At 35.8% G+C, this 122,306-nt stretch overlaps 8 protein-coding genes and 2 long non-coding RNA genes across 62 annotated transcripts; 5 read left to right on the forward strand and 5 right to left on the reverse strand.

Moving 5' to 3' along the window:
* Window positions 1–7,972: 7,972 nt before the first annotated feature.
* LOC123715808 (hyphally regulated cell wall protein 1-like) lies at window positions 7,973–13,098 on the reverse strand. Its single transcript, XM_045671126.1, has 3 exons — window positions 12,998–13,098; window positions 10,217–10,250; window positions 7,973–9,191 (listed from the first exon to the last, which is right to left on the reverse strand). The coding sequence occupies exons 1-3, from the start codon at window positions 13,028–13,030 to the stop codon at window positions 8,299–8,301; spliced, it is 960 nt and encodes a 319-aa protein (XP_045527082.1). The 5' UTR covers window positions 13,031–13,098; the 3' UTR covers window positions 7,973–8,298.
* A 10,480-nt stretch (window positions 13,099–23,578) lies between these two features.
* On the forward strand, window positions 23,579–46,324 carry LOC123715076 (pollen-specific leucine-rich repeat extensin-like protein 1). Its single transcript, XM_045669894.1, has 4 exons — window positions 23,579–23,623; window positions 32,967–33,577; window positions 33,695–33,707; window positions 45,716–46,324. Exons 1-4 carry the CDS (start codon window positions 23,579–23,581, stop codon window positions 46,322–46,324), a joined length of 1,278 nt encoding a protein of 425 aa, XP_045525850.1.
* An 18,951-nt stretch (window positions 46,325–65,275) lies between these two features.
* LOC123715545 (putative per-hexamer repeat protein 5) lies at window positions 65,276–76,305 on the forward strand. Of its 50 annotated transcripts, none has more exons than XM_045670622.1 (14): window positions 65,276–65,352; window positions 67,331–67,358; window positions 67,437–67,463; window positions 68,406–68,492; window positions 68,766–69,038; window positions 69,125–70,339; window positions 70,529–70,987; window positions 71,036–71,809; window positions 71,957–72,052; window positions 72,128–72,157; window positions 72,272–74,101; window positions 74,819–75,094; window positions 75,539–75,961; window positions 76,103–76,305. In XM_045670622.1, the coding sequence occupies exons 1-14, from the start codon at window positions 65,320–65,322 to the stop codon at window positions 76,222–76,224; spliced, it is 5,673 nt and encodes a 1,890-aa protein (XP_045526578.1). In that variant the 5' UTR covers window positions 65,276–65,319; the 3' UTR covers window positions 76,225–76,305. The 50 variants fall into 50 exon arrangements, with proteins under 50 accessions (XP_045526578.1, XP_045526586.1, XP_045526591.1 ...); XM_045670630.1 differs by having other exon boundaries at window positions 72,272–73,876; window positions 74,933–75,094; XM_045670635.1 differs by having other exon boundaries at window positions 72,272–73,498; window positions 75,020–75,094.
* A 1,506-nt stretch (window positions 76,306–77,811) lies between these two features.
* Window positions 77,812–79,376, reverse strand: LOC123715701. Its single transcript, XR_006754457.1, has 2 exons — window positions 79,336–79,376; window positions 77,812–78,414 (listed from the first exon to the last, which is right to left on the reverse strand). It is a non-coding gene; the product is annotated as an uncharacterized LOC123715701 (long non-coding RNA).
* A 6,505-nt stretch (window positions 79,377–85,881) lies between these two features.
* Window positions 85,882–89,839, forward strand: LOC123715577 (PBAN-type neuropeptides-like). Its single transcript, XM_045670715.1, has 6 exons — window positions 85,882–85,970; window positions 86,994–87,088; window positions 87,689–87,783; window positions 87,853–87,982; window positions 88,434–88,540; window positions 89,691–89,839. The coding sequence occupies exons 1-6, from the start codon at window positions 85,890–85,892 to the stop codon at window positions 89,744–89,746; spliced, it is 564 nt and encodes a 187-aa protein (XP_045526671.1). The 5' UTR covers window positions 85,882–85,889; the 3' UTR covers window positions 89,747–89,839.
* Window positions 89,840–91,307: 1,468 nt separating this feature from the next.
* LOC123715578 lies at window positions 91,308–94,449 on the forward strand. The gene is made up of 2 exons (XR_006754450.1): window positions 91,308–91,644; window positions 94,177–94,449. It is a non-coding gene; the product is annotated as an uncharacterized LOC123715578 (long non-coding RNA).
* On the forward strand, window positions 92,072–93,526 carry LOC123715575. Its single transcript, XM_045670714.1, has 2 exons — window positions 92,072–92,137; window positions 92,296–93,526. Exons 1-2 carry the CDS (start codon window positions 92,083–92,085, stop codon window positions 93,276–93,278), a joined length of 1,038 nt encoding a protein of 345 aa, XP_045526670.1. The 5' UTR covers window positions 92,072–92,082; the 3' UTR covers window positions 93,279–93,526.
* Window positions 94,450–95,657: 1,208 nt separating the features above from the next.
* Window positions 95,658–104,974, reverse strand: LOC123715091. Of its 2 annotated transcripts, none has more exons than XM_045669912.1 (5): window positions 104,859–104,974; window positions 103,067–103,577; window positions 100,662–100,807; window positions 98,599–98,742; window positions 95,658–95,759 (listed from the first exon to the last, which is right to left on the reverse strand). In XM_045669912.1, the coding sequence occupies exons 1-5, from the start codon at window positions 104,890–104,892 to the stop codon at window positions 95,668–95,670; spliced, it is 927 nt and encodes a 308-aa protein (XP_045525868.1). In that variant the 5' UTR covers window positions 104,893–104,974; the 3' UTR covers window positions 95,658–95,667. The 2 variants fall into 2 exon arrangements, with proteins under 2 accessions (XP_045525868.1, XP_045525869.1); XM_045669913.1 differs by lacking the exon at window positions 104,859–104,974 and adding an exon at window positions 103,997–104,144.
* Window positions 104,975–107,455: 2,481 nt separating this feature from the next.
* LOC123715093 lies at window positions 107,456–113,369 on the reverse strand. Its single transcript, XM_045669914.1, has 6 exons — window positions 113,283–113,369; window positions 112,937–112,961; window positions 111,421–111,470; window positions 109,854–110,069; window positions 108,384–108,569; window positions 107,456–107,510 (listed from the first exon to the last, which is right to left on the reverse strand). Exons 1-6 carry the CDS (start codon window positions 113,326–113,328, stop codon window positions 107,458–107,460), a joined length of 576 nt encoding a protein of 191 aa, XP_045525870.1. The 5' UTR covers window positions 113,329–113,369; the 3' UTR covers window positions 107,456–107,457.
* A 593-nt stretch (window positions 113,370–113,962) lies between these two features.
* LOC123715090 (protein artemis-like) lies at window positions 113,963–116,868 on the reverse strand. 3 transcript variants are annotated; one of them, XM_045669910.1, is made up of 4 exons: window positions 116,652–116,868; window positions 116,445–116,531; window positions 115,458–115,908; window positions 113,963–114,946 (listed from the first exon to the last, which is right to left on the reverse strand). In XM_045669910.1, exons 1-4 carry the CDS (start codon window positions 116,704–116,706, stop codon window positions 114,562–114,564), a joined length of 978 nt encoding a protein of 325 aa, XP_045525866.1. In that variant the 5' UTR covers window positions 116,707–116,868; the 3' UTR covers window positions 113,963–114,561. The 3 variants fall into 3 exon arrangements, with proteins under 3 accessions (XP_045525866.1, XP_045525867.1, XP_045525865.1); XM_045669909.1 differs by having other exon boundaries at window positions 113,964–114,946; window positions 116,307–116,531; XM_045669911.1 differs by lacking the exon at window positions 116,445–116,531.
* Window positions 116,869–122,306: the final 5,438 nt, after the last annotated feature.

Genomic DNA, 122,306 nt, shown 5'->3' on the forward strand with positions numbered 1-122,306 from the left:
ATAACTAATAACATTAACAGGCCTCGGTTCGTAGTAGCTAAGTTACGTAGCCCGCGTACACGTGACTCTGTTCTGGCTGCTGTGAGCAAATTTAATAAGAGGAATCCACAAGATAAACTGAATTCTTATTATCTTGATATCGGAGTAACAAATTAACCCGTTTTTGTATCCGAGCATTTAACGTCAGTGAACAATGCTCTTTACGCGGCCACACGTTTGGACGCGTTTTTACAAGAATAAACGAAAACTGCCAAGCCTTGCTTATAAAGAATAACGACACTATAAATCTTTTAACATAGTATAGTATATTACTGTTTTTTTTACGATGCTTAATATTTATTATGAAAACATTCAAGAGTTTGAAACTAAATCGGCAAACTTTCTCAAATGTTTGTCACCTTCTAATTATTTATTTATTAACACTTCCATACACTACAATATAAAAAAAATTAAACATAATTAAATCAAAAGGAAGGGAGGGCAACTGGCGGCCTTATCGCTTTCAAGCGATCTCTTCCAGGCAACCACTCTGAGTAAAGAGAAAAATAAATAAAAATGTATTAAATTACATAAGATCAAGTAGTGTAAAAATACATGTTATACACAGTTATTAAGACAAAACTAAACAGGAACAATAAAAAAAACAAAGTAAACTAAAAAGATGATACATTAAAAATTGAAAGTAAAAAGACACATAAATCACGATAATTTAAGATAAGTCTCACGTCAGTTAGTAGTTAGTAAGAAAGTTCGGGATACGATGTGGACAGGTAATGTTTGTACAGAAGAAATTTTAAGGAAGATAGAGAAGGAGCTAAGCGAATAGGGACGGGAAGTGAATTTCATAGCCTAACTGCAGAGACCTTAAAGGAATCGCCAAGAAAGGAGGAGTTATGAGATGGGATTTCAAGGGTATAGTTTTCGGAAGAGCGTAAGCTATAGTTATGGGCACCCAAAAATTTGAAATCATTTTTGAGATAGTTTTAGGGATAAGGAGTTTTAGGGTTGAACAGGAATATAGGAGATATAGGAATATAGGAGATGGAGAACATGAGCATCACGTCGCTGACGAATCGGTAACCGTTTACGGAACGCAGAGATATGGTTCTACTTACTTTAATTTTAAGATCGCTCTTACTGAAACTTGGCTGATATCTGGTATTTCAAACATGGAATTTTTTTGACAATAGATACACTGTTTGTCGTAGAGATCGTTCAAGTTCCACCAATATCAAATCGGATGGTGGAGGTGTCATATTGGGAGTCTCCAAAGACATGTCTTCTTTCAGAGTTGAGGCATGGGAATCGGATGTTGAGGACTTATGGGTCACCTTACATATAAATATTAATCAAATAATAAATATATGTGTAGTATATCTGACTCCTCCTGTAAAGATTGGGACTTTGACACATTTTTTAGACAGCATTGACAGAGGTTTGAACTTAAGCGATGATGTCATTATTCTTACGAGAACTTTATTTCTCATTCCAAAAAAAAATATTTTGAGTGAGATACACGTCCCAATTTTAGTTCACCACATTCACTTTGACATGCTTTTTAATGCCCCCTTGAATCTGTCAAACACGCCAATATTGCGAATTTTAGATGGCAACCGATTAAACAGTTGCACACCCTCATACCCAATCGACCTCTTCAAATAATTTGTGCGCGGCTTCGGGAAGATAAGAAAACTCGCTCGACGAGTGTTGCGTGTGGTTGTGTCTTGATTATCTTAAATGATAAGCCACTATGGAGAGAGCCATTTTTTTTTAAATTAGGATACAAGTGCTATAAACATACAGTTGTTTAACTGTCATAATTTTGGTGTCTTGGTAAATTTTCATAGTCTCCGTTAAAAAATTGTATCTAAATAGTTCCTTTATTAATTTATTTTGTAGTGTTTGTAAGTTTGAAATTATTATTTTTGCATGCTGTACCCCATATTTCAATTAAATATATGAAATGGGGCGTAACTAAACAATTATAAATCAAATGACGTACGGATTGCGGAATACATTTTGATATTGACAAAAATCTGCCTATAAGTGATTTCAGTTTGGCAATTATGTGTGAAACATGAATGTTCCACTTTAAATGTGTATCTATTCTAAGACCCTGATATTTCTCCCATTTTTTGTTAGTGATTTCAACGTCTTGAACTTTCAGCGGTTGAAAGATAGGTATGATTTTATTTTTTGCTCTGAATATTACATAAGATGTTTTTGAGATATTAATGGTTAAGAGATTCTGTTAAAACCAACAAGATAGAGCATTTGCATTCGATCTGATTGAGCTTGAGCAACCATAGTCTGGATATTTAAACCAAACTAAAATAAACAAGTGTCATCAGCGTAGAGAGTGATTCGACCATGTAAACCGAGCTCATGAATGTTGTTAATATAGATTAGAAATAACAAAGGACCTAATAATTTATATATATATATATAATATAATAAAATATAATTTTTTTAGCAATAGGTTGTGGCTTACGGTATCAAACGCTTTTTTTAAATCAATAAAGACACCCAGCGCCATTTTTTTAGAGTCAATATTTTGCTTTATTTCACTAATGAGATCGGCAGTAGCTGTTAAAGTGCTGCTTATTGATCTAAAACCGTATTGGTGTTTAAAAATAAAATTATTAGTTTGTAAGTAAGTATCAAGTCGTGAATAAATAATCTTCTCTAATATTTTTGATGTTGAAGGTAGAATGGATATTGGTCTGTAATTACCGGGGTCAGTTTTAGGGCCTGATTTATAGATAGGAGTAACTTTGGCTTTCTTAAGAGAATCCGGAAATTCACCTGTATGCAGCAGCTTAGTAAAGCAGATCGAGAGATATTCAGAGATATTTATTATAATACATTTTATGGTTTTAGTGTTGATTCCATTAATTTAGCGTTAAGACTTAGAGGAAGTACTTGGGTAAAATGAGTGTGAAATTGTGTTGGTATTTCATTCTTGGTGATTTCAATCTAGGGTTAATTAATTGGAGATCGCTAAATAGTGTTAGCTTCTAATATTTATTTAATTAAATTCTAAACATTTTTATGAAACATATTCTTAAGAATCTTGCTACAAGTGCGCATGTGCAATAGTTATTCATTTGACTCGTTCGGTTGTTTACGAATTGTTACGAATTGACTAGACCCGGAAGTGGGGTGGTACAGTCGGAGTAGGGAAGTTGTGATTATAAAAGAGGTTGGGACACATGCGCACGGGCTATTCCTTTGTACAAGTTTGAAGTTATACAGTTCAGGTAAAATCAGTGAAGTAAATTATAGTGAATTCATCATTGAAGTGTTTAATTTCCTACCCTAAGAACTAGATCAACTACCGCTAACAATAGTAAAGTTTTTATGACGCCTTGTAATTATAACAATACACTTTGCTTTGCCTTGATTGATTTTATGTCTATTAATAGCCTAAAGCAATTTAACAGTATAGGTAATAGCGATGATGGTTTTTTAGGTTTAGTATTAAGTAATATGTCTAGTATTAATGTATCAGCCCCCTCCAAATCGTTAAGTAAAATATACGCGAATCATCCAAGCTTATTGATAAGTATTGAATATTCTGAAATATCTTTTTTGCGAACGAGAGGTGACACAAAATTAAATTTTTATAAAGCTGACTATGTGTCTAGTATAGGGGATCTGAAAACCATCGACTGGAATGTTAGCCTATGCGACTCCTCGAGACGAAATAGTGTATCACATTATCAGACAACGTTGTCACGAACTTTATGATGATTATGATATGATTGCGAAATATTGAGACAAGCATTCCTAATAATCTTAAATGTCTTTGGAGTTTTTAAAAAAAATAAGAAAGGTGGTCACTCACCGCTTCTCTCTTGCATGAAATGCTGATGTCCTAATGTCCTCGAGCATTAGTGATAATGAAATATCTATGAAAATAAAAGGACTTGATACTAATAAAGGAGCTGGGCCAGACTCGATTCCCCCTATTTTTGTAAAACTATGTGGACTTGTCCCGTGTCTTTGCCCCTAACTATTATTTATAATAGATCTGTTAAAGATGGTGTTTTTCCTTCAGAATGGAAAAGGTCTCGTGTTGTACCTGTGTATAAAAAGGGAGATATTACCGTCCTATTTGTATTCTATCTTGTTTTTTCCAAGCTCTTTGAGTCTGTCCTGTATCCCATAATCTCTAAAAGTGTTGACGGCTGTATCATTGACGAGCAACATGGTTTTAGGAGAGGACGGTCAATTCAAACGAACCTCATATCCTTTGTGACTGAAACTATGCGAACTGAGCTACGTGAGCTAACTAAAATATGCGAAGCTAAGTTAGTTGTGTATGCCGATGCGCAGCTGCACGAGCTAAGCTAAGCCCCTCCCGCTACCTCCCACACCCTTTGCACATGCACAATTTATTGAAACCGTTAAACAATTTCCTATACTATGGAACATACAATCAAAGGACTATCACAACTTAATTAAAAAGAATGTTGTATGGAAAATAATAGTGGAGGAAATAAGTAATCCAGACATACGAGACGGTAAGTTTCTTTAAGATTATATTCATGGCGAGCGACGTCCGTCTAATTGAACTACGCAACACTGACTGAGCTTTGGCTTAGCTGTTGGTGTGCACGCTATTTATTTCTAGCTTAGCTTAGCCTACCTTGCTTGGCATAGCTTAGTTTAGCCTTGGCATAGCTCAGTTTTCGGTCTGCAACCGACTTAACACTTCTGTACAACGCTTTGGTGCGCAGTCATCTTGAATATGGCAGTATTATATGGAATCCACTATATGCTATCAATTTGCAACGCGTTGACAGCATTCAAAGCTCTTTTACGCGACACCTAGCTTTTTTAGAGCAGAGGATTTTCACATAGACACCCGTACCGTCAGCGACTAAAAAATGTAATATGATATCACTGTATGATCGGAGAACTTTAGCCGGTGTTACCTTCTTATATAAACTGCTATATAATCATATCAGAGCAGTGACCTCTTACATGATAATAAAATTATCGTCCCTTACTCATTCCCTAGGTCTAAAATATCTTCCAAATTCCTCCGACGAAAACGAACCTAGGAGTCCAAGCAGCTCTCTTTCGAATTCTTCGCGATTTTAACGGATTGAATAGTGCTTATCCGGAGCTGGATATATTCGGTAGTGGGCTGATCGGTTTTAGAGAAAGCATTGTTAGGTGCTTATCTCGAGCCTACTTCGCTATTTTGCTGATGATTTTTTTTTAATATAAGTTTTTATGTATTTGTTTTAATTGAATTTTTTAATTTTTAAAGTCTTTTTTGCAACACTCATGTTTACTTCAATTGTCATACATTTAAGATGAAAGATTTTGTAAAATATGCAGTAGATTGAGTACAATGTATGATGTGGTAAGCTTTAATAAATAAATATAAAACATAAATATAAATATACAAATTTACTAGCAGCGTATCATTATTCACTGAGTCACATGTAAAATTTCTAAGGAAGTCTTCTAATCTTATCCCTTTAAACTTGTAGTATACATATACCAAGTAGTACTCACCACACACCGCCGATAGATAATCCTGAACCATAACGCTATTGTACCTCCACATGCAACAATTCCTCCTTAAAAATTCTTCTATTGCTTCAATAGGTTTACGTCCAAATGAATCATAGTATTCCCCAACTCTTCCGACGTTTATATGAATAGCCAGCCATATGATAAGTACTGGCACCAGACCATACATCGGCAATCGATTTGAAGGATATACGTTGCTCTGGATGTATTCTACGAATACTGATTTGCACTTCTAGTGTGTTCGTACTTTAATACTACGCGTTTACTCCCTTTTTCTTTTACTGACTACATTTCCTACTATCTATTCATATTTGTACCAATTAATTCATTTCAACAGAATTAAACATACATTTGTGTTCTTATCTATTTCTACAATATTTGAAAACTCTCCGTAAACTACAAAGTTAGTTGTTTCAGTCAATGCGCTCTCGAATCTAACTTCCGTTGTTACACTACCATGGCGAACGAGATTCCAAGGAACATTAGAGTTATCCGATAAATCCGGTGTTAAATCAAAAGCTAGTAAACATATCCATTTGAATATTACTCTCTAGATATTCCATTAACTTCGTTAAAAAATGTATAACGGTGCCTGAGTACAGGCTCAGTACATACTACAGTATGCGCTATTTAATACATCGTTTGGAAATGATGGTTGTAACGATTTTAAGATTTTATCATATACGCAGTGCAATGACAATCGGTGGTAGGCAAACTTCACAAACAACAAAACTTGCAACTAATCAATAAACTGGATCCAAAATCGCAGGACACAGAATCAAGTTGTCAAATTGTGTTGTGCAGTATGTACAAAAATAATTTAATATCAACTACAAATTGCTTGATCAATCGCAGGATAAACCCGATGTTTTTTTATTTTTTTGAAATGGAATGTTCTCGCGAGAAAACCTTGAAATTAGTCGAGTTACTTCAAGTAAATGCAGCGCTTGGAATCCTAGCAATTGTGAATGAATTTTCAGTATTTGGTGAATACATTGCAAATTAACTACGTTCACTAAAATATATAATACCCACAAAGCAAGATATATTCTTTATGAGCAATGTGGACAAAATATAGCAAGACGAAATTATGCATAGGTAGTATTGAGTTAAGCGGACACTTAAAGATAGGTAATTTGTTATTAAGATGATTTTGGTATTTTTTTTGTAGTTTATGCCTTTCCATTCCTATAATAATTTTGTAGAAGTATACATTAAAAAAGTAAGAATATGCGAATAGAATATAAGTAGGTCATAGATGTTAAGTACCCTCAATATGCTATTTAATACAAATTCAACTAATGAACACGTACAGCGAAAGAGCAACCTTATGGTCAACGCAGTGAAGTAGTGATTATTAATTGTATGAAAGTATTTACATGCTGCAAACCAGTCGTAGTATGAACAGACGAGAGCTCCAACACGCACAATGGTTCTCAACCTTAACTGATTCGGTTTTATGATTATTAAAATAAATATGGTTAGATTAGCATACACAAATAGTAAGTATTTATCTTTATAAGTTAAGCAGTCAATTTCCTTTGGTAATTTTTTGAAGATCATTGTACGAGTTAAGTACAATGTAATGTACAGTATAAGTTCGTGTCTCGAGATGGAGTTCGGGCTACAAAGTTTAACTGTTGCTTTGTCATATGATAATTTACTTTCGAACCAATGTTTATAAGCAGGTCAAGCAGGTTCTCATTTGCTGTCTGTGGTATTCCTTTTACTTCTATATTGTTCCTTCGATGCCATTGTTCTGCGAGATCACTGTCTTTTTCAATTAACTCAACTCTGTTCTCTAGGTTTTTTATTGCCTCTTTGTCTATGTCAAGTAACCTATTTTCTATGTTTAATAGTCGGGATCCAAACTCCTTAATAGTATTGCTGGCTTCAATTACCGTGGATTTAAGGCCTGAGAATTCCTCTCTTATAAATTTTACCTCGGACACTAGTTCCTCAAAGGCTGACATTCTAGTGGTTGCAATATACTAGGTTATTGTTGGGTCTTTTTTACATTTGAATACTTCAAAAAATCAATAAATCTTTATATGTAGATTCGAGGTTAGATAGGGATCAGAACTTAATAATAAATTATTCAAAATATCTTGGTTCAAGGCTTGTCTGTTAAATTTTCTGGAATGATTTTCGCTACGCCGTCTAAAATTTTGTTCCGATGTTCCGCAGCTTCTTCAGTTAATGCACCTGTTACAGCTTCTGACATCCATCGTCAAAATTTGTAATTATCACGATAGTTACGGCTTTTTCTTAGCAATTATTTGTCTATTTACTTTAATTGTCTATAATTAGTTTGTCAACGTAACTCTTAATTTACGGGAAAACGTAGTGCATCTGTGTGAAAGCAATGCCAACAAATAAGTGAATTGGGTTAAACCAAGTGTAGTAAATTAAAAACAACACAATTGCTCTATTGATTTATTAATATTTTTGATTCAATACATAGATTGATTTTTAAAATGCTTGCTTACTTATAAATGTCGGGTTAGTAAAATCTAAATTGATTGCGAATGACTGCTGGCTGGAATCTGTAAGTAGTTACTGAAGCAAATGCACAGTTTGCCTTTTTATTGCGGGTATGGTTCGATAACTGAATTGAAAGCCTTATACGGATCTATAGATTGAAATCGTACAAAATTTAGTTTTTTCTAATCCAGAGCTAGTTCCCCTTGTACTGCTTCCTCTGAGATGAGCCTTAGCCTGAGCCTGAGCCAGAGCCAGAGCTAGTTCCTAATATTTTTCCACCAGAGCTAGTGAACCTGGTCCTGAGCATGATCCTGCGACTGAGCATGATCCTTTACCTGAGCCTGATCTTGAGCCTGAGCATGATGCTGCGCCTGAGCATGATTCTGCGCCTGAGCCTGATTCTGAGCCTGAGCATGATCCCGCACCTGAGCATGAGTTTGAGCCGGAGCCTGATCTTAAGCCTGAGCATGATCCTGGGCCTGAGCATGAACCTGGCCCTTTGCCTGAGTCTTTGCCCGAACATGATCCTGCGCCTAAGCATGCTCCTGAGCCTGAGCGTGATCCTGAACCAGAGCCAGAGCTAGTTCCTCCTGTGTTTCCTCCAGTGTTTGTGCCAGATCCTAATCCTGGGCCAGATCCTGAAGTCCATCCAGCTGTGTTTCCACCAGAGCTAGTTGCTAACTTGTTTCCACTAGCTGAAGCGGAGCCATAGCCAGATATGTAAATGTAACTATAACTGTTAGACCCACTTTTAGGCGCTCTGCGTCTAAAAATTCGTCTGGACGCATTGCTACTGTAGGTTGTTGCCTGAGCTGTATTTATTGGTATTAGAACATTTGGTACAGTGGGCTGAGGTAAGAGTGGAAGTGGGGTTGCTATTGGAACACTTTGTGTTATAGGTACTTGAACTGGAACAGGTTGTACTGGTTGAGATAATGGGGCTTTTGGGGCGGGATTGTTAGGAATCGGATGAACGGGGTAGTTGAGATTTTTGAAGCTAGAGTAGAACGGGGGACTTCGAGGTGTATTCCCGGGGTAGAAGTTGGGTGGATACCCTTGGTACGCAAATGGTGCGTCAGCTGTTGCTGCTGAAGGAGGGTGTGAAGTTGGAGGTACGTCCGGTGGTGGATTATAATAATTCTGAGGAATTAGTTCATCTGCAAAAAGAAACACGTAACTGAATTCGCTAATACGATAAACAATATTTTTTTACAGGTTTAAAACTCCTGTTAACGTTTAAAATCGGAGAATGTATACTAACACGAGGACTATCAATGTTCTGGCAAATAGCTATTTATTATTATTACATTAAAAAATTAAGTGGAAAGGCTGGCCCAAACAGGATAATAAGAAACGGAAAAGAAAGAGAGGACGCCTTCTTGGGCTGACGAGCTTAAAGAAGTTGGTTGAGATTGGGAGAAAAATGCTCAAGATAGAGAAAGATGGAGCCAGTTGGAGGACGCCTATACTCTAAAATTTAGTGTATCTTTTGTAAATATGGAAGCATGTTTCAAAGAATAAAGCAGGCTTAATTATTATTATTATATTCGTACGGACTACACCTCTGACACGTCTCATCGTGATGATGAAATTAATATCTGATGCGCATCTCCCTCATCAAGGGTCTGCTAAACGGTAGTGTATATTTGTTTGAGGATGATTCCCTGGATTAGTTAAACTATTGCGTATTCTCTTACATACGGGATTCGAAGTTCACGCTAAGTCTCGACTTTTACTAAGGCCTAATGAATATTGTAGAAAGCACTCAACGATAGACGATTGTTGTCCAAGCATTTTATATTACATATTTAGAATTATTTATAATTTTAAAACTATTGATTGTCCAAAAGCTCTATATATTTGTGAATGTGATTTTTACTTGAATATTAACAAATTGTCATTGTAAAAATTATTTAAGTTGCCTATGACATTACTTATGGGTTAATGTCTGATACTTCAAGTATATAAGTACTTCAAGTAAGAAGTAAGTACTTCAAATAAATTAAAATATTTAAAATATCACTGGTGTTAGACACCAATCGGTGATCGTTGAGGTGGATAATTGACAATTGACATACCTGGTACATTGAAATCATTGAATTATTTAATTTAAATAATTAAATTGTCAATTTGTTTCCTAACTGGTAAAAATTATTTAAAAACAATATTAAATTTTAATTACCTTGAGGAGCAGCATGAGCATGCATCTCTGCTATCTGAAATAAATAACAATAACAATCGTAAAATTTTTCACCATAATACTATAGCATCGAAGTACAACATTGCTAGGTTTGATTCCTAGAAAAACTATATCTTTTTCACAGTAAAGACAAAAAGGTTAATCAGCTTGTCATATTAACAAAGAATTCCTATATTTCAATTATCTTCTAGAAGACTTTGAACAAAAATATTGCCAACGCGATTATGCAATGGTCAATATCCAGTAACCAAATATCATCATTATCCCCATGGGGCCGGTGAAAGAACATTTTATGGTACCGGTATTGCTTAGAGGTAAAGCATGCGTTTTGATTATCCACAAAACATCTTATTCGATTACCAGGAAAACAATAAGTATTGATTTGGAAAGCACAGACTAGATAAAACAGGGAAACAGATAAATGCATCATCCCGTATACTTTGAATCAAATTAAATTAATTGAAAGTAAGCCTTTTTATTTCTTTTGTAGCTACATACATCGCTAGAATTAAACGTATCTATTTTATATAATTCTAAAATAACACCCGAAAATTGCAAAACAAATCCTTTAAAGGTATTTTTTTGCCAACTTGGGACATGATTGCCATACATTTAAGATAGAAGTATTAGAACTTGGGCAATTCTGTCGCATAACGTCTTGTGCAGTATACGCAGATTTTTATTTATTTATATTATGATAAGCACGTATACAGAGTGTAAACATTGTGAATATAGATATACATACAAGTGATCATATACTGTACATGATCATCCATTGGGGCTTTTACCTTAGTTATCATTAATTTACAAAGAAGTTTCACTTCTGACATGTGTACTTTCTACGCACGCACTTTTTTTGTCTCTGCTTGTTTGTACTGTGGCGTAGACCTGCAGGCAGGAAGGTGTAGTTTTTGGTTTTTCCTTTACTTTTAGTTTATATATAAATAAATAATAAATAAAAATATATGACATCGAACATACTTATTGACTAAAATGAGAAATGAGGTCATAAATATACGATAATATACAATTGTTTTAACTCAATAAGTGTAATTTTACGCATAAATTCGCTAGAATTCTATTTTTATTTAACGAAACTTATAATATAATGGCAATGGGTCTTAGATTACTGCATATGTTCCGTGATCATTTCTAATAGGCATTTAGATGATCAAGCTTCTGTGCTTGACACACACCGTCGCTTTTTAGTTCTAAGGCATGTCGGTTTCCTCACAAGTTTTTCTTTCACCGTACGAGTGTGTGTTAAATACACACATAGATATAAAGTCCCTTGGTGCACATCCGGTATCGAACCTATAACCTCAGGAATGAGAGTCGCACGTTGAAACCTTGACCTTCTTGGAATTGACAGTTCGTAATGGACATGACCGGTAATATATAAAATTCTCGTGTCGCAATGTTGGTTCCCATACTCCTACGAAACGCCTTGACTGATTCTTATGCATATTCAGTAAGTCTGAGTATATTTTAAACCCCTAAGTGATAAGGGGTGTCCACCCCAAATTTTATTTTAATGATACATCATACAAAAATATAAACAATCCAATGTTCACTCTTCTATCACCAACTCCTGCTTTTTAATAGTCATTTTAATAATTTTAAATTTTTGTATCCCGCTCGATAATAAAATTATTATTATCACTTGGTAAGTTATCACTGGTCACCGGTGTCACTTCTCACCCAGTAGATAGCACGGAGTAGGGACAACGGAGATGGTCTCCTATTTCTCTCAAACAATAAGCCTTCTTTCACTCTCTCGACAGTTTTCGGCTATTTTAAGTGTTTATGCGTCAAGCGTAGTAGTGGAAAAGTTGTACTTTCTATTTATTAATTTGGGAAACAAAACAGATAAAAAAATAAAAAATAAAACATGAAATTAACACATTAGATATATCCACAAAAAGTTTCACTGATAAAAAATAAGATACAAAACAAAACAAAACATGAGCAGCACGAGCGTTATCTCAGTATAACTCTCATATCAAATATATTCTCAAGTAACTTTATTTTTTTTAATAACTAATATAATTAATTATTGATAGCTAATAAAATTATTCATTGTGAGTGTAATTCCCACGATCAGTTAATTAAGTGATTTACATAACCTCTAAAATACTCAACACGCGTTACGAGTTCCCGCAAACAACGGCTATTGAGTTGTAAGTATAAATTATTTTTATACGTATATTATAAAGAAAAAGATGCCACCATTTTAAATGGAAAGTTTTAAGGTGAAAATATATTAACACACATATTATACCCACAGATGTGCGAATTCAATTTCTGATTAGATTAGCATTTGCCATTGACTATTAATAAATCCCAAGGCCAAACAATGTCTGTTTGTGGGTTAGTTCTCCTTTGAAAATTGTTGAAAACACCATGTTTTTCACACGGACGTTGCGTGCTCTCGAGTGGGTAAATCATCAAGTTTATTACCATTAGATAATGAATTAATAATATGAATAATTATTCCTTATGATAAATAAAAAAGAAATGGTGTTTTGTTTTTTTTTATATTTCCTCATCGTTCACGGCCCTCCACACCTTTCAATCAATTCAATACCACATCCTTGCACACTTCCAATAAGTTAGCTATTTTTTTCTACACTAAAATTCTCTAGAAATTATTTACATGGCAAAACAACGTTTGCTGGGTCAGCTAGTATATTATAAAAATATCGTTTCACGTGTCGTAATTTAAATATTACGAGATGAATTAATAAATATAAAATAACTTACGCTTAAAACGAAGAGCACGAAAGTAGGAATCATTTTGGTCTTAGGACCTTAGTATTCGTTAGAGACCGTAACCGAAACTGATTTGATCGCAATTATGTCGAGCTTTTATACGGATTTTGAGACAGAACAAACAAATAAAATTTTAATATGCGATAAGCTATCAATTGCTTGATAGCTGAAGTATCAGGTCCGATCACTTTTTTCTTATTTAAAAATGTTGAATTAAGTATCCACACAAATATATGTAGCTGATACGAAGTTCACCGGGTCATCTAGTTAAACAACAAAAAAATGGTCTGCATATTTTGTAAGAGACTTGTTAAGAAAAATTGGATAAAAAGCCTTTTGGAGCCTCAATACGTCCAGTATTGAGGCTCCAAAAGAACCATTTTGACATAAAATAAAAAGTATATAGATAAACTAATAATTTAAAAAAAGGTAAAAAGCTTAGTCGACAGTAGTAGGGATTTCCGGGTTCTGGCTCACTTCAAAGTTCCCGATGTGTGGGCGACACATGGCTGGCCGAACCTGAAAAAAAAGTTTGGACTCTTTCCCGACTAAACATGCCGTGCGCAGTCGATAGAACTCACTACCGAAGCGACATCTCTAACAGTTTAGCAGAGATAGCCTTCATAAAACCCTAGCTTATTACTCATCACCACCTTATCTGCTACTTATGAACTTCACCAAATTTCCACTCCTTATCTAATTACTGACTCAGTACGAATGCATCGTAATAGTTATCTACTTTCACTAGCCTAATGTATGGCTCTAAGTGAAAAATAAAAAATAAACTATACCTAACTTCCAACCTAATCTACAAAAAAAACAAACAACAATAAATATACCTAACCTACATTAACACCAATATCTATAATATAATTAGATGTAAGGGTTACATCGTTAAATAAAACATTTTTAATTCAGGTATTATTCTTTTATCCATTACATTTCTATAGAAATTTAGCAAATTCCCTTCGCAACTACCAGAACTAGAACCAAATGTCACTGAAGATAAATTGCGAGATATTTTGCAAAAGGAGTTATCTTCAATCCTCACTGTGACAATTAAGCGATTGGTGACATCGGAACTTAATAATCTCACTGAAAAGGTTCCAGGACACAATCTGCTTCCTGAATCGACAATTTGAGGATATAAAGTCTTCTCTTGAGGAGAACGATATCGCAATAGTAAATTTAAAAAAAGATAACGAGAGGTTAAAGTCTAATGTGACTGACCTAACGAACCGGCTAACTTCTGTTGCACTTCACGTCCGGGAGAATAACATTTTTTTTATATAATAGGAGGCAAACGGGCAAGAGGCTCACCCGATGTTAAGCTATACCGCCGCCCATAGACACTCACATGAGCTCCCGCCCAGACGTGAGAACAGTATTCCATGTGGAGTCAAATTTGCGCTTTATAGAGTTGCAAGCGGTGGCCCGGAGTGAAGTACCGTCTCGCCTTGCTGAGCACACCAAGGTTTTTGGAGGCTAATTTAGCCTTCCCTTCCAAATGACCGCGAAACTGAACGTCATTCGATATGTCAACGCCCAATATTCCAATGTTATCTGAGGCTTTAACATATTGATTAATGGGATCCCTGAGAATAGGTCAGAAAATTTATTTGAAACTGTCCTTCGTATAGCCAAGACGGTGGACTGTACCCTCACTCAAGATGATATTCAGCACGTAACAAGGGTTGCTAAAATAACTAATAACATTAACAGGCCTCGGTTCGTAGTAGCTAAGTTACGTAGCCCGCGTACACGTGACTCTGTTCTGGCTGCTGTGAGCAAATTTAATAAGAGGAATCCACAAGATAAACTGAATTCTTATTATCTTGATATCGGAGTAACAAATTAACCCGTTTTTGTATCCGAGCATTTAACGTCAGTGAACAATGCTCTTTACGCGGCCACACGTTTGGACGCGTTTTTACAAGAATAAACGAAAACTGCCAAGCCTTGCTTATAAAGAATAACGACACTATAAATCTTTTAACATAGTATAGTATATTACTGTTTTTTTTACGATGCTTAATATTTATTATGAAAACATTCAAGAGTTTGAAACTAAATCGGCAAACTTTCTCAAATGTTTGTCACCTTCTAATTATTTATTTATTAACACTTCCATACACTACAATATAAAAAAAATTAAACATAATTAAATCAAAAGGAAGGGAGGGCAACTGGCGGCCTTATCGCTTTCAAGCGATCTCTTCCAGGCAACCACTCTGAGTAAAGAGAAAAATAAATAAAAATGTATTAAATTACATAAGATCAAGTAGTGTAAAAATACATGTTATACACAGTTATTAAGACAAAACTAAACAGGAACAATAAAAAAAACAAAGTAAACTAAAAAGATGATACATTAAAAATTGAAAGTAAAAAGACACATAAATCACGATAATTTAAGATAAGTCTCACGTCAGTTAGTAGTTAGTAAGAAAGTTCGGGATACGATGTGGACAGGTAATGTTTGTACAGAAGAAATTTTAAGGAAGATAGAGAAGGAGCTAAGCGAATAGGGACGGGAAGTGAATTTCATAGCCTAACTGCAGAGACCTTAAAGGAATCGCCAAGAAAGGAGGAGTTATGAGATGGGATTTCAAGGGTATAGTTTTCGGAAGAGCGTAAGCTATAGTTATGGGCACCCAAAAATTTGAAATCATTTTTGAGATAGTTTTAGGGATAAGGAGTTTTAGGGTTGAACAGGAATATAGGAGATATAGGAATATAGGAGATGGAGAACATGAGCATCACGTCGCTGACGAATCGGTAACCGTTTACGGAACGCAGAGATATGGTTCTACTTACTTTAATTTTAAGATCGCTCTTACTGAAACTTGGCTGATATCTGGTATTTCAAACATGGAATTTTTTTGACAATAGATACACTGTTTGTCGTAGAGATCGTTCAAGTTCCACCAATATCAAATCGGATGGTGGAGGTGTCATATTGGGAGTCTCCAAAGACATGTCTTCTTTCAGAGTTGAGGCATGGGAATCGGATGTTGAGGACTTATGGGTCACCTTACATATAAATATTAATCAAATAATAAATATATGTGTAGTATATCTGACTCCTCCTGTAAAGATTGGGACTTTGACACATTTTTTAGACAGCATTGACAGAGGTTTGAACTTAAGCGATGATGTCATTATTCTTACGAGAACTTTATTTCTCATTCCAAAAAAAAATATTTTGAGTGAGATACACGTCCCAATTTTAGTTCACCACATTCACTTTGACATGCTTTTTAATGCCCCCTTGAATCTGTCAAACACGCCAATATTGCGAATTTTAGATGGCAACCGATTAAACAGTTGCACACCCTCATACCCAATCGACCTCTTCAAATAATTTGTGCGCGGCTTCGGGAAGATAAGAAAACTCGCTCGACGAGTGTTGCGTGTGGTTGTGTCTTGATTATCTTAAATGATAAGCCACTATGGAGAGAGCCATTTTTTTTTAAATTAGGATACAAGTGCTATAAACATACAGTTGTTTAACTGTCATAATTTTGGTGTCTTGGTAAATTTTCATAGTCTCCGTTAAAAAATTGTATCTAAATAGTTCCTTTATTAATTTATTTTGTAGTGTTTGTAAGTTTGAAATTATTATTTTTGCATGCTGTACCCCATATTTCAATTAAATATATGAAATGGGGCGTAACTAAACAATTATAAATCAAATGACGTACGGATTGCGGAATACATTTTGATATTGACAAAAATCTGCCTATAAGTGATTTCAGTTTGGCAATTATGTGTGAAACATGAATGTTCCACTTTAAATGTGTATCTATTCTAAGACCCTGATATTTCTCCCATTTTTTGTTAGTGATTTCAACGTCTTGAACTTTCAGCGGTTGAAAGATAGGTATGATTTTATTTTTTGCTCTGAATATTACATAAGATGTTTTTGAGATATTAATGGTTAAGAGATTCTGTTAAAACCAACAAGATAGAGCATTTGCATTCGATCTGATTGAGCTTGAGCAACCATAGTCTGGATATTTAAACCAAACTAAAATAAACAAGTGTCATCAGCGTAGAGAGTGATTCGACCATGTAAACCGAGCTCATGAATGTTGTTAATATAGATTAGAAATAACAAAGGACCTAATAATTTATATATATATATATAATATAATAAAATATAATTTTTTTAGCAATAGGTTGTTCCTTACGGTATCAAACGCTTTTTTTAAATCAATAAAGACACCCAGCGCCATTTTTTTAGAGTCAATATTTTGCTTTATTTCACTAATGAGATCGGCAGTAGCTGTTAAAGTGCTGCTTATTGATCTAAAACCGTATTGGTGTTTAAAAATAAAATTATTAGTTTGTAAGTAAGTATCAAGTCGTGAATAAATAATCTTCTCTAATATTTTTGATGTTGAAGGTAGAATGGATATTGGTCTGTAATTACCGGGGTCAGTTTTAGGGCCTGATTTATAGATAGGAGTAACTTTGGCTTTCTTAAGAGAATCCGGAAATTCACCTGTATGCAGCAGCTTAGTAAAGCAGATCGAGAGATATTCAGAGATATTTATTATAATACATTTTATGGTTTTAGTGTTGATTCCATTAATTTAGCGTTAAGACTTAGAGGAAGTACTTGGGTAAAATGAGTGTGAAATTGTGTTGGTATTTCATTCTTGGTGATTTCAATCTAGGGTTAATTAATTGGAGATCGCTAAATAGTGTTAGCTTCTAATATTTATTTAATTAAATTCTAAACATTTTTATGAAACATATTCTTAAGAATCTTGCTACAAGTGCGCATGTGCAATAGTTATTCATTTGACTCGTTCGGTTGTTTACGAATTGTTACGAATTGACTAGACCCGGAAGTGGGGTGGTACAGTCGGAGTAGGGAAGTTGTGATTATAAAAGAGGTTGGGACACATGCGCACGGGCTATTCCTTTGTACAAGTTTGAAGTTATACAGTTCAGGTAAAATCAGTGAAGTAAATTATAGTGAATTCATCATTGAAGTGTTTAATTTCCTACCCTAAGAACTAGATCAACTACCGCTAACAATAGTAAAGTTTTTATGACGCCTTGTAATTATAACAATACACTTTGCTTTGCCTTGATTGATTTTATGTCTATTAATAGCCTAAAGCAATTTAACAGTATAGGTAATAGCGATGATCGTTTTTTAGGTTTAGTATTAAGTAATATGTCTAGTATTAATGTATCAGCCCCCTCCAAATCGTTAAGTAAAATATACGCGAATCATCCAAGCTTATTGATAAGTATTGAATATTCTGAAATATCTTTTTTGCGAACGAGAGGTAACACAAAATTAAATTTTTATAAAGCTGACTATGTGTCTAGTATAGGGGATCTGAAAACCATCGACTGGAATGTTAGCCTATGCGACTCCTCGAGACGAAATAGTGTATCACATTATCAGACAACGTTGTCACGAACTTTATGATGATTATGATATGATTGCGAAATATTGAGACAAGCATTCCTAATAATCTTAAATGTCTTTGGAGTTATATAAAAAAATAAGAAAGGTGGTCACTCACCGCTTCTCTCTTGCATGAAATGCTGATGTCCTAATGTCCTCGAGCATTAGTGATAATGAAATATCTATGAAAATAAAAGGACTTGATACTAATAAAGGAGCTGGGCCAGACTCGATTCCCCCTATTTTTGTAAAACTATGTGGACTTGTCCCGTGTCTTTGCCCCTAACTATTATTTATAATAGATCTGTTAAAGATGGTGTTTTTCCTTCAGAATGGAAAAGGTCTCGTGTTGTACCTGTGTATAAAAAGGGAGATATTACCGTCCTATTTGTATTCTATCTTGTTTTTTCCAAGCTCTTTGAGTCTGTCCTGTATCCCATAATCTCTAAAAGTGTTGACGGCTGTATCATTGACGAGCAACATGGTTTTAGGAGAGGACGGTCAATTCAAACGAACCTCATATCCTTTGTGACTGAAACTATGCGAACTGAGCTACGTGAGCTAACTAAAATATGCGAAGCTAAGTTAGTTGTGTATGCCGATGCGCAGCTGCACGAGCTAAGCTAAGCCCCTCCCGCTACCTCCCACACCCTTTGCACATGCACAATTTATTGAAACCGTTAAACAATTTCCTATACTATGGAACATACAATCAAAGGACTATCACAACTTAATTAAAAAGAATGTTGTATGGAAAATAATAGTGGAGGAAATAAGTAATCCAGACATACGAGACGGTAAGTTTCTTTAAGATTATATTCATGGCGAGCGACGTCCGTCTAATTGAACTACGCAACACTGACTGAGCTTTGGCTTAGCTGTTGGTGTGCACGCTATTTATTTCTAGCTTAGCTTAGCCTACCTTGCTTGGCATAGCTTAGTTTAGCCTTGGCATAGCTCAGTTTTCGGTCTGCAACCGACTTAACACTTCTGTACAACGCTTTGGTGCGCAGTCATCTTGAATATGGCAGTATTATATGGAATCCACTATATGCTATCAATTTGCAACGCGTTGACAGCATTCAAAGCTCTTTTACGCGACACCTAGCTTTTTTAGAGCAGAGGATTTTCACATAGACACCCGTACCGTCAGCGACTAAAAAATGTAATATGATATCACTGTATGATCGGAGAACTTTAGCCGGTGTTACCTTCTTATATAAACTGCTATATAATCATATCAGAGCAGTGACCTCTTACATGATAATAAAATTATCGTCCCTTACTCATTCCCTAGGTCTAAAATATCTTCCAAATTCCTCCGACGAAAACGAACCTAGGAGTCCAAGCAGCTCTCTTTCGAATTCTTCGCGATTTTAACGGATTGAATAGTGCTTATCCGGAGCTGGATATATTCGGTAGTGGGCTGATCGGTTTTAGAGAAAGCATTGTTAGGTGCTTATCTCGAGCCTACTTCGCTATTTTGCTGATGATTTTTTTTTAATATAAGTTTTTATGTATTTGTTTTAATTGAATTTTTTAATTTTTAAAGTCTTTTTTGCAACACTCATGTTTACTTCAATTGTCATACATTTAAGATGAAAGATTTTGTAAAATATGCAGTAGATTGAGTACAATGTATGATGTGGTAAGCTTTAATAAATAAATATAAAACATAAATATAAATATACAAATTTACTAGCAGCGTATCATTATTCACTGAGTCACATGTAAAATTTCTAAGGAAGTCTTCTAATCTTATCCCTTTAAACTTGTAGTATACATATACCAAGTAGTACTCACCACACACCGCCGATAGATAATCCTGAACCATAACGCTATTGTACCTCCACATGCAACAATTCCTCCTTAAAAATTCTTCTATTGCTTCAATAGGTTTACGTCCAAATGAATCATAGTATTCCCCAACTCTTCCGACGTTTATATGAATAGCCAGCCATATGATAAGTACTGGCACCAGACCATACATCGGCAATCGATTTGAAGGATATACGTTGCTCTGGATGTATTCTACGAATACTGATTTGCACTTCTAGTGTGTTCGTACTTTAATACTACGCGTTTACTCCCTTTTTCTTTTACTGACTACATTTCCTACTATCTATTCATATTTGTACCAATTAATTCATTTCAACAGAATTAAACATACATTTGTGTTCTTATCTATTTCTACAATATTTGAAAACTCTCCGTAAACTACAAAGTTAGTTGTTTCAGTCAATGCGCTCTCGAATCTAACTTCCGTTGTTACACTACCATGGCGAACGAGATTCCAAGGAACATTAGAGTTATCCGATAAATCCGGTGTTAAATCAAAAGCTAGTAAACATATCCATTTGAATATTACTCTCTAGATATTCCATTAACTTCGTTAAAAAATGTATAACGGTGCCTGAGTACAGGCTCAGTACATACTACAGTATGCGCTATTTAATACATCGTTTGGAAATGATGGTTGTAACGATTTTAAGATTTTATCATATACGCAGTGCAATGACAATCGGTGGTAGGCAAACTTCACAAACAACAAAACTTGCAACTAATCAATAAACTGGATCCAAAATCGCAGGACACAGAATCAAGTTGTCAAATTGTGTTGTGCAGTATGTACAAAAATAATTTAATATCAACTACAAATTGCTTGATCAATCGCAGGATAAACCCGATGTTTTTTTATTTTTTTGAAATGGAATGTTCTCGCGAGAAAACCTTGAAATTAGTCGAGTTACTTCAAGTAAATGCAGCGCTTGGAATCCTAGCAATTGTGAATAAATTGTCAGTATTTGGTGAATACATTGCAAATTAACTACGTTCACTAAAATATATAATACCCACAAAGCAAGATATATATATGCTTTATGAGCAATGTGGACAAAATATAGCAAGACGAAATTATGCATAGGTAGTATTGAGTTAAGCGGACACTTAAAGATAGGTATTTGTTATTAAGATGATTTTGGTATTTTTTTGTAGTATACATTAAAAAAGTAAGAATATGCGAATAGAATATAAGTAGGTCATAGATGTTAAGTACCCTCAATATGCTATTTAATACAAATTCAACTAATGAACACGTACAGCGAAAGAGCAACCTTATGGTCAACGCAGTGAAGTAGTGATTATTAATTGTATGAAAGTATTTACATGCTGCAAACCAGTCGTAGTATGAACAGACGAGAGCTCCAACACGCACAATGGTTCTCAACCTTAACTGATTCGGTTTTATGATTATTAAAATAAATATGGTTAGATTAGCATACACAAATAGTAAGTATTTATCTTTATAAGTTAAGCAGTCAATTTCCTTTGGTAATTTTTTGAAGATTATTGTATGAGTTAACCGCGAGTATTGCAGATGTAGGATTTCTTCTGGCTTCTTGGAAGGTTTGACCCAAACAAACTTCCAGTCCATCTTTTTTGCGTTTTTTTATTACTTTATTTATAAGAGTATTGTTTTTAGAAGTCAGATGGTCATTCACGTAAATTTTCTGGCCTGAGAATTCCTCTCTCATAAATTTTACCTCGCTCACTAGGTCCTCAAAGGCTGACATTCTAGCGGTTGCAATATACTAGGTTATTGTTGGGTCTGTTTTACATTTGAATAATTCAAAAAATCTATTAATCTTAATATGTCGATTCGTGGTTAGATAGGGATCAGAACTCAATAATAAATTATTCAAAGCAAGCAAGAATGATCAAAATTTGTAATTATCACGATAATTACAGCATCTTCTTAGCAATGATTTGTCTATTTACTTTAATTGACTGTAATTAGTTTTTAACGTAACTCTTGATTTACGGGAAAACGTAGTGCATCTGTGTGAAGGCAATACTAACAAATAAGTGACTTGGGTTGAAACCAAGGGTAGTACCTAAAATAAAAACAACACAATTGCTCTATTAATTTATTAAGATTTTTGGTTCAATACATAGATTGATTTTTAAAATGCTTGCTTACTTATAAATGTCGGTTTAGTAAAATCTAAATTGATTGCGAATGACTGCTGGCATCTGTAAGTAGTTACTGAAGCAAATGCACAGTTTGCCCTTTGATGGCGGGTAAGGAACGATTCCGGGGATGACTGGTTCAATAACTGGAATTTGAAAGCCTTATATGGATCTATAGGTAGAAATCTTACAAAATTTAGTCTATCTAATCCAAAGCTAGTTCCTCTTGTGCTGGTTCCTGAGCCATGAGCCTTAGCCTGATCCTGAGCAAGATCCTGCGACTGAGCAAGATCCTTTAACTGAGCCTGATCCTGGACCTGAGCATGAATCTGATCCTGAGCATGATTCTGCACCTGAGCCTGATCCAACGCCTGAGCATGATGCTGAGCCTGAGCATGATGCTGAGCCTGAGCTTGATCCTACGCCTGAGCATGATCCTGGGCCTGAGCATGATCCTGGGCCTTTGCCTGAATCTATGCCTGAGCATGATGCTTTGCCTGAGCATGATGCTGAGCCTGAGCCTGATCCTACGCCTGAGCATGATCCTGGGCCTGAGCATGATCGTGGGCCATTGCCTGAGTCTACGCCTGAGCAAGATCCTGCGCCTAAGCATGATCCTGAGCCTGTGCATGATCCTGAGCCTGAGCATGAGCGCTTAGGGCGTGATCCTGAACCAGAGCCAGAGCTAGTTCCTCCTGTATTTCCCCCAGTGTTTGTGCCAGATCCTAATCCTGGGCCAGATGCTGATGTCCATCCAGTTGTGTTTCTACTAGAGCTAGTTCCTAACTTGTTTCCACTATCTGAAGCGGAGCCATAGCGAGATATGTAGATGTAACTATAACTGTTAGATCCACTTTTAGGCGCTCTGCGTTTAAAAATGCGTCTGGACGCATTGCTAGTGTAGGTTGTTGTCTGAGCTGTATTTATTGGTATTAGAACATTTGGTACAGTGGGCTGAGGTAAGAGTGGAAGTGGGCTTGCTATTGGAACACTTTGTGTTATAGGTACTTGAACTGGAACAGGTTGTACTGGTTGAGATAAGGGGACTATTGGGGCGGGATTGTTAGGAATCGGATGAACGGGGTAGTTGAGATTTTTGAAGCCAGAGTAGAACGGGGGAGTTCGAGGTGTATTCCCGGGGTAGAAGTTGGGTGGATACCCTTGGTATGCCAATGGTGCGTCAGCTGGTGCTGCTGAAGGAGGGTATGAAGTTGAAGGTAAGTCTGGTGGTGGATTATAATAATTCTGAGGAATTGGTGCACCTGAAAAAAGCAACAGGTAACTGAATTCACTTATACGATAAACAATATTTTTTTACAGGTTTCAAACTCCTGATAACGTTTAAAATCGGATTTATGTTAATACGACGACTATCAATGTTCTGGCAAATAGCTATTTAATATTATTACATTAAAAAATTATGTGGAAAGGCTGGCCCAAACAGGATAATAAGAAACGGAAAAGATAGAGAGGTCGCCTTCTTGGGCTGACGAGCTTAAAGAAGTTGGTGGGGAAGATTGGGAGAAAAATGCTCAAGATATAGAGAGATGGAGGTCCTTGAAAAAACTAAAAAAACTTGAACTATTTTATGTAAAATTTTAGTGTATCTTTTCTGAATATGGATTCATGTTTCAAAGAATATAGGAGGCTTCATTATAATTATTATATTCGTACAGACTACACGTCTGACACGTCTCATCGTGATGATGAAGTAATATCTGATGCGCATCTCCCTCATCAAGGGTCTGCTAAACGGTAGTGTATATTTGTTTGAGGATGATTCCCTGGATCAGTTAAACTATTGCGTATTCTCTTACATACGGGATTCGAAGTTCGCGCTAAGTCTGGACTTTTACTAAGGCCTAATGAATATTATAGTAAGTACTCAGCGATAGACGATTGTTGTCCAAGCATTTTATATTACATATTTAGAATTATATATACTTTTTAAACATTTAATTGTCCAAAAGCTCTATATATTTGTGAATGTGATTTTTACTTGAATATTAACAAATTGTTATACTTATGCGTTAATGTCTGATACTCTGGTAAGTATATCAAATAAATTAAAATATTTAAAATATCACTGGTGTTAGACACCAATCGTTGATCGTTGAGGTGGATAATTGACAATTGACATACCTGGTACATTGAAATAAATGAATTATTTAATTTAAATAATTATATTGTCAATTTGTTTCCTAACTCTGGTAAAAACTATTTAAAAACAAGATTAAAATTTATTTACCTTGAGGAGCAGTATGAGCGTGCATCTCTGCTATCTGAAATAAATAACAATAACAATCGTAAAATTATTCAGCATAATACTATGCATCGAAGTACAACATTGCTAGGTTTGATTCCTAGAAAAACTATATATTTTTCACAGTAAAGACAAAAAGGTTAATCAGCTTGTCATATAAACAAAGAATTCCTATATTTCAATTATCTTCTAGAAGACTTTGAAACAAAAATATTGTCAACGCGATTTTGCAATGGTCAATATCCAGTAACAATATATCCACAATGTCCCAAAATGTGTGGGGCCATGGGGCCAGTGAAAAACCATTTTATGGTACGGGTGTTGCTTAGAGGTAATGCATGCGTTTGGATTATCCATATAACATCTTATTCGATTACCAGGAAAACAATAAGTATTGATTTGGAAGGCACAGACCAGATAATACAGGGAAACATATAAATGCATCAGCCCGAATACTTTGAAACAAATTAAATTAATTCAAATTAGTCAAAGCAAGCAATATACATACACAATTAATTCTAACACCCGAAAACCAATATCCTTCAAAGGAATTTTTAGGCAACTAGAAGTAATATTATGTATAACATATTAAAAATTGTTTTTACGGATGTAACGCAATAATAATAATATTAGCATCACTAAGATTTTTTGTGGAAGAAAAGGGAGAGAGCGATTGGGACCGATTTAGAGGGAGTGAGAAAGGGCGATCATAGCATGAAGCAAATAGCCATGGAGCGAGAGTTGGGAGCAAGCAAATGAGAGAGATCGAGAGAGAGAGAGTAAACGTCGCATCACGCACAGTGCCATCGAGCGCGAGAGAGCGGGAGAGAGCTATAGTGAGATAGATTGAGAGAGAGAGAGAGTAAGAGTAATCGAGAAAAATAGTATATATAAGTATTCATTTCGTAGTTACATATTAGATTTTTAGATGGCAATTCTGTCGCATAACGTCTTGTGCAGTAAACGCTGATTTTTTATTTATTTATATTATCATTAGCACGTATACAGTGTGTAAACAGTGAATATAGATATACATACAAGTGATCATATACTGTACATGATCATCTATTGGGGCTTTTACCTTAGTAATAATGAATTTATAAAGAAGTTTCACTTGTGACATGTGTACTTTGTACGCACGCACTTTTTTATCTCTGTTTGCTATAATGTTATCGTTTATTTTTAACTCTTTTTAATTCTAGTTTATAAGGAATTTTAAATTTGTACTGTGGCGTAGACCTCCAGGCACCAAGGTGTCGTTTTTGGTGTTTTCTTTACTTTCAGTTTTTATATATTAAGCAATAATAAATTATAATAATTTATGACATCGAACGTACTTATGTACTAAAATGAGAAATGAGATCATAATTATATATCATAAATATAACATAATTGTTTTAACACAATAAGTGTAATTTTATGTACAAATTTGCTAGAATTCTGTTTTTATTTAACGAAACTAATAATATTATGACACTGGGCCTCAGATTTCTCCATCTGTTCCGTGATCATTTCTAATAGGCATTTAGATGATCAAGCTTTTGTGCGTGACACACACCGTCGCTTTTTAGTTCAAGGCATGTCGGTTTCCTCACAATTTTTTCTTTCACCGTACGAGTGCGTGTTACATGCGTACATCGCTATAAAGTCCATTGGTGCACATCCGGTATCGAACCTGTAACCACAGGAATGAGGTAGCACGTTGAAACCACTAGGTCAACACTGCTCTTAATGATACTTTTAAAGTATTTCTAATCCACGAGTATTACTTTGTCTCGTGGGATCAATTGGGATTGAAGTGTATAAGGAACAGATGGATGTACAAAAATTTTTTTTGGGTTGGTAAGGACAAAAGGCTTTATATTTAAATGTTCGTGATCAGCTTATGTATTAATAGAGTTAAAAGCGCAAAGAGCACGACCACAAATAAGTAACATTGCCAATAGAGTATAGACCAGATACTGTGCCACAAAACAAAACAAAAATGGCATTCTTCTTTGAATTGACATTTCGTAACGGACATAATCGGTAATGCAGTTCTTGTTTTGTCATACACTTTGACTATATTTTAAAGTATTATATACAGGTTAAAAAAATATATATCATTTCACGTTTATAAATATTACAAGATAAAGTAATAAATATAAAATAACTTACGCTTAAAACGAAGAGCGCTAAAGTAGGAATCATTTTGGCCAAAGGACCTTAGTATTCGTTAGAGACCGTAACGCAAACTGATTTGATCGCAATTATGTCAAGCTTTTATACAGATTTTGAGACAGAACAAACAAATAACCGGTAACTGCCGGTATCTTCGAAACCTTGCCAAAAGGGACAGGGACAAGGACATACACACACCTTTAAATTAACATTGTTTTGAAATAATTTAAAGAAAGTTTTTACATGCAACATATTCAAAATGTACATATAAAAATAAACAAATTGTTATTTGTTTATTTTTATTTGGATGTGTTCATCCACGTTCATAATCACATATCAAAGTTGCCCTAAAGTGGTCGGTAATACCTTACTTAAATAAAAGGACAAAATAAAAGTGAATCAAATATGTGTGCGTGACATGTTTGGGTGTGGATGCACGTGTGTGCGTGTATACAGTACACGTTTATATCGCGGGCTACTCGATTGACGCAGATGCATGAATCTGATTGGCGCTGCTCCTCCTTTTTCCAGCATATTTTCATAAGTGTTGAAGAGAGCATAAATAAAGTAAAACGGTCACTTGCAAGATAGTTCAAGTCTCCATCAACATACATGAAAACAATTCAACATTGTCCTTGGTTCGATATACGTACCAGAATTAAGAATTTTCCAATCTTTACGACATCGAAAAGCGATTTTTCTTAAAATTATTTCACAAGTAAGTCGTGATAGATGACTGACATATGATTAGCCTGAAAGGAAAATCCTTAAATATATAGTTTAATAACTAAAAGTTATTATGTTTATTATTTCTACATACTTACTTATAATCTTTATATAATTCTTTAGATAGTGTGGAGTAGAATAAAGGTGGTAAAATGTCATAGTGTACGATTATTTTGAATAACTAAAATATATCATTTAAAGGAGTCCCTTTACTTGATACTGGCTGCGTTTGTTTTTGTTTAGTCGTATTATACGGTATTATGGTTTCTGGTTTTTTACATTCATTCAATAATAAATACATTTGAATTTCTCCAATGGCTTTTTAAAACCATTGGCTTAATGATGGAACTTATAAAATTATATATTTTTCAAATTCTGTTAAGCTGGCTTAAAAAAAGTAACTTAACACGACAGCTATGTTGTTCAATTCATATTCTCATTTATTTAATTGCTGATACAGTGTTATATTGGCATACTGGTATTATTGCAATCAGCCAACGGTTATTCGGAAGAATTATTAATGCACCCAATGCGAGTTTATAAATACGCAAATCTTTGACATAAAAAAAGGTTTGTTTATTATAGCAATATCAAAGACAATTAAAGAAAAAGCGCGGGTCGTTGGTCGTGGCGGGAGTGTTTTTTCTTGTGAAATTTAACTTTTATAATTGTCAGTTTGTATATAATTGTATAATTGTAAGGCCTGTAACATTATAATAGAAAATAGATTTTCTAAACTGGACGAGTAGAGTGGAGTTACAGTTGTGGCTCAACGGAGTGACCGAAAAAGAATGCGACTGTGAAAAATTTGCAAACTCTGCAACAAAAGGAAAAGAAGATTCGATCCGACGCGTCGGAACAAACAAAAGGACACTGATTGTTCGTGCCAAAAACTGGAAATTGAAATTCCCTCAATATATACTGAACTTAAGAACGCTAACGCTCGATGCGACGCTAGATAGTATTCATAACAAAGTAAACCGTGAAGATACCTCAACTGTTACTACCCAACAGCACCCAACACCTCCATCACACGGTTATCAGTCTACAAAAATCCTACAGGCCGAATGTTTTATGAGGCCTATGACATAGGTCCATTTGTTTTTTCTGCGCAAAAAGTTTCTTCAGATACTGACATCCCCTCCCTGCAACCCGTTCAATTTGGGTATTTTCTCAAGAAATATTCTTTTAAAAACATAATAAATGGTTGCATCAAAAGGAAAGGCAGGAACTGAATTTCCCTATCATTCCCACAATTGAATTTAATAATAACCCTTGCCTGACAAAAAATCATTACAAAGTTTTTATTCCCTCATTTAATGTGACCCGAATTAAATTAAAATTAAAAATATTAAAATTAAAATAGGCCTGGTGCGAGGAGTACCCGCGGTATGGTCTCCCGAAGAGATATTGGACAGTATCTCACTGCCTATGGGCAGGAGGAATTATAAAAATTAGATGACTAAATTATAAAATGCGTAACAGCAGCCCTCTTGAGTGGAAGCCATCACAGACTTTTGTAATTACTTTCGATGGTCAAGCCCTACCTAAACATGTATTTGTCTGCTGCAATGCCCTGCCCGTGGAACTTTCCTCATACCCATACCATTCAGTGCTATTCTTGTTGCCGACTTGGTCATACTAAGTCTAATTGTAACTCTCGGCTCCGCTGTTACAAGTGTGGCCAAGGCCATACTGGGACACACAACATAGAAGATGATGCCGCATCTTGCTGTCTGTGTTCTGGTCTACACTTTGATACAAACAGAAAGTGTCCAGAATATGAACGGCAGACTAAAATTAAATTATATATGGTTCAGAGATGTGTATCTTACGCATAAGCAAATAAAGTGCATAATCCGGGTTCTGAACACATAGAATACTCCTAATTCTCCTGTGCCTACTGTCTCGCCTTCCTCTCCCTCGATTCCGTCGTGTAGTAGATCTTATAAGAAAACAATATTTGCTAAACCAACATCCCCCAAACTAAAACGACTGGGATATAATAAAACAGAGCACTTCAATTTGATAAAGGACTACGATGCTCCAGTTCCTTCTAACGTGTCCCTTTAATAACGTAACCTTAACAATAATGACACCATGTTCTCTATCTCTGATGTAATCTAACTTTTGACTGAAATAAAAGCCGCCCAACTTTTGCTTCCTTAACTTAATTAAAAGCAATCTTATGCGTTGCGAACGCGAACAAATAATCCAGTGGAATTGCAGAGGCGTTATCTGCAATAAAAATGATTTAATCCATTTGCATAATAAATTTGAACCCTTTGTCTCAACTCTGTCGGAAACAGCTTCGCCCGAAATTGACATTTCGAATTCCAGGTTATGTTATTTTCCGACAGACCTGGCGGCTATGGCGGTGTTGGCGGTTAAAGATAATTTCCCCTCATTTAATGATGACTTGTTTGTTGACGGTGCTATTGTACATAAAATTTATATAGTGTCTATTTAATTTTCTCGTCCCAAAGTGAAGATTTTTTCTCATCTTAATCAACTGTTCTCCATCCTCCCAAGGCTATTCTTAGTCCTAGGTGATTTTAATTGCCAACACCAATCCTGGGGAAGCACTTCTTCCAACTATTATGGAGATCAATTATCTAATATTATAGATTCTTATTGTATATGTATTTTAAACACTGGGCTGCTAACTCGTGTTAGTGATCCATGCGACTGAACAACGCTGATTGGGAATTATTCAATCAAAGAGTAGAGCAGAAAACTAGTACCTACTTATTCTCAAGTAGGTAGCCAGATCTCCGCCGAAATTCTTTCTCAGGTTTGGATGGAAGCTGCCGATGAACCTTTTTGCAATACAACTAAGTTCTGCTCGCAAATTCCTTTCCCTGTGGGATCATGAATGTATAGCTGCAATAAAAGCAAGAAAACAGGCTGAAAAAAATTAGTGTGAGGAGATTTCAAAAGAAAATCTGGGTGCATTCCCAAGTCTTGGATCACTCAATCTATTATCCCCATTTTAAAAGACAATAAATCAGCAGATGATCCTTCTTCTTACATACCTAATGTACTTTCTTCTGTGTTAATAAAAACAGCAAAAAACCTAGTAAAAATCCAATAGCAACGTCCCAATTGGGTTTTAGGAAAATTATAAGCACAGTGGATAGCTTAGGAATATTCACTACGGACGAAATGAATAATATTAGGTTTTTCAAGTAACGAGTCAGTAGTAATTACTTTCTTAGATCTCAGCTCAACTTATGACAATGTTCTTATATCGGTACTCAGGGGAAAAATTCTCTGCTTATATTTGCCACCGATTCTATCAAACTTTATTACACAGGGTTCTTTACTCGGTCCTTTGCTCTATAAAATCTACACGTATGATTTAGAAACATCATTGCAGTAATCAGCGAAAGTACTACAGTATGCACACGATCTCTTTATATATAAATCGATTGACAATAATTGCCAACATCTTCCGTTTAATTTTTCAAGTCATGGCTAAATTCGAATGGTTAAGACTTATCTGTATGTGTAGGGTTGTGTTGTTTTACAGAATGCGTAGGCCTCCCCTGGTCCAGGTAAAATTAAATAATGTGTCGGTACCCTCGACTAATGATAATGATCGATAATGACAATGGCGAAAGATATTGCAATTGGTACTTAGGTACGTTAGGTACGGACTCTGTTCAATATTAACTTTCATAAAATGGGAATTGTGTTATCATTATTATTGCATTACTTTGGTATACTTTTATATCTCTGGTTGATATAATAATATTATTAGTAAACCAATTGATTTATAGAAATTTCGAGGAAAGCTTTATTTAACAAATTAAAACATTGTTTCTGTATAAGGTATTCATATTTATTTATGTTTTATATATTTATATTTAAAAAATACTTATATTTATACATTATTATAACGTATAGAGAAACAAAGAAAAATATGTCGTCATTTTTAATGTTTTGCGTATTAAGCGCTGGATTATAACATACACCGCTAGAATACTTTAATAGTCTTTGGTAATATGTATGATACAGATTCTAACAAGCCGTAAGCCAAAGAAATTACAATACAATTAGATTCGATGAATAAGCTTCATTATTGTCCACGCCACCGAAAAGTAAACAAAGCCTTTATCTTGTAACTCTCCAAAACCTATAATTAAATTAATAAATGTATATAAACGACGTCGTGTGTCAAGTTAGCTAACGCGATACATAGATGGCGCATTTTCAAAGAAATTAAAACAATTGTGATAAAATATACCTATTCACTATTAAGGAGTTCTTTACATTCCTACTCATTAAGCACCCGTTCTAGATGATAATTGACAGTCTTGTGTGTGTGTAATTTAATAATTTCGACATATTTTTTTGTTTGGTGCAACTTCTCTGTACGTGGGTAACACTGAAAATGTTTAGAACATTGCTAATGAGAACTTTTTTAAATTTAAATTTTAGAACTCTTTGGTAACCTAATGTAGTAATTGCATTCATTTGTCATTTGTTTTTGTAAATTGGCGGCAAATCTCAAACTCTTGTTACACGTGACAATAAACATAACGCGAGAAAATTTTTGGTCAATGATTTATTATGACTTTCGTTGTGGGCTTACTCAACAACAAGGCTATGATAGGCTGCGATTTGCATTTCTTCATGAAGCCCCATCTCGTGCCACTATTTACAATTGGTTAAACGAGTTCAAGCGTGGACGTAGATCCGCGGACGTAGAGGGACGTCCTTTAACAGCGACTACTGGAGATAACATCAGTGCTGTGCGACGCATGTCGAGGAGAGGAAGATAAGAGAGTGACCTATCAGCAGATACGGGCAAGCCTAGGCATTGGTATGAGTCAAATTCAAAAAATATTACACGAACATTTAGGCTTTAGGAAGCTTTGTACCAGATGGATTCCTCATACTTTAACCGACGACAATAGTAAATGCTTTTTCTTAGCAATGATTTGTCTATTTACTTTAATTGTCTATAATTAGTTTGTCAACGTAACTCTTAATTTACGGGAAAACGTAGTGCATCTGTGTGAAAGCAATACCCACAAATAAGTGACATGGGCTGAAACCAAGTGTAGTAGTACCTAAAATAAAAACTACACAATTGCTCTATTGATTTATTAATATTTTTGGTTCAATACATAGATTGATTTTTAAAATGCTTGCTTACTTATAAATGTCGAGTTAGTAAAATCTAAATTGATTGCGAATGACTGCTGGAATCTGTAAGTAGTTACCGAAGCAAATGCACAGTTTGCCTTTTGATTGTGCGTAAGGTACGATTCCGGGGATGATGGTTCGATAACTGGAATTTGAAAGCCTTTTACGGATCTATACATAGAAATCGGACAAAATTTAGTTTTTTCTAATCCAGAGCTAGTTCCTCTTGTACTGCTTCCTCTGAGCATGAGCCTTAGCCTGAGCCTGAGCCTGAGCCCGAGCCTGAGCCTGAGCCTGAGCCTGAGCCTGAGCCCGAGCCTGAGCCTGAGCCTGAGCCTGAACCTGAACCTGAACCTGAACCTGAACCTGAACCTGAACCTGAACCTGAACCTGAGCCAGAGCTTGTTAGCGATATGTTTCCACCAGAAGTATTGCCAGAGCGTGATTCTGGTCCTGAGCATGATCCTGCGACTGAACATGATCCTTTACCTGAGCCTGATCTTGGGCCTGAGCATGATGCTGCGCCTGAGCATGATTCTGCGCCTGAGCCTGATTCTGGGCCTGAGCATGATCCTGCACCTGAGCATGATTTTGAGCCGGAGCCTGATCCTGGGCCTGAGCATGATCCTGGGCCTGAGCATGAACCTGGGCCTTTGCCTGAGTCTTTGCCTGAACATGATCCTGCGCCTAAGCATGATCCTGAGCCTGAGCGTGATCCTGAACCAGTGCCAGAGATAGTTTCTCCTGTGTTTCCTCCAGTATTTGTGCCAGATCCTAAATTCCATCCGGCTGTGTTTCCACTGTGTTGTGTGTTGGGTGGATACGATTGGTATGCAAATGGTGTGTCAGCTGGTGCTGCTGAAGGAGGGTATGAAGTTGGAGGTACGTCCGGTGGTGCATTATAATAATTCTGAGTAATTGGTGCACCTGAAAAAAGAAACAGGTAACTGAATTCGCTAATACGATAAACAATATTTTTTTACAGGTTTAAAACTCCAGTAAACGTTTAAAATAGCAAAATTTATATTAACACGACGACTATGAATGTTCTGGCAAATAGCTATTTATTATTATTACATTAAAAAATTAAGTGGAAACAGAAAGATATAATAAGAAAGGGAAAAGAAAGAGAGGACGCCTTCTTGGGCTGACGAGCTTAAAGAAGTTGGTGGGGAAGATTGGGAGAAAAATGCTCAAGATAGAGAGAGATGGAGTCAGTTGGAGGAGGCTGATAATCTAAAAGAGGTCCTTGAAAAAGCTATAATTGTTTTGGTATAAAATTTTAGTGTATATTTTGTAAATATGGATTCATGTTTCAAAGAATAAAGGAGGCTTAATTATTATTATTATATTCGTACAGACTACACGTCTGACACGTCTCATCGTGATGGTGAAGTAATATCTGATGCGCATCTCCCTCATCAAGGGTCTGCTAAACGGTAGTGTATATTTGTTTGAGGATGATTCCCTGGATTAGTTAAACTAATGCGTATTCTCTTACATACGGGATTCGAAGTTCGCACTAAGTCTCGACTTTTACTAAGGCCTAATGAATATTGTACAAAGCACTCAGCGATATACGATTGTTGCCCAAGCATTTTATATTACATATTTAGAATTATATATACTTTTAAAACATTTAATTGTCCAAAAGCTCTATATATTTGTGAATGTGATTTTTACTTGAATATTAACAAATTGTCATTGTAAAAATTATTTAAGTTGCCTATGACATTACTTATTGGTTAATGTCTGATACTCTGGTAAGTATATCAAATAAATTAAAATATTTAAAATATCACTGGTGTTAGACACCAATCGTTGATCATTGAGGCGGATAATTGACAATTGACATACCTGGTACATTGAAATAATTGATAATTGGTTTCCTAACTCTGGTAAAAATTATTAAAAACAAGATTTAATTTTAATTACCTTGAGGAGCAGCATGAGCGTGCATCTCTGCTATCTGAAATAAATAACAATAACAATCGTAAATTTTTTCATACTTTACTATAACATCGAAGAACAACTTTGCTCGGTTTGATTCCTAGAAAAACTATATCTTTTTCACAGTCAAGACAATAAGGTTAATCAGCTTGTCATATTAACAAATAATTCCTATATTTCAATTATCTTCTAGAAGACTTTGAACAAAAATATTGCCAACCCGATTATGCAACGGCCAATATCCAGTAACAAAATATCAACAATGTCCCAAAATGTGTGGGGCCATGGGGCCAGTGAAAGAATATTTTTATGGTACGGGTGTTGTTTTATTACCAGGAAAACAATAAGTATTGATTTAAAAGATAAAAAAGGGAAACAGATAAAGGAATCATCCCGAATACTTTGAAACAAATTAAATTAATTCGTCAAAGCAAGCAATATACATATACAATTAAACTTATCTATTTTACATAATTCTAACACCCGAAAACCTAATATCCTTAAAAGGTATTTTTTCCCAACGTGGGACGTGATTGCCATAAATTTAAGATAGAAGTAATATTATGTATAACATATTAAAAATAGTTTTTACGGATGTAACGCAATAATAATAATATTAGCATCACTAAGATTTTTTGTGGAAGAAAAGTTTGAGAGAGAGTGAGAAAGGGTGATCGTAGCATGAAGCAAATAGCCATGGAGTGAGAGTAGGGAGCAAGCAAGTGAGAAAGATCGAGAGAGAGTGAGATAGAGCGAAAGTCACATCACGCACAGTGCTATGGAGCGAAGGTGGGAGAGAGCTGAAGTGAGAAAGTATGGGAGATCAAGAAAAAATACACGCTATTGGTTGATGTATTCGTTTAGAAGTTAGATATTAGAACTTTTGGTGGCAATTCTGTCGCATAACGGCTTGTGCAGTAAACACAGACTTTTTACTTATTTATATAATCATTAGATCGAATACAGTGTGAATATATATATACAAATACATGGAGTGATCATAAGCTGGTACATGATCATCTATTGGGGCTTTTACCTTAGTAATAATTTATTTACAAAGAAGTTTCACTTGTGACATGTGTACTTTGTACGCACGCACTTTTTTTGTCTCTGTTTGTTGTTATGTTATCGTTTATTTTTAACTCTTTTTAATTCTAGTTTATAAGTAATCTTAACTTTGTACTGTAGCGTAGGCCTCCACTCCACCTCGTTTTTAGTGTTTTCTTTACTTTCAGTTTTTATATATTAAGCAATAATAAATAATAATAATTTATGACATCGAACGTACTTATGTACTAAAATGAGAAATGAAATCATAATTATATATCATAAATATAACATAATCGTTTTAACACAAGAAGTGTAAGTTTACGTACAAATTCGCTAGAATTCTGTTTTTATTTAACGAAACTAATAATATAATGACACTGGGCCTCAGATTTCTCCATCTGTTCCGTGATCATTTCTAATTGGCATTTAGATGATCAAGCTTCTGTGCTTGACACACTTCGTCGCTTTTTAGTTCTAAGGCATGTCGGTTTCCTCACAAGTTTTTATTTCACCGTACGAGTGCGTGTTACATGCGTACATCGCTATAAAGTCCATTGGTTTACATCCGGTATCGAACCTGTAACCACAGGAATGAGGTAGCACGTTGAAACCACTAGGTCAACACTGCTCTTAATGATACTTTTAGAGTATTTCTAATCCACGAGTATTACTTTGTCTCGTGGGATCAATTGGGATTGAAGTGTATAAGGAACAGATGGATGTCACAAATAATTTTTTTGCGTTGGTAAGGACAAAAGGCTGATCACGAATATGTACATAATTGTTTACGAACGAATATTTAAATATTCATGATCAGCTTATGTATTAATAGCGTTAAAAGCGCAAAGAGCACGACCACAAATAAGTAACATTGCCAATAGAGCATAGACCAAATACTGTGCCACAGAACAAAACAAAAATTGCGATCTTCTTTGAATTGACATTTCGTAACGGACATAACCGGTAATGCAGTTCTTGTTTTGTTATACACTTTGACTATATTTTAAATTATTATATACAGATTATTCAAAAAATATATCGTTTCACGTTTATAAATATTACGAGATGATTAAATAAATATAAAATAACTTACGCTTAAAACGAAGAGCACGAAAGTAGGAATCATTTTCGTCTTAGGACCTTAGTATTCGTTAGAGATCGTAACCTAAACTGATTTGATCGCAATTATGTCGAGCTTTTATACGGATTTTGAGACAAAAAGCAAATAAAAGTCTAATATGCGATAAGCTATCAATTGTTTGATAGCTGAAGTATCAGGTCCGATCACTTTGTTCTTATTTAAAAATGTTGAATTAAGTATCGACACAAATATATGTAGCTGATACAGAGTTCACCGGGTCATCTAGTTAAACCTTTAAAAAATTGGTGTGTATATTTTGTAAGAAAAATTGGTTAACAACTCTTCTGTTTCTTTTGGAGCCTTACTGGACATTTTTCATGTAAAAAGCTTAGTTGACATCACAGGAAACCGAAGAGCTGGCAGCTACCTCGGACAAAGAATTAGTCTAGCTATTCAAAGGGGAATCGCTGCCAGCATCTTCGGGACCCTTCCTAAAGGAACTTCTTTTAATAATATATTTTAGTAATTATTTTATTAGGTTAGTTATTGTTTTTGGTTATATTCATTTGTGTTAGCTGTATGATTAGCTTTTTTACGTTAATTCTATTGGGTTATATTAATTAATATTATTTATTAAGAAAGTTTTTACATAACATATTCAAAATGTACATATAAAAATAAACAAATAACACATCCACCTTCAAAATCACTTTCAAAGTTGCCCTAAAGTGGTCGGTAATACCTTACTTAAATAAAAGGACAAAATAAAAGTGAATCAAATATGTGTGCGTGACATGTTTGGGTGTGGATGCACGTGTGTGCGTGTATACAGTACACGTTTATATCGCGGGCTACTCGATTGACGCAGATGCATGAATCTGGTTAGCGCTGCTCCTCCTTTTTCCAGCATATTTTCATAAGTGTTGAAGAGAGCATAAATAAAGTAAAACGGTCACTTGCAAGATAGTTCCAGTCTCCGTCAACGTACATCAAAAACAATTCAACATTGTCTTTGGGTCGATATACGTACCAGAAAGAATTTTCCAATCTTTCCGACATCGAAAAACGAAGTTATTAGACAAGTAAGTCGTAATAGATGGCTGACATATGTAGGTAAGTATAGAAATATAAACAATGCATAACAATGAACCTAAAAGGATTTTTTTAAAAAATATAGTTTAATAACTAAAAGTTATATAATTCTTTTGATAATATGAGGAATAAATGTGGTAAAATTTTAAATAAATAAAATTTATTATTAAAAGGAGTCCCTTTAGGCAAGGTTCCCGGAGGTACTGGCAGCGATCCCCCTTTGTTTAGTCGTATTATAAGGTAAAATGAAATAATTGTATTATTTGTATTCATGTCTATGATAATAAAAGTCTTTTGTTAAACTTTATTTATCCAATTTCTGTAAAGTTGCATATCATCTTTATAAAAAAATTCATAAAGAAGTTTCACTTCTTAGGTCTGTTAATTTTTTCAGAGGCATTGAATTATCTCATCATAATCATTATGGTCAGGGCACATTTATGTCGATTCGTGGTTAGATAGGGATCAGAACTTAATAATAAAGTCTCAAATCATTGTTCCGCAGCCTCTTCTGTTAATGAACTTGTGGGGATAAAGCCAAATTGTTGTAAATATTTCTATTTCTGTACAGCTTCTGACATCCATCGTCAAAATTTGTAAATTATCTTTCTGCTTCTCTTAGCAATCTGCTTTTTCTTTGCAATGATTTGTCTATTTACTTTAATTGTCTTCAATTAGTTTGTGAATGTAACTCTTACGTTATTTACGGGAAAACGTAGTGCATCTGTGTGAAAGCAATGCCAACAAATAAGTGATTTGGATTGAAACCAAGTGACTGCTGGCATCTGTAAGTAGTTACTGAAGCAAATGCACAGTTTGCCTTTTTATTGTGGGTAAGGTACGATTCCGGGGAAGACTGGTTCGATAACTGGAATTTGAAAACCTTATACGGAACTATAGATAGAAATCGTACAAAATTGAGTTAAGGCCATGGGGCCAGTGAAAGAACATTTTATGGTACCGGTATTACTTAGAGGTAAAGCATGCGTTTCGATTATCCATATAACATCTTATTCGATTACCATGAAAACCATAAGTATTGATTTGGAAGGCACAGACCAGATAAAACAGGGAAACATATAAAAGCATCAGCCCGAATACTTTGAAACAAATTAAATTAATTGAAAGTAAGCCTTTTTATTTATTTTGTAGCTACATACATCGCTAGAATTAAACGTATCTATTTTATATAATTCTAAAATAACACCAGAAAATTGCAAAAGAAAATCCTTAAAAGGTATTTTTTAGCCAACTTGGGACCATAAATTTAAGATAGAAGTAATATTATGTGTAAGATATTAAAAATAGTTTTTACAGATGAAACGGAACAATAATAATATTAGCGTCACGAATATGTGCAGCGTTTTTGTCGAGGAAAAGGGAGAGAGCGATTTAGATCGATTGAGAGAGAGAGTGAGAAAGGGCGAACGTCTCATCACGAACACTGCCATGGAGCGAGAGATGGGAGAGAGCTATAGTGAGAAAGATTAAGAGAGAGAGAGTAAAGAAGATTGAGAAAAAATACACGCTATTGGTTGATATATTCGTTTAGAAGTTACATATTAGAACTTTAGATGGCAATTCTGTCGCATAACGGCTTGTGCAGTAAACGCAGATTTTTTATTTATTTATATTATCATTAGCGCGTGTAAATTGTGTGAATATATATATATATATATATATATATACATACACATATACACAAATACATGAAGAGATCATATACTGGTACATGATCATCAATTGGAGCTTTTACCTTAGTAATAATTAATTTACAAAGAAGTTTCACTTCTGATATGTGTACTTTGTACGCACGCACTTTTTTTTTCTCTCTGTTTGTTGTAATGTTATCGTTTATTTTTAACTCTAGTTTATAAGAAATTTTTAATTTGTACTGTGGCGTAGACCACCAGGCACGAAGGTGTTGTTTTTGGTGTTTTAAACAATAATAAATAATAATTATTTACAACATCGAACATACTTATGTACTAAAATAAGAAAATGAGTAATTAAGTAGTAATTTTACGCACAAATTCGCTAGATTTCTATTTTTATTTAACGAAACTTATAATATAATGGCAATGGGTCTTAGATTTCTCAATCTAAAATGAATACGGAACATTTCTAATAGGCATTTAAATGATCAAGCTTCTGTGCCTGACACACACCATCGCTTTTTGGGTCTAAGGCATGTCGGTTTCCTCACAATTTTTTCTTTCACCGTAAGAGTGCGTGTTAAATGCGCACATAGATAGAAAGTCCATTGGTGCACATCCGTGATCGAACCTATAACCACAGGAATGAGAGTCGCACGTTGAAACCACTAGGCCAACACTGCTCTTAATGATACTTTTAAAGTATTTCTAATACACGTGTATTACTATGTCTCGTGGGATAAATTGGGATTGAAGTGGATAAGTAAAAGATGGATGTAACAAATAATTGTTTTGGGTTGGTAAGGACAAAAGGCTGATCACCTCGCACTGTAAATTACCAGTCAAACGAATAATATTTACATAATTGTAAATATTCTCTGTTTTACTTGTGTATTAATGGCAACGCAAGAGCACAACCACAGATATGTAACATTGCCAATAGAGTTTGACTAAATAGCCACAAAACAGAACAAAAATTGGAATTGACAGTTCGTAATGGACATGACCGGTAATATATAAAATTCTCGTGTCAATAAATATTTAAGAATATATTATTACAAGAGCCGAAACAAACATGAACGTTAGCTCGAAGGATTATTATGCGTATAGATTGATGATTAGACGCGGGCTGGACAAGGTCATTCTACGACAGCTTTGTCAACAATTCAAGGTCGATATGCACGCGAAGACTACGAGATAGAGGGCGAACGACTACGATACTTACGATATAATCATGAGTTGACTCAAGCTACGTGCAAAAGTGTACATTCACTTGCGAGACGTTATTGTTGACAACGCCGACGCCGCCGAAATTGGAAACTCTGTCATTCTACCATCATCATGCGTAGGCAGTCCACGCTCTGACTTTTGTGCGTGAATAATGGCGACCATGTTTATGAATCACGTTCACGTGTAATCCATAATGGCCAAAGATTAGATCTTTGCTGTTGCCTGGCCAAACCGCAATATATCGTCATGACATTACAGCACGTGTGTTTCGACAAAAGCTGAAATCTTTCATAAATTTTATTACTAATTTGTATTCAGTCCTACAGGTTGCTGGCTATATTCGGTTGAATGGCAAAAGCGAGGATTACCTCATGCCCACTCATGCCCATGACAATCGTTGGGTCATGCCATATTTGCCCCTGCTGAGAAAAATATATAATGCTCAGATTAATGTTGAGTTCTGCACTTATGTGAAGAGCATCAAATACATTTGCAAGTATGTCCATAAAGGCAGTGACAAGGCTGTCTTAAGAGTGGAAAATACCATGTGAATACTCTTCCAGTGATTAAAAACGATGATATAACGCTGTACTAAATTGGTCAGTACATAAGCTCCAATGAAGCGTATCTTTGGTTTTGCGATTCATGAACAGGATCCAACAGTTGTTCAGTTAGCCGTCCATCTTGAAAACGGTCAGCGTGTTTATTTCACGAACGAAACAGCGATTCATCATGCTATGAATCCACCAAATACTATACTCACAAAAGTTTTTGTAATTGTGTAATCGTGCGGATGATTTTGGTGCTTTTGCACGTACATTAATCTATTCACAAGTACCACAATGGATACCCCGCAAGCAAGGCTCACCAGTTGATGCATGTCCGAATTTATTCAGATCAAACGCCAAGTATTTACAGGGAATCCAAGATAGACTGAGTGCTTTTATCTTCGTCTGTTGTTGGTTAATGTTACTGGCCCATTGTCATTTCAAGATATACGTAAAGTGAATGGGTATCAGTATCCAACGTATAAAGATGCATGCCTTGCACTCGGATTGCTTGAAGATGACAACCAGTGGGAATGTATGCTTGCTGAAGCAGCATTGAACTGTGCAGCAAAACAAATTCGTCTACTATTCGATATAGTGTTGACTACATGTTTTCCAGCCCAAACAGAGATATTGTGGGATAATCACAAAGATTCAATGACTGATTATATATTGCATAAACATCGTACACGGTGTAACGATCTTGCGATAACACAACACAATGAAGCATTGATTGCTATTGAGGATATTTGCATTATCAATGCCAATTTACCACTCAGTCATTACGGGATGAATTCGCCAAATCGAGGAACAACTGATTAAATTAACAATGAAATGAATCGTGAACTGCAGTACAACACTGTAGAAATGGCGGCGATTGTTACTCGCAATGTCCCACTAATGAATGAGGAATAAAGAACCATTTACGACCGGATTATGCTCGCAGTTTCAGCAGCACCTGATGGGTTCTTCTTTTTAGATGCACCAGGTGGAACTGGCAAGACATTCCTTATTTCGCTAATTCTCACCGAAATACGATTGGATCCCAAGGCCAAACAATGTCTGTTTGTGGCTTAGTTCTCATTTGAGAATTGTTGAAAACAATTGTTTTTGTTTTTCACACGGACGATGCGTGCTCTCGAGTGGAAAAACCATTATATAATGAATAAATAACATGAATAATTATTACTTGAAATAAATTATAATAAATTAAAAAAATACATTTTGGTTTTTTGTTAGTTTTATATTCCCTCTTAGGTCACGGCCCTCCATGCATTTCAATCATATACCACATCCTTACACACTTCCAATAAGTTAGCTATTTTTTTCTACACTAGAATTTCTCTAGAAATTATTTACATGGCAAAACAACGTTTGCCGGGTCGGCTACTATATTATAAAAAATAGTTTCACGCTTCGCAATTTAGATATTACGAGATGAATTAATAAATATAAAACTACTTACGCTTAAAACGATGAACACGAAAGTAGGAATCATTTTAGCTTTAGGACCTAAGTATTCGTTAGAGACCGTAACCTAAACTGATTTGATCGCAATTATGTCGAGCTTATTATACGGATTTTGAGACAAAAAAAAACAAATATAAGTCTAATATGCGATAAGTTATCAATTGTTTGATAGCTGAAGTATCAGGTCCGATCACTTTGTTCTTATTTAAAAATGTTGAATTAAGTATCCACACAAATATATGTACCTGATACGAAGTTCACCGAGTTCTAATTAAACAATAAAAAATTGGTCTGTATATTTTGTAAAATCATTGATGAGAAAAATTGAATAACAACTCTTCTGTTCTTCTTTGTTTCTTTTGGAGCCTCATACAGGATATTTTGACTTAAAAAAAAAGTATATAGATAAACAAATAATTTTAAAAAATGTAAAAAGCTTAGTTGACAGTAGTAGGGATTCCCGGGTTCTGGCTCACTTCAAACCCCGCCCGCCCGCTCATGACTGGCCAAACCAAAAAAAAAAGTTTGTACTCTTTCCCGACTAAACATGCCATGCAGAGTCGATAGAATTAACTTCCGAAGCGATATCTCTAACCGTTTAGAAGAGATAGCTTTCCTAAAACCCTGGCTAATTACTTATCACCACTTTATCTGCGTCTTATTTCCTTCACAAAATTTCCACTCCTTATCTAATTACTGACTCAATACGAATGCATCGTTATTTTTCATTTATATATATCTTTTACTGACTACGTTTCCTACTATTAATTCATATTGGTACCAAAGAATTCATTTAAACTGAATTAAACATACATTTCTGTTCTTATCTATTTCTTTAATATTTTAAAACTCTGCGTAAACAACTACACAGTTAATTAGTTCAGTCAATGCGCATTCGAATCTTACTTCCATTCTTACTGCCATGGCGAACGAGATTCCAATCAACATTAGAGTTAGTCGACAAGTCAGGTGTTAAATCAAAAGCTAGTAATCAGTATCTATTTGAATATTCCTCTCTCAAAATTCTATTACCTTCGTTACAATAAGTTCCGCACTTGAGGCTCAGCTTGAGAAATAGCTGTTGTGAAGATATTGGTAGGTTTCATTTTAACGTCAAATATGTTTTTTCACATTTTAGTGAACGCAGTTCATTTGTATATATTCACCAAATACTGAAAATTCATCTCTCTTTGCTGTTGATGAATAAACTAAGTCGGAATCCAATATATTTTCAGTTCTTTCCATATTAGGTCGTGGTGATAAGGCATCATTTTTAGTCTAATCAAATGTATAATTAGCCTGAAAAGTAATAGGAGATGAAGTTGTCTTTGAAATGTCACATTCCTAAATTGGGCAATAGCATATATCTTAAGTAAACTATTAAAATACAAACTATTACTATTTACCTAAACTTAATTACGATTAAGGCCAATTGTATAATTACCGTGACAGTAAGTAATTTGTTTTGAATATACTTTTTATAGGAATATAACTTACCGATGAACAAGTCTGTGTGGCTTATTTGAATCCTGTAAAAAGTGTAAGTAATCATAGGCATACCAATTTGTAACGTATCGTAACGGGCTAGAGCCTCTCGAGCTAATTCTCTGTTATGTTGAGTCCTCAAATACTATATTATCTTTGTTATGTCGAAAACCGATATTCTAAATACATTTGCAATCAAACGAAGCTCTTGTTTGCGTGTTCGTTTCTCGCGCCTAGTTTCACAATTGCTAGGATTTCAAAGCGCTGCATTTACTTGACAGAATCCGAGTAATTTCAAGGTTTTTTCTCGAGACCATTACATTTCAAAACTTTCAATAAAACTTCAATAATTATAGTTCATACTGCACAACACAGTTTGACAACTTGATTCTGCGTCCTGCGATTTTGGATCCAGTTTATTGAGTAGTTACAAGATTTGTTGTTTGTGAAGTTTGCCTACCACTCATTGTATACGATTAAAAAAATAATCTTTCAACCATTAATTATGTAATACCGTTAGTAGTAATAAGGTAAAATGAAATAATTGTATTATTTGTATTCATGTCTATGATAATAAAAGCTTTTTGTTACACTTTATCTAATTTAACTTTATTTAACCATACTTTTGAAAAGTTGCATATAGTAGATAACTTTTCGAAAAATAAGGTCATAAAGAACATTCAATTGTTCAACAACAAAAACATTTCTTTTTAAATTTGTAAATATTCTCAGAGGCATTAAATTATCTAATCATCATCATTGTAGTCAGGGCAAATTAATGTCGATTCGTGGTTAGATGGGGATCAGAACTTAATAATAAAGTCCCAAATCATTGTTCCGATGTTCCACTTCTTCTGTTAATGAACCTGTGGGGATAAAGCCAAACTGTTGTAAATATTTCTAATTCTGATACAACTTCTGACATCCATCGTCAAAATGTGTAATTATCACGATTGTTACGGCTTTTTCTTAGCAATGATTTGTATATTTACTTTAATTGTCTGTAATTAGTTTATCAACGTAACTCTTAATTTACGGGAAAACGTAGTGCAGCTGTGTGAAAGCAATGCCTAAAAATAAGTGACTTGGGTTGAAACCAAGGGTAGTACCTAAAATAAAAACAACACAATTGCTCTATTAATTTATTAATATTTTTGGTTCAATACATAGATTAATTTTTAAAATGCTTTTTTACTTATAAATGTCGGTTTAGTAAAATCTAAATTGATTGCGAATGACTGCTGGCTGGACTTCTGTAAGTTGTTACTGAAGCAAATGCACAGTTTGCCCTTTGATGGCGGGTAAGGAACGATTCCGGGGATGACTGGTTCAATAACTGGAATTTGAAAGCCTTATACGGATCTATGGATAGAAATCTTACAAAATTTAATCTATCTAATCCAAAGCTAGTTGCTCTTGTGCTGGTTCCGGAGAATGAGCCTTAGCCTGATCCTGAGCAAGATCCTGCGACTGAGCATGATCCTTTAACTGAGCCTGATCCTGAGCCTGAGCATGTTTGTGAGCCTGAGCATGATTTTGCGCCTGAGCCTGATGCTGAGCCTGTGCACGATGCTGAGCCTGAGCATGATGCTACGCCTGAGCCTGATCCTGAGCCTGAGCATGATCCTGGACCTGAGCATGATCCTGGGCCTTTGCCTGAATCTTTGCCAGAGCATGATCCTGTGCCTAAGCATGATCCTGGGCCTGAGCCTGATCCTGAGCCTGAGCATGATCCTGGGCCTGAGCAAGATCGTCGGCCTTTGCCTGAGTCTACGCCTGAGCAAGATCCTGCGCCTAAGCATGATCCTAAGCCTGTGCATGATCCTGAGCCTGAGCATGAGCGTGATCCTGAACCAGAGCCAGAGCTAGTTCCTCCTGTATTTCCCTCAGTATTTGTACCAGATCCTAATCCTGGGCCAGATCCTGAAGTCCATCCAGCTGTGTTTCCACTGTGTTGTGTGTTGGGTGGATACCGTTGGTATGCAAATAGTGTGTTAGCTGGTGCTGCTGATGGTGGGTATGAAGTTGGAGGTACCTCCCGTGGTGGATTATAATAATTCTGAAGAATTGGTGCACCTAAAAAAAGAAACACGTAACTGAATTCGCTAATACGATACACAATATTTTTTTACAGGTTTCAAACTCCTGTTAACGTTTAAAATCGGAAATTTTTTGTTAATACGACGACTATCAATGTTCTGGCAAATAGCTATTTATTATTATTATCGGTCGCCTTCTTGGGCTGACGAGCTTAAAGAAGTTGGTGGGGAAGATTGGAAGAAAAATGCTCAAGATAGAGAGAGATGGAGACAGTTGGAGGAGGCTGATACTTTAAAAGAGGTCCTTGAAATTATTTCTGTATGAAATTTTAGTGTATCTTTTGTAAATATTGATTCATGTTTCAAAGAATAAATGAGGCTTCATTATTATTATTATATTCGTACAGACTACACGTATGACGCGTTTCATCGTGAAGTAATATCTGATGCGCATCTCCCTCATCAAAGGTCAGCTAAAGGGTAGTGGTGTATATTTGTCTGAGGATGCTTCCCTGGATTAGTTTAACTTTTGTGTATTCTCTTACATACGAGATTCGAAGTTCGCGCTAAGTCTCGACTTTTACTAAGGCCTAATGAATATTATATTAGGTACATATCAAATTGGCGTTTTGTCGTACTGGCCACTTTGACCTCAAATACCTCCTCTTTGGTTAGGAATTTCAAATTCAAATTTGTTCAGCTATGACCGTAATTCATTTGTTTTTTTCTTCTGTTTTTTTCTGTTTGCGTCACTCATTTTACAGAATGGAAAACTTAAAGTATCGCATTATTTACGAGTACGAGCTCCGCCGTGGCACTAGTGCTGCGAAAACGACACGAAGGGTGAATGATGTGTATGGCGGTCATGTTGCAAAAGAAAACACAGTTCGTTTTTGGTTCCAACGTTTTCGTTCTGGAAATTTCGTCTGCAGAACAAGCCCCGTGGACGGCCTGATACCCAAGTTGATAATGAAGTATTGAAGGCTATTGTGGAAGCGGATCCATCGCAAACCACGTTCGAATCAGCTGCAGGCTGCGGTGTTAGTGATAAAACTGTTTTAATTCACTTGAAGCAAATTGGGAAGATTCAAAAGCTTGAAAGGTCGCGTCGACTGCTGCGTTACATTACTGTACCGGCACAATAATGAAGGTATTTTAAACCGAATCATTACCTGTGAAGAAAAATGGATTCTTTACGATAATACGGAAGCGCTCAGCGCAAAATTAACCCCAAAAAAGTTACTTGTAAGCGTTTGGTGGACTAGTGCCGGTATTGTTCATTAAAGTTTTCTCAAATCTGGCCAGACTATTACGGCTGATGTCTATTGTCAGCAATTGCAAACCACGATGGAAAAGCTAGCGGCTGAACAACCTAGGCTGGTCAATCGCTCCACGCCACTGCTACTTCACGACAAAGCTAGACCACACACTGCACAACAGACGGCTACCAAATTAGAAAAGCTTCAATTGGAATGTCTAAGACATCCTCCGTACTCCCCGGACCTTGCTCCAACAGATTACCATTTTTTTCGAAATTTGGACAACTTTTTGCAAGGGAAATAATTTAACTCTAAGATGGGGCAGTCCAAATTGCCTTCACAGATTTTATTGATTCCCGTCCGACTGGCTTTTTTAGTAAAGGGATCAATGAACTACCTATGAGATGGCAGAAGTGCATAGAAAACAATGGTTCATACTTTGATTAATTAAATATATTATATTTAAAAATATTCGACTTTTTGTTCCTCCCATACAAAACGCCAATTTCATATGTAAGGACCTAATAGTAAGTACTCAGCTATAGACGATTGTTGTCCAAGCATTTTATATTACATATTTAGAATTATATTCACTAAAAAATGCTCTTAACTAAAAACTTGTTATATGTAATACAAATAGTCTCTATAAATTTCAATGTGAATTTTTACTTGACGATAAATAAAAATTGACAAGAGAGTATTTATCTCTCACATAAAATAATTTTATGTGAAATTTTGTCCATTTTTTAAATTGTCATTGTAAAAAATATTTATGTTGCCTATGACATTACTTGGTTGATGACTGACACTCTGGTAAGTATATCAAATAAATCAAAATATTTAAAATATCACTGTTGTTAGACACCAACATCAACGTGGAGGGAGATAATTGACAATTGATATACCTGGTACATTAAATAAATAAATTATGTAAATTAAATTGTTAATTTGTTTTATAAGTCTGGTAAAAACTATTTAAAAACAAGATCAAATTTTAATTACCTTTAGAAGCATCATGAGCATGCATCTCTGCTATCTGAAATAAATAACCATAAAAATCGTAATAATTTTCACAATAACACTATGCATCATAGTACAACATTAGTAAGTTTGATTATTAGAAAAACTATATCTTTTTCACAGTAAAGTGACGTTGACACGTTGATCAGCTTGCCATATAAACAGAGAATTCCTATATTTCAATTATCTTCTAGAAGGCTTTGAACAAAAATATTGCCAACGGGATAGCAGTAACCAAAATATATAATATCCTAATATGAGTGGGGCCAGTGGAAGAACATTTTTATAGTACGGGTGTTGCTTAAAGGTAACGCATGCGTTATCCATATAACATCTTATTCGATTACCAGGAAAACAATAAGTATTGATTTGGAAGGCACAGACCAGATAAAACAGGGAAACATATAAATGCATCATCCCGAATACTTTGAAACAAATTAAATTAATTCATCAAAACAAGCAATATACATATACAATTAAACTTATCTATTTTACATAATTCTAACACCCGAAAACCTAATATCCTTAAAAGGTATTTTTTAGCCAACTTGGGACGTGATTGCCATAAATTTAAGATAATAGTTTTTACGGATGTAACGCAATAATAATAATATTAGCGTCACGAAGATATGCAGCGTTTTTATCGAAGAAAAGGGAGAGAGCGATTTAGACCGATTGAGAGAGAGTGAGAAAGGGCGAACGTATCATCACACACAGTGCCATAAAGCGAGAGGTGGGAAAGAGCTATAGTCAGAAAGATTGAGATAGAGAGTAACGGAGATCGAGAAAAAATACACGCTATTGGTTGATGTATTCGTTTAGTAGTTACATATTAGAACTTTAGATGGCAATTCTGTCGCATAACGGCTTGTGCAGTAAACGCGGATTTTTTATTTGTTTATATTATCATTAGCACGTATACAGTGTGAATATAGATATAAAAATACACTGAGTGATCATATATCGGTACATGATTATCTATTGGGGCTTTTACCTTAGTAATAATGAATTTACAAAGAAGTTTCACTTCTGACATGTGTACTTTGTACGCACACACTTTTTGTCTCTGTTTGTTTGTACTGTGGCGTAGACCACCAGCAACGAAGGTGTCGTTTTTGGTGTTTTCTTTACTTTGAGTTTTTATATATTAAGCAATAATAAATAATAATAATTTATGACATCGAACGTACTTATGTACCAAAATGAGAAATCAGATCATAATTATATAACATAATCGTTTTAACACAAGAACTGTAATTTTACGTACAAATTCGCTAGAATTCTGTTTTTATTTAACGAAACTAATAATATAATGACACTGGGCCTCAGATTTCTCTATCTGTTCCGTGATCATTTCTAATTGGTATTTACATGATCAAGCTTCTGTGCGTGACACGAACCATTGCTTTTTGGGTCTAAGGCATGTCGATTTCCTCGCAATTTTTTCTTTCGCCGTACGAGTGGGTGTTACATGCGTACATCGCTATAAAGTCCATTGGTTTACATCCGGTATCGAACCTGTAACCACAGGAATGAGGTAGCACGTTGAAACCACTAGGTCAACACTGCTCTTAATGATACTTTAAAGTATTTCTAAAACACGAGTATTACTTTGTTTACAGTCAATAACACGGAGTAGGGACAACGGAGATGGTCTCCTATTTCTCTCACTCCCTCTACAGTTTACGACTATTATAAGTGTTTATGCGTCAAACGTAGTAATTAAAACTTTTTACTATCTATCTGTCTTATATAAAATGAATGAAAATTATTAATATAATAATTTTCGTCATTAAATAATTCAATCAGTTATATTTATGTGTGTTTTGTATTGCACAGTGAACAATGCCACCAAAACGCAAAGGGGGCAGTTTGAGCCGTGATACAAATAAATCTAGAAGTATTAAAAATAAAATAGCCCAAAGAACCGAAGAACAAGTTCAGGAAGAAAATACTGAAGCGCGTGTGTGGCGCAATTGCGTCAAGAATAATTGGACGATACACGAGCAATGAAGTTGAAGGCAATGAAGTCAATTAGAACAAGGACAATCACACCGTTTTATTGTCAAAAGACGCAGAGCAAATGACCAACAACGATAACAGGTACTCCGAGAATTTGTAGCTTAATCATTCCTAAGATAGCTTGAATCCACTACGAGCCCGATATTGAATATTATGCTCATTCAAAAGTGGTAGTTGGTGCTTTTTTTACCATCAGCGACGGTGCTGGAATTATGGTTTGCAATCGTATAGGTGCACGAGAAATTGTGATTCGTAGGAGAAATAATAATCTTCAGTTCATTGCTGAAACACACCGCTTATATGACGATCTCCAATATCTGCTAATCTTCAGGAAAAGACAAGACGGATATATCTTAAACATTAAGCAACGAGATCCCGTATCAGGTACTTCAAATTGACAATTAAACGTCATTAATTTAAATTAATATTTATGAATATATTATAACAGGAGCCGAAACAAACGCATGTTTGTGCATATATTAAAGTGCATACTTTAGCTCGAAGGATATATTAGATTGATGATTAGACGCGGGCAAGGTCATTCTACGATAGCTTTGTCAACAATTCAAGGTCGATATGTACTCGATGACTACGAGATAGAGGGCGAACGAGTACGATACTTACGATTTAATCAACTCAAGCTACGTGCGTAAGAGTACATTCACTTGCGACTTTCGTGTGCTTATATGGCCGACCATGTTTATTTATCACGTTCACGTGTAATCCAAAATTAATTGTGTGTGTGTTTAGACAAAAGCTGAAATCCAAGATAGACTGAGTGCTTTTATCGTTATTAGTTAATGTTACTGGCCCATTGCCATTTTAAGACATATGTGAAGTAAATGGGTATCAGTATCCAACATATAAAGATACATGCCTTGCACTCGGATTGCATGAAGATGACAACCAGTGGGAATGTATGCTTGCTGAAGTAGCATTGTATAGTACAGCAATACAAATTCGTCTACTATTCGATATAGTGTTGACTACATGTTTTCCAGCCCAAGCAGAGATATTGTAGGATAATCACAAAGATTCAACGATTGATTATATATTGCATCAACATCGTACATCGTGTAACGATCTTGCGATAACAATCAGCGACGATAAGTACAATCAAGCATTGATTGCTATTGAGGATCTTTGCATTATCATTGCCAACTCACCACTCAGTCATTATGGGATGAATTCCTTGATTGCCAAATACCTAGATTTAATTAACAATGAAATGAATCGTGAACTGTAGTACAACACTGTAGAAATGGCGGGGATTTTGACTCGCAATGCCCCACTCATGAATGAGGAACAAGGATCCATTTACGACCGGATTATTATCGCAGTTCGCCGCACCTGATGGTTTCTTCTTTTTAGATGCACCAGGTGGAACTGGCAAGGCATTCCTTATTTCGCTAATTCTCGCCGAAATACGATCAAATAATGGTATCGCATTGGCCGTTGCATCATCGGGCATTGCGGCAACTTTATTGGCACACAAACATTCGCTGGAGGCTTTGAACAGAGTATTGAAAGATATTAATAACAACGACATACTATATTGTGGCACTCCGTCCGTCCTTTCAGGTGACTTCAGACAAACACTTTCCGTTAACGTGCAATGACGTTCAACATACGCTGATGAAATCAACGCCTACTTAAAATCATCGCCATTGTGGCGTTATGTTGAAAAAGTACAGCTAAAAATATGCGAGTTCAAAAGCTTCAAAATCCATCCGCAGAAACATTCTAAAAACAACTCTTAGATATCGGCGATGGAAAAGTCACTATAGATAAAACTGGATGCATAAAATTACCGACTGATTTCTGCACAATCATTGAATCGCAAGATGCTATCATTGGAAAAATATGTACACACGAATTACATAAATCACATTTGGTTTGCAGAAAGAGCAATTTTAGCGGCAAAAAATGCACATTGACATTTTGAATCTGAAGATACAACAGTTATTGCCAGGGGACTTGGTATCATATAAATCAATTGATACAGTTTCCGATGCCACTGAAGCTGTAAATTTTCCAACAGAGTGTTTGAAGTTACTGGATTTGCCAGGCATGCCACCGCATAACTTGCAATTGAAGGTTGGATCTCCAATTATTTTGCTCCGTAATTTGAACCCGCCATGGCTGTCGTTGCAAAGTACGCGATAAATCATAAAAAAAATAATGAAAAACGTTATCGAAGCCACCATTTTAAATGGTAAGTTTCGGCGTGAAAATATATTAATACCACGAATACCTATTATACCCACAAGTGCGAACTCAATATAAGCGTATTAAATTTCCGATTAGATTGGCATTTGCAATGACTATTAATAAATCCCAAGGCCAAACAATGTCTGTTTGTGGGTTAGTTCTCCTTTGAAAATTGTTGAAAACATCATGTTTTTCACACGGACGTTGCGTGCTCTCTAGTGGATAAACCATCAAGTTTATTACCATTATATAATGAATTAATAATATGAATAATTATTACTTAAAATAAATATAAACAATGGTGTTTTGTTATTTTTATATTATCGTTCACGGCCCTCCATGCCTTTCAATCATATCACCACATCCTTACACACTTCCCATAAGTTAGCTATTTTTTTCTACACTAGAAATTCTCTAGAAATTATTTACATGGCAAAATAACGTTTGCCGGGTCGGTTACTATATTATAAAAAATAGTTTCACGCTTCGCAATTTAAATATTACTAGATGAAATAATAAATATAAAATAACTTACGCTTAAAACGACTAGCACGAATGTAGGAATCATTTTGGCCTTAGAACTCGTAAGAGATCGTAACCCAAACTGATTTGATCGCAATTATGTCGAGCTTTTATACGGATTTTGAGACAGAACAAAGAAATATAATTTTCATATGCGATAAGCTATCAATTACTGATATTATAAATTAATGCTACGTGTGACATGCGACTTACTACAGGGAACCTTTAAACAGTGGGAATCATAAATAATAAGTAAATAAGATGAGCCTTCCGAAATAGTTTGATAGCTGAAGTATCAGGTCCGATTACTTTTTTCTTATTTAAAAATGTTGAAATAAGTATCGACGCAAATTTATGTAGCTGATACGAAGTTCACCGGGTCATCTAGTTAAACAATAAAAAGATTGGTCTGTATATTTTGTAAAATCGTTGTTTAGAACAAATTGGATAACAACTCTTCTGTGCTTTTGGAGCCTCATTACTGGATATTTTGACATAAAATAAAAAGTATATGGATAAACTGATAATTTAAATAAAAGTAAAAAGTTTAGTCGATAGTCCTGACTCACTCCTCACTCCTGAAGCGATATCTGTAACCGTTTAGCAGAGATAGCTTTCCTAAAACCCTGGCTAATTACTTATCACCTTATCTGCTACTTATTTTCTTCACAAAATTTCCACTCCTTATCTAATTACTCCCTCAGTACGAATGCATCGTTATAGTTAACTACTTTCAGTAACCTAATCTATGGCTTTAAATGAAAAATAAAAAACTATACCTAACCTCCCAACCTAACCTACGGGTCTAAACAAACAACAATAAAGAAACCTAACCTACATTAACACCATTATCTATAAAATAATTAGAAGTAAGGGTTATTCCAGGTTCATCTTTTATTTATATGTCCATTATATTTATCTACGACTTTACTAGCAGCATATCATTATTCACTGAGTAACATGTAAAATTTCTAAGGAAGTCTTCTATTTTAATCCCCTGAACTTGTAGTATACATATACCAAGCACTACTCTCCACACACCGCCAATAGATAATCCTGAACCATAACGCTATTGTACCTCCACATGCAACAAATCCTCCTTAAAAATCCTTCTAAAGCTTCAATAGGTTTACGTCCAAATGAATCAAAGTATTCCACAACTCTTTCGACGTTTATATAAATAGCCACCCATTGAGACCTCGGCTGTGAATCAGGGTTAAGATTACATATGTTAAGTGCTAGCACCAGACCATACATCGGCAATCGATTTGAAGGATATACGTTGCTCTGGATGTATTCTACGAAGAGTCATTTGCACTTCTAGTATGTTCGTACTTTACTACTACGCGTTTACTCCCCTACTCTTTTAGCGACTACATTTCCTACTATCAATTCATATTTGTACCAATGAATTCATTTTAACCCACATAATATGATCTCAACATAAGTAATGAGTCTTTTTATAAAAAAAGTGATGAAGGTAAAGAGTAAAAGTACGGAAGGTGCAAAAGACGTTGACCCAGCGGAAAGTGGCCCTATACAAAATCTGCGTCTACCCTCATCTGACATACGGGACCCCGGCCTGGTACGCACAGGCCTCAGACACACAAAAGAAGCACCTGCACGCGACCCAAAACAAGACCTTATGGCGGATCGTCGACGCCCCGTGGTGCGTACAACACCACCATTGCTAGGGACCTCCACATAGAGGACTTAGCTCTACACATACAACACCTTTCAAGGGGCATGTTTGACGGTCCACTCCCGAGTGCCGCACCTGCGGGAGATTTTCAGCGCAGAACCGCAGGCATAATGATATACTATATAAAATAAATACTTAAGTTTTTGTATTGTAATAATTTGGTGGTTAGTTAATTACACAAGTATTTATTTAATAACGCTCTCTTGATCTATAAATAGCGTTACATTCCTTGGACTTTAAATCATTGATGAGTTAACCTGGATTCATTGAACATTACGGAGGAGATAATGTGGGAATGTGAACTGCAAAATGATGAATCGGTAAATGAACAACTGAAGAAAAATAATCTTCAAAATTCTTTTATCACAGTGTAATGGTTGAGTTATGTGTTGTAGTGGAAAAGCAATTGTAAGTATTTTTGTAATTACGGACTTAATCTTTTTAAAATTTTATTTTATTTAATAATAAACGTGTTTTCTTAAGCAGGAACAATATGGACGAGGTCGTAAACGAAAAGCACAATATGATTCTCATATGGGTGATAAGAAGCGATTGCAATTTAAAACACTATTAACTTCTACACCGTAGGCATCTACTTCAAATAATAGAGGTAAACCATTAAACACAGTCATATGTAGTGTATGAAATATGTGTGTGTTCAAGAAGAATTTTGCCAACCACCTAAGGAGGGCCAATCACATACATACAATTAAAAAAATGTGTGCGTGTACTAGTGAACACACATAAGAAGTGAAACTTGTTTATGACCTTATTTTACAGAAATTGGTTAATTAAAGTTATATTAGATAAAGTTTAACAAAAGGCTATTATTATCTTAGACATGAATACAAATATTTAATTTTACCTTATTACTAATAAGATTACAGAATTTCATTAATTGTAATAGAATTATCACTATCATTGTTATCGTTATTATATATTTTTATTATTAATGGCTTCGAATCAATCGTGTTACGGAAAAAAAAATTTGGTGAAATATTGATTTATAATTTACATTACAACTATATGCAAACTATTTGGTTTAAACATAAAATTACTTTACACAGTTGTCGATAGTCTTATTTATCAAATATTCACAAATAACTTTTATGATGATATGAAACCCGATATCAACACATATTTTTATACATCTGACTATGATGAAAATAACATTTTGAACTTCCCAAAATTAAATTTAAAAAAGTTAGGGTAGTTTAAATATAAAAAAGAGAGTTAAGATCTAAAATGTATGCAATACAAGTGGATGACAAGATGGTGACGAAAGCGGAGGGTGTAAATAAATGTATTACAAAAAAATAACATTAAATTATTATAAGTCCTGTTTGTTTAATAAAAACGTACAGTATTGTAAAATGTATCGGTTTAGATCATTAAAACATACAATTTACACAAGAAATAAATAAGATATGTTTATCTTTTAATGACGCATTACATTTTACCAAACAAAATCGTTACGTTACCTGTGGGTCATAACAAAATCATTAGTATGTAATTAAGTTATTATTGTACATTTTTATGTAAAATAAATTTGTGTTTTAAATGTATATACAATTAATATTGTAATATTACACTTACATTTTCTGTATATTTCATATAAATAAATTGTTTTTAAAATATCAACTTAGTTTTATTCCTTTCCGTGCTTGATGAAGACAGAAGTAAAAAATAATTATTCGATTTTATTCATCCCTTTGCTGCCATCGTAGCAGGACGTAGTGGCTTTGGAAAAGCTAACTTTGCAACTTTCATTAAGCCTAAAAATAGAATGTGTAAAGAACTACTACTACCTGGAATAAAAATGTTTTGTTTTGACTATCTTTTTTATAGATAATGGTGTTAATGTAGGTTAGGTATATTTATTATTGTTATTGTTTGTTTAGACCCGTAGGTTAGGTTGCGAGGTTAGGTAAGGTTTTTTTTTATAGTAGCTGATAATTAGCTAGGGTTTTGGGAAAAATATCTCTGAAACTAGAGATATCGCTTCCTTCTATCTACTACGCACGCACGGCACAGCACGGCCTATTTAGTGGGGAAAGAGTTCAAACTTTCGTTTTAGGTTTGGTCAGCCATGAGCGGGCGAACAAGAGCAAGTTAGATTGGGGAACTTTGAAGTGAGCCGGGAATCCCTACTGCTGTCGACATCACAGGAGACCGAAGAGCTGGCAGCTACCTTGGACAAAGAATGAGTTTAGCTATTCAAAGGGGAAACGCTGCCAGCATCTTCGGGACCTTGCCTAAAGGGACTCCTTTTAATAATATATTTTAGTAATTATTTTTTAAGGTTAGTTATTGTTTTTTGTTATATTCATTTGTGTTAGCTGTATGATTACTTCGCATGCGTTAATTATATTAATCAATAATATTATGGAATAATTTAAAGAAGTTTTGTTTTAAAAGTAATCTAACAAAAATTGTGTTAAGACCTTAAGCGTGAATGTATGAGTGTGTGAATGGGTGTGTGAGGATGTACTCTGTATTTGGCTAAGAATTGTTAAAGGCGTCCCTTTTTGGAACCTCAGAGTCATCCTCATTCGGCCACAATATTTTTTATGCGTTTTGTCATTTTGTATATAGATTGTACACACTAATATATAATAACGTGGGTACACTGAAAATGGTTGGAACGGGCCAGTTAGAAACATTGCTAATGAAAACTTTTTTTAAATTTCGATTTTAGAACTCTTATGTAACCCAACGTAGTATATTGCATTCATTTGTCATTTGTTTTTGTGAATTGGCGGCAAATCTAAAAATGAACCTAACGCGAGAAAATTTTCGGCCAATGATTTATTATGACTTTCGTTGTGGGCTTACTCAACAACAAATCTATGATAGGCTGCAGCTTAGCATTTCTTAACGAAGCCCCATCTCCCATCCCATTAAGCGTGGACGTAGCAATCTCAATGGTAATCCGCGTGAGGGACCTCTTTAACAGCGACTACTGAAGATAACATCAGTGCTGTGCGACGCATGATAGAGTAATATAAGAGAGTAACCTATCAGCAGATACGAAGAAAAATATCACGAACATTTGGCTTCAGGAAGCTTTGTATCAGATGGATTCTCCGTGCCGATTTAACCGACGACCAGAAACACCTTCACCATGGACTGGTGAATATTTGACTATGGCAGGTGTCGAGATAATGAGTCATCTGCCATACAGTCCTGACCTGGCGCCCTGTGACGTTCATTTATACTCAAGAACTAAAGATAAAATGCGAGGCATTCGCTTTACGAGCCCTGAAGATGAGGTGAAAGCGTACGAAAATTCCAAAGAAGAGACTCCTAAGGAAGAATGGGCCCACTGCTTTTCTCAGTGGTTCTATCGAATGCGACGATGTATAGAGAGGAACGGAGATTACTTCGAAAAACAATACAAGTATTGGCAACTACATTAAGCCGTTTTTCATTTTCTAAACATTTTCATTGTTGCCTATGTACTAATTTTTTAAGACCTCCAGCGGCAACATACTTTAATTTTAAAGTTAATTGTTTTTGCTATAAAAATAAAATAAATTAAAAAATATATTTATTATGGAACATAAGATACAAGTATCACTTATTCCACGTTATTAAATTTGAATAGGTAGACTAAGTAGAATCCCTACTCATCGGCAAAGAAGACAGAGGATGTAGGCCAAGAGAAAAAGCAGGCGTAAAGAACTATCGGTACTCTTTTAAAATAGCAAATCATAGAACAACACTTATTTTAAAACAAATATCGCAAATTATTTAGAAGCAGACTGTCTAGCACTAGTCCCAGGCCCTTTTATGAACTAGATAATCGTTAACTTTGTAGTAAGCCATTTTACACAGATTTTCTTTAATAGGTACATTTCTGAAATTAAATAAAAGGCAGAGATAAAAGAGCCTCTAGAATTTTATTAAAGAAGAGTATCCCTTTTCCCAAAAAAGAATTACTAACTTTAGATTATCTAGATCAGTGGTGAGCAAACGTTTTTAATGCCGGGCCACAAAGTTTAAAAAATTCTAGACGGCTACAATTATTAAAAAAATGGATTGTTGTTAGAGCTTTTAATTATAATATTATAAAAACAATACAAATAGAATCTACTTTTTCTTTTCGACTGTCAAAACGGAGTTATGACCGGCCACATACTATCCATGATGATGGACCCTCTTCGGGCCGGTTAAATACATTCGCGGGCCGTACTTCACTGGTCTAGATAGTCATTCTAGCGCTAATAACTGGCCACAATGATCTGAGCTAAGATTCGTTGTAATTGAGGTTTGCATTGCCTCTGCATCTGTATGTATACATGTAGCAGTGGAGCTGGAATTCTAGTGGGCTCAAAAAACATGTTTACAAGATTGTAAGGTTTTAATAGCAGATTGATTTTTTTACCAATGGAGGTATTTTCTAATAAATTTATATTGAAGTCACCATATACTTATTGTTCTTAAAACTAACTTTACAGAAAATTTCCTCCAACTTTTCTTCAAAAAAATCGTAAGATGCACTTGGTGGTCTGTAAACACTTAAAATAATGCAGTTCTCAATCCAAAGGGGTTCTACAGACAGACTCACGATGTCATTACGCTCTTTATACATTTTTATTTACTATAATCAAAGAGCCCCCATGAATCGCTGACAATCTTCAAAAGGAACTTGCAACTTGGTGCTGATCAGGCATTCTCTAAGCCAATGTTCGGTAATGCATAGGACATTAATTTTACTTGATTTTAAAAATAACTCCAATTCTAATTCTTTGCCCAACATACCTTGCATATTTTGATGCATCAAGTTTAAACAGTTGTAAGTAATATTACGTGTTTGTGTTGAGCTGAGTTGTAATAAGTTATTACTAGAGGTTGACTCTATTGTCAAACTATCTTATTTAAATTATTAATATTTACTGCACAACATTCTTTTAATAAACTAAACTGCTCAATAGAAGCAGTGATCTGCTATACATTTAGCTGTAGTTGTAAATAAAAAGAAAGATAGCACAGTAGCTATCTGTTGTAAATAATAATTAGGTAGACGGAACCTATCCTTTGTCAATACATAGTTACATTTAAATATACAATTAATGTCAATTAACATAGGTAGTGTATCTAAGTCACAATTTAAGTGTATGTTGTTAGGTGTTAAACTAATGTTCATACAGCATGTTCAACTAATATCTAATTTTACTTCCCCTTGTTGCAACTCTGATGTTAGGAAATATAAACAAGGTTCTTTACATCAAGCGATTTTAATTTATTAATAAGAGACAATACTTCAATTTGTCCTAGATTTCCCCTTCTCCCAAAAAGTAATACTATCGTTGTGTTATTTGTGTAATTTCCACACAAAACTTTGTTAGTTACAATTTTGCCAGAGGACTGATATAATTTAATGCCAATATGTTTTCCTATATCTCATCACTAAACAACAAAATTTCACTTTTATTTATAAAGCTAACTTTTTCTATGACTTTTTCTGTCTCTGTACTAGGCTCACATGATAACAATGAAGGTTCTACATTTGTCTCATTAAAATTACATGGGCAATTGTTGATTAATGACAGGAAGCGTTGTTCGTTGTATTGAGACAGCAGCAGAACCTCATCCATAGCCAATATGTGCTCCCCTATTTGTTGCTGGGCGTAACTGTATTTATCTGTCATCTCTTCAAGAGAATTATGAAGACTTGTTATCCTAGAATTCAATGTAAGTCAGTCAGTTTCAAACTTATTTTTTACAGCATCAACCTCACTTGTTCAGTATTTTACATTGATTTATTACATTTCTATATCTTTTTGATAAAATTTATGCCATTTGTGGAAATATTATCTCTTTTAGTTTTTTTAATGAATTTTTGCAATTTAATATATTTCTTTAATTTGTTTTTGCTGTTACAATTGAATTGTGTTTGTGTATGGCTCTGTGTCGTCATCACCAGTCAAGTCAATTGTTGCAGTTCCTAATAACTTGATTTGAGATGACCAGTTCTTCATAACAGACTTTATGTATGAGAAGATTCTATTAAGATGATATTAAGTTTGAGCTGTTCAATTGTTTCATAGGCACAAGAGAGTTCAGACCGTAGCTCAGACATGTTTTTTTGAATTCTCCTCATATATAATGCCACAGCCGTCAAAATTGCCTGTTTGTCTTCTAAGCTGGTCTCTTTCCTCCTGTGCCTCCAAGCAAAGAGTGTGAAGCTGTGGCATCTTAGTTTCAAGGAAAGGTTCAAAGTCTCTTTTTCGTTGTCATTCCTTTCAACAATTAATTGTTCACACTGCTCCTAGTACTTTTTGAGTTCTTGGAACGCGAATTGGAGTTGGCTTTCCAACTGGCGACTCTTGGCACTGCGAGTAGTCATTGTTTATTATTTAAATTACTGAACTAGACTTAACAAACAAAGAGTTAATGTTACATTATATGATTTGATGAAATTTTATTCTTTGTAGTCTTTATTACTGAAGGACGTGCCTGTTGAAAAGCCGGTCGACTTTCTTCTACACCGCCCTACCCTCAGCTTGTCTCAGGTCATTAGGGATGCTGAGACCTGAAACGCGGACTCCTCCTGCCATCACGACTCCATCAACCTTCTGAGCCTGACACTCCGCCCATTTTTATAGGTCATAGACAGTAAGTCCATTGGTGCACAGCCGGGGATCTCACCTACAAACCCAGAGATGCATGATGAGATGAGATGCCGCATGTAAAAACCACTAGGCCAACAGAGCTATTACTATTCGCAATGGCGTATTTAAATGTTAGCAGCAGTGGGGCAGTAGGTTCAATCCTCGGCTGATCACACTTTCTATGTGCGCATTTACCATTCACTTGAACGGTAATAGAAAACATAGTGAGGCAATCGGCTTGCCCTATACACAAGGAACTCGACGGAGTATGCCAGGCACAGGAGGCTGATCACCTACTTGCGTATAAGATTGACAAATGATCATGAAACATACAGAAATTTGAGGCCTAAAGGTGTTAGTGATAGTTATGTTCGGTGGTGGTGTTTTGTATGGAGATGTTCAAATAAAACTCTTTGTTTGAAGCTGGGTAACAACTGACTTTAATGATATAAAATATGAGCTTTTAACGAACAGAAAATTAGGGAAAGAGGGGTTGCGACGCCAACAAAAACAAACTTAGCTTATCTAAGGGTTGTTTAATCTAAACGACACTTATGTTATTGGAAATTATTGGAAACAAGAATGTTATATTACAATTTATGAGTGAGGTAAAAACTAAAGGTGTCATTTTGGCTTCAAGTGTACGATGATTCTTAATATTTGTTTACGCTGGCGATGGCGATTGCCATGGCGATTAAAACGAATGGCGGAGAGTTTATTGCCAATTCTTCTCTTCCGTTCCCTTGATTTGAGAACTGGCAGTAAATGTAATTAACTAATATATATATGTAACTTAATTATCGTTGGGTTGCATAACTCGCTACTGATTTTTGAAGATCTATAACCATTAGTTTCTAGACCATTGACCTTTGGCCAGGTTGTATACATAATAGGATGTTATACAGGAATATATGTATCTTACAAAAATATTGACCAATTTTTCACATTATACAAAATGTTTACTTGTTAAATGCGCAAATGTCTATTGATAATATATGAATTTATATTACGAGTACATCTGTGCAAATAAGTCTACCTATTTCGATGATATTCTTTTACTAATTTTGTCGCTCGGATATGCTTAATTTTATTAAATTAAATCGAAGCCGGCGTCAATAGATCCTAAGAGCAATTGCAAAAGTATCATGGTACATAACCAACGTCAAAGTTCACGAACACCTTGTTCACGATAATTTGTCAATCTTATAGACAAGTAGGTGATCAGCCTCCTGCGCCTGACACACGCCGTCGACTTTCTTGTGTCTAAGGCAAGCCGATTTCCTCACGATGTTCCGTTTTAAATTGAGCGAATGTTAAATCCGCACATAGAAAGAAAGTTCCTTGGTGACCAGCCTAGGGTCGAACTACGGATGACCTCAAGGATGAGTCGCAAGCTGAAGCCACTAAGCCAACACGCCCAAAAAATCCAAGGAGTGTCAGGCACAGAAGGTTGATCACCTACTTGACTATAAGAAATGATCAGACAGAAATCCAAGGCCTAGACCCAAACGTTATAGCGCCGTTGGCAAAAATTACGGGCTTCCTGAGAAATTATGCGACTGGATCTACAGCTTTCTAGCCGATCGGAGCATCAAGGTCGTCGTCGACGGAGCATGTTCCGACCTTAAACCCGTGAATGCTGGGGTCCCACAAGGCTGTGTTCTGTTCCCGACCCTGTTTCTTCTGCATATCAATGACATGTTGCAACTTAGCAACATTCATTGCTATGCGGACGACAGCACTGGGGATACTCTTTACACTGGCCGGGCAGGTATTTCTCGGGCAGTTGTCGATGAGTACCGGAACAAACTTGTGTCTGAAGTCGAAACTCTTTTACGTGGAGTCTCGGACTGGGGTAGACTAAACCTAGTCCAATTTAACCCCAAGAAGACACAAGTTTGCGCGTTTTCCGCGAAAAAAATACCCTTTGTCGCTACTCCTCTTTTCGAAAACACTCTTCTTGAAACCACAGCCAGCATCGGAATACTTGGCGTTGACATATCGAACGACGTTCAGTTTCGCGGTCATTTGGAGGGAAAGGCTAAATTAGCCTCCAAAAAGCTTGGTGTGCTCAGCAAGGCGAGACGGTACTTCACTCCGGGCCACCGCTTGCAACTCTATAAAGCGCAAATACGGCCCCACATGGAATACTGTTCTCACCTCTGGGCGGGGGCTCCCCAGTACCAGCTCCTTCCACTTGACCGTATCCAACGAAGAGCGGTTCGAATCGTCGATGACCAATCCCTCTCCGAGCGGCTCGATCCTTTGGCGTTGCGTAGAGATGTGGGGTCAGTCTGCATCTTCTACCGCATTTACCATGGAGAGTGTTCAGAGGAGTTGTTCGGATTAATACCTGCAGCTGAGTTTCAGCATCGGACGTCGAGGCAAAACACAAAACCACCCGTATCACCTCGACGTCCGACGTTCCACGACTGAGCGTTTTTCAAGGCAATTTTTGCCGCGCACCACTGCTATGTGGAACCGGCTGCCCGCTGAGGTGTTTCCGAACCAATTCGACTTAGGGTCCTTCAAGAAAAGAGCGTACAAATTCTTAAAAGGCCGGCAGCACACTCGCGAGCCCTCTGGCATTGAGAGTGTCCATGGGCGGCGGTATCACTTAACATCAGGTGAGCCTCCTGCCCGTTAGCCCCCTATTTTATAAAAAAAAAAATACGAATGCTAATAAAATATAAGGTAATCTAATCGGAGGAGTTTCAAAACCTCTCATAAATTAAGAAGTGACGGGGAATTTCCCGTTCCATTTGATAGACGCCAATCGCACATGAGTTGATGGATCTCAGGAATTCCAACCTTATGATTGGATTTTTTTAAATTTCAGTTATTTTTTTTAATAGAAAATATCAAGTATTATTTTCAGTGTGGACTTGGGCCCTTAGTATCCACGTGGCCGTGGGCTGCAGCCCAAAAAGCCCTTACGTAGATCCACCTCTGCTTATTGGACATACGTTCCTGACTTATTGTTTCCATGGAATACAAATCTGTACATTAGGTATACCATAACGAGTTCTTATGCGTTAGTTATGGTTTTTATAAAGTTGTGTACCTGGACCACTAAAATCCAGGGGAAACGGCGTGTTGGTTAAAAAAAGCCTTTGTAATGTTGGGGAGTGGGTTTTGGGAATGTTTTACAGATACCGCCAAAAATCTTGAACAAATATCCTTGCCTGCGCAGAAGCGATTTGTAGGTATGACTGGGAGGGGTCGGCGCGGCGGCGGGAGAGTGAAGTGTCGATCGCGTGATTGGTAAATCAGTTGACGTTTGTGTCCCGCGCTGTGTACGATGCGCAAACCCCACTCCCTTGTCTAATGCTCAAGAAGTTTGCCGGTATCTGTACTGCATCTGTCACAGGACAAGAGACTGACGAGACTCTAGTAATGAGGCACTAAAAGAACAGTTGTTATCCAATTTTTCTTAAAAGCAAAATGAACATACAGACCAATTTTATTAATTAATAAGTAAATCAATAAATTAAACAAATATATTTAATCAGTTGTAATTGATAATTTATTGCCTATTATTTTATTAAAATTTATTTTGTTTGTTCTGTCTCAAAATTCGTATAAATGCTCGAAATAATTGTGATCAAATCAGTTTGGATTACGGTCTTAAACGGATCCTAAGGTCCTAAGGCCAAAATGATTCCTACTTTCGTGCTCTTCGTTGTAAGCGTAAGTTATTTTATATTTATTAATTCCTCTCGTTTCTTTTTTGCATGTGTCTCTACTAAGACATCATGGAACATTACGATCTAGCCTAACTTAAGACTGATAAGTAATTTAAGTCTAACCTAATTTGCTAAACTCCTCTCGTATAATTTATATTACGAAACGTGAATTGGTATTTTATCTGTATATTAAACAATACTATTAAATATAGTTGAAATTTATGACAAACGGCAAATGTCAATTCCAACAAGTTCGCCATTATTTTTGTTGTTTGTCGCGCCATTTGGTCTATACTCTATTGGCAATGTTATCTGTGGCCGTGCTCGTTGCGCTTTTAGCGCCTTTAATACGTAAGTAAAATGGGCAATATTCACAATTGTGTAAATATTATTAGTTGTTCTTGTAATTTGATCAAGTTGGCAAGGTGATAGGCCTTTTGTCCTTACTAACCCAAAAAAATTGTTTGTAACAACCATCTTTTACTTATCTCATCTTTAATTTATTCCATGGGAAATGCTTTAAAAGCTTATTTAGAGTAGTGTTGGCCTATTGTTTTCAAAGTGCGCCTCTCATTCTTGAGGTTATAGGTTCGATCCCCGGCTGTGCACCAATGGACTTTCTGTCTATGTGCGCATTTAATACGCATGAAGGAAAAAATTGTGAGGAAACCGGTATGCCTAAGACCCAAAAAGCTACGGCGTGTGTCAGGCTCAGAAGCTAGATCATCTAAATGCCAATTAGAAATGATCACGGAACAGATAGAGGAATCTGAGGCCCATTGTCATTATATTATTAGTTTCGTTAAATAACAATAGAATTCTAGTGAATTTGAGCGTAATTTTCACTTTTAATTCACTTATTGTGTTAAAACAATTGTATATTATAGTATATAAATAATATATAATTATGATCTCATTTCTCATTTTAGTACAAAAGTATTTTTGATGTCAAAAATGTTTATTGTAGGTGTGGTACACTAAGTTTCTATTTATATTTATATTATTTATGATTTATTAATTATTGCTTAATAAAAGTAAAGAAAACACCAAAACCACTGAGGGGTTTTACATGGTACCAATTAAATTAAATTAATAAAGTAAAGAATTAAAAATAAATACAACTAACATAAAAAACTAAACGATAATCTCTATATAAATCTTTTCTAATTTTTTTACTACGATTGTAGAAAATCGATATTAACTGGTCGATTTTTCGATACGGTGTATATCGTAAAAAAAATCTCGAATTTTTATACCTTACTTCCATATTAAATTTATTGCTTCCATCTTATATTTCCAGCTTCCATAACAAACATTATTATAAATTTCTAAAATTTATATATGATTTAAATACATCTTTTATTTTATTTATTTTTGATTTTTCAACTGTTATCAATACGCCTGAGTGCAACAGTGAGTGCGTGGGTGCAAATGTGTGAGTGAGTCAGTGAGTGTATGAATAAAGTGTGTACTACATACTAGGTCTCAGAAGCATCATGTGTGTTCATAAGCCGGACTGGCTTTAGTCATATTTTTAGATTGTACACGGGGAGCGGGTAGATATTAAGCAGTAGAAAGTAAGTTAGTACATAAGTTTAATTCTAGCGATTTATGTAGCTAAAAAATAAATAATCAGGCTTGTTTTGACGAAATAAATTTTTTTTTCAAAGTATTCGAGCTTATACATTTATCTGTTTTATCTGGTCTGTGCCTTCCAAATCAATACTTATTGTTTTCCTGGTAATCGAATAAGATTATATGGATAATCCAAACGGTTGCATTACCTCTTAGCACCAATACCATTTCAGCTATGTCACTTCAGCTTCACTGAATGGGACACATATTGATGATATTTTGTTGATAGATATTGGCCATTTCATAATGGCGTTGGCAATCTTTTTGTATGTACTGTGAATAAAATATAGTTTTTCTAGGAATCAAACCTAGTAATGTTTTACCATTGTTTCTGTTATTTTTTTCAGATATTGCATGCTCATGCTGCTCCTCAAGGTAAATAAAATTTAATCTTGTTATTAAATAATTTTTACTACAATTAGGATCCAATTAATCTATTTAATTATTTTACAGACCCTGGCTATCAATGGCCTGTACCAGGTATGTCAATTGTCATTTATCCGCCTCAGCGATCAACGATTGGTGTCTAAGACCAGTGATATCAGAGTATTAGACATCAACCCATAAGTAATGTCAGCCATAGGCAACTTAAATATTTTTTACAATGACTAAAATTTAAAATAAGGACTAAAATTTCACATAAAAATATTTTCTATGCTGTATAGCGTTACGAGAGATATAGTAAATACTTTCTTGTAAATTTTTGTTAATATTCAAGTAAAAATCGCATTCACAAATATATAGAGCTTTTAGACAATTTAATGTTTTAAAAGTATATATAATTCTAAATATGTAATATAAAATGCTTGGGCAACAATCGTCTATCGCTGAATGCTTTCTACAATATTCATTAGGCTTTAGTAAAAGTCGAGCCTTAGCGCGAACTTCGAATCCCGTATGTAAGAGAATACACAAAAGTTAAACTAATCCAGGGAAGTATCCTCAGACAAATATACACTACCGTTTAGCAGACCCTTGATGAAGGAGATGCGCATCATATATTACTTTATCATCGCGATGAGACGACAGCTGCAATTTACAGCTGGCACATGGTTAGAGACAGAACGAAAAAACCGAAATATTCAAACAGTCCATATTTACAAAAGATACACTCAAATTTTATACAAAAATAAATATATTTCTTGTCAACAACCTCTTTGAGAGAATAAGGCCTCTTCCAATTGGCTCCATCTCTCTCTATCTCGAGCATTTTCTGCCAATCTTCCCCATCAGGGCGACCTCTCTTCCTTTACCCTATCGGCTCTTTCCGGCTTGTTGCCCTGCTTGTGAATCTGCCATTGTTCATTCGAGAATTGTGTCCACTTAAGAATTTTGATAGGATATGAATTTAAGTTGAATCGTCTTAGGCCATCAAAGACCGGCCCTCGTTTCCTAAGCAATTGACATAAGCGTTAATTGCAGATGACGATGTAGAATACGACGTGACCACCACAAAGACGTTGGATCGATTTGGTCATCCAATTTATACCGTCAACATGGTACCGATTGGTAAGTAAGGTCCGAGAGGTCGAGATAGGCATAATTAGACTGTTTATTAATTTATTTTCGGCCATTCCCTAATTGTCATATCACATGACTCCAAATTTTAGGTTTACACCGCGTTGAAAGAATTTCTATGTGGATTAATTAAACGCACATTTCGTTGCCTGATTAAATAAATAAAACAACACACTAGCATCGTCAAAACAACAGCGACAGTACTTCAGAAGTCCTGCCCTAACGTTTTAAGGACATTTGGTCAGATAATATGTTCTTTTTCAGAATACGGTGGTGTAACACAAGGTTACTCAACGGCAAACTCTCAATCGAAGGGGTCGTCATATGGTGGTGACCAAGCTGAGACTTACCATAATCGTAATGTAGGTTACGACGCATACTCTCAAAACAATGGACAGGCCAATAGTGCTGCAACAAGTGGACACAGCTATTTGGCTAATTATGGACCAGGAAGCAGCTATGTGAAATCCTCTAATTCAAGAGCGAATTCACAGAGCGCTTCTAGCAATTCTCAAAATAGTTTTACTGGTTATAATGGCAAGTAGTATTTTTATGTTACATCTATTTTCCTATAAGATGTCTTTTTAAAGAAATCAGTATTTAAATAACGTTTCTTTATTCAGGTGCACCAGTTCCTCAGAATTATTATAATCAATATTATAATCCACCACCGTACGTACCTCCAACTTCATACCCTCCGTCAGCAGCACCAGCTTACCCACCATTTGCATACCAAGGGTACCCACCCCACTTCTACCCCGGGAATACACCTAGAACTCCACCGTTTTACCCTGGCTACAAAAATCCCAACTACCCCCTGCATCCGATTCCTAACAATCCCATCCCAATTGTCCCCTTATCTCAACCAGTACAACCTACTCCAGGTCAATTACCTATAATACAAAGTATTCCGATAGCAAAGACACTTTCTCCTTTGACTCCAGTTAGTCCTATTTCTCAGCTCATTGCACCAAATGTTCAAATACCAATAAATACAGCTCAGGCAATATCCTACACCAGCAATGCGTCTGGAAACACTTATGCCACAAGCTCTGCACCTAAAAGTGGATCTGGCACTGGCACAGGAAGTAGCACTGGAGGAACTACCACTGGCTATGGTTCTGGAAGTAGCAGTGGAGGAACTAGCTCTGGCTATGGTTCCGGCTTTGGCTCTGGAAGTAGCAGTGGAGGAACTAGCTCTGGCTATGGTTCCGGCTTTGGTTCTGGAAGTAGCAGTGGAGGAACTAGCTCTGGCTATGGTTCCGGCTTTGGCTCTGGAAGTAGCACTGGAGAAACTAGCTCTGGCTATGGTTCCGGCTTTGGCTCTGGAAGTAGCACGGGAGGAACTAGCACTGGCTCTGGTTCCGGCTCAGGTTTTGGAACTAGCACTGGAGGAACTAGCATTGGCTCTGGTTCCGGCTCAGGTTCTGCAAGCACTGGAGGAGCTAGCATTGGCTCTGGTTCCGGCTCAGGTTCTGCAAGCACTGGAGGAGCTAGCACTGGCACTGGCACAGGAAGTAGCAATGGAGGAACTAGCACTGGCTATGGTTCCGGCTATGGTTCTGGAAGTAGCAGTGGAGGAACTAGCTCTGGCTATGGTTCCGGCTTTGGCTCTGGAAGTAGCAGTGGAGGAACTAGCTCTGGCTATGGTTCCGGCTTTGGCTCTGGAAGTAGCACTGGAGGAACTAGCACTGGCTATGGTTCCGGCTTAGGTTCTGGAACTAGCACTGGAGGAACTAGCACTGGCTCTGGTTCTGGCTCAGGTACTGCAAGCTCTGGAGGAGCTAGCACTGGCACTGGCACAGGAAGTAGCACTGGAGGAACTAGCACTGGCTATGGTTCCGGCTTAGGTTCTGGAACTAGCACTGGAGGAACTAGCATTGGCTCTGGTTCTGGCTCAGGTACTGCAAGCTCTGGAGGAGCTAGCACTGGCACTGGCACAGGAAGTAGCACTGGAGGAACTAGCATTGGCTCTGGTTCCCGCTATGGTTCTGGAAGTAGCAGTGGAGGAACTAGCTCTGGCTATGGTTCCGGCTTTGGCTCTGGAAGTAGCACTGGAGGAACTAGCACTGGCTATGGTTCCGGCTCCGGTACTGCAAGCTCTGGAGGAGCTAGCACTGGCATTGGCACAGGAAGTAGCACTGGAGGAACTAGCACTGGCTCTGGTTCTGGCTCAGGTACTGCAAGCTCTGGAGGAGCTAGCACTGGCACTGGCTCTGGAAGTAGCACTGGAGGAACTAGCTCTGGCTATGGTTCCGGCTTTGGCTCTGGAAGTAGCACTGGAGGAACTAGCACTGGCTATGGTTCCGGCGTAGGTTCTGGAACTAGCACTGGAGGAACTAGCTCTGGCTATGGTTCCGGCTTTGGCTCTGGAAGTAGCACGGGAGGAACTAGCACTGGCTCTGGTTCCGGCTCAGGTTTTGGAACTAGCACTGGAGGAACTAGCATTGGCTCTGGTTCCGGCTCAGGTTCTGCAAGCACTGGAGGAGCTAGCATTGGCTCTGGTTCCGGCTCAGGTACTGCAAGCTCTGGAGGAGCTAGCACTGGCACTGGCACAGGAAGTAGCACTGGAGGAACTAGCATTGGCTCTGGTTCCGGCTATGGTTCTGGAAGTAGCAGTGGAGGAACTAGCATTGGCTCTGGTTCCGGCTATGGTTCTGGAAGTAGCAGTGGAGGAACTAGCTCTGGCTATGGTTCCGGCTTTGGCTCTGGAAGTAGCACTGGAGGAACTAGCACTGGCTCTGGTTCCGGCTCAGGTTCTGCAAGCTCTGGAGGAGCTAGCACTGGCATTGGCACAGGAAGTAGCACTGGAGGAACTAGCACTGGCTCTGGTTCTGGCTCAGGTACTGCAAGCTCTGGAGGAGCTAGCACTGGCACTGGCACAGGAAGTAGCACTGGAGGAACTAGCACTGGCTCTGGTTCCGGCTTTGGCTCTGGAAGTAGCACTGGAGGAACTAGCACTGGCTATGGTTCCGGCTTAGGTTCTGGAACTAGCACTGGAGGAACTAGCACTGGCTCTGGTTCTGGCTCAGGTACTGCAAGCTCTGGAGGAGCTAGCACTGGCACTGGCACAGGAAGTAGCACTGGAGGAACTAGCATTGGCTCTGGTTCCGGCTATGGTTCTGGAAGTAGCAGTGGAGGAACTAGCTCTGGCTATGGTTCCGGCTTTGGCTCTGGAAGTAGCACTGGAGGAACTAGCACTGGCTATGGTTCCGGCTCCGGTACTGCAAGCTCTGGAGGAGCTAGCACTGGCATTGGCACAGGAAGTAGCACTGGAGGAACTAGCACTGGCTCTGGTTCCGGCTCAGGTTTTGGAACTAGCACTGGAGGAACTAGCATTGGCTCTGGTTCCGGCTCAGGTTCTGCAAGCACTGGAGGAGCTAGCATTGGCTCTGGTTCCGGCTCAGGTTCTGCAAGCACTGGAGGAGCTAGCACTGGCTATGGTTCCGGCGTAGGTTCTGGAACTAGCACTGGAGGAACTAGCACTGGCTCTGGTTCTGGCTCAGGTACTGCAAGCTCTGGAGGAGCTAGCACTGGCACTGGCACAGGAAGTAGCACTGGCACTGGCACAGGAAGTAGCACTGGAGGAACTAGCATTGGCTCTGGTTCCGGCTTTGGCTCTGGAAGTAGCACTGGAGGAACTAGCACTGGCTCTGGTTCCGGCTCAGGTTTTGGAACTAGCACTGGAGGAGCTAGCATTGGCTCTGGTTCCGGCTCAGGTTCTGCAAGCACTGGAGGAGCTAGCACTGGCACAGGAAGTAGCACTGGAGGAACTAGCACTGGCTCTGGTTCCGGCTCAGGTTCTGCAAGCACTGGAGGAGCTAGCATTGGCTCTGGTTCCGGCTCAGGTTCTGCAAGCACTGGAGGAGCTAGCACTGGCACTGGCACAGGAAGTAGCAATGGAGGAACTAGCACTGGCTCTGGTTCCGGCACTGGCACAGGAAGTAGCAATGGAGGAACTAGCACTGGCTCTGGTTCCGGCTTTGGCTCTGGAAGTAGCACTGGAGGAACTAGCACTGGCTATGGTACCGGCGTAGGTTCTGGAACTAGCACTGGAGGAACTGGCACTGGCTATGGTTCCGGCTATGGTTCTGGAAGTAGCAGTGGAGGAACTAGCACTGGCTATGGTTCCGGCTTAGGTTCTGGAACTAGCACTGGAGGAACTAGCACTGGCTATGGTTCCGGCTCAGGTTCTGCAAGCACTGGAGGATCTAGCACTGGCACTGGCACAGGAAGTAGCACTGGAGGAACTAGCACTGGCTCTGGTTCCGGCTTTGGCTCTGGAACTAGCACTGGAGGAACTAGCACTGGCTCTGGTTCTGGCTCAGGTACTGCAAGCTCTGGAGGAGCTAGCACTGGCACTGGCACAGGAAGTAGCACTGGAGGAACTAGCACTGGCTCTGGTTCCGGCTTTGGCTCTGGAAGTAGCACTGGAGGAACTAACTCTGGCTATGGTTCCGGCTTTGGCTCTGGAAGTAGCACTGGAGGAACTAGCACTGGCTCTGGTTCCGGCTCAGGTTCTGCAAGCACTGGAGGAGCTAGCAATGGCACTGGCACAGGAAGTAGCAATGGAGGAACTAGCACTGGCTCTGGTTCCGGCTTTGGCTCTGGAAGTAGCACTGGAGGAACTAACTCTGGCTATGGTTCCGGCTTTGGCTCTGGAAGTAGCAGTGGAGGAACTAGCTCTGGCTATGGTTCCGGCTTTGGCTCTGGAAGTAGCACTGGAGGAACTAGCACTGGCTATGGTTCCGGCTTAGGTTCTGGAACTAGCACTGGAGGAACTAGCACTGGCTCTGGTTCTGGCTCAGGTACTGCAAGCTCTGGAGGAGCTAGCACTGGCACTGGCACAGGAAGTAGCACTGGAGGAACTAGCACTGGCTCTGGTTCCGGCTTTGGCTCTGGAAGTAGCACTGGAGGAACTAACTCTGGCTATGGTTCCGGCTTAGGTTCTGGAACTAGCACTGGAGGAACTAGCACTGGCTCTGGTTCCGGCTCAGGTACTGCAAGCTCTGGAGGAGCTAGCACTGGCACTGGCACAGGAAGTAGCACTGGAGGAACTAGCACTGGCTCTGGTTCCGGCTTTGGCTCTGGAACTAGCACTGGAGGAACTAGCACTGGCTATGGTTCCGGCTTTGGCTCTGGAACTAGCACTGGAGGAACTAGCACTGGCTCTGGTTCTGGCTCAGGTACTGCAAGCTCTGGAGGAGCTAGCACTGGCACTGGCACAGGAAGTAGCACTGGAGGAACTAGCACTGGCTCTGGTTCCGGCTTTGGCTCTGGAAGTAGCACTGGAGGAACTAACTCTGGCTATGGTTCCGGCTTTGGCTCTGGAAGTAGCACTGGAGGAACTAGCACTGGCTCTGGTTCCGGCTCAGGTTCTGCAAGCACTGGAGGAGCTAGCATTGGCTCTGGTTCCGGCTCAGGTTCTGCAAGCACTGGAGGAGCTAGCAATGGCACTGGCACAGGAAGTAGCAATGGAGGAACTAGCACTGGCTCTGGTTCCGGCTTTGGCTCTGGAAGTAGCACTGGAGGAACTAACTCTGGCTATGGTTCCGGCTTTGGTTTTGGAAGTAGCAGTGGAGGAACTAGCTCTGGCTATGGTTCCGGCTTTGGCTCTGGAAGTAGCACTGGAGGAACTAGCACTGGCTATGGTTCCGGCTTAGGTTCTGGAACTAGCACTGGAGGAACTAGCACTGGCTCTGGTTCCGGCGTAGGTTCTGGAACTAGCACTGGAGGAACTGGCACTGGCTATGGTTCCGGCTTAGGTTCTGGAACTAGCACTGGAGGAACTAGCACTGGCTCTGGTTCCGGCTCAGGTTCTGCAAGCACTGGAGGAGCTAGCATTGGCTCTGGTTCCGGCTCAGGTTCTGCAAGCACTGGAGGAGCTAGCAATGGCACTGGCACAGGAAGTAGCAATGGAGGAACTAGCACTGGCTCTGGTTCCGGCTTTGGCTCTGGAAGTAGCACTGGAGGAACTAACTCTGGCTATGGTTCCGGCTTTGGCTCTGGAAGTAGCAGTGGAGGAACTAGCACTGGCTATGGTTTCGGCTTAGGTTCTGGAACTAGCACTGGAGGAACTAGCACTGGCTCTGGTTCTGGCTCAGGTACTGCAAGCTCTGGAGGAGCTAGCACTGGCACTGGCACAGGAAGTAGCACTGGAGGAACTAGCACTGGCTATGGTTCCGGCTTAGGTTCTGGAACTAGCACTGGAGGAACTAGCACTGGCTCTGGTTCTGGCTCAGGTACTGCAAGCTCTGGAGGAGCTAGCACTGGCACTGGCACAGGAAGTAGCACTGGAGGAACTAGCACTGGCTATGGTTCCGGCTTTGGCTCTGGAAGTAGCACTGGAGGAACTAGCTCTGGCTATGGTTCCGGCTTTGGCTCTGGAAGTAGCACTGGAGGAACTAGCACTGGCTCTGGTTCCGGCTCAGGTTCTGCAAGCTCTGGAGGAGCTAGCACTGGCATTGGCACAGGAAGTAGCACTGGAGGAACTAGCACTGGCTCTGGTTCTGGCTCAGGTACTGCAAGCTCTGGAGGAGCTAGCACTGGCACTGGCACAGGAAGTAGCACTGGAGGAACTAGCACTGGCTCTGGTTCCGGCTTTGGCTCTGGAACTAGCACTGGAGGAACTGGCACTGGCTATGGTTCCGGCTTAGGTTCTGGAACTAGCACTGGAGGAACTAGCACTGGCTCTGGTTCCGGCTCAGGTACTGCAAGCTCTGGAGGAGCTAGCACTGGCACTGGCTCTGGAAGTAGCACTGGAGGAACTAGCTCTGGCTATGGTTCCGGCTTTGGCTCTGGAAGTAGCACTGGAGGAACTAGCACTGGCTATGGTTCCGGCGTAGGTTCTGGAACTAGCACTGGAGGAACTAGCTCTGGCTATGGTTCCGGCTTTGGCTCTGGAAGTAGCACTGGAGGAACTAGCACTGGCTATGGTTCCGGCGTAGGTTCTGGAACTAGCACTGGAGGAACTGGCACTGGCTATGGTTCCGGCTATGGTTCTGGAAGTAGCAGTGGAGGAACTAGCACTGGCTATGGTTCCGGCTCAGGTTCTGCAAGCACTGGAGGAGCTAGCACTGGCACTGGCACAGGAAGTAGCACTGGAGGAACTAGCACTGGCTATGGTTCCGGCTCAGGTTCTGCAAGCACTGGAGGAGCTAGCACTGGCACTGGCACAGGAAGTAGCACTGGAGGAACTAGCACTGGCTATGGTTCCGGCTCAGGTTCTGCAAGCACTGGAGGATCTAGCACTGGCACTGGCACAGGAAGTAGCACTGGAGGAACTAGCACTGGCTCTGGTTCCGGCTCAGGTTCTGCAAGCACTGGAGGAACTAGCACTGGCTCTAGTTCCGGCTCTGGCTCGGGAAGTAGCACTGGAGGAAACAATGGTGGATGGAGTTCAGGCTCTGCTTCAGGATCAGACACCGGCTCTATCACTGGGTACGGTGTTGGTGTAACAGGTTAGTGAACTACTTTCTATCGTAGTTTTTGTTAATAAAGTGCGTTATACTTTCATTGGAAATTCGTTAGATACCGATTGACAACATTATTTTTCGAACTGTCTAGGAACTCGTTTTAAATAACAAACTTTCAAATTCCAGTTATCGAACCAGTTATCCCCGGAATCGTACCTTACCCGCAATCAAAAGGCAAACTGTGCATTTGCTTCAGTAACTACTTACAGATGCCAGCAGTCATTCGCAATCAATTTAGGTTTTACTAACCCGACATTTATAAGTAAGCAAGCATTTTAAAAATCAATCTATGTATTGAACCAAAAATATTAATAAATCAATAGAGCAATTGTGTTGTTTTTATTTTACTGCATTTGGTTTCAACAAAGTGTTTGAATCACTTATTTCTGGCCATTCTTTTCATACAGAAGCTGTGAAGAAGAAGCTGAGGTGTAGTGAGGCTCGGTAAAAAATGCTGAACAAATGGGCCTATCAGAACATATTTTTGGGGTTTCTTGGTTGAGATAGAATAAAACTTCCTTATTGTATTGTAGAGAAGAGGTGAAGATGAAATAGTTTATTTTCTAAAACTATATATATTTATACAAAAAATTATCCTACACTTAGTACTAGTGATAACATGCGTAGGCGTTGTCAATACGTGTGAGCGAAAACATTAGTGCTCTCTCGCTCGTGGCTCTATAAAATCACGGTGCGGCAAGGGTTTGGTCCTCGCGTGAGCTACTCTCCACGGGTGCCAACAACACTGGATATGACGTGGCAACAACCGCGGCTTCGACCGCTGGTCGCCTTCCTGGACGTCCCTCGGGGTTACCGGGGGTCTCACCCGGCGTAGCTTGTAGCTGCCCGACACCACCGACCACGACACCAGGGCCAAGTTGAGATTACTCCTTGACCCTTCACCACCGGATTGGATTGGATTGCCCGGACACGACCCCATCGGCTGAGCGTATATCATAATTTGAGATCGCGTCTCCATGCGCGCTGCAGCCCCCATCAAGGGCTATATTCCAGCCCCCATACCACCCTGTTTTAGCAGGGAGCGAACCATCACACCACCCGAAGGGGGCATAAACATGCCCTCGGGTGTAACAAGTACCACACGGTTTGGTCCTATTCTCTAACTAACTGTTCTTCCCATAACATATCACTGTTTATTTACGATAACGTTAATTAATCCCCGTAATTTAATCACCAACAATATCAATGACATAACAGGCAAAGCGTATAAGCAACTAGGATTTGTGAAGCTGTCATGCCAGTCCTTCAAAAACATAAATTGGATTAAAGTCTTTATTTTGCATATGTCAGAAGTGTGCTGGAGTATGCTAGTATTATCTGGTCTCCATATGATATAAAATATAAAAAAAGCTGTAGAAACTACACAAAAAAGTTTGAGAAATTCCTTAGTTTTAAAAAATATCAATGTTTCAAAAGTTATGCAGGTACTTGCAAATACTTTAATTTAGACTTATTAGAAGGTCGGCGGAGTCAGCTAGACTTGCTATTTTTGCACGCTATTCTTAATGGGCGTATAGATAGCCCCTATTTGCTGTCGTTAATTTATCTTGAAATCCCTCCTCCTTATGCGACAATATACACAAAATTGTTCCATGTGCCTCGTACGAACTCGATTTACATGAATAATTCACCAATGTTTCGGGTTCTATCTAACTATGACAGCAACTATGAGGATATTGATATTTTCTACCTCACCAAAGAAGATGTGAGGAAGTTTTTAAAATGTAATCTGTTTTGGCTTTCTGTACTGTCTAAGAATTTTGTTTTATAATATGTATATTAGCTGTAAGATAACTTATAAATAAATAAATAAGTTAGAGTATTTATCCAAATACATATAATCATCACGGATTTATCTTACGGAAAATATAAACAATAGTGGGACATTCTTATTTTAAAATATTTATCCTTAAATAAATACGTTTAAGAACCTACATTAAAATCATCGTCCACTTGTGATTTTCTAATAACACCATCTAAAATATTTCTCGTTTTCAAAAGATTCTTCCTCAATTTATATACTACCTGATCAGCCATCTCTTCATTGACATCCGGCAGTTCGTTCTTAATACATTTCTTTACATCATCAAACGTTGAGTTTGGTATACCATCGTTTATTTCTTCTATAACCTCTTTTTCCCCCTTGACAATAACATTGTGCAGATCTACGGCAAAATTTTGCAAGAACCCGTCCAATGTTTCTTTCACAACTTCCATATCTGTTACTGTTAGATTTTTATATTGCATTTTAACATAATCAGACATTATCGTTTTGAAGTTTTGAATGTATGATACCGTGCGTATGTCCTTATCTATATGTTCGATGTCAGGTTTCTCTAATGCGTTTAATTCTAGGATATCTTTTGTTGGAAATGCTCTGGCCGCTACTAGTAACGTTAGGAATACGACAGGGTTCCCTGGTAAACAAAAATATTTATTATCTAGTTATTATCTTGTACGGTGTTTTCAGTTATTTTAGTATTATATTCGCTTATATAGAGGTATATCATAATAAGAGGTATATGCTAGATAGTGAGATGTCTCACAATAAATTAATATGGTTTGGTAAGTGACACGTAAGTGACACAATAATTATTACAAAATTACATAAGGATTATAAGAGGTATTTTCTTCAGTTAATCGTTAAAACATAGCTCATTATTTATCAACTAAAGCTAATATTAAGTCCTTACCGCCAATATCTTATTGGCGTTTTGTATGGGAGGACCGAAAGGTGGATTTTTTAAAGTAGAATATATTTAATTCATCAAAGTATGTATTAATCACTTTACAAAAAAAACATTCGGACGGAAATTATTATTTGCCTTGGGGGCCGTTCAAGTATTACGTAACCAGATTTATCCCCCCCCCCCTCTTTTCAGTAAAAGTAAGCAAAGCTCTTAAAAATAATAGTACATAAACATATAATCCCTGGGCCACAATGCAAAAACCGTGCGGGCCATAAAAACAATTTTTTTTTTGACGTAAACACCAAATAAAAAAATCAAAGACCAACCCCCTATTAGCTGACGTGACTTCAACGGTATTGCCAAGTTATCAATATTTCGAAAAAAAACTTATTTATATGTAAGGGCTAAAGAACCTATCCCGAAAGTATTATGCCTTTAAGTACTTTCTGAGAACACGGAATATTTTTTACAGTCGAGACGTAGCGCTGGACGTCTCTTGAATGCCAAAAATAAACGTAAATCAGACTTACTATTTTTTTTAATTTACACGCAGACTATATAAATTATACTTATATTTACAGATATAAGCTTTGAATTAACTTTAACTTTTTGATCCTATCTCACACAAACTACTAAGAAGGTACTTACTCATTTTGTACGATGTGGTACAATTGTAGTCGAAGAATAAATGGAGACATTTTAGTAATTCAGCGATACACGAGTGGATGGTTCTATGCAGGAATGTATTACACAATAATGATATTCCCGTTTTGCACTGGTGCTCCTTATTTTTATAAAATAAATTAGTTTTGGGACATTTTAACTTAGGTACCAATGATGGTACTTTGAGATACTATCTCTTTTCATTCAGACGTAAATATAATTTAGAGGTAGAAGCTGACAGAGTCGGTACGTATTTTAGTACGGGCGCAGAACAAATATAATAATAAAGGGATGGAAAACGCCGTAAATTTCTCTAATTATTTTAAATTAATCAATAATTACATGATTTATTACACATAAAATACACAAATTACACTCAGATATACACTAACTATATATACTTGATAAATTGTCTTCACTTTCAGCGTATCATCTCTTTAGTGTGAATGTCGCTGTTGTCTCGGTATTGACAGCTCGACACGGGCTGTTTTGGCGAAAGTACTAAGCCTTATCCGGCTTATCTGGTCACATTTCGGCCCGGTTCCCTATCATACACATTAGAAAAAAATGAAAATGAATCCATTGGGACAATTTCTGTGTATGACTGGCATCAATTTAAGGCATAAAAATCCCTTTACTTCGTATCTTATTACACAGGAAAACATTGTTCTGTATCCTGAGACTTCTATGGTAGCACCCAGATACATGTGACTGACACACATATTAATTTAAATATTATACGTTTTGCATAATGCCGTCCAATCAATCTTTATACAGTAAACGGCTCATTTCCGAGTGGTCATGCATATGACCGAGTAGGTGTAGAATCCGGTTCGAATCGTTTCCTATTTTAACTAACGAACAACGAGACGTTTAATGTGATCAAGTAAAATCAATTTTAATTCCATTTTGTTACGGTATTATACATAGTAGAAATATATATCGTATCGGTGAGCAAACAAGACTACGTCCAACATGGGCAGTTGTCCAGTTCGTGGACGTCCATTTTAGTGGTGGAAGTATGCCTTTTCACCTGTTGGAGGAGTTGTGAGCCCTCCAGTTGGAGGGCGTATCTTCCCTGGGAGTCGATTCCACAGTTTGCTAGTTCACAAAAGAAAATGTCTTGTAAAGCGGACTGTGGAAGACCCCTAGCCACATAGGTGATGCGGTTGAAATTCTAAGTTAATACGGCCCATACGGTGATGAAACGTGGCAGATGGGATCAAACCAACCAACTCTTCAGCACACTCACCAAATTACACTTAGTACAACCCTTAGAGACGTAATGTCTCGGCGTAGAAAGAGAGAATGAAGCCAGTGAGCAGTATTCCTTGAGCCTTGTAGAGCTGCAGACGTTGTACCTGAGTGAAACACAGATTAGCTATACCCAAAATTCCCATCATTTTGAAAGCCAGTTTGCCTTTTTATTCCAGATGACTGCTGAATTGGACATCTTTCGATATGCCAACCTCGTGTCTGTGTGTAAGGAGACTGCCTTCAAATTGTGGATACACGAAAAAAAGTGCATGCATACAAAGTACACATGTCAGAAGTGAAACTTCTTTGGCAAGTAATTTTTAAGTCTTGATCATATTTATACAAATCTAAAACTTTAGATTTCCAAGATTTAGGGGAGGGAAAAGGGGACATATGTTAGGAATTTAATTGTCATTAAAATATTAAAAGTTTCGAAAATTAATACCACAAATACAATTGGTATTGTTGTGACTAAAGCATCATGATTAGTAAAATATGCAATAAAGTTCGCGTTTCAACATTATTTAAATATCTTGTAAAAATAGCATCTACTGTCGTTCTACTCTCGCTCCATGGCTATTTGCTTCATGCTACGTTCGCCCTTTCTCACTCTCTCTCAAACAGTCTCAATCGCTCTCTCCCTTTTCTTCGACAAAACCGCTGCACATCTTCGTGACGCTAATATTATTATTATTGCGTTTCATCCATGAAAATGCTACCCTAATGTGCCTAAAGAAGTTTCACTTCAAAAACATTCTTCGGAGAAAACGAACTGTGCCTTTGTAGGATTAATAACATGGTTGTGTGTGGACACAGAAACTTATTATATGTTCAAGTTTGGTATGAGTGTATTGCCAACCTTGCAAATGTATTTTTTTATTATTTCACTGTTATCTTATTTTATAAGTGAAAACTTCATCGACTCTCAAACTAAACTAAAAACATACTGTGAATACTGTGTAATAAAAGTTTTGTTTGCGTTATTTAAAATGTACAATAATAAAATAAAAATAGCCTTTATTAGAGTACTAAATTTGATTGTAAATAATTTATCTTTGACATTATTTTACGTTCTTAATAAGACATTGTAAAAAATTATATTACATTTGCATGCCTGTGTCTAATTGGATATTTGTAGTTGATCGATTTAACCACTGTACCACTATCTTGGCAAATAAACGATTATTATTATTATTCTAAAAAAACTTTTAAAACTCTTCTTCATAAACATTTTTTAACCATATCCTATCCTAGTAAATCCTGACTTTTGTAATTCAATTCAATTGAATCGCAATACATGAATCCGAGCTAAGCTTTTAGTTTATTTTATTAAATTTTAGATTAAGTTTGATGATTCTATATTTTTACCTTCTTGCACTTTACCCATTACATTTTACTTTTTTTTCTTACTAAGGTTGCCTGAAAGAGATCGCTTGTCAACGTTAAGGCCACCCATTAACCCTTATAATTCTTATGTATAATGTTATATGTTTATCTATAAATGTAACGTAGTATAAATAAATAAATAAATAATCAAGATTGTATTCGTCCATTGTATTGTATTAATTGTATTAATCCCTTCAAATCCAAGTAATCTTTCCCCACAATTTCTTTTATTCAATTCCCTTGTATGTGGAGGACGTTCCTTTTACTTCCCACTGAAAATTAAACACACGAAATAAGACGTGATAACCCACTCAAAAACAGTGTCACAATGAACTGGTGGCAATAACTCTGACATACAGAGTTACCCTACAGTAGATAAAGGTACATGTAGGCTCCGAAATGATGCCTGCTGACCCGTAGCCGCTCCATCCACTGCTTATCTCGCAAGTGCGAACCTGGATTCGCCAAGGGACTGCAGAATTCCAACATCAACAGCGGTCGAGAAAGGCGGACTGCAGTCACTCCAAAATGGCTCTGCCAGCAGTTAACCCGCAATTGGCCAAGCTACATCAAAACTTAAACAGACCTAATCAGCATGATGCAATTATCTTTTATTAAATGTAAATATAATACACCCTTTTATAAGAATCCTGATCCTTTAACAATTGTGTACCACTGCATCGTCATCTAAAACTCAAACTCAAAATAACTTTATATGATTAGGTAGACAAGTATACTTATGAACGTAAACAGAAAAGATGTTAAATTGATTCTGAATTTACATTTACTACGATATCGCAAGTCAAGTTGCGAGCAAGAAGAACTGGAAATCATTGAATCTATGGCTCCTGAGATGTAGAAATAGGTAGAAATCACTAGGTACAGGGAATATAGAGGATGTTCCACCTATTCGAAGCCAGCCATTGCCAATCTGGACTTGTGCTACGGGTGTTGGTGAAACGAAACAACATTAGTGAATTTTCCAAGCCGTTGCTTGCGCATTTCTTCATGTAACTTTATTATACACTAGCAGACATGACAGACGTTGTCCTGTCTTAACTATGAATATTGGTTTTGAATTGGTATAATTAACTAGAAATGCTTTATGATTTTACATTCTTTATTTGTTTTTATGGTACGTATATAAATAGTTTTGTTGGTATTCCGACACGGGAACAGGCCACATATAACTGTCCAAACATTGATTTTCAAGATTAATGCCACAAACAATTAGCTACTGTAATTATTTTATATGTATTTTATCAATATCTCTCTGACTCATTTTTCTTACATCCTCTTGGCGATATTTGTAGCACGCATACCGTCAATATTATGTCAAACGCCATAAGGTTACATGAAAAAAGTTAAAAACGACATACAAAAAATTTGCTATCGTAACAAAAGTATTCATAAATTTTATAATTTTCCTCGCTATTTTCTTAATTCTTTTACACCTTCCTTTTAAACCTTCTGATAATAACAAACACAACAAAAAAGAATTAGCGAAATCGATCTAGCCATTCACGCGTGATGCCACGACCAAGTGAATAAGGATTCATTTATATATATAGATGATAATTAATTAAAATAATTCAAAATTAATAAATAGAAAATTAAAACAAATTTAAAACGTTTGGTCCCTGTGGCAGTTTACCATTAACGCTGGCAGCATTTTCTCGCTGTATTGCGATAATTATTCGTTGAGCCAGGAAAGCAGCAGCTCTGAGGTCACCGCCACTATCTACCATGCGTCAACTTAAATCTTTAATTAGTGCCTGTGTTTTTCTTTTTATTAATTTTAATTATTACCATGTAATTTTATACAATTCAAATAATCTTTAACACATACTATTACTTGAACGACACATCTGTATATAAAATCTAAATTTATTTATTCATATTGGTATATCCAATTATGAACGACATTAAAAAAGTAATTCAGTAGAACAGTTTTGGCCTAGTGGCCTCAACCAATTCTTTCCAAGTGCGCATTTAACATTCGCTCGAACGGTGAAGGAAAACCTCGGGAGGAAACCGGCTTGCCTTGGACCCAAAAAAGTCGACGGTGTGTCAGGCACAGGAGACTGATGCCTATTAAATGTACACTTGATCATGATGCAGAAGTCGGAGGCCCAAACCTAAAAAGGCACACAGATTTTTTCTTTTTTTTTTCTTTCGTAAATGAGTCACTCCATCAAATGTAAAGAAATATTCCACAGATAAACTACACAATCTAAACTAAAAAATTGTTGATCGAATAAATAATACAGCTTTAATAATTAATACTTTCAAAATAAAATATAGTACAATAATCGTATCAATACTATAACTATCACAAAAGCAAACTTTTTACCAATTAAAGCTAATTACTTATATCACCTTTACAACGAAGGTTAAGTGCGCACATAGAAAGTCCATTGGTGCACGGGGATCGAACTTACGACCTCAGGAATGAGAGTCGCACGCTGAAGCCACACTTTACGAAAGACGCGAAGCGAACACTAATAAACGTCTATAAACTTTAATTAAATCAAGAGATTTATTTATTTGCTAATAATAGAAATGTCAATCCAAGCTCGATAATTTATTTTCCCTGAAACATTTGTTTCAATTTAGCTGAAGGTTTAAGCTTTGGGGGAGATTGGGGACAAATGTTATATTGGGCAAACGCTTTTATGCTTTATAGTTAAGGTATTTTGTTTAATGCAGTGTTGGACTAGTGGTTTAAGCGTGTGACTCTTATTCTTGGTTGGATCCTTGGCGGTGCACAAATGGACTTTCTTTCTGTATGCGCATTTAACATTCGCTCGAACGGGGAAAGAAAACATCAAGAGGAAACCGCCTTGCCTTAGACCCAAGGAGTCAACAGCGTACGTCAGGCACAGGAGGCTGATCACCTACTTGCCTATTAGGTTAAAAAATTAATATGAAACAGAAGTCTGAGGCCCAGACCTGAAATTTATTTACAGTACTATATAATCATTAACTTTAAGAGTAGACGTAACATTATTATTTATTTTAAATTTTAGTTTTTTTTAGCTAGTATATTTCTAGTGTTCAATGTACTTTACATTCAGTTCGTTTTTTTCCATTAGGGTTGCCCAGAGCAAATTGCCTGTTAGCGATACGGCCGCCCTTTTCCTATCACTGGGAGGGGGGCGGCGGGAGAGTGACGTGTCGATCGCGTGATTGGTAAATCAGTTGAAGTTTGTACCCCGCGCTTTTCACCCACTCCCTTGTTTAATGCTCAAGAAGTTTGCCGGTATCTATAACCTGTTTTTAATATGTATGTTTAAGGTAACAAAGTCTAAAGTTATAATTATTGAAATAAAACCTACACATAACAATCAAATAAAAAGTATTTATAGTAAACATAATTAAAAATTAATAAAAAGATAATTAAAACATATTGAAAAGTTTGGTTTCTGTGACGGTGTACTGTGTTTTCCTCGCTGTATTGCGTTGCGTCGTTGAACGAGGAAAGCACCATTACCTACTATATATACCAGGCGCCAACTTAACTTTTTAATTATCACTTGCACCCCACGGCCCAAGAGTCTCTACTTCAAAGGGACAAATCGAAGTTGGAGGAAAGACTATTATATTCTCTCCTTCATTCTTCTTCTAAATAAATACTATACACCGTGAATTGAAATTAAGGCGTTAAAGAGTTATAATCGTAACGCAAACATATTTTTTCTTCTCTATGAAAAGTGTACCATTATGCATTAGTTGAAATTTGTCCATTAAAACGGCATTTCTACTTAAACACACATATTTTATACAGATTTTAACGTGTCCATTCAACCCCAATCTCCTCATCGGTACTTTCCTTCACAGCAATATAAAAGGGCTTTCTTTCTTAAGCAAAACATCAGTTAACCCAGAGAGGAGCAATGGCGTTAGACAGAATAATGTTCACTGTTTTACTATTTGTTACGTATAGTTTGGTTTTAGTTTGCGGTGTTGATTCTAAGGTAGGTATTTAATTAATTAAAAATAATATTTTTAAAGTTTTAGTAAGTCAATTTGTGTATTACAAGGTTTACTGTTTCTGTTTCTCCTAATCTAAAGTATATTTAAGTCTAACAGCGGACTCGTCAAAGGCTTCAAATAAAAAGCTGGAGTAAATATACATTAGATGGAATAACTTTGCGCGTTTAAGGGAACGTCATCCGAGACATTATCTTAATTTAACGAACGCTCTCTTGTAACTAGTGGTATTATCGATGGTCTTACTAAGACCATAAAATATACAATTTTTTTTTGTTCCTTATCTGTATTTTATCAAATTGAGGATTAGGGTTGCCTGGAGGAAATCTCTTTATAGCGATAAGGCGATCTAGTTTTTATTTTATATATTTATTAACACTTCGTTGCATTACAATATAAAAATTGAACATAAGTAAATAAATAAGCCAACTGGCCTTATCACTTTCAAGCGATGTCTTCCAGGCAACCACTGTGAGAAAAAAAAATTCGATAAGGTAGCCAATAAGTGCAAAAATACATACTACATAAAGTTATTAAGTCAAAACTATTTTGTAAAGCGTAAATAAATCCTTTTCATTTTATTATGTTCAATTATTATATTGTAATGCAACGAAGTGTTAATAAATAAATAAACATTAAATTGTGTATTTTATTGTTGTAAAAAATTGCATAAACATTAATATATTTCAATGTTAAAATCAATTGATTGTTAGTGTATTAAAAATCGTATCTAAGACACTACAGATGGATTCATGCTCTATTGCTATAGGTTATACTTAACCGCTGATTATATATAATATATATATACTTGAATTTTAAGCAGTTTCAATAACATTGGCAAGTTATGTGACAAAAAGTATTATATCAAAATAAGCGTAAAAGATATTATTTACAAAAGAAATGTTTAATACAAGGATTTTTATATTGACAGCATCTAACTATAGTCAAAAAAATTTAACTAGATCCAAACACAACAAAAATACTAATACATTTGTCATTTTATTTAGGATGACATCCAAGACAGAGGCGCTCACAGTGATCGCGGAGGTGTGTGGTTTGGTCCACGACTTGGAAAAAGATCTTTGAGACTTGGAGATGATAGGTACAAAAATATTTTATGCTAATTATTAACCGTTTTTGTTTATTAATATAAGCATTATTTGGGTCGAAAGCGATAGTAAAAAAAAACAAGCAATGAAATGCTAAGTATTTGCTTAAAAATTCAACAACAATAGTAATTTTAAAAACCCGCCAAAACTCTAGACAAGATGGCGTCGCGCCAATTCATTCTTTAGCACGTCAAGTTTTATGTGTTATCATTCTTACTCATATTATATTTTCATCAAAAGCAATCTTTGGCAAAATTAAATGCCAAGACAGGATTCTAGACAGGCAAGATATTATTAACTGGCATGCGTCATCATCGATTCGACTAATCTGAGACCATTTTGTGTCACGTAACTGACGAAATATTTTAAATTACGTCTTTTTTGAAAAATTCATCATTTACAAATCAACTCTATAATAATTTTTGACATGTTTTACACAGATTACTTTCAATATATATAAATAGCTACTATAATATAGAATAGACTTTTAAAGATAACGTGAAACAGTAATCTTTAAAAAGCACATTTTAGCCGTCAGCGTTTATGATTATTTCATTTATACACTTATGATTGTTATCGATATTATTTTTCAGTAAAGCAACGTTATTACGATTAATAGAATCTGCTGATAACCTCCGATACTACTACGACCAGCTTCCTTTCGAATTGCAATCTGACGTTGGACAAGGTATGTAGATCTATTTAGTAAACATTCGCTTGGACGCGGCAAATTTTTATTAAATAATACACTTTGCAGACAAAATAATCTTCACACCAAAATTGGGGAGGGAAATCGACGAAAGACTGTTAAATGATGTAGAGTTCACACCACGATTGGGCAGGCGGAAGATCAACCAGGCATTACCTACAGTAACTGATGAGGAGAGGTACTAAGTTCCTTGAAATATTTTTTGTCAATGATAAACAAAAGAATTTTCTTTGTCTATGACAATGAATAAAGAACGTCTTTGCGTAAAAGTTGGGTATTTTTTGGATTGGTTACTTTTGTAATGGCAGTGTTGGCTTAGTGGCTTCAACGTGCTTTGTGGCTGTGATGGTCGTTGTGTACCAATGGACTTTCTGTCTATGTGCGCATTTAACATTCGAACGGTGAAGGAAAACATCGTGAGGAAACCGACTTGCCTTAGACCTATAAGTTGACGGCGTGTGTCAAGCACATGAGGCTGATCGCCTTTGTCAATTAATCATTACAAATGAAACAGATACAAAAACTGAGGTCCAGACCTAAAAAGGTTGTAGCGCCACTGATTTTTTTGCTTTTATTTATTAGAATTATATAGGTTTAATGTAATTTTCCATTTGAAATTCTCCTTTCAGCTACAGGCAGGATCAAATGCTAATGAATAATCGTCCTAACCAATTCTCTCCGCGACTTGGGAGGAACTATAATTTTTCTCCCAGATTAGGAAGAGAATTAACGTATGGTAAGTGAAATATTTTTTTAACACTTCGTTGCGGGTATACAGAAAGATAGTACAATTAAAACATATATACATATATCAACACATGTCAACAGTGAATCGGACGATAATAAAAAGATTACACGAATAATTTCAGATCAGGTAGTACGTAAGTTAGGGATACGATGTCAATAAATGTCAAAGATCATTTATTCATATAGGTAACACAATGTACACTTATGAACGTCAATGACACTGGACAGGTTATGCTTGTACAGTAGAGATATAAAGGAAGATAAGGAATTAGTTAGTTAATCCAAAACTTGTATAACTGTATTTTTGTGTTGCAAACTGAACTTATTGTTCGATGAAATTTATTTTTACAATTGTTTTTTTTTTGTTTATATAAAACAAATCAACTGCATTTTTGTCAGTTTTGCGTAAAAATAATCTTTTTGGTTGCAAAGATTTTGTTGTCAGTTACACATGCTACGTCCTTAAGGCTGGCTATTTTATGACAATTATATATTTTTTAAGATTTATCAAGATATATAATAGTAATTAATTAAAAGCCTTTTATTTTAGATACTTTAAACACATTTTTCTATTATCTCATTATTTTTAAGTGTGTGCCCTTTTTTGGTAAAGGCCTCCTCCAAACCGCTATTTCTGTCTGCCATGTACCACCTTCTAAATTGTCTCCTTCTTTTGCGTTTATTATACCTTGGACACCAGTTTAATACTTTCTTACTCCACTTTTCTGTTCTTCTAACCATGTGACACCCATTTCCACTTATATATTTTTTTTCTTTATGACTTCTAGTTAATCTTCTTAATGATGATCTATCGTTCCATCGATCTTTGCCACACCTTATAATAATAATAAAAACTTTATGAATGGCAAATAGGATATGATAGAATTCATATATCGCTAGTGTGTGATGGAGTTGTGATTTTTTTAAATTAGTGTTACAACTATTCAAACACAAATCTTATAAGGCATTAAGTATGCGTGAATGCTTGAGTGTGTGAGGGTGTATAGGTACGTAGTGCTTTATTATACCTGTAGCATTACTATCGCTTTAGTGGCCGATATATAATGTAGTTTCTGTCAATAAATGTACTTTAAAATTCAAAAAATGGCTGGTGTAACATTAATATGAAATCGTTACAGACCTATACCCCAGTGTTCGTGTATCAAGAAGTGTGAACAACTCAAAGACGAATTAAACACGTAAAAATAAGGACATGGTGATGCGTCAATAATTTTATACTTGATAATGTTTTGGACATATAATGTTAAGGAATAAATGGTTATGATTATATGATTCGTATTATTTATACACCGATAATAATACATGATTGGCTTCGGCGCCATTTTAATGAAATTTGGTAGATATACTATATATATATGATTCGTATTATTTATACACCGAGTGGCGATACAACTTCTGGGCCTCTTGTGTATCAGTTTGGTGGTCATTTGATAGGCATGTAGGGGTTCAGCCTGCTGTGTCACACAGCATGCCAATGTTGGGCCCACGTAGTAGATAAACAAAGTAGATCAGTATTGGGTTGAAATAATAAATTCAATGATTTGAAGATACATTTTACTAGAACAATCTCCAATTTTATATCAAAAATAGAAGATATGTATCGATATAGATATGTGTAGATGATATGAACATATTTCTTTTTAACTAAATATAATTTTTTACAATGTATAATAAAGTTTGTTCTTTGTTTTTTTACTTTTTTATATTTTGAGATTTTTTTCCAATTGCTTAAAAAACAGTCCATTTGTGCATAGCCGGGGATTGAGCCTACGACCTCAGTGATGAGATCAGCAGCTGAAGCTACTAGGCAACACTGCTCCATACATATAAAAAAACTAGTTATAATTATAGAAGTGTTAAATTGTTGCACACATAAGATTTTTTCATGTATTACTCATACATAAAAACACACAAAAACATAACTAGAATGCTAATAAATAAATTTTTTATACACAGCAATTTATATAGTACATATACATAAAAGTCAAAACAATTACGATTTCAAAAGCAAATTCCTTTAAAGCTATAGTGTAGAATATTACAAAATCTCCAAGATTATAAGTATAAAGAAAAACATTATAAGTATTCACTTCAAGTAATAAAACATTTTCTCGATTACCACGATTACAAAAATGTAGTCTAAATGATAATTTATGAATCGAAATTAAGCAAACCTTGAAACATACATCGGCCACAGCACAGCACACATAACTGAAACCTACAAAAACACGCATTTTCTTCGCCCAACACGTTTTGTCCTTCAGAGGCCCTTTCATCTATAACCGCTTTCTTAAAAACAAAATTTTCACTAACGATTCAAAACTATACATTCATTCATCATAGTCTAAAACAACAACTTATGAACCTGTCCTATGGTGAAACAGAAAATATTCTTGTTATGCAACAGTATTTGATTATAAAATGTAAGTAGGTGTAGAAATTATTGTCAAGAACCGTTAACATGTCGAAAGAAGGAGACTGGCTGCTCTTATGAAATAAATTCAAAGCTCTCGTTAAACGTACATTAATCAACAAAGCTTTCATAAATTTGACGTATATTTAAATGATCCTAATCCTTAGGATTGATTTGCTCCAGTTCAAACAATTTATATGACTCAATACTTGGCGATTAAAAAGAGTGGCGGAGAGTTTCTTGCCCGCTCTACAACTTGAAGTGGTAGTAAATGTAAAGTTAGAATTTAATTTAACTTAACTTCTATTCTGACGCTCTTAAGTGTACTTGTGAATAAATTATTTTGAGTTTGATATGGGGTATCTTAGCCTGGGGATTTACCTTCTTATTACCTAAATATTGTGCATAATGAAGATTTTTATTTTTTCTTTCTTTATACAACTCGTATATACTCGACAAGGCATGGCTGGACATTTGTTTTTGTATGTTTTTTGAAAATTAATTTAGCCTATGGGAACAGTGAATGTCGAAAGAATTTTATTATTATTGATGTGAAACTTCTTTAGGCGAATGAGGGTGAAATTTTTACGAAACGTCAACAAGTTGTGCAGCGTTTTTGTCGAAGAAAAGGAAGAGCGAGAGTGATTGAAACCGATTGAGTAAGAGTGAGAAAAAATACACGCTATTAGTGTATTCGTCTAATAAAATAGAACTTTAGATGGCAATTCTGTCACATAACGTCTTGTGCAGTAAACGCAGATTTTGTATTTATTTATATTATCATTAGCACGTATACAGTGTGGAAACAGAGTGAATATAGATATACAAATACATGGAGTGATCATATACTGGTACATGATCATCTTTTGGGGCTTTTACCTTAGTTATCATTAATTTACAAAGAAGTTTCACTTCTCACATGTGTACTTTGTACGCACGCACCTTTTGTTTTAGAAGGTATTCCAGTAGCTTTTAAAGGTATACTTTACATAAGATAAATTTTTTAAATATTATTTATGTCTCAATTGGAACAATTATGTCAAGAAATCAATTTAAAGTTTGATAAAAACCGTGAAAAAATCTCGCTCTAATTTAAAATGTTTAATGTTTTTGGTATAAACATACATGAAATGGATTTCTTATCGTTAACATGTAAGTTTTATATTCGTCACATTTTTATTTCGTCTCCGTTACAGTTCAAAAATCAATCTTAAGCTTGATGTTGTTTGTAATAATTTGGTAGTAATGAAACAAGTGCACAAAGATTGGGTCCTACTTTCTTTTAGAGCCTAATTGGTTAATCATTTCAGGTTTTTATTTAAATATTTTAGCTCTGACAAACGGTTATGTCCTATTTGCTGCGAATATAGACGACTTCCAAACGATCGCAAAGAAACTTGGCTCACCAAAAGTTATTGACGAACTCAAACAAATAGCAAATGACCCAGAAATTCAAAAATACTTCGTGAAATCTAGAGCAAAATCCAGGCAATATAACGCAGACGAAAGTTTTCCTGTAGTAAGACAAAGAGAACCGACATTAAGCTTAAAGGAAACTGGTACTAAGATAGATTTTGAAGAATTAGTCGATAGAGTGAGGCAAAGACTAGAAAAAGAATTCCAAAGTAAAAGTAATGATAAAAGAGAAAAGTTCAAAAGACCTACTAAGCAAATGACAGAACATGCACGAGGTAACACAAAAACAACTAAAAGAGAACAGTATGACGAAAAAGACACACAAGAAAATGTTGAACCTACGTATGCAGATCCAATAAATTATGATACAATAAAAGAAACATCTAGAAATGTACCTAAAACTCACGATTTTGACATGTCATTCAAGAAAATTGATATGCCAAAAGACGACAGCTATGAAGATTACAAACAACCGGCTAAGGATACGTACGTTTTCAGCAACGAACATCCAAAAGAGAACAGATTTAAAATTAAAAATAACAAAATAGAAGTGAGACCCACGTTAGAAACCAAACGATTGAAGTATAAAACAATGACAACTGAAGACGACGCTGAAATTGTTGAATCAAACGAAATAAAGGCGAGAACAGAGAAATTAGAATATGAAGATGGTAACAGAAATGAAAAGGTTGGGACTGGAATCCCAACTAGGGAAACTTATAAAATGGTAACACCGAACTATTTTGGTAGTCTAGCGACGGTAGCTGAAAGGTACGACTTTAATGAACCAATTCCAGAAAGGGATAGACAAAGAGAAAACATTAAGCACTTCGGCAATCCGCCCGCGAGGATTAACAAGAAAATCAGATTATTATAAAAATAAGTCTCTATTTTCGTAATAAACAATTAAAAGTAAGTTAGTTGAAAAACATAAAAAAAGAAATGTATTTAGCCATTTCTTTGTACATAACGTTAAAAAGAAAGCCGCTTAGGTATTGGTACTTTCATTGATGTTATGTGGCTGTTATAAAGGGCTTGATGGCATATTTAAGATAAAAAACAACGGTACGCAATTATGTACTTTAAAGAGATTTATTTAAAATAAAATAATTGTCCATTCCTTTATATATTGGCCTTGCATGCAAACGGAATACCTTTGAACTGTTTTTTAACACTAATAGAAAATAAAAAATCTAATTGCTAATATTAATGAGTTACGTAAATAAAACTACTTCATTTACTATGCAATTTATTTGAGCTTAAAATATTTTATTGAATTAATTTTAGAGAACTCCAGTGGCTCGGATCCACATTTGACCCACTGCCTTTTTATATCATATAAAATAAATAAATGGCGCTACAAACTTTATAGGTCTAGGCCTCAGATTTCTGTATATGTTTCATGTTCATTTGTTAATCGAATAGGCAAGTAGTTGATCAGCCTTCTGTGCCTGACGCACACCGTCGACTTTTTGGGTCAGAGGCAAGCCGGTTTCCTCACGATGTTTTCCTTCACCGTTCGAGCTAATGCATTAGCATGCAATGCATGCGCACATAGAAAGAAAATACATTGGTGCACAGCTGGGGATCGAACCTACGACCTCAGGGATGCGAGTCGCACGCTGAAGCCACTAGGCCAACACTGCTCAACACTTTATATAATATATAGAATAATAATATATTCAATAAATCAAATTGTATTGAATATAAATTTTTGACAAAAACAAGTAAAATGGAATTGAAATTGTTTGCTGTATTTTTATTATTTATTTCAGTGATTCAAGCAACTGATTTAGTAATAAAAATTCCTATCGAAGTTGACCATTTAAAACCTATAAATCAATATATTTACACAGGTAAGGGATTGAAACCATTATCCATGTATAATTTGATGAATTATAAGGAATTACCAAAAAGATTTACAGAGGGAAATAAGAAAATTGTTTTTGCGAATGGACGCGGTTTGAGTGGGAGTTTTGATGCATTTTCAGCAAAGAGAAGAATTTAAAAATAACTTATTTTTATTTAATTAAAAATAAATCGCCAAATTATAGTTTTATTTTGCTCAGTTTTTATACCGAAAAAGCGATCTGTCTGTGGGGTAGCATAATAAAAGGTTCCATATGTTGGTAAGTAGCTAAAAAAAGGTAGAAAAATCAAGCGAGCAGGGATATAATATTTTTTTAAATATAAAGTACGTGCGTACAAATTACACATGTCAGAAGGAAAACTTCTTTGGCATATTTATACGAATTTAAAAGTTTAGATTTCCGAGAGGCAGGGAGGGAAAAAGCAAGATATGTCAGGAATTTAATTGCCATTAAAAGTGGCAAAAATTAATACAAATTATAAATTGTTTTTTTTTTTACATTATTTCTTCGATATTTACATTTCTATTGGTATTGTTGTGACTATGGTTATGTTGTGGGTATTGGAGCGAGAGTAGAACTATCGTTCTATTCTCGCTCCATGGCTATTTGCTTCATGCTACGTTCGCCCTTTCTCACTCTCTCTCATTCGGTCTCAATCGCTAACTTCAAATTAGGATAACGTTTCTCACATCAAAATCAAACTACGCAATAAACTCAGTTTTGTATCGGGCAGCCTTGACATACAAGTACAATTTAACCCTTGACTTGTTTAAGCTATCGCAAAATATGCTTAATTATAAGGAATATCCATACCGCATGTAAACCTGCATCATTACACTCCGTATACACACCCATTTTCACACAACACAGCCGAATTAGATTAGGATAAATTTAAATTAAATCTAACCATACAGCATTAATCGACAAACTCCGAAGAAAATAACACAAAAGCCTCGATATGATACCTTTTATAGAATCATAGTAATTACTAAAGGAAACGAACAAAAAATACTTACTTTTCAGACAAACAAGACAATGCGGTTTCCATACACATTCACAGCACCCGAAAGGCATCGCAACACTACAATTGTCGGCCGTTTAGTTCTCCCTTTGTAACCCTCAACGCATCAGGCACGGTTGTTGACATATTCGCTCCGATTCAAACGTACCCTGTTTCAACAGTACCCCGTCTCAACAGTACCCCGTTTCAACCGTACCCAGTCTACCGTACTCAGTTAAATGTGTTTAATAACTTTTATTGTTTTTCCCTTTCATAAGTGTTTGAATCTTTTTGTATATATTAAGTATTCCATATTTGGATATTTGTAAGAATAACTTTTTTTATTTAAGTTAGCTGTTGTACGAAATAAATAATAAAACGTAGATAAATGACATTTATTTTATTCGATCATCATCATCATCTGGGCATTTGGTTGGTTGAGTCAACTTCTTCGGGTATAACGTTATTCTCGGCGACTTAGTTGAACCTGTTACGAAATTAGTTATTAAAAATACAATGTGACATACAAAAATCCACTCTTGATGAATTGTATAGAATTTTTTTTTAGTAATTAATAAAAAAAAGTTACATAATAAAATACAAGATGAATGTATAAATGTCGGAGCAATGGCGTAACTGACAGCTGCCAATTGTCATTTCATTCATCTAGCGATAGTGGGTCACGCCAAAAGTGAGATTGTCTCAAAACCTAGAGCTTAGTAATCGATAGTAATAAAATAAATAAAAAATAAATCAGTGGAGTTACAACCTTTTTAGGTCTGGGTTTTGTGTCTGGGCCTCAGATTTCTGTGCATGTTTCATGATTATTTGTCAATCTTATAGGCGAGGCATCTGCCTCTTTTGTCTGACACACGCCGTCGACTTTTCGGATCTTTATTATTTCCTTACGATGTTATCCTTCACCGTTCGAGCGAATATTAAATGAGCACAAAGAAACAAAGTCCATTGTTGCACACCTACGACCTCAGGGATGGGAGGCCCTGAAGCCTAGTGGCTAATACTACCGGTCGATAATAGTAGTAATTCCATTAATGTAGCAACTGATATATACGCCATTACTTCGAGATATATATTTAAATACTTTGTCCAAATTGGAATAATACAATAATATTCATTGATAGTAAAAAGCCTAGTCATTCGTTAGTTATAAATGTTATAAAACGCAAAAGACAGAAGTAATGTTTGATTTAAGTTGGTGCCTGTTTGCACCGGTAAACCCAGAGCTGATGCTTTTCTCGCTCAACTAATGAGTATCACAATACAACGGGAAATGCTGCCAGCGTTAAAGTTACACTGCCACAGGGACCAAACATTTTAAATTTGTTTCAATTTTCTATTAATATATTTTTAAGTTATTATACAGACTTGTCTATCTATCGCAGCTCGCGAAAGGACAGAAGGTTGTGGGTTGACGGTATTGCTGACCACGCTCAAATTGCCGCTAACACCGGCAACATGGGAGAACTGTATAAAGCGACTAAAATCTTGGCAGGAAAGATAAGTCAGCATAAAAAGCCTCTAAAATCAAAAGACGGTCAACTTATCGTAACAGTAGAAGGGCAACTACGACGCTGGCGTGAACACTTCGAGGAAACCTTTCGTCCCACAGCTACGCATGGAGGCATGCAAGACACATTTCCACCACCCAGGCCACTAGACATCGATATCGAACCACCTACACGTGATGAAGTGGAGAGAGCGGTCATGGGTCTTAAGACTGGTAAAGCACCAGGGCTTGATTTAATAGCCGCAGAAATGTTAAAAGCGGACTTGGCTACTACCGTCGACACGCTGACACCTTTCATTGGGAAAATCTGGGCCAGCGAGAAGCTTCCGGAGGACTGGAATAGGGGCCTTCTTATTACTGTGCCCAAAAAAGGTCTATCTAAATCTAAGCCAATGCAGCAATTGGAGAGGTATCACCTTGCTTTCGGCCCCTTCCAAGGTTTTCTGCAGAATTATCTTGGACAGGTTGTCTGCAGCCGTCGAGCCTCTCCTTCGCATAGAACAAGCTGGCTTCCGGCCTAACCGCTCATGTACCGACCAAATTAACACTCTTCGTATCATTCTCGAACAGGCATCAGAATGGCAGAGAGAGATTTATCTAACCTTTGTTGACTTCGAAAAAGCTTTCGATACGTTGAGATGGAGCAGCATATGGTCGCGACTCTCTAACATTGGTGTCCCGCCAAAGATAATTAACCTAGTTAAGGCCAGCTATAGGAACTATTCTTGTAGAGTGATTCACGATGGTCTCGTCTCAGACGATATTCAAGTGCACGCAGGCGTCCGGCAAGGCTGCTTACTCTCGCCACTACTTTTCCTGGTTGTTCTCGCCGGGATTATGGATCGCATACATCAGAACCAGCGTCGCGGAATAGAGTGGGGATTAACCAACATCTTAGAAGATTTGGATTACGCCGATGACCTCTGTCTGCTGAGTCACACGCACCGCGACATGCAATCTAAGTTGGACGACCTGGAACGCGAGGCGGGATTTGCGGGACTCAAAATCAACACCCGGAAAACGAAAGAAATGCGTGTTGGAGTTGAGAATCGCACCCCAATGCGGGTGGGTGCAGAGGACATAGAAAGCGTTCAACAATTTGTTTACCTCGGAAGCGTCGTGTCTGAAACTGGAGGTACAGAAGAGGACATCACTTCGCGCATTGCCAAGGCCAGAGCAACCTTTGCACAACTTCGGCCTATATGGCAGTCACGGATGTTGACGCGTCGAATCAAGGTTAAAATATTCGGATCCAACGTCAAATCTGTGCTGCTCTATGGGTGTGAAACGTGGAAGGTCACCAAACACATCTCGCACCGACTCCAAGTCTTCGTTAACCGCTGTCTCCGCCGTATTCTGAACATCTACTGGCCTGAAAAGATCTCTAACGAGCAACTTTGGGAGCGCTGTCGAGTAACCCCGATCAGCCAGCAGATCAAGCGACGCAAATGAAATTGGATAGGCCATACACTCCGAAGGGATCTGAATCATATTCCCAAGCAGGCGCTTGATTGGAATCCGCAAGGAAAGCGGAAGCGTGGCCGTCCCAAACAAACCTGGCGCCGAACAGTGGCGGACGAGGCAAAGAGAGCCGGAAAGACTTGGAGTGAGGTGAAACACGAGGCCCAAGACCGAACGCGATGGAGACTCACTGTGGACGCCCTCTGCCCCACCTAGGGGTTATAGGACATTAAGTCAAAGTAAGTTAAGTCGTAAAGACTTGTCGGGAACAAACAAAACTTGCCATTCTGTAAAGCTATTGCTATTGAAACCAGAGCTAAACGTGAAAAGCACTTACCATCCAAGTCCGATACCCTGACGCAGGGCGGACGGAAAAGTCTTGTTTGTTTAAGAAGGCTGGAGACATTACTAATATCCAGCTTCCACTCGGAGAATAGAGTTTGAACGCTGTGCTTCAGAGTCCGGAAGGTATGGGTCTTTTCTGAAATGTACACTCTCTTATGGTATAAAATGTCTAAATGATATGCACGTGTGGCAGACTTTTTAAATAGCGATAATGACCTGGATGTCTGCGTAGATTTTGTTCGTTATCTAAATGGTATTGTCCCTTAACTCCAGAGGCAGACACGAGCAAATGATTATCAATAAAAATGTATTGCCTGCAATAAATGCTCGCCAGCTCTCTAGTTATAGATCATGACTCATCATAACTTCAGAGATATAGTGGCATCACTGGTGTTTATACACCAGTAATGCCACTAACTCCTAAAATATATTTCCCCAAGAACCAACATAATACTAAATATTGTCTAAAACCGGTTTGAGAGGTTATTTCAAATATGAATTAAAAATACATTCAAGTAGTATTCAAAATTCAAAATCATTTATTCATATAGGTAACACAATGTACTTATGAACGTCAAAAAATAAATATATAGTTGCTTGTAATTTTATATTTACTGCAAGTAGAATGCAAGAGAAGAACTGGCGATAAACTCTCCGCCACGCTTTTTAGTCGCCAAGTTTTTGTTTTACACGTTTGTAAGGTGCTGCAACCATTACACACACCATGTTCCACATGACATCTTAAGTAATTTATAATAACAAAATAAATTAAAAACAAAGATTTGTTCCAGATTGTCAAAGATCCTCTATCAGCAGGAGGCATGTTGAAATAGCAGCACGCACTTACATTTTCGTGAACAACACGCAAATACTAATAATATATATGATAATCGAATAGTAGTATATGCGGTGTAGTTTACACATTTACATATATTAATTAATCACATAATATGTGTGAATTATATTTCTTAATTTGTTTTTCTTTAAATATAATTTTTCTAAAATTTTAATACAGGACAACGTGTGTCGGGCCCGCTAGTTATATATATAAAGATAGACACAAATATGACCACTGCTGCATGTTTTATTCAGTAACAGTAAGCTATTTCCTCCTTTAAAATTAAAGTAAACGTTAACAGAAGCATACTTAAACAGTATTTATATATTTACACTAACAGCGAGCGTCGTTATCGCTAACAAGCGATCTTCCTGACAGCCCTATGGAATAATTTAATTGAATACATACTCAGGGTAAAGTATAGTTTTGTCTAAATAACTACGTGTTTTATGTATTTTAGCCCTTCTTGCTTCACTACTACCTTATATAATTTTCACAGTTTTAAGGCGGCCAATAGGCCGCCTTTTTATTTACATGTGTCAATTGAATTATTTATTCATTTATTACAGAAATACATACATCATCCTTACAGGCTATGGAAATATATGCTATGCTATGGCTATGGCTATGGATAGTGCCGAGAAAAAAATTAAATAAAATATATATTATTAAACACATAATATACACAATATCGCTACTGTGAATTCACTTTGCGAACATATAAATATGTCGATAGTGTCGAAGACATCCTTCAGTAGATGCAACGACTTGATTTTATATTTATGTACTGGAACGAAGTGTTAATAAATAAATAAATAAAATATAGGAAATGCCTAAATAGTTAACAGACATATAGTATATGTAACACTAGCGGACTCGACAGACGTAGTCTTGCATCATATTTCAAAATCTGCCGGGCTGATTTGTGAATCTAAACCATCCAGGGCTCCACCCAAACGCATACAAAAAAATCATTCAAATCGGTCCAGCCGTTTACGAGGGGTTTAGTGTCATACACACGTACAGAAGAATTATACATATATATATGTAAGCTATCCTATCTTTTAAGTTAGATCAAACTCCACTCGGTGTGCAAATTTGATTGAAATCTGTTTAGTAGTTTTGGAATTCATAGCGGACAGAGAACGTGCCGCGTAATTTATAGACCAGAATTAAAATAACAAACTAAAATAAAAATAACAGCTAAAGTAAGGTACCTCTTATGACAACGTTTAGAAGCATTTTAATCGGCGACAGGTCCCATTGAAAGAGACGAATGTGCAAATGGCTGATTTGGTATAATATCGAGTAGATATCTTCCTTCGCCATCCCAGTCGTGTTCATGCTTAGAAGTTGAATTAATCTAAAAAGTTTTTAGTTTATTTTTAGCGACAAGTTGCTCACAATTGTTTCATGTGCCTCGTACGAAAACGAATTAGAGAACGATGTTGAGTCCCACCTCTTCAAATGTGAGGATTATTTGAAGAGGCGGGAAAAAACTTTATAAAATACTAAGTATAAAATGTCGTTTGTTATAATTATTTTCTTTTTGTCTATTAACGTACTTATGCTTCTGTTCATTGTTTATCTATGTAATCTGTTGGATGTGTATATTGTTTAAGTTTTTGTACTTTCCTCGCTCAACGAATAAGTATCGCAAAGCAGCGAATAATTGGCAGAATTAAGGATGTACTGCCACAGGGACCAGACTTTGTTAATATGTCTAATCTAAACTTTCTATCGGACAGTGTGCCGAGAATTTACAAGATATCTTATAAAATGGAAAGGAAAACAATCCGGTAGTGCTTCGGCAGTGCTCCCGTGGACCTCAGGGTTCACCCTACAGGGTGATGGTTACACTAGGAGGCGACATCGATCGTTTTTGCCGCGCACAACCTGTGCGCGGCTAAAACCTGCCTTAAGGAACTCTCAGTCACGACGGATGTCGAGGTGATACGGATGGTGTTTTGCATTCTGCCTTGACGTCAGATGATGAAACTCACAGCAGGTATTAGTCTGAACAGCTCCTCTGAACACTCCATGATAAATGGAGTATAAGATACCCACATTTCTGCGCAACACAATGCGATCAAGCGCGGAAAGTGACTGGTGGTTGACGATTTGAATTGCTTTTCGTTAAATACGGCTAAACGGAAGGAGCTGGTACCGGGCTCAGAGGTGAGAACAGTTTACCAATGCGTTGCAAAGTTGCAAGTGGTGGCCCCGAGTGATATACTGTTTGGCCTTGCTGTGTACACCAAGCTCCTTGGACTCTCAGCCTTTCCTTCCAAAAGATCGCGAAACTGAACGTCATACGATAAGTCGAATTACGATGCTAGCTGATGACTTAAAGGAAAGTCTTCGAAGTGAGTATTAGCGACAAAGAGTGTTTGTTAGGGGAAATTGCTCAAACTTATGTCTTCTTGGGGTGAAATTGTATTAGATTTTGCTACCCCAGTCCGAGACTTGATGTAGCAGAGTTTCGTCTTCAGACACAACTTCTTCAAGTGAAACTTCTTTACGACCTTATTTTTCGAAAAATGATCTACTATATATCTACCAACTTTACAGAAATTGGTTAAATTAGATAAAGTTTAACAAAAGGCTTTTATTATCATAGACATGAATACAAATAATGCAATTATTTAATTTTACCTTATTACTACTAAGATTATTACAGAATTTCATTAATTGTAATAGAATTATTACTATCATTATTATCGTTATTATATATTTTTGTTATTAATGGCTTCGAATCACTTCGAATTAACCGTGGTAGGGACAAGAAAGAGATGGCGCGTAACGGAAAAATGTGACACGTAACGGAATAATGTGACACGCAACCGAAAAATGTGACGGTAATTTTTTTTACAACGCCAATAAAGAAGTTTCACTTCAAAAAGGTCTGCTTCATGTCAGTTACTATGGTGTTAGAAATAGTTAGTCTTTTTGTGAATATTTTATATTATTATAATTATTAATTATGATATAGCCAGAGATGTACGTATACGCAATCAGAACATACGTAGGCTAGCAGATAGCCATAGATGTCATATTAAAATTATAGAGTAATGTGAAGAGACAACGTTTAGAGAATTCAAGTTTTAAACGCTTTATTAGTGGCCTTAAGGGGTTTAAATTTTGCCTGTAGATAGTTTTTCTTTTATTTTATTGCATGTATATGTATTGTTTTGTATGTGATGTAAATGTAAAGGTTTGCCACATTTAGTATCCTGTAATAGCAGCTTATTAAAAAAGTTATATAATTTTATAAAGTGTTTATGAGTTCAATTTTTTTTTTAAATATTTAACGTTTATGTAACATATGTTTTAATAAAAAATTACTAAGGGGTGTTACAGAAAAGTAAGTACTAACATACACCAACGTTCACAACAGACATAGGTTCGAACCCCGGCTAAAAAAAAAAGTTTCCCAAGTACGTTGTGTACACGCTCGTATAGTAAAGTAAAATATCGTGTGCATATTGTACCTAAAACAGTCAACGTCGTGTATCAGGCACATACTTGCCTATTAGAAAAAACAAATAATCACGAAACAGATAAGAGAAACCTGAAGCCTAGATCTATAAAGGCGCGTCTAGTTTAAGTATATAAAAAATACCTGATAACTGTGGGATCCTTAGGTCCTAACCCTTTAGAAGTAGTTACATCTTTTTTTACGCCGGTTAAGTACGGAGTTATTATGTAATGACAGTGGGCCCATGGAATTTCTTCATCTATTATGTCAGAAAAACTCCGGCGGTAAAAAATATCCACGGGCTTTTTCATATTCTTTTTAATTATCGATCGTAGTAACTTGGGTGTTGACATTGGACTATCTGTCACCATTGACAGTTCGTTAGCGTCCTTCATTGTGGTGGCGCGAATTGAGGCTGTGACATTTTTGCGTTTTCTGTGTTTTTTAAATTTTGTGTCTACTATGGGTGTGATTTTGTCGTTTGTTTGTTCAATATAGTCGTAGTTTTCGTCAGAAAAGGCGAATTTATCCTTGGCGCCGTCATTTTCGAAAATTTGTTGTTTTATCTCGCCTTTTAGACGATTTCTTAGTATTTGGATACGTTGTCGTAATGGTAACGTTGTTTTTGTTTCTTTGGTGTCATTAATAGGCATTGCTTCAAATAAAATGAAATTTTAAATCAAAACGTTATAGAATATATTATAGACTTTTTATTTTTATTTTATTTTATTTCTCTTCTCAAACATCACCCTGTTACAAGAAGGATAATCACATACTATGAATATATATGAGAATGATAATAAATCTGAAAATAACTCGAAAACTTAAGAAGGCAAGACAAGGCTACATATGCAATTTCCTGACAATCGAGTAGCCCGTAATATCTCAACACCCAATATACAAGGGGACTCTTTGTATTCAAGAAGTCGCATAAGTCTGCTATGCATCCGCGAATATACACTGCATAAAGCCAATAAATTCCATCTTATGTAATATTCAGGGCAACAAATAAAATCATTCCTTTCTGTCAACCGCTAAAAGTTCAAGACATTGCAATGGGAGAAATATAATTACGAAAACTAAAAGATTATGGTCAACATCAAAATGCAGTCCGCAATCTGTGCGTCATTTAATTTATAATTGTTTAGTCAAGCCACATTTCATATATCTAATTGAAATATGAGGTACAGCATTCAAAAACAAAATTTCTAACATACAAACACTACAAAATAAAAGCACTAGTTAGATACAACTTTTTAACACACACAAAAAACTACCAAAAAACCAAAATTATGACGATTAAACAACTGTAGGTATGTTTATAGTTGTGTTATAACATACCTACCACCTGTTAAAAATAATAAATAACTCTCTCCATAGATAGCTAGATAGATCCGTAGCTTATCATTTTAAAAAACGCATACACGCAATACTCGTAAGGCGAGTTTGCTTCTCTTTCCGAATCCGCGTACAAATAATTTCAAGAAGTCTATTAATGTGTGCAATTATTTAACCAATTACCGTCTAAAATTCGTAATATCATCCAATTCAAAAGGACATTAAAGATACATATCAGAATGAGTCTAGTAGACTAAAATTGGGACTGCTGAGGCTCGTTCGTTTTTTATTAAGTTTCTCATGTGAATAAAAATACATTTTTGTAATAAGAAATAAAGTTCTTTAAACAAAAAATAACATAAAATGGTTATTAAAAGCGAATATAATTGCCTTTTTAAACTAATAATTGCACGTATAATCTATTACCGAAAATATCTGAACTAAAAGTTTAATTTGCTATCACTAAAAATATAATTCATGTGACAACCATAGAATCTATATTAAGCAAGTACTTAATCAGTTCTGCGCAAAGCAATTAAAATTCAGGATTAAATTGAATGAGACTTCTGCCACAGTTATGGCGTAGGTCAAAACTTACCGACTATGACACAAATCAATACGTGAAAACGCATTTCATAAACTGAAACTGAATTGTATTTGAAATATTTTTATGTTCTGATTATTCGTAATTAAAATCTTTCAGCCATATTTAAACAATTCCATCGGAATAAAAATTATCATCAATGGGCGGGGATTGAATAACGCGTTCTTATTATTTTCTACTTTCCAGTACTTTACACCACATAATGATAAGTTTTAGGTTTAAAGAGTCATTGGAGTTGGTTACGAAACGTTTTAATATTGCAAACAGAAAAGTTACAGCGCGTTTCATGGGGGGGGGGGGGGATTAAGAATCTCCAAAATACTACTACCAAAACCGTGAAGTAATACTGGAACGCTCCCTTATAGGCCTTAGCCTAGCCTAGTTAGTACACTTCGCCATCGCAATCTATCCAGTGCTTCCAGTTGCGAACCTCTATTATTTCGAGGTCCTTCACAACTCCATCCCACCAACGCAGCCTCTTTCTACCGGGTTTTCTCTTTCCACCGGGTTGTGTGTTCAGTAGTGGGGGCTAGTTGTAACAATTTGTCGCGTCGTATGAAAGCTTACTTGTTTCGTATTCATGAAATCTAGCAGTACTATTCCAATTAACAACTATACAACTGTCGATTTCAAATAAACTTTTGATCAAACCTGTAACTATTTTTGGTAAAAACGGCTTTAAAAAAAACTGACGAGTGTTACAACTTACCCCGTGATTGTGACATTAGGAATTGAAAACCAGTTTTATATTTTATATAAAGATTTATTTGGCATAAGAAACTTTACAAACGCTAAAACAGGCTTATACACTTTTGGTCAAATTTTTAATCTCAAAGAAAATATTCAGAAATAAACAAATATGTAACATGTCCTTTATTCACTTCAACTATTAAGGCATTTAGGCCTACAGCAATTTATAAACTTAACTGCTTCAATAATCAGACTTTTGATTCATTTAGCATTATAAACTTTAGGTACGTTATAACAAACTTAGACTTTTAAGTTAAAAGAAAATAATCAAATATTGTCAAAAACCTGGTCTTCCTTAAACTATAAAGGTACTTTAGGCTCACAGCCATTAACAAAATATCAATTTCTTAAATAATCAGTCTTTTCAATTGAGACAAACAAATGAGATCGTGAGAAACAAACGAATGAGGAGAGAAATCTCGTATTTATTGCTCAGGGCCATATCAGAACCAAAAGTAACCACTGGTTGCAGAAGAGTTTTCTACAGAACAAGCTTGGTGTTCTTTCTGAGAAGTCGTGATTGGAAATATCTACGAAGGCCAGAATCAGTAGCAGCGATTCGCCATCATGATGCGTCTACTGATCTCTCGGCTGGGATTATTATCACCAATCACCAATGAGCCCAAGTAAACAAACTCCTCGCATTGTTCAAAGCTTACGTCATCCACGACAAAGGGATTTCTTGTGCCTAATGGTGTTGTCGTCATATACTTTGTTTTCTCCACATTTACTGACAGGCCCATAAAACTGGCTGCTTTTCGGAGGCTTTTAACACACTCCGCTAATTGGTTTTTGGAATGAAAATTACGTCATCATCAAATAGTACTATCATACTGCAATCGAACCTAAGTTATACTCGGATTAAAGTGTCTACCACCGAAAAAGAGCTGTTTAAATATCCTAAAAGCTTACAAACCTAGAAAGTCTGTCGCTGCCTCACCATAACGTCAAATGATTTATTTGACGTTATGGTGAGCGGCCTATTGACGGAGGCGTGCGTTTTGTAAACCTTTCTTTAATTTTACTTTTCCAATGATTTTTTGGTGGGTAACTTCAGCAAGTTACAAGTTTTGAAACTAAAATGGAAATGGGCTGGTCATGTAACGGTACCTAGACAACAGATGGACAAGGCAACACAATGGAAGGGACCACCGATCTCTTGGTAGTGGAAAGTCTACTAAGCCGGACTATAGATATATTTTTGTTGTTATAAAAGTTTTTTTTACTTAGTTTTCTTTGTTTTTAATTACTTTCTTTTGTTATATCGATGCTTTTCTTTGATTATATTACACACACTGATACACTTACATTCATAATCTAATTAATATTCATATCAGATTTTACTTTTAAATTCGTAACATCATTCACTTGGAATGTCCAAAACATGGAGTTCCGACTCGGTATAGGCCGGGCTAGGCATACAATTGCCCACGGGTAAAATATTCTTTTTATAGATATTAATACGTTCTATAATACTGTACGACAGTTTTTTTTCTATCATTTATAGTTTCCACAGCGCACGCACAGATTTTTTTAAGGATAATTTTTTCACACCTTTGGTTAATATTATTTCATTTTATTAAGGATTTTTTGGAAAATCTATTATAGCATATGTCAGTCTGTACAGATGCAGCTTTCTATTGGTGAAAGAATTTTTGAAATCTGTCAAGTAGATTTTATGTGAAAACATTTCAAAAATACATATCAAAAACACAAATGTTTCCTCTTTATAATATTAGTATAGAGTATAGATAATAACGAAAATTATATACAATTCAAGGCCAAGGTCATATTATAGTCTAGATTAAACAGTCCAGTCATTACGGGTAAAAAAAATAATGTTTCACATCGACATAATTTTATTTAAACATATATCTAAACTAATTTCTTCATATTCTGAAACAAGAAATTAAAATTTAATGTTCATATTTTTACATATATGTGAAATTAGTGAAAGTAAGAGCCTGGGTACAGCCCTGTTGAAAATTGAACAGAAATTGGTTAAACAAGTTTATATTAGTAAAAATTTTACAAAAGGCTTTTTTTATTATAGACATGAATACAAATAACACAATTATTTCATTTTACCTACTAAGATGATTACAGAATACAATAATTATCACTATCATTGTAAACGTTATTTTATATGGTTGTTATTAATGGCTTCGAATCTTTTCGAATCAACCGTGGTAAGGACAAGAAAAAGATGGCGCGTAATGGAAAAATGTGACGGTAATTTTTTTCTAAAGCTGATAAAGAAGTTTCACTTCAAAAATTGAATTATTTGATTTGTAGCGACACTTTTAATCTACGACTACACTGCGGCCTTCTTAATTATAAATATACATAAAAAATTGGTTTTTAGCAAATAACAGATGAACGTACTAATGCTGCAGTCGGATCTTATATTATTAGCCACTGGGATCTTCGGGCAAGGGTTTTAGTTAAGGCAGTGCTTCCCACCCTTTAGCTGCTATGCCCTTAGCCTTACTAAAATTTTTATGAATGTTTATGTAGGGTAAATCTTAAAATTTATTTATTATCAAATTAAAGTAATTTTTTTTCCGTGATTAATGCAAAATGTGTTAGGACACGACTGTTGTTTAATGATATTTATTTACGTTCTAAAACAACATATGCTTACAGATACCGACAAACTTCTTGAGCATTAAACAAGGGAGTGGGGGAAAGTCAACTAATTTACCAATCACGCGAATGACACGTCACTCTCCCGCCGACGCCGAATTTTTTGCAGGCTATAAAGTTTACCTTCTATGATCCCTCCTTGACAATTTCTCCGTTCAAAAGCGCATCGATTTTGAAATAGCACAAGATGGTTGTCGACCAGACTAACTCCACAAACAGGTTCGAACGTATTTGAACACACAGATTGACAGCCGAGACGTAAAAACATTACATACATGGAACAATACTTGTTGTCTACTATGTCATATTCTGAAATATAATTAAATGGTTAATATTTCCGTGTTGTCTCGAGGTCCGTCGTTCCACAACTAAGCGTTTTTAAGGCAGTTAACCGAACCAAATCGACTTCGGGCCTTCAAGAAAAGAGCGTACCAATTCTTAAAACGCCGGCAATTTGCGAGCCTTTGGCACTGTCAGTTTTCATGGGCGGTATCATTTAACATCAGGTTAGCCTAGAAAGTTTTTTGCCAGTTCTTGACTTGCGAACTGGTAGTAAGTGTAAGTTTACAATTAATTTAACTTCCTTTCTGACATTCATAAGTGTACTTGCTTATCTATACTAATAAAGTTATTTTGAGTTTGAGTGGCGGAGAGTTTATTGCTAGTTCTTCTCTTCCGTTCTACGCCCTTCATTTGAGAACTGGCAGTAAGTGTAAAATTAGAACCATTTTATAAACATTTCTATTTTACCTATTTTTTACCTATATGAATAAATTTTTGAATTTTGCATTTATAAAGTGGTAGACTGTGAGGTTGTCGAGGCTAATCTCTGAAGCTGAATCGGTTTAGCTAATTATCAATACCAATAGAAAGCCACGATATCGGTAAGTGTCAAAAGCTAAACCCAAAGATTTAAATACTAAGTAGTTGTATTCGAATTTGCAACGGTCCAACGTAAACGTTTCCTACGATGAGATATGATTCAGTTCAATCTGTAGAGCTTGATAATGACCGCAACATTTATGCGGAGAGAGATTTTCGCCTTTTATTAATTAATTAGTAATCATAACAATCAAATATACAGTATTTACAATTGCCTTACCTACAGTAAATAAAAAAAATATTTAAAAAGTTTGGTCCTTGTGGCAGCGTACCTTTAACTGCCAGGATTTTTTAGCTTACTAATTAGAAATGAATCAATCTAATTGCTTCCTTTTAACTTTCGTCTTTTTCTGACATATCGCAATTATGCTGTGACGAAAAAAGACGGTTGAGTACGTTAGTAAAACGTACAATTAAACTATTAATTTATTATGAATTGTTAGAATATTATGTTCTTAACATCGCTATAGTTACGAAGACACAATAGAAAATGTTCCAATTCCGACTAGTAAACAACATTTATTTTGATATATTTTTATGTTCGTCAAATACTAAATAATACTGTACTTGTTGATTTGGAAAATAATATGCGGCCTTCACGTTTTTGATGCCCAGAAGCCTCCAGACCTCCAGGCCTGGACTCACTCTCTGCAGTCATTGCAGATATATACAAATACATAGATAGATAAAGTATAACATATTACTACTTACTAAGACTTCCTCTGTATGTAGAACACATATTATTCAAGACGAGGTGACAACCACTTTGAAACCACTTAAAGCGAACACTCTTCCGATTCAAGCCGCACACGATTTTGTGGTAATCATTACAATGGTATGGATCACACCAATCCATCCAGGCTGGGTGAAATGGCTTTTTGAATCGCTTCGTCCATGACTCGTTCATCATTGGTTTCCATATATTCTCTATAAATTTATGGCAAAACCAAATTATTTATTTTGTTAAGTTTCTGACCTACCCTAGGAAAAAGTTCCATGAAATTACTGATTCCGAAACTAGATCCGGTCCGCAATTAAATTTATTTATTTACTATAAATAGGCAAGTAGGTGATCAGCCAGTCAGTGATTCTGTGCTTGACACGTCCAGTCTAACAAACAGCGGTTTCCACATGATGTTTTCCTTCGTACGAGTAGTTTTAATGCGCATATTAAGTCCATTGGTGTACGTCGAACGTCAGTTCGTTTATTATAAAAAGCAAACTACAGCAATCTGTTGCCAATACCTATACTTAGGTAACACTGAAAATGTTTCGAAAATGAAAAACGGCTTAATGTAGAAAGTTGTTGAAGGTATACTTTTATTGTTTGTCGAAGTAATCTCCGTTTCTCTCTACACATCGTCGCATTCGATGGAACTACTGAGAAAAGCAGTGGGCCCATGTTTCCTTAGGGGTCTCTTCTATGGCATTTTCGTACGCCTTCACCGCATCTTTAGGGCTCGTAAAGCGAATACCTCGAATTGTATCTTTAGTTCTTGAATATAAATGAAGGTCACAAGGCGCCAGATCAGGACTGTATGGCAGATGACTCATTATCTCGACACCTGCCATAGTCAAATATTCACTAGTCCATGCGAAGGTCTTTCTGGTCGCCGGTATGGGGAATCCATCTGGTACAAAGCTTCCTGACGCCTAAATGTTCGTGTAATATATTTTTTGAACTTGACTCATACCAATGCCTAGGCTTGCCACTCTCTATCATGCGTCGAACAGCACTGATGTTATCTTCAGTAGTCACTGTTAAAGGACGTCCCTCACGCGGATCATCATTGAGATTGCTACGTCCACGCTTAACGCAAACTCGTTAAATCTGTTGTAAATAGTGGCACGAAATGGGGCTTCATTAAAAAATGCTAATCGCAGCTAATCATAGCTTTATTGTTGAGTAATCCCACAACGAAAGTCATAATAAATCATTTACAGAAAATTTTCTCGCGTTACGTTAATTTTCACGTGTAACAAGAGTTTTAGATTTGCCGCCAATTAACAAAAAAAATGACAAATGAATGCAATATATATTAGGTAACCAAAGAGTTCTAAAATTGAAATTCAAAAAAGTTTTCATTAGCAATTGGCCCGTTCTAAACATTTTCAGCGTTACCCACGTATATGCCTCTAGCGGCACTGGATTATTTTATTAGTTATAGGTCTTTCGCCCTCTCGCTTATAACAATATCAATTAAACAGGAACATGTCATAACTATTGACATTTTGATCAGGTTTATAAAGTATTATACGCTATTATAGGTACTCTTACCGCGAATTCTGTCTCTAATGAAATTCGGATTTTCAACAATTGGATCAGGCCTGAAACAGTCGTTATATATGTATCTGTCTAATGAAATAGATTTATAAGGGCATAAGGGTTAATAAACACCGCATAATAATCCATTTTATCATAGCGAATTGGCAAGTTTCCACCGCGCTCTTCTTCTACTAAAAAAGGTATTATTTGACTAGCGTTGGCCCAAAAGAACTCTTCGCCTCATATACGACATGCTTCTTTCTTATGTGGTATGATAATACTGAAATCCAGATCGCTATAGGGCTTATTAGAGCCCACTGATTCTATAAGTAAATTCCAACAAATATATAAGTGGCCAAAAAACCGTTGATCAAACGCAACTTTGTTATTTTCGTCCTAAGAAATTTAAGCCACTAAGAAGGTAAGGCCACGCCTTACCTTCAGCAATAACTTCTCAGAATCCTTATTAAATGTGCTAAAACAGGTTCACTTTTCAGTGGAGTATTTTTTTCATAGCGGAGTCCGAAGTAAACAAAGAGTTATGACTTGAGAAAATTTTATGTCGTATAACTTAATATTAACATCAATACACCCAATCTAGTGGATATTAAGAAAAAGATACAGGATATAGGTTATTTCGAATTTTAATAAGTATTGAAAAATATAATATGCAGGGCTTGAGCTGACGGACTTAGGTAAATTTTTTTGCAGCTGACGACCCCATCTAAAACCATAGTTACGTTTGATCCACGACTTTTGGCCCTGTATATTATGTCATATGAAATTGACGTTTTGTGATACTCCCCACTTTGACCTCAAATATCTCCTGTCTGGTTAGAAATAGCAAATTCAAATTTTTACATGTAATGTATAGTCACTCGTGCATTTGTTTTTCGCACACCATCGCATCGAAAACTGCCCAAATCGTACTCCAAACAAAAATTGACTCCGAAAACGTCACCTATGAGCGTTTGGTGAACTAGTGCCGGGGCGATGGATGTCTATTGTCAGCAAGTGCAAACGATAATGGAGAAGCTAACTGCTAAACAACAAAAGGCTGTTCAATAGCTCTAGGCCACTGCTGCTTCATGACAACGCTGGACCAAACATTGCACAACAAACTGTTACCAATTTAGAAAAGCTTCAATTGAAATGTCAAAGACATCCACCGTACACCCCGGACCATTGTTCCATTCCCGTCCGAATGGTTTTTTTTAGTAAAGGGGTCACTGAACGACCTATAAGAAAAAGTACATAGATAGGAATAGTACATACTTTGATTAATTAAATATACTTATTCTATTTAAAAAAATCTACAAACAAAACCCCAATTTCATACGTAAGGACCTATATATAATATATTTATTTGTGTAATCCCACACTTATTTGCTAGATATATTTACATTTCCATTGCAATACGAAATCGACCCCGATGACGCGAGCTCGAGTTCACTATACACATGAAGGAAGTACGTGTCTGTTGGCGCGGAGGATGGTGATAACTTAGTAAAAAGAGATAAATACTTACGCAGTTGCATTCTTTCTGAGCTTCACTGAAAAAATATCATGTATTTACTATTTGTTTCAAATTCTCTTATGTACTCATTAAATTCTCCTCCCGTATACGGGCTTTCGATGTAGTTCTCTCAATACTCGTTGGTATTGCGTAGTTCCAAATTAATACTGGGAGATTACGGGTACACTTCAACTGTGCCGAGACCAGACCAAATGTCTGCTAACAAATACTTAAACACATACTGCGTGAAAAACCATTTTATTATCACAATTTAAAATGATTTTGGAACTACTTTACGTGACCAGACGTTTTGCGTTCTATATGTATAAATCGTATTAGAATTTAATAAATAATATACCTATATGTATTAAATTAAAAAACAACAACGCAAAACTCCATTTCATTATAACGTTGATTGAAAACTAAAAAGTACAGTCAGTAAACGTATAAATAATCAAAATTAATGATTAATTTTATTACTTTTAGATTGGTTCTCGTATCGATTTCTTTCGTTTTACCTTAGAATAAATACATTTAAATCTAAGTAAGGTGCTTAACCAGGGCTTATCATAAATCCAAAAGTTTTCCCTATGAAACGATGTGCTGGATAAAACTAAAACAAACATATACAATCAAATAAATATTATTAACCATATCCTAAATACCGTATTTACTTTAAGGATTAGCATTTAACGATGTCGCCATAAAAGAATAAAAAAGTCATAGATGTAGGAAGGATTACCTTTACAAGATAATACATATTACTATTCATAAGGAATTTTGTTCACAGATTGTGTCGGGTACAAATAAATGATGTGCGACATCCATCAGGTTCTAGGTTACATTATTTATCCGCGGCTGCTTGACGGACCCATGCGGCTTCTTAGATAAGTCGCCTCGTGAGTTGTGCCTTGTGTGAGGAGGTTGTATCGATCTGATTAGCGCTGATACTTTTTCTATCATATTTTCATAAGAGGTATATTATACTCATTTTAACATGTGTCATGTATGAGCGGAATAATATACGGATCATTTAAAATAAGTTTTAATTAAATATAATTAGATTTACATTTCTTAAATATTATTGACACAATAGAAGGGATAAAACATAGCCATTACTTCACATAATACTAATCTTTCACGCCAACAATAAATTATTTAGAATAAAACGTTAAATTAATTAAAGCAAATTGTATTTTTTTACAAAGGCGTAGTTTTTTACAAAGTACTAAATGGGCTATAGAGATGTCGCAGTAAAGTATTTAAATCAGAGACTTAATTCAATCTCTAGACAGTTAATTAATTACTCGTCATGGGTACTTTTAGCCTGTCCCTTCTCTAGAACCTCCTGGATTTGGTCCAGCTGTCTTGTCAGACAATATAAATACATATATATCAAATAAATGCATTATTTAATTCACATTCTTATTAACAAATATTAATGAAGCCAGATATTTCATAGTTTTCAAATCTGTCCAAATTTGTAGGTGTAATTGTCACGTGTCCTTAGAGCTCTCTCATATAGTACTTTCTAGAAAATTGGAGACCAGAAGTCTTTGAGCTTTGTGTGAACACAAACTTTCTTAATGTAGCCTTTCAAGCAAGCCTCATACAAAGGTCTGATTCCAAATTAAACATCAACTACAAAACCTTTTCACTAACATACTTTCCAATTTACCCTCTTCCCTCAAACTATTTCCTCGTTTCAGCCCTCTCTCCTCTATATATGGATTAGGAAAACCAATCACTTTATCCGGTTTAAAATAATTGACAAAACCCAATATCTCACTCCGACTACAGTGCGTTGCGAAACACACGTCCACCCGCGTTGGCGACATTCGTTGAATTGGCTTAAATGTGTTACTATTCATCCATTTCATCGCTGAGAGATGAATGTAAAGAAATTGAGGGTAGTTCCTTGGTATGCAGGTTGAGTGATTCTTTTCGTTGCGTTTTGTACATAAATGTATGATTGTTTCATTATCGTTGTTCGTCACGCCAGGGACTAGATGTGATATTTTTCTAAAATAAAAAAATATATAAACACATCTCATTTGTAACCTGTAAGATTTTAACATTTTAAAAACCAAGACATACATACTAACATATTTTAAAACCCAAAAATCTACAATGTCTAAGGCACAGAAGGCTGACCACCACCTCATTCGTTTTTTTGTAAACAATGTTTAAAAAAACGGATGCATTCGGTTGCAAGTTGTCAAAGTTCATAATTGTGCATGATTTCATCATAAGCTGGATAATGATGAAAAACATTTTTTTTTGTGAAATGTGACAATTTAAATAATGTTGAATTAGCATAAATAGTACATAAAATTAAATGTGAAAACAAACAAACTTGTTTGAACAAAACTTGAGCAGGTGGAATTGTAACCATACTATGCAACATTTTTATACAAAACCTAAGTATAGTCAATTTAAAACATCAAGGCATTTTTTAATAGGAATTTTCATATTACAATAAGTTCACGAACTTATGATTTTATGCATAATACATATAAAATTAAATAAATACCTATAAAACCTCCATCGATCTTCATTAACATAGACTTTTCTTCCCAGCTTCTCATAAATCTTGTTAAATACATATTCATAACCATACTTTGCTGATGTATGTAATGCTACACCACTACCTGTCAACAAACAACTCTCAATCTCCTTTAACATCGCGTCTATACTCTGTGACCGTTTTGGAAAATTTTCATAAACTAGGTCTATAAATGTTGTATCTAAATACATTGTGTTTATTTTAATTGGTTTCTCAGCTACATCATGCAAACCTGCATATTTATAAATATCTTTTTCATTTATTCGAAAGTCACCCGTAAATAATACTGTAGTATTTATAGTTTGGAATAAAAACATAACTGCTCCTACACAGTGTCCCGCTGGTACAAGTGTAACTGTCACATATGTTTCGTCAATATTTTTTTCTGGTATTCCCTCTAATGTAACAAGTGTTGATCCTGCAATAAATAAAAATAAGAATTAATTTGGTCCTATAAAGTTGAAATGGTGTCTCCATTTCAATTTTCAGGCTTGATATAAATATATTTTTATAGTATTTACCTATGCAATACCTATAATTCATATTAAAACCTGCAAGTCCAACTTGGACATTGTGTCTATTATATTTAATAAAAAATACAAACATAACAGTTTCTTTCTGATCTATTTCCATTTTAACAAAAATGAAACCTTTTGTTTGGAAAGATTGTCTTTGAAATCTTATAACCATATTAATGAAATTGAATAAATGTTTGATCAAATAAACCATATTCGTGGTTTATATTACTTTGCAGTTAATGGTTACTTTGTGTAGTACTATTATATAGATATCTCTAGTATTAAAAACCAAATTTACCTAATTTCAAAACTTTTATGTAGTCTAATAATGTGTCATCCTTTGTAATATCTTTAATAATGGCATATGACAATTCTGTTGTGTAAATAAATATGTTTTTTTCTTTTATATATTTAAGTAAGTAAGGTGAATGTAGACCTTGCATATGATCAGAATGGCAATGACTTAAGAAATATGCTCTTGGTGTTGTAAATTCTACATATTCAAAATTATCCACGTGTAACCCTGCAATAATACAATTTATAAGTAAATTCATATAATACTATTTTTTCTTACAATTAAACCTGTAGTTTATAAATAAGTTTAAAAAAATTATCTTTTTATTACTGAAATTATTTTACTAACCAGGTATCTCTACGATTTTTCCTTGAAAAGAACTTCGTGAACAATTTTGAAACATTTTTAATTCCCGCGCAGTCTTCTAATGAATGATATCCATAAGTTGATTATGAACTGTTTATAGTGGTAGCATTATAAAAACAATAAATAAATGCCAAGTATGAAGCAAATTATATATAGGATTCTGATTTCTAAATTCTGATACAAGATACTAAATTAATGAACCGACAGCGCTGTCAGTGTAAACAGTAAGTGTAAGTCATACTTCACAGTGTAAAACGTCATAATTGGCATAGCATGAGCACAGACTAGAACATCGGTGTGTGAACTTTTCTATGTTCTATTAATCATAAGTACGCAAACTTGTGTCTTAAGTTTTTATAAAAATATTGAATTTCCAGTTCAATAAAACAAACAAAGTATGATTTTGTGTCTTGTCGTACAACAAATAACAATAACCATATTATGTCAGGTCTTGTTTTGTTTATTTTTGCTAGTTTATATGTTTTTTTTTATTTATATATAATATTAAGGAGAATTTCAATATTCTATACAACAATAGATATAATTGAAAAGAGATAAGGATAACTCAACAATTAAGGCCGTGATCATAAAAGTATAATAATTGTTTATTAATTAAAAAGTCAAACAATCGTAAAACAAGTGAAACGATAGAATAACATGTAAATTAGTGACCGTAAATAAGACTTGGCTTAAAGGTCTCGTTACCAGGCTATAAAATTATGTAAAAAAAAAACAAACAAACGTTTTATAAAATCCTTGTAAAACTTTTAGTTTTATAATTTTTGGTTTAGTTGTATAATAAAATAATTGAACTGTTAATATATAAAAAAAGAGAAAAAAATTAAGAAATGAAAGATTTTGAAAGGTTGAATTCAAGTGTTGAAGGGACAATGACTTCATGATTAACATATGTATTCCAAGCACTACACTATCACAGTAATATATGTTTATAAAACCCCTGAATGTTTCACTGTCCGTGTCCAGATGGGAAGTGCGTTTTCTTAATAGAACACAATCATTTGTAATAAAATTGAAATAGGCATTCCAATATTCGAAACTGGTACTTCACAAGTGACAGTGACAAGTCTGACAAGTTTTTCCTGCCATTACATTCAAACTCCAACACGTTTTACAACCAACTAGTCTACTATAAACTAAAAATTTGTTAATATTCTACAATTAATGATAATATTTCATGTACCATCACACTTTAGATGATAGCTGGCTATACTAAGTGTCCTAGTCTGTGAGCCAACATGCCGACAGTTGAACTTGACAGTTCACTGTGACATTGTCATTAGTTAAATAACATTATTGTGTTTTGAGATTTTGGCTTTTGTTTGTGTTTAGGTGTGTTTGAATTACTATGTACTTCATAATAAAGACCATGCCATAAAGTTTAAACGCTTTACCTTTTTATCCTAAAAGTAAATCAGTTTTAAGTGAATAATATTTAGTGAATAGCTACAAACAATACCTAATAAATATGTGAATTGCTATCATTTTTAATTACGTGTGATAAAATATATTTTTATATAGTCTTCTAAGTTAGGGAGCGTGTTATTTTTATTAATGCCTAATTTATATTATTGAAAAGGAGGTTTCATACCATTCTTTTTTATAAAAAGGTAAAGTAGGCTTCTAAGTTAATTATATTGCGCGTTCCTGTTAAGATTAAGGTAAGTCTTAACTAATTTTTATTAGGAAATTATAGGTATATTTGATATACGATTACTATCGTTATTGTTACTTAGACATTTAAAACCATCTAAGTAAGTATACAGAGTTATTTTGCTATAAGGATCTGAATATAGCTTTTTAATTTATGAAGGCGCAGTTTCTATAATACATTATTTGTTTATTCTCTGTCTTATATCTGTTAAACAAAAAGCCCCATGTGGTATTTTGGAGTGTGTTTGTTAAAGTCTAACAATATTTTTGTTTTGGCCATATTTGTTTTCATTCAAATTATTACTAAATAATTTAATTGGCTTATAGAATAATAATTAGGAATTATATTACATTATTTTAAATTAATTTCTATGAAACTATACTGTGCTGTGTGTTAAACATTTGTGAAGAATGTAGGTAGATAGGTATTTAATAATTCTGCAATAGTAACCTTTTACAATGTAATGTAAAATGATGGAATATTTTGTCTGTTTATCTGGGAATTAGTAGGTGATGAGCTGATACAACCTGATTCTAAAGAAGAAAAAATACATTGCGTCTACAATGGACTTGTAATTGATATTTGTAAATGGGGGCTAACATTTAACTTTTAAGTACCTGCATTATATGAAAAATCCTATTTACAAGTAATTTTTTATTTTTTCAGGATGGCTGAGCAATCTGTACCCCAATTATTTGTTGAAGGACAATTTCTACCTAACAAATGGCAGTATACAAAAACAGAAACTGAGTATAACATTAATGGGGAAGTGTTTACGATGCAAAATGATGATAATGATGACTATGATAAATTTGAAGTAGTTTCTGATACAGACAGTTTGGGCGAGAGTAGCACACTCGACAAAGAAGGTAAAACAAAATATTTTATTTTCATCAACATCAATTTAAAATAAAAGAAGGCATGAGATGCAAATCAATGGTCTAACTGTTAAAAGTAGTTTTATTCAGTCTACCTAATCAATAATGTTAATATTTAAAATAATAAAAATACTATACAACTTTTTACTATATGACATATGATTTTTATTGGTTATTGTTAAATTGTTATGATCAATACTTTATATTTTAATTGGGTGGTGGGGGAGTAATTTTTTTGTTTGGTTTATCTCAGATCTTAATTAACAATATATTTTCGTGTTAAATTGTCCATATATCATTAGGAGCAGAAAATGATTGTGGAAATGTAATTTATGCCAACCAGTTATATAAATATTTATCTTTAGAGCTTTGGTTGCATTCATACACAAATAAATGGAACCGCTATAATGGAACTGTTGTGACTCTCTTAAATAAAGTTTAACAGTGATTCATTATTTGTGAAGCTGTTTAGAAAACATGTTTTTTTGATGTAATGTTAATGATGTCAACATTTATAACCTGCTTGATGGGTCACAAATTAATGCAGATGTCACAACACCAACTGAAATATTGCTGTGATCTCCTATCACCATTGTGATTATATCACATTGAAAAGCCCCTTCAAGACAATGTGAGACATGGTGAATTTTAATGTCTGAATCATTCTCAAATCTGCTAATTATTAACATTTAAAATTTCTTATATCAGTTGCAGAAATGTTTGTAATAATATAATTACTAGTGATTACCTGAATGAGTTTTTCAACTATGTGTAATATGCATTTTTGCACTTCTTCAAAAAATGTATTAAATTAGATAAGGTCGCTGCCCACCTTATCTAATTTAATACATTTTTTTTCTCTTCTCACATTGGTTGCCTAGAAGAGATCGCTCGAAAGCGATAAGGCCGCCAGTTGCCCTGTTTTTAATTTAATTATGTTCACTTTTTATATTATATGCTTGAAATGTTTATAAATTAATTAATTATTTTTTCTCCAAATAGGAGAGAATACAATCTTTTCTTTGTGACTATTTTTTATCTACAAATTATAAATTGTATGTGTTTATCATTTCAGAGTGCAAGTTCCTTCCTGTGTCCATAAAAAAAACACTTTATGGTATTATTGTTAATGATGCAATACTTCTTCCAATCAATAATTGGAATACAATAATAACGTTGGATGATCACATTTGGTGCTGTGTCTGTTTGGACCTAGATGCAGATGCCATTTCTCACATCAAAAGCGATATGCATATAAAAAGTATGAATGAGTATCAGCCTCTGGACAAATTTGATTTGAACCTTGTAAGATTGGTAAGTGTAATATCATTTTCAGAAGAACTGCATATGAGGTGTCTTTTTTAAATTTGTTTAGGTATAGAATGATCATAACCATTATTTTAATGATATCTTGAGCAATGTCATTAAAGTAGAGTAAGAGATTAAAGTATTTTTATAGCATCTGAATTTAAGCATACATCTTTTAATTGACAATGAATTCTTTAAAAAAAAAAATTTAATACAATTATTAATAATTTCAGATTGATCAACACTACCACTGTGCTGTGTGCAATGAATCATTCCATAAATCTGAGGAAAATCATTTTGACAGTGAATCTCATGAGAACAAGATATTATATGCAATCAACCATTGTTCAGATGTTCAAGATATGAACAATATTGACCAACTCACTTACCCATTCGACCCATCGTTCGCTCATTTGTTTGATTCCTCACAACCTCAATCATTTGGATCCTCAGTCCCTCATTCACTTGAACCATCGCACAGTCATTCAATCGAACACTCACCGAATGAATCACCTAGTGTTTCATCTTCCCATTCACGCGCAGATTATGTGGAAAGCGTCAGTAGTACAAGTGAGAGTGGGATTGATTTCAATGAAAATGATGGATTAAATGATATTAACTGGGACAACAAGCCAATTGAACTTTCATATGCATCTGTTGCTGCGGCTGTGCCAAAGCTTTTTTGTAAGTATTTACTTAAAGAGACATTTAACATCATAGTTGATACCATCTGGCTGTGGGGCAGAAACTTATTGTCAATTTTTCTGGTAAGGAGATGACAGTCTTCATTGACATAATTCCTCATCCGTCTAATAAAAAAATTCCATATATGTGTACTAAGATACAGTAAACTTTTTAATACAACAAAGTTTTATTTAAACCTGCATGTCTGTTCACCCTGGATATTCATTTTTTTAAAATATAAACAGAAGCAAGAGTAAACTGTTGCAAAAATTATTTAAAAAAAAACAAGTGTTGTTTTTTCTTCAGTGCAAGGGGCACAGTTGTTTAAAACTTTAGCATTCAGAAGCAATTACTGTTATCATAGACAACTTAATTATAGAATAAAATAATGAACAAGAAATCATACACACACACAAGTGTGCGAAAAGACGTAGGGATTGAGTTGCATTTATATTAACACTTAGGTCATTATAGTTCGACATTATAGATCATGATAATAGTTTTATAAGTTCATGCCTCCCTGGTTCTCTTTCCGCACAGATGCTGTGCAAACATTCATCAGCCATTTATCATATAGTATAAATATTAAAAAAGCCTACTTTATATAGCATAATGGGTTTATAACATTTGTACTGCTTTACTGGGAACCAAATTACTCTCTATTGTCCAAATTTTTACCTGAACTTTACTGTTTGTACTTAATATGAAATTCTACCTGCCTGCAAATCCTATACCTGTACTAATCGCGATGCTAAGTGAATACATGTCAGGTATAAAATGGTAGCTCGCTTGTCCTTTCCATTTAGATAATTTTGTTAAAGGAAAATAATACTTATGTCATAACAGTTAGGGTCCAGGGGATTATCGGGCTACGGTTCAGTCACCTAAAGTGTTGACAGTTCAATGGACGATTCTCGACTTATCTTCGGAATATTGTACCCGATGTACAGCGCAAGTTTTTCGCAAAATTCCATTTTATGGCCCTTTTGAAAACATTCGGTTTAACAGACCAAGGGTGAGAGATTTTAACGAAGTTTGTCATCTGTCAAATTGAATAACCATTTGACAAATGACTTGCTTAGGCAAAAATTGTAT

The sequence above is a fragment of the Pieris brassicae genome, chromosome 10, assembly GCF_905147105.1.
Source record: "Pieris brassicae chromosome 10, ilPieBrab1.1, whole genome shotgun sequence".
In the NCBI taxonomy this organism is placed as follows: Eukaryota; Metazoa; Arthropoda; class Insecta; order Lepidoptera; family Pieridae; genus Pieris; species Pieris brassicae.

Excerpts from the sequence above, each read along its gene's own strand:
- LOC123715545 (XM_045670605.1), top strand. The coding sequence starts at position 65,320 with ATGATTCCTACTTTCGTGCTCTTCGTTGTAAGC. Across the intron at positions 65,353-67,330 it reads TCGTGCTCTTCGTTGTAAGC|ATATTGCATGCTCATGCTGC; the intron begins GTAAGTTATTTT and ends TATTTTTTTCAG. Across the intron at positions 70,988-71,035 it reads AGGTTCTGCAAGCACTGGAG|GAGCTAGCACTGGCACTGGC; the intron begins GAGCTAGCATTG and ends CAAGCTCTGGAG.
- LOC123715577 (XM_045670715.1), top strand. The coding sequence starts at position 85,890 with ATGGCGTTAGACAGAATAATGTTCACTGTTTTACTATTTGTTACGTAT. Across the intron at positions 85,971-86,993 it reads TTTGCGGTGTTGATTCTAAG|GATGACATCCAAGACAGAGG; the intron begins GTAGGTATTTAA and ends CATTTTATTTAG. Across the intron at positions 87,983-88,433 it reads ACAGTAACTGATGAGGAGAG|CTACAGGCAGGATCAAATGC; the intron begins GTACTAAGTTCC and ends TTCTCCTTTCAG.
- LOC123715808 (XM_045671126.1), bottom strand. The coding sequence starts at position 13,030 with ATGATTCCTACTTTCGTGCTCTTCGTTTTAAGC. Across the intron at positions 10,251-12,997 it reads TCGTGCTCTTCGTTTTAAGC|ATAGCAGAGATGCATGCTCA; the intron begins GTAAGTTATTTT and ends TATTTATTTCAG. Across the intron at positions 9,192-10,216 it reads TGCTCATGCTGCTCCTCAAG|ATGAACTAATTCCTCAGAAT; the intron begins GTAATTAAAATT and ends TTCTTTTTGCAG.
- LOC123715076 (XM_045669894.1), top strand. The coding sequence starts at position 23,579 with ATGGTGCGTCAGCTGGTGCTGCTGAAGGAGGGTATGAAGTTGAAG. Across the intron at positions 23,624-32,966 it reads AGGAGGGTATGAAGTTGAAG|CCTGAGCCTGAGCCTGAGCC; the intron begins GTAAGTCTGGTG and ends CATGAGCCTTAG.
- LOC123715093 (XM_045669914.1), bottom strand. The coding sequence starts at position 113,328 with ATGAAATGGAGTTTTGCGTTGTTGTTTTTTAATTTAATACATATAG. Across the intron at positions 111,471-112,936 it reads CTCAGAAAGAATGCAACTGC|GCCTGATCCAATTGTTGAAA; the intron begins GTAAGTATTTAT and ends CGACTGTTTCAG. Across the intron at positions 110,070-111,420 it reads CATTAGAGACAGAATTCGCG|AGAATATATGGAAACCAATG; the intron begins GTAAGAGTACCT and ends ATAAATTTATAG.
- LOC123715090 (XM_045669909.1), bottom strand. The coding sequence starts at position 116,706 with ATGTTTCAAAATTGTTCACGAAGTTCTTTTCAAGGAAAAATCGTAGAG. Across the intron at positions 116,532-116,651 it reads AAAAATCGTAGAGATACCTG|GGTTACACGTGGATAATTTT; the intron begins GTTAGTAAAATA and ends GTATTATTGCAG. Across the intron at positions 115,909-116,306 it reads CATAAAAGTTTTGAAATTAG|GATCAACACTTGTTACATTA; the intron begins GTAAATTTGGTT and ends TATTTATTGCAG.
- LOC123715091 (XM_045669912.1), bottom strand. The coding sequence starts at position 104,892 with ATGCGTTTTCACGTATTGATTTGTGTCATAGTCG. Across the intron at positions 98,743-100,661 it reads TCTAAACGTTGTCATAAGAG|AAAAGACCCATACCTTCCGG; the intron begins GTACCTTACTTT and ends TGTACATTTCAG. Across the intron at positions 95,760-98,598 it reads CAGGGTATCGGACTTGGATG|GTTCAACTAAGTCGCCGAGA; the intron begins GTAAGTGCTTTT and ends ATTTCGTAACAG.
- LOC123715575 (XM_045670714.1), top strand. The coding sequence starts at position 92,083 with ATGTTTAATGTTTTTGGTATAAACATACATGAAATGGATTTCTTATCG. Across the intron at positions 92,138-92,295 it reads GGATTTCTTATCGTTAACAT|GTTTTTATTTAAATATTTTA; the intron begins GTAAGTTTTATA and ends TAATCATTTCAG.